This window comes from Symphalangus syndactylus, chromosome Y, assembly GCF_028878055.3.
Source record: "Symphalangus syndactylus isolate Jambi chromosome Y, NHGRI_mSymSyn1-v2.1_pri, whole genome shotgun sequence".
NCBI classification, from domain to species: domain Eukaryota; kingdom Metazoa; phylum Chordata; class Mammalia; order Primates; family Hylobatidae; genus Symphalangus; species Symphalangus syndactylus.
Window position 1 is genome coordinate 22,908,668 of NC_072448.2, and position 144,179 is coordinate 23,052,846.

The 144,179-nt window shown below is 40.2% G+C and overlaps 1 protein-coding gene and 1 pseudogene across 7 annotated transcripts; both read right to left on the bottom strand.

Moving 5' to 3' along the window:
• Positions 1-3,454: 3,454 nt before the first annotated feature.
• On the bottom strand, positions 3,455-55,566 carry LOC129476673 (small ribosomal subunit protein eS4, Y). 7 transcript variants are annotated; one of them, XM_063635420.1, is made up of 7 exons: positions 55,480-55,566; positions 54,791-54,868; positions 51,609-51,789; positions 49,833-49,930; positions 41,004-41,175; positions 8,297-8,398; positions 3,455-6,300 (listed from the first exon to the last, which is right to left on the bottom strand). In XM_063635420.1, the coding sequence occupies exons 1-7, from the start codon at positions 55,480-55,482 to the stop codon at positions 6,296-6,298; spliced, it is 639 nt and encodes a 212-aa protein (XP_063491490.1). In that variant the 5' UTR covers positions 55,483-55,566; the 3' UTR covers positions 3,455-6,295. The 7 variants fall into 7 exon arrangements, with proteins under 7 accessions (XP_063491490.1, XP_063491487.1, XP_063491488.1 ...); XM_063635417.1 differs by having other exon boundaries at positions 3,455-6,319; XM_063635418.1 differs by having other exon boundaries at positions 8,289-8,398.
• A 2,555-nt stretch (positions 55,567-58,121) lies between these two features.
• On the bottom strand, positions 58,122-70,100 carry LOC129476727 (F-box-like/WD repeat-containing protein TBL1Y; annotated as a pseudogene).
• Between the last annotated feature and the right edge of the window lie 74,079 nt (positions 70,101-144,179).

Here is a 144,179-nt window from a genome sequence, read left to right on the forward strand (position 1 = left end):
AGATTACTTTACCTGCATAGACTTACTGAGGCAGCATTTGAAGTGCAGTGTTAAAATCTACTCTTCCATGCAGGCTGGAAGAGTAGCTGAAGAAAAATTTGTTTGAGATGTCACATGTTTTTCAGGAACTCAAGATATTTCTCCTAAAGATGAATCAACTGGCTCAGAAGCCTGCATTAAGGTCTCCATTATGTGAACACACACTTCTTGGGGACGCAAACTTAAGGCCAAAAATTGAAGACAATGCTTTTCAAGTTTTGCCGCAAGAATCCTTGATAAAAAGGCAATGTTACATAGTTTGTGTCTCTGCGACAGATAAAGATAATGATTTTCTTTCTCTGATCTTTCCCAGAAAACTTTGGCAAAGTGACCAATTCAACTCTATTTGGTGGAATAAGAATGGAACTTGCATAGTGATAAATGAGAAGTTTTAGAAAGAAAGGCTCCTTTACAGAATATTTGAAACTGACAGTACGAAAAGCTTAGTTCAACAGCTCAACCTTCATGGATTTAGTAAAATTTCACAGAATTTTCAAAGATCTGATTCTCTAGCTGACCTTCTGGCAGAAGAAAAACAAAAATCTCTGTCTGAAGCAAGGTATTCAAAATATTTCATTTGCCACTTTATGTAGAGTGTATTTTATTTTGTACATAAGTAAACATGTTAATACATGAAGTAAGGTCAGATTTTGAAAATTATATAAAATATTAAGGTTAAAATTATTTAATTTTTTAATATTTAAGGTAATTATTTAATTTTTGAATTTTTTAAAATCATTGACGGCAGCTTAAGTATTAAACTTCCAGGGTTTTAAGAAATTTTGCTAGCAACTTTGAATGAAGTGAACTCCAAATAAAGGTACCAAAGACATTTAATGTAACATTATTGTCAATATTCAACATGTTTACACTTGAGGGCTTTACTATTTGAATGCTTTTTTCCCAACAAGCATACTCTTAAAAATAGTCAACAGTGTACATGCATTATTTGATGACATTAACTTTGAATGATAAAACAGAAATCTGAGATTTTATGCATTTTGTTATTGTTGCTTGTCTTTTGGTTTAAAATGGCACTAAATTACTTTTTCTTTTGCTTTTAGTTACAGATCTATCATACTCCAAATTTTAAACTTGGCTGTCTTCAACTTTTAATAAGAATGAAAAGAAGAGCTGGGATTAAAAACCCTTCTCCTGTATCTACTTTAGTTGCTGAGAATGTCAACGAGAAGCACTTTAGAGCAGGGGGTAACATGGATAATCACAATTCTGGCTTAGTTGTTGAAACTAGTGCAGAAAGTTCATTTTCTAACTCTATAAATTTAAATATGCCTCTAACAAGGAAGCCTATTGTCAGCCAGAGAATTGCTAATTCACCTGAAACAATCCAAAGTGTTTTGTCTTTCTCTTCCATCTTCAGCCTCAGTTAGACCATCAGACAAAATTGCAACAGATCAGCATGCTATTTTAAATCAGTTGGCCACTATTCATATGCACTCTCATAGCACCTACAACGCAAGCAAATGGACACATTATGAATTTTGTTACAACCACAACTTCCCAATACCACATCATATCTTCCACACAGAACAGTTCTTCAAGGCTAATGGTGGAACCATTTGCTTTTCCAACCAGATATTTTAAGGTATTAGTCAATGAGGCTTCTTATGCTAACTGGCTACCAGCAGGCAACCAGTCGTTCCAAATGCATGTGATAGCTGATACATCAGCTGCCTCTCATTTCAGGCCAGCTCATCAACTATCTTCACTTGACAAACATCACCCTAATTACAACTGAACTTCCATTAGAGGAGTGCCAACTTATGAAGCACAACAGAGATTGAAATTTATATTGACAAAAAATTAAAAAATTCCTGCATTTCTCTTACTGAACAATAAAATTACATGTTCACCTTTATGGTTGTTTTTTCCTTATTTCTAAAAATATGGCTAAGAGTAAAATGGGGTTTTATTTCAATGGCAGGCTATTGTAATACGTTTTAAAAACATTTATGGGCTTTTTGACAATTTGACAGGAAATTTGACATGCTCCTTTGTAAGTTAGTTTATTTAGTTATCTAAAAAGGAATAAATAATAGAGGGTTTTAGTCTACTTGCTGCTGTAACAACAAAATACCACTGACTGGGTAATTTGTAAAGAGACTTATTTTGCTGATGTTTCTAGAGGCTGGGAAGTCCATGGGGCTGCATGTGGTGAGACCTTCTTTCTATGTTACAACATGGCAGAAGGCTATCATATGGTGAAGGTCACATGAGGAACAGAAAATTGGGGCCAAACTCATCCTTTGATCCAAAGCTCACTTGGACAATAATTAACCTGTTTTCCAGATAATGCCATCAATCCAGTCATGAGGGTGTACCCTCATGGCTAGTCACCTCTTAAAGGTCCTACTTCCCAACACTATCACAACGGCCAGAGAATTTCAATGTGAAATTTGGAAGGGACATTCAAAACCATGACAGCAGGCAAAAGAAAAAAAAGGAACTAGAGTTAGGAAATGGTAATAAGCAACTTCTCAAATAGTCTGGCATAAATCTAATAGGGCCCAAATTAGGATGGCATAAAGGAGGGAACACATGCACACACACACTCACACACACACACACACACACAGACACATAGAAAATCTAGAGAAAGGTTAACACACAGTACATACTTCGGTATGTTCTCAGTTACACTTCCCTAGTTATTTTAAATTTGGATTTTAGTTGGCAAAAATCTTCTTCATTACAATTTAAATCTACTAGGCCATCTCAGTAACCATGATAATCATCATTTGTGTTATCTTGAGGAATAAAGCTCATGTGATATTATATTCATGGACTGCATCACTGTCAGCACATGCTGGAATTTTACAGCTGGCATCAGCAAGGGCTATATTTGATCTACCAAAGCAGTCCAGCAGGTTTGTGCCTTCAACTGCCTCTTGCAAGAATGCACCTTTCATGTCTTCTAATGCACATTTTTATTCTTTTCTCTTACTTATTTTTTTTGAGACAGAATCTCACTGTATTGCCCAGGCCCAAGTACAGTGGCACAATCTTGGCTCACTACAACCTCCACCTCTGGGTTCAAGCAATTCTCATATCTCAGCATCTCAAGTAGGTGTGATTACAGATGTGTACCACCACAGTAGGTAAACTTTTGTGGAGATGGAGTTTCGCCATGTTACCATATTGCCAGGCTGGTCTGGAACTCCTGGCCGCAGGTGATTCACCTGGCTCAGCCTCCCAAAGTGCTAGGATTACAGCAGTGAGCCACAGCACCCAGCCTCTAATGCACATTTTCACATGTAGGTTTTCTTTGTGTCTTGTGTTATTACAGACTTGGTCCTGAAGGAGTCAGTACTAAAAACTGTAAATACGCACAGATTAAAATGTCCCCCCAAAGCCCACTTTCTCTAGCCACAGGGACAGGAAAAGGACACCATACTAAGATAAAAATCTTTTATGCAACAGCCACGCTACTTTAGCCAAAGAACACAACACAAAACAAGGCAAAACAAAAAACCTACCCAAGCCAACAAAGTCCAGGTGTGAATATCCATTGCACCAGGCAATAATGAAACACCCCAGTCCTCTGCTGGAGTAATGCTGGGTCTGACCCACAGACCCTGGCCAAACAATAAATGAACAAATGCACTCAGACACAGGTACCCCGTGAAAGAGTGGGCTAGGGGACTGGGTTGTCTGCAGACACTAAGAAGGGTGCTATAGTCAGCAGCCACGGCCCTGACATGATGGTGCTACAGTCATTTATTCAGCACAGATTTAATAACAAAGGCTTTTAGTCAACACACGTGTGGGTAATTAACATGGTCAGCCTCCATAAAGAAAGCAATCTTGAGTGCAAATGATCAAAGTCAGTTTTAGGACATGAGTAAACAAGCTATAACTCCTCTACATTCCCTTGCTATTTGCTTTTTTGTTTTTTTGACAGTCTTGCTCTATTGCCAGGCTAAAGTGCAGTGGCATGATCTCAGCTCACTGCAACCTCCTTTTCCTGAGTTCCGGTGATCCGAGTAGCTGAGATTACAGGTGCACAACACCACACCCAGGTAATTTTTGCATTTTTAGTAGACATGGGGTTTCACCATGTTGGCCGGAATAGTCTCAATCTCTTCACTTCGTGAACCACCTGCCTTGGCCTCCTGATGTTATCTGATTTTTTCTATTAGCTCAAGGTAAGAGGATCAGACTGCCTTCAGCCATAGACCTTTCCTAAAGCTTTTTCAAAACCTGTCCTTCCAAGAAAGTTTGTGTTTTTCATATAATTTCCTCTTATAATTTCTCCCACCACCCTGAACGAATTGCTACATCCCCCCGTTTCTGCTTTCTGCATCAGATTTTGTTGATTGAAGAGTACAGATGTGTGTAGCAACAGGTCTGTCAGGGATGGCAGTCACCACTCATATTCCAGCTTTACATCCTACAGTTAGTAAATAACTTAAGAAAAATGTGAATATAGTTAGCAACATTCTTTTACAATCAAGGAGTGACCCACAGCAGTTGGGGGAGTCTATCCAGGAGAGATGATCTCACCCAACCTTCCATATGGCTGTTTGTTGTGTGTGTAGATCTACGGAGTTTAGGGATTCTAGAATTTTAGTTTTATGTTGCTTTATGGCTACTGTTAAATTGTCATGAAAGACTTCCCAGGGGTGCTGTTTCACCTCATCTTAGCTATGTATTAATTGATTCCATGGTTGAGAAATGAAAGAGACATGTTTATACTCCCAGTCGCATTTTAATTGCTGTCAGAATGCCAGTGCATCCTGTCACTCCCCTACATATTCCAAGGCAGCCTCAAGGGCTTGCAGACATGCAGGAATCTTTAGATCTATACCTTGCTATAAGAGAAGATTCTTAGACACATTTCTGGCCAAATTGTCTACAAAAGTAGCTGTTTGTACTGATTCAATAATAGATGCTACAGCAACACTAGCAGTTGCTAGGATGAGTTGAGACCATAAAGGCTGTAAGTGTAACTATGAATCTTTTGTGTCTGATCTGGGACAGGGCATGTTCTGAGCTTCCCTGCCCTTGCCAATCGCAGGTTAAATTGACTGGTAGGATGGCCCCAGATGGTCTCCTCATTACCCTGACCCTAATAATATTTAAATTAGATACATTATAATTAGAGATACAAGAGGCAAACCAAGCCTGTCCCTGCACGAGGGTCACAAACGTGGAGTTTTGGGGTGTAATAGAAATATTGGCTCCCATAAGAAAAACATATGAATGGGTAGTGTGCAAATCAGGCACTGATTAGGGTGATTATGAAAAGAGGTCACAGTATAATTGTGACTGGAATTATGATATGTCCCATGCCAGGTGTTAAAAGGGGTGCTAAGATGCCCTAGGCACCGTAAAGTGTCTTGGGGTGGCATGGACTTTACTTGAGGATGGAGACATGCCATCCCCCTTTTGGACCAAATTATAGGAGAATGGGTTGTGGCTACAAAACTGTCATTGATATCACAACAGACAAGGATATCAGTATGATCACTCTGCAAACAGCTATGGGGGCTCTAGTTTAAGATGTTATAATTGCCTAACTGGAGGCTACGAGCTTATTCCCTATGACAGACCTCTCAGCTAAAGTGGAATCCATTACTGTCTTGCTTTTGTTCTTTAGCACAGCAAGGAATGTTTGAGAAAGTGGCATTGATTGCATTGCCCAGTTTAAGGCTATATGCACATAAGACTGTTAAGGCATTTCCTTTGCCATGATGTAGCCATACTTGTGTTTGGGCCCGTACACAGTAAGCGGTAGAACTTTTACAATTTACATACAGTGGGAGGATAGTGGGATGATATGTAGTGTTACCCCACACCCTAGTCCAATGTGTGCCATTAATGAGGAACCCCAGTGGGGGTAAATCTATCCTTCCTAGCCAAGCAGTTATGTTATTAGAGGCTAGGAATGGGGTGTCTGCCCAGGTGACAGGGCAAAAGAAAGATGGGTCTAAGAGATGAGCACAACAGAGGTGTGGCAGGTACAGGTTGCAGACAAAGTGAGAGCATACAAAGGATCAATACCCTACACAAGCTGCAATGTACAACACAGAGCATAGCAAGGAACAAATTATCTGGAGTAAATGGTGTCTGTGTCCAGAGCAAGATTTGCTCAGCCTCCTGAGTGGTCCTCTTCAGCATCCCCCAGGGCTTGTGTCATCCACAGAAGCTGCATCGCCACAGCTGTGAGTCCTGTAGGGTCATTTTCTTTAATTCTGGGTTGGGTCCTAGTCACCCAATGGTATGGTTTGATGCATCATGCTGGAATCCAAAGAAGGACCTGTGAGGGTGTGAACACAAGCATATCCTCTCCTCCACATTAACAATTCATTTAGACAATACCATACATGACTGTTTATATCTTTCCGTAAAACTGCAGGTTTTATGTGTTGAGAAGGTTTAGCAAAGTGCTTTTCTATAGCTGATTGAAATTTATCATCTAAATTTAAAAAAATTTAAGAGTAAATAAGGCTTGTGCCAATAGTGTTGCAGGGCCCTTACTCACATTCCCCATTTTTGTTTTTTGAGTATATTTTTAAGGGTGGAGTGGGCACGTTCTACTATGGCGTGTCCTTGGGAGTTATATAGGATGCCTGTGGGATGTTGGATGTCCCATGTGTGACAAAATTGTTGAAATTGTGAGCTGGCATAAGCCAGACCATTATCAGTTTTAATTTTTGTGGGTTGTCCCATAAATGCAAAAGTTAAAAGACGTTTAATGAAATAATGGGTGGACTTTCCAGGAAGACCATGAGTGATAATTAAATGAGAGTTGGTATCAACAGATACAACAGATAAAACAAATAAAAGTTTTCCAAATTCAGGGACATGTATAACAACTGTTTGCCATAACTGATTACATTCTAGTCCGCTAGGGTTAACACCTGTTGAAGGAGGGGACATGCCTGTGAGCTGGCAATCTAGGCATTGCAGGATAATTTGTTTAGCTAGTCTCTGGTAAGTTAAAATTGCTTACATGAACCTATAAGTGTGCTTGATCATTGCCATAAGCCAATGAGCCAGGCAGTGAGTTGTGAGCCCGAATGTGTGTAATAAAAATAGGATGTGTACATTGATGTAGTAATTGTTGAAGTCAGAAAAAAATGTGCACACTGGGTGGGCTCCAGAGTGGACTTAATGAGGGCTGTCTCAAGGTTCTGCAATAAATAAACAGAGTAAGAAGAGTCACTAACAATATCGATGGGCTGAGTGGAAAAAGGCTCCAGAGCCAATATTAAGGCTCCAATCTCAGCTCTCTAAGTGCTAGTAAATCCAGAATGAGTGAGGGAATTATGTGGTCTCCACTAGACAGCCTCTTTTCCATGTTTACCAGAGCCATCAGTAAAGAGTGTTAAAGCGTTAAGTATGGGGGACTGAACTATTTTTTTAGGCAAAACCACAGAAGTATGAGATAAGAACTGAAGAAGCTTGTCAGCAGGAAGTGCATGCTGTATATGGCCTGAGTAATGAGAGAGTGCTATTTGCAGATCTATAGATAATGGCAATATTTCTTCAAATTGCTATTTACTTAAAGGAATCCTGTTGATATTAAGAGTCATAACCTAGAAACTGATTGCATCATCTATGTCCTGAAGAGATGACTTTACTGACTAATTAGATATAAGAAGAAAGTGTTTCAGTCCCAGTAATGTGAGCGAAAAACCCACTCTAGAAAGCATAGCCCTGGGGCCACCTGTCCTATTAACCCTATAGGGGAGTGTTTCATGGGAAAAATAAATAATTGCATTGAATACCATAGGTCAATATAAGCTAGTTGTCTTTGAGAGATAGCTAGCTCTGCTTCTTCAATTTCCCATTGTGCTGCAGGAGTTAAATACCTGGAAGAGTCTAGGGCAGCACTGCCTTTTAAGATAGAAAACAGCTTCTGTAATTTGTCACCTGTTATGCCCAAGATGGGGCGAAGACCATTAATATTGCCTAGCAATTTCTGATAATCATTTAAGGTAGTTAAGTTGCTAGTACTTAATTTAAACTTTTGAGGTCTTATTGACCAAGAAGTTAGTATGAACCCAAGATATTTCTAAGGAGAAACTGGTTATAGGATATAACAGCTGGCATTAGGTCTCTTAATTGAGCCTGTGAAACCAAGGCTCCACTAGCTTTAAGCAGCTGTTTCAATACTTTTATGTATTGTTTCTGTTGAACTGATAACTGTTGTCCCAGGATGAAACCCTAGCCTGAACAATTCCTTTGGACTTGGAAATCCTAAGCGGGCACCAATGACTTACTGACTTACTGACTGTGCAGTCTTCTTCACCTTCGTTTTTGAGAGTTCTGTCGTGACGCGTTGCAGCATCCCTCTCGCGAGGTACCATCTGCCAGGTCTGACCTGCAGACCCTGGTCAAACGATGGATGAACAAATGCACTCAGACACAGGTATCCAGTGAAAAAGCAGGCTAGAGGACTAGGCTAGGGGACTAAGCCACCTACAGATGTTGTGAAAAGTGCTGTAAGGAGTCGGCAGCCACAGCCCTGACAAGCTGGTGCCACAGGCATTTATTTAGCACTCACTTAATGACAAAGGCTTTGAGTCAACACACTTGTAGATAATTAACATGGTCACCCTCCCAGAGAAAGCAGTCCTGTGCACAAATGACCAAAGGTTGGTGTTAGGACAACATGACTAACAAGTTTATTTAGATAAACTCCTCTACATTCCCTTGTTATTTGCCTTTTACTATTAGCTGACTGCTGTGAGATGGTATCTCATGGCGGTTTTGATTTGCATTTCTCTGATGGCCAGTGATGATGAGCATTTTTTCATGTGTCTTTTGGCTGCATAAATGTCTTATTTTGGCTGCATAAATGTCTTCTTTTGAGAAGTGTCTGTTCATATCCTTCACCCACTTTTTGATGGGGTTGTTTGAGTTCATTGTAGATTCTGGATATTAGCCCTATCCCTTTCCTAAAGCTTTTGCAAAACCTTCTGGCCTTCTAAGAAGGTTTGTATTTTTCCCATAATTTTCTCTTGTAATTTCTCCCACCACTCTGACCAAGCTCCTACAGAATGGAATCAGAGAAGGTGGAGTAGACAGCTAGGGTTTCCAACTCTCACACGTGGTAACAAGACATTCCTCCCTTCCTAGCCAGAGAGATGCACGTAAGGCCTTGGGGGGAAGCTGAAACCTGCATATTCATTTATCAATAACAAGAAACCCTGCTTTGTGTGTCAAAGGAAGTGAAGAAGGGAATTTGGAATTCTGCCCCTACTTGACATGCACACCGCTTTCCTCTGTTAGGGTGGTATCAGACAAAGCCAGCTACAAATAAGGGTCGTAATAAGGTCTGGAGTCTCCTAATAGTACCTCAAATATTCAAGTTTCAAATTAAAATTACTCATAAAAATCAAGAAATAGGAACGTCTCTACCTCAATGAAACAACATGATAAACGTCAACACAGAAATGTCAATACTGTCAGGATTATCTGAGAAATATTTTTAAATTGTCATCATATAATTTTTAAATTATAAAAAAATAATTAAATGAAGAATTATGAACATGCTCAAAACTAATGAAAAAGTATAAAGCATAAAAATTAAAGGTTTCAGTAAACAAAGGAAACTTTTAGGACTAAAAAGTGTTAACAAAAATCATGTAACTTGGTCTGAGGTGATCTTAAATGATGTAGAGAAAATACATAAGGCAAGTATAAAAAGCTAATAATACAGCGAATAATGGGAGGTATACAGGTCTACATACATCACTGAAGCTGGTAAAAAGATGTTAGTATACTATGACAAATTATGTTTATAGAATTTCACACCTCAAAAAACAATTTAAAAAGGCACATCTTTATATCTTTTTAGGTATACTCAAAAAGATGATAAATACATCAAAATGAATGTCTCAAATCTCTTCAAATAAACCACATAGAGGACAAAAAAACAAAACTCAAGAGAAAAACAAAACAAAACAAAAGCAGCAAACAGAAAATGAAGAGCTCATGCATATATCAAAAATTAACATTAAATGTAGGCTGGGTGCGATGGCTCGTGCCTGTAATCCCAGCACTTTGGGAGGCCGAGGCGAGAAGATCACGAGGTCAGGAGATTGAGGCCATCCTGGCTAACACAGTGAAACTCTGTCTCTACTAAAAATAAAAAAAAATAAAAAAAAAAAATGCACCGCTGGGCATGGTGGCATGCACCGGTAGTCCCAGCTACTCAGGATGCTGAGGGAAGAAAATCGTTTTAACCCAGGAGGTGGAGTTTGCAGTGAGCCAAGGTCGTGCCACTGCACTCCAGCCTGGGCGACAGAGTAAGACTCTGCCTCAAACAAACAAAAAAAAAGTAAACTATTCTAAATAGTGTAAATACAACAAAAATATGGAGATTAGTAGTGTGAATTTAAAAACATGCCCCACATGTATACTACCTATAAGAAACTCACTTTCACATAAAAGTAGAGACAGGATGAAAAGTTCAAAAGTAAAAAGAAAAATGTATCATGCAGATATTAGAAGAAAGCAGGAGTGGATATACATATTCACCAGATAAAGTAGACTAGAGAAGAGAAAATTTTCATGATGTAAAAGATATTATATAATGATAAATGAAACTACTAACCTAGAAGAAACCACAATCTGAACTGCTCATGCAGCAATAAACAGAACTGAAAATATGTGAAGTAAAACCTAAAAATATAAAAGAAAAAGACAAATCTACAACTACAGTTGGAAATGACAACATCCTTTCTCAATTCACAGAACAGCTAGAAAGAAAACCAACAAATAACAGGACTCAGCAACATCATCAACCAAAAGAATCTAATCAACATTAATGGAACATTCCACCCAATGCAAAATACACATTGTTTTCAAGGTTCCTTTGCCATAAAAGAAAACTCAACAAATATAAAAGACTTACAATAATCCAGTGTGTTTCCCAACCACAATACAACTAAAGTAGAAATCAGTAAGACAAAGATAACAACAGGAAAATCTCCATACACTGGGAAGATAATCCTTGGGTCAAACAAAAATCCTTTAATAATGAGAGGATTTTAAAAAAATTGTCAAGGAAAATAAAACAATACACTGAGCTGGATAAACATGAAAATACAACATTTCAGATCAGACGAAGGTAAAAGCAGTGCTGACAGGTAAATTTATGGCATTAAATTAAAACATGAGAAAAGAAAATATATTTCAAAAATGTACACTTCTGTTTTAAGAAATTGTATACAGAAGACCAAAATTAACTCATTTTCTTTTTCTGGGCTCAGTCTTTAGGACCCATGTCTGCTGGGCCAGTGTACACCTTAAGCACTTTTCTGCACTCTGTCTGGTCTCTCTAGTTCCTAAAACCCACTTCATCTGGTGCCAAAACCTGGAAACTGGAGACAGCAGATTTCTGTCTCCTTTGCCTGTGGGACTGAGGTCCCAGAAGAGGGGAGACCTAGCTCCCTCGGCACCACGGGAGGACTTCAACCCATAAGGGAATTGGTCCTCCTGTGTCCTGGTGCCCTTCCTGATAGCGCAACAGAACCGGCAAAGGAGATTGCTGGACAGTGTCAGGAGCAGTGTGCAGACATATGAGCTGCAGTAAGGTCTGGGCCTTCAGGCAGGACCCCTGCCCAGCCTGATCACCTCCCAGGGTGAGACAACTAGTCCGACCCAGAGGGACTGGGGACAACAAGAGAGGCCCCTTGATTCAGATGAAACTCATGTCCCAACCGACATCGAATGCGAGAGAGGCTTATAGGATGGTCAGAAAAAGGAAATGAAAGTGGCAAGAGGGGCTCACCGCTTTAACTAAAGAAAGAGAGAGAACAGAGGAGATGAAAGGAAACTGAAAGTGGCGGGGGCTCGCCGCTTTAACTAAAGGCCAGTACGGGAACTGGGGAGGTGTGTGAAAGTATATGAAAGAGATGGTCTGAGCAGAGGCCAACGCAGGGTGTGACGTGGGGAGACACAACCCTCTTAGCACAGACTGTGTGCTCCAAAGCGAGTGTGGGACGAGCCAGATCTAGGGCAATGCATACAACCAATAGGAGCTGCTCCACGGCTGCAGCTGGCTGTGACAGCATTAAGGTATTCTCCTGGCTAAGCAACCCCCAAACTTCCCGTAATAGGACCCCATCTGGTCAGTCCAGGAGTGAAAGTGACAGCAAGTGTGCCTCGCAAGGCTGGAGATGGAAGGCAATGGCTACTCCATTGAAGTGTATGTTGAAAAATTTCAAGAAAGGTTTTAATGGAGATTAATGAAGTTAAATTGACTCCTCAGAGATTGAGAACTCTCTGTGAAATGGATTGGCCTTCTTTTAATGTCGGGTGGCCAGCTGAAGGAACAATAGATAGGGAGATAACTGGCCATGTGTTTAGGGTAGTAACTGGAACTGGAGAACAATCTGGGCACCCCCATCAGTTCCCATACGTTGACTCCTGGCTGAGGGTCATTCAAAATCGCCCCAAGTAGCTGCAAGTCTGTTTTGAAAACTGCGGCCTGAGGAGAGGAAAATTCCACCTTCCTATGTCCCAATATATCCATCCCTGCAAAGCTAAGGCAGCATGCCGCACAAGTGCTCCTACAGGAATAAAGCTCAGAGGAGAGTGACTTTCAGGTTTCACCCAGCAGGCAAGAGTCAGAGCCCCTGTCTGTAAAGACTAAGGAAGAACCTCAGGATAATGAGATCAGGCCGCACCCAAGCTTTGCAGATGCCTCTCTGGGAGACACAAGGTTATATTTATCATGATGAACAAGGTCAAATCCGAGGAGGGCAGCGTCTTTTTGTTTACCAGCCTTTCTCCACCACTGACCTCCTAAACTAGAAACAGCATGCACCCTCCTATACGGAGAAGCCCCAGGCCCTTACAGACTTGATGTGGTCCATCTTTCTGACTCATAACCCTACCTGGCCTGATTGTCAACAACTTCCTTCAACATTATGCAATATGGAAGAACGCCATAGAGTGGCACAAGTGGCCCTCCAGTGGTTAGAAAGCAATGCACCAGAAGGCACAAATAATGTCAAGCAGTATGCACAGGAGAGGTTCCCAGAGACAAAACCAGAAAGGGACAAACAGACAGACAAACAGAAAGGGAACTGGAAGGATGAATGTACAGAAACAGAAAAAGGAGGCAACAGCCACGGACCTGAGACATAACAAAGGCCAGCAGCTGCTAGCCACTGCATTTTGAAGCAAGAAGCTGACTTGGTCGGCTTGGTAGGAATTGAAGAATATGAGGACTGAGACAGACCAGTCTCCATCTCTCTAGGCCCCCGGGAGCCCTTGGTCTCTATGGAGGTAGGGGATCAACAGATGGACTTTATGGTAGATATTGGTGCTGAGCACTCAGTGATGACATGGCCAGTGGGGCCACTATCTAAAAACTACGCTACTATAGTTGGGGCAACGAGAGTGTCAGAAAAAAGGCCTTTCTTCCAGTCCAGGAGGTGTGTTATTGGAGATCAGGAAGTCTGGCGTGAATTTCTATCTCTGCCAAACTGTCCGGTGCCCCTGTTAGGGAGGGACATACTCCAGAAACTCCAAGCTCAAATTTCTTTCAGGTCAGAAGGAAACTTCAGATGTGAGTCGTCTGAAAGTCATGGCATTAACCCTTGCCAAAAACTGAGGAATGGAGGCTATACATGAAAGAAGCATATAAACTGTCCAAGTTTATGGGCAGACTAATGGACAGGCTTGTTCTGAAGATACCTAAAGTGTGGCAGAAGACAATCCACCAGGACTAGCTATACCCCAAGCATCAGTGGTAGTAGAGCTGAATCCAGGTGTGTCACCAGTGCGTGACACCAGTACCAGGTGTCCATAGAGGCAGTACGAGGTATGAACAAACACGTGAGCCAGCTGTTAGAACATGGAATTATAAGAAATTGTAAGTCACCCTGGAACACACCTCTCTTACTGGTGCAGAAACCATCTGGTGAATTTAGACCTGTGCAAGACCTATGGGCCACATATAAAGTCACTGTTACCTTGCATGCCATGGTACCCACCGATATACAATGATGAGTCAGATACCCGCTCATGCTGCTTGGTTTACTTGTTTAGGATGCTTTCTTTTGCCTCAAGCTAGCTCCAGTAAGCCAACCTATTTTTGCATTCAAATGGGGAGAAACACAGTATACTTGGATGCGACTCCTACAAGAGTTAAAAATCTCCCCTCCTATCTTTGAGGAGGCATTAGTGTCTGATCTCAAGGATTTTGTCTTGCCAAATGACAAATATGTCCTGTTGCAGTACATAGGTGATCTTTTGTTTGCAGCGCCTACTAAGGAAGATTGCTACCAGGGCATTGAGAGCCTCCTGCATCTACTATGTAAAGCAAGTTATAAGATGTCCCAGAAGAAGGCCCAGATTTGTGAACAAGGAGTGAAATATCTAGGTTTCTAGTAACTCAAGGGCAATGCGAAATGGGCAGTCAGTGAAAACAGGCTGTTTGTGCTCTTCCATCACTTGTAACATGTCAGCAGATCACAGAATTCTTAGGGGCAGATGGGTTGTGCCACATTTGGATACAAAACTTTTCACTTATGGCAAAACCATTGTGTGAAGCCACTGAGTGGGGAGAAAAAGAACCTTTCCTGTGGGGAGTTGAACAGGAAAAAGCTTTCAACAACATCAAGAAAGCTTTAATCCAGGCTCCAGCCTTAGGACAGCCTCACCTGATAAAGCCATTCTTTCTCTATGTCCATGAGAGAAAGGGAATGGCCACAGGAGTTTTAGTTCAAACGGTAGGGCTGTGGTATCGACCAGTGGCTTACTTGTCAAAATGACTAGATTTTGTAGCCTTCGGATGCCCCCACTGTTTGAAGGCATTGGCCACCACTGCCATGCTAGCCAAGGATGCGGCCAAGTTAACTCTAGTCCAAAATCTAATAATACAGGTGCCACATACCATAATTGCCCTAATGGGTCAATGAGGATATCACTGGCTATCTAATCCAAGAATGTTAAGATACCAAAGGCTCTTAAGTGAAAATCCAAATATAAATTTAGAAACTGTAAATATCCTAAACCTGGCTACTCTTTTGCCCATGGAAATGCCCAAGCTGCATGACCAATTTTCCCAGCACTACTGTGCAGATGTTGTGGATGAAATATTCCTGAGCCAGAAGGATTTCAAAGACCAGTCCTTCAATCAGGTAGCAGAAAGAAATAAAAGGTATTCAATTAGGAAAAGAGGAAGTCAAATTGTCCCTGTTTGCAGATGATATGATTGTATATTTAAAAAACCCCATCATCTCAGCCCAAAATCTCCCTTTAAGCTGATAAGCAACTTCAGCAAAGTCTCAGGATACAAAATCAATGTGCAAAATTTACAAGCATTCCTATACACCAATAACAGACAGACAAATCATGAGGGAACTCCCATTCACAATTGCTAAAAGAGAATAAAATACCTAGGAATCCAACTTACAAGGGATGTGAAGGAACTCTTGAAGGAGAACTACAAACCACTGCCCAATGAAATAAAAGAGGACACAAACAAATGGAAGAACATTCCATGCTCATGGATAGGAAGAATTAATATCATGAAAATGGCCATACTGCCAAAGGTAATTTATAGATTTAATGCCATCTCCATCAAGCTACCAATGACTTTCTTCACAGAATTGGAAAAAACTAAAGTTCACATGGAACCAAAAAAGAGCCCACCAAGACAAAAGTAAGCTAAAAGAACCAAGCTAGAGACATCACGCTACCTGACTTCAAACTATACAACAAGGGTACAGTACAGCATGGTACTGGTACCAAAACAGAGATATATACCAAGGGAACAGAACGGAGCACTCAGAAATAATACCACACATCTACAACCATCTGATCTTTGACAAACCTGACAAAAACAAGCAATGGGGAAAGGATTCCCTATTTAATAAATGGTGCTGGGACTACTAACTAGCCATATGTAGAAAGCTGAAATGGATCCCTTCCTTACACATTATACAAAAACTAATTCAAGATGGATTAAAGACTTAAATGTTAGAATTAAAACCATAAAAACCCTAGAAGAAAACACAGGCAATACCATTCAGGACATAGGCATGGACAAGGACTTCGTGACTAAAACACCAAAAGCAATGGCAACAAAAGCCAAAATTGACAAATGGGATCTAATTAAACTAAAGAGCTTCTGCACAGCAAAAGAAACTACTATCAGAGTGAACAGGCAACCTACAGAGTGGGAGAAAATTTTTACAATCTACCCATCTGACAAACGGCTAATACCCAGAATCTACAAAGAACTTAAACAAACTTACAAGAAAAAATCAAACAACCCCATCAAAAAATGGGTGAAGGATATGAACAGACACTTCTCAAAAGAAGACATTTATGCAGCCAACAAACATATGAAAAAATGCTCATCATCACTGGCCATCAGAGATGATCAATTTGCATCAGAGATTTGCATCAGAGAAATACAAATCAAAACCACAATGAGATACAATCTCACACCAGTTAGAATGGCAATCATTAAAAAGTCAGGAAACAATAGGTGCTGGAGAGGATGTGCAGGAGTAGGAACACTTTTAAACTGTTGATGGGAATGTAAACCAGTTCAGCCATTGTGGAAGACAGTGTGGTGATTCCTCAAGGATGTAGAAATAGAAATACCATTTGACCCAGCAATCCCATTACTGGGTATATACCCAAAGGATAAATCATGCTGCTATAAAGACACATGCACACATATGTTTACTGTGGCACTATTCACAATAGCAAAGACTTAGAACCAACCCAAATGCCCATCAGTGATATACTGGATTAAGAAAATGTGGCTCACATACACCACGGAATACTATGCAGCCATAAAAAAGGATGAGTTTATGTCCTTTGTAGGGACATGGATGAAGCTGGAAACCATCATTCTGAGCAAACTATTGCAAAGAGAGAAAACCAAACACCGCATGTTCTCACTCATAAGTGGGAATTGAATGAGAACACTTGGAAACAGGGTGGGGAACACCACACATCGGGGCCTGTTGTGGCGTGGGAGGAGGGGGGAGGGATAGCATTAGGAGATATACCTAATGTAAATGATGAGTTGATGGGTGCAGCACACCAACATGGCACATGTATACATATGTAACAAACCTGCACATTGTGCACAAGTACCCTAGAACTTAAAGTATAATACTAAATAAAAAGATCATGTCCAAGAAATAAATAAATAAATAAATAAACAAATAAATAAATAAATAAAAAGACCAGCTCTTTGAGGTCCAAGATGTTTAATATTTCACAGATGGGAGCAGTTTCACATCAGAGGGGATCCACCAAGACGGGTATGGAGTGGTGACTCTAAGTTCAGTAGCTGAGGCACAGGCCCTCCCTGCTGGGACCTCAGCACAGAAAGCAGAATTCATAGCTCTAACTAGAGCACTGCTGGTGGCCAAAGGAAAAACAGTCAACATTTAGACTGACTCAAAGTATGCTTCTGCCATACTGCATGCCCACGAGGCTATTTACAAGGAAAGAGGACTTTTAACAGCTGGAGGGAAAGAAATGAAAAATAAAGAGAAAATTTTACAGCTCTTAGATGCTGTGTGGGCTCCAGACAGGATGGCAGTCATTCACTGTAAAGGACACCAGTCAGGTGGTGGCATAGAGGCACAAGGAAATACAAAGGCAAACAGAGAAGCCAGGCAAGCAGCTATGTCCAACCTAGGTACTAAAAAGTAGACCCCAACCCTGCCACTTCTACTAGAGCCTTCCTTAACTGAAACCCCAAGCTACTCTCCAAATGAGAGAGCTTGGTTTGAACAAGAGAGTGGAAGTTACATAGAAGGAGGCTGGTGTAAGTTCCCAGATGGAAGGCTAGCTATCCCAGAAGCAACAGCCCCTGATTTGCAAAACAGTTTCATCAAGGAACGCCCATGGGAAAAACTGCTTTAGAGACTCTCGTAGTACGGAACTTTTATGTGCCACACGTTACTGCTATCACTCAAGCTGTTTGTGGCAATGCGTGACTTGCGCTCCGAACAATCCAAGGAAAGGGCCAACTTGGCCCCCAGGAATTCAAGAGACAGGAGCAACCCCTTGTGAAAATTTGCTTGTGGACTTTACCAAAGTGCCCGAGCAGGGGGCTAACAGTGCCTGATAGTGTTTGTTTGCAATTTCTCAGGATGGGTTGAAGCATTCCCCACTAGGACACAGAAGGCCTAAGAAGTAACCAGAGTATTGCTAAAGGACATTATTCCTATGTTTGGACTGCCTCTGACCTTAGGATCAGACAATGGCCCAGCATTTGTGGCTGAAGTTGTACAGCAACTAACTGAGCTGCTAAAAATAAAGTGGAAATTACACAAAACCTACCACCCACAGAGCTCAGGGAAGGCAGAATGGATAAACCAGACATTGAAGCAGCTGCTAAAGAAATTTTGTCAAGAAACTCATGTTAGGTGGGATCAGGTCTTGCTCATGGTCCTTCGAGTCAGGTATACACCTACCAAATTAACTGGGTATTCACCCTAAGAGATTGTGTTCTCCAGCCACCCCCAATTATAAATCAGATTATAGGTGATCTCTGGGAGCTAGGAGAACTAACTTTAAGAAGGCAAATGCAGGCCTTAGGGCAAACTATGCAGAAGGTCCATGACTGGGTTCAAGAAAAGATGCCTATTAGCCTGACAGACCTAGTCCATCCTTTTTAACCTGGGGATTTTGTTTGGGTTAAGAAATGGAACCCAACCATGTTAGGGCCCACATGGGTTGAGACCCACACTGTAATCTTGTCTACAAGATGTTGAAGTTGCAGCTGTCATACCCTGGATTCATCACAGCCAACTGAAGCTGGCTGCCAGGACCAGTGGGCCAGTCAGCAGGACTCAGATCATCCAACATGACTGATTTTGTGGCAAAACCAAGCCACTGCAGAGAACTACCATTCTCTGACCACACCGGAGGCTGGTCAGTCTATGCACAGCTGAAGCTTAAGGAGTCTTCAAGCCCTGCTCTAGTCACATACTGAAAGCCGAGTAGTCTACCCACAGCCGAAGCTTTAGGAATAAGCAATAGATAAGAAGATGTTGATACAATTCATAAGTCTAGTAGTGATTTTATCAGTATTAATTATCTTGTTATTACAAGATAATTACTACAGAGATTGGCAACAGTTACTACAACTGTTGCCAATCCCTTTGTCCAGGAGAAAGCTTCCTATTCCCATGTGTAGTGTAATCATATTTCTATTATATACACTAATGTTGTTACCATTTCTGCCTAATTCTTCCTTGTCTCTTACCTCTTTTCATCGGAAGTGTTCAATGAACTATAGAGGCAATCAGTCAACTATAGAGGCAATCGTGGCCAGACACACTATTGCCCAAAAAATGGCATTGACTAAGTATCAGGCTTTGCCCCAAGAAGAATATGTACCAGCTGAAGAAGAAATAAACAATTGTAGTGCTCTATTAACCAACATTAATACAGAGTACCAAAGTGGGGATGAAGGGGGAAATTATGAAAATAACAGAATAATACCATAAGTAATAATAGTAAAAATTATAATAATAGTAAGAAAAATAACAGTTCATAGAATGAATTTCTGTATTAACCAAGGCTAAGAAGAATGTAAGTAGCCCCCCGACGTTAAAGACAGAAGAGAATATTAACTGTCTGTTCCAAGAAACATTAACCATATCTATCCTCCACATATTTTGTTGGCTCTGTAAACTCCTGCTTCTTTCTTCCCTGCACAGCTGCAAGGTCCCAAGACATAAGCATAAGCTGCAAACCAAGTTCTCAAAGAGATGTAAGACATGTTACAAAAGTGTCACGGCAGGCTTTTGTTCTTGCTTCTGTAAGCCTGCTTCATGTAGTACCTGCCTCAAAATGCTTAAAAGGGACTCGTTTTCTTTGTTCTGGGCTCAGCCCTTGGGACAAATGTCTGCTGGGCTGGTGTACACCTTAAAACAAACATTTTCCTGCACTCCGTGTGTTCTCTCTGGTTCCTTAAATCCTGCATCACAATGAGGCAGAGAAAAAATAAAATACTTCCAAGCTAGAAATGAAGAAGTGAAATTATCTTCATCTGTAGACAACATAATTTTACACACAGAAAAAACTAAAGGATTCATGAAAACCAGAACTAATAAAAGAATGCAAAGGTCGGGTGCAGTGGCTTACACTTGTAATCCTAGCACTCTGGGAGGCCAAGGTGGAAGGATTGTTCAAGATCATTCAAGATCCTTCCACTGGTGTTCGAGACCAGCATGGGCAACACGGCAAAACCCCATCTCTCCAAAAAATACAAAATTGGCCAGGTGCGGTGGCTCACGCTCATAATCCCAGCAATTTGGGAGGCCAAAGCAGGCACATCACAAGGTCAGGAGTTCGAGATGAGCCCAGCCAGCATGGTAAAACCTTGTCTCTACTAAAGACACAAAAAATTAGCTGGGCATGGTGGTGGGTGCCTCTAATCCCAGCTACTCGGGAGGCTGAGGCAGGAGAATCGCTTGAACCCAGGAGGTGGAGGTTGCAGTGAGTTGAGATCACACCATTGCACTCCAGCCTTGGCAACTGGGTGAGACTCCATCTCAAAAAAACAAAAAAAAAAAAAAAAAAATTGAAACAACAAAAAAATTAACTAGGCATGGTGCAGCTGCATGCCTGTAGTCCCAGCTACTTAGGAGACTGAGGAGGGAGGACTGTTTGAGTGTTTGAGCCTGGGAGGTTGAGGCCAACATGAGCCCTGATTACACCAATGCACTCCCAGCCTGGATGCTAGAGCAAGACCCTGTCTGGAAAGAAAGACAACCTGTAATGCCAGCACTTTGGGAGACTGAGGCAGGTGGATCACTGGAGGTAGGAAGTGCAAGACCAGCCTGGCCAATACAGTAAAACCCTGTCTTTACTAAAAATACAAAATATTAGGGTGGTAAGCTCCTATAGTCCCAGCTACTTGGGATTGAGGTGGAAGAATCTCTTGAACCTCCTCAGAGGCAGCAGAGTTTGCAATGAGACAAGCTCATGCCACTGCACTCCAGCCTGGGCAACAGAGCAAGTCTCCATCTCAAAGAAAGAAAAAAGACAACAAAGAGAGAGAAATAATAAATAAAGTCAACATTTAAAAAAAACAGCATTTCTATACACAAAGAGATTTATCTGAAAAAGCAATCACAAAAAAAATAAGCCCATTTGCAATACCTACAAGGAAGTTAAATACTTAAGAGTACGTTTAGGCTGGGTGCAGTGGCTTGTGCCTGAAATACCAGCACTTTGGGAGGATGAGGCGGGTGGATCATGAGGTCAGATCGAGACAGTGAAACCCAGTATCTACTAAAAATACAAAAAAATTACCCAGGCGTGGTGATGGGTGCCTGTAGTCCCAGCTACTCAGGAGACTGAGGCAGGAGAATGGCGTGAACCCAGGAAGCAGAGCTTGCAGTGAGCAGAAATTGCACCAATGCACTCCAGCCTGGGCAACAGGGTGAGACTCCATGTCCAAAAAAAAAAAAAAAAAAAAAAAATAGTACGTTTAACTGGCCAGGCACGGTGGCTCAACCTGTAATCCCAGCACTACGGGCGGCCAAGGCGGGTGGATCATTTGAGGTCAGGAGTTTTTTTTTTTTTTTTTTTTTTTTTTTTGAGATGGAGTCTCGCTCTGTCGCCCAGGCTGGAGTGCAGTGGCGCGATCTCGGCTCAGAGGTCAGGAGTTTTATACCAGCCTGGCCAACATGGTGAAACCCATTTCTACTGAAAATACAAAAATTAGCTGGGCATTATGGCCCATGCCTGTAATCTCAGCTACTCAGGATGCTGAGGCAGGAGAATCACTTGAACCCGGGAGGCAGAGGTTGCAGTGAGCTGAGATCATGCCATTACACTTCAGCCTGGATGCTGCAGCAAGACTCTGTCTCAAAAAAAAAAAAAAAAAAAAGTATGTTTCACCAAGGAAATGAAATCATCTGTATACTGAAAACTATAAGACACTGATAAAAGAAACTGAAGGAAAACTTGCTGCCTGTTCATGGATTAGAAGAATCAATATGGTTAATTTTCAATACTACTCAGAACTATTTATTTCAGTGCAATCCCTATCTATATTTAAAAAAAAAAAAAAGTGTCTGGCAAAACAGAAGAGAAAAAAAATCCTAAAATTCATCTGGAACCGCAACAGTCCTGAATAGCCAAGTCAATCTTGAGCCAAAAAACAAACTTGAAGTTATCAACTTACCTGACTTCACCACATACTACAAAACTACAGTAACCAAAACAGCATTACTTAAAGAAAAAAAAAAAAAAGATATATGAAACAAAATAGAGTCCCAAAATAAATCCATACTAATTTTTGACAAAGGTGCCAAGAGCACACAATGCATAAAAGACAGTCTCTTCAATGATTAGCGTTAGGAAAACTAGATATCGACATGCAGAAGAATGAAATTAGGCTCTCTCACAACACACAAAACCAACCAAAATACATTAGGAACTTCCGTGTAAGACCCAACATTTCCACAACTACTATTAAGTATAACGAAACACAGGGGAAATGTTCCAGGACGTTGGTCTGGGCAATGACTTGTTTCATATGATGTCACAAGCAACCAAAATGGGATTACATCAAACAAAAAAAGCTTCTGCATAGCAAAAACAAAACAAAACAAAAACCAGGATAAAGAGTAAAGAGAAACCTACAGAGTGAGAGAAAGTATCTGCACACCATATGAATAAGAAGTTAGTATCTAACATATGAGGAATTCAAACAACCCAATAGAAATGAAACAACTAACTCAATAACAAATGAGCAAAGAACCAGAATAGACATTTCTCAAAAGAAGACACGGGAGTGGTCAGTAGCTATATGAAAATACTTAACATCATTAGCCATCAGAGAAATACAAATGAAAACCACAATGAGGTGTCACTTCACTCCTGTTACAATTGCTGTGATCAAGGAGACAAAAGTTAACAAGTGTTCATGAGGATGTAGAGAAAACAAAACCCATGCACATTGTTGATGAGAATGTAAATTAGCACAGCCATTATAGAAAACAGTATGGAGGTTGTTTCACAAATTACAAATAGAACTACCACAGAAATCTCATTGTTAGGCACATATCCAGAGAAAAGAAAATCAGTATTATCAAAGTGATATCTGCACTCCTATGATTCTTTCAGCACCATTCACAGTATCCAAGATACGCAAGCAACCTAAGCATTCATTGCAGGAAGAATAGATAGAGAAAATGCAGTATATATATGGAATGGAATCATCTTCAGCCTTACAAATGGAGAAACCTGCCATCTGCGATGAAATATGGATAAATCTGGAGGGCATTTTTAGTGAAATAAACCAAGCACAGAAGGATGGATTTTGCATGATCCCACTCACATAGAATTCAGAAACATCGATCTCATAAATGTGGATTAAAATAGTAGTTACCAGAACCTGGGGTGCTAGGGGCAGTGGGGTTGAGGAGATGTTGGTCAAACAACATATATTTATAGTTAGACAGGAGGACTAAGTTCAATAGATCTATTATTCAGCATTATGACTACAGTTAATGACAATATATTGTATTCCTGAAAAATGCTGAGATTGAATGTTAAGGGTTCTCACCACAAAAATGGTAACAATGTCAGGCAATGCATTTGTTTATGAGCCAGATTTAACCAGTCCACAATGTATGTGTACTTCAAAACATCATGTTGTATGTACACAACACATATAAGGTTGTCCATTAAAAAAATTTTTTTTAAAGTAAAAATATAGAGAACAAATGTCATGTGTTACTCATCATTGGAATGGTTTGAGACTGCAGTATCATAAGCCCTGTTCTCTTCAAAATATCAGTCAGAGACTAAATACCAATCTTCCAGTGCTATAAGCACAAAGACATGTGACATAAATCCTGGCTTTCAGACACATTATGATAATTGAGACTTCAATATGCTAGTAAAGTGGGAAATGCACCATATAAAGCATTGAATCTCATTTCCCATGAGGGTGAGAGCACCAGAATTTTGGCAGTGTTGCCTGCAGTGGTCAAAATGCTGTTCTGATTACGACGTCTGAAGAGTATTGACAGAGATCCCAGCATCTTGTGGAGCCAGAATAATGGGAAATGTTACATTAGACTAATTTATTTCATGCTTTTGGCATTACTCCAAGTATGTTAGCATTAGCCGGCATCTGAAGTGTTCCAGCAATTCTGTGCAAGTTATCTAGTTCATTTGCTTTCAAATCACATCTCAGTTGTGACAAATATACCTGAGTAACCACAACTCCAATGCCATAATAGATGTTTTAGAAAGTTGCCACATGCCTATTAACAGTCATAATCCACCTTCCATACATCCTACCCCCTTAAAGTGGCCACCCATTACTTCATCAGACTAATACCTTGTTTTTAAGGGTAGCATAATGTGTTTATGGAAATGAACACCACTTAAGGTATGCAAATTGATACTCTTTTTACATATTCAATAATTGAGTTTACTCCCCAAAAGTCAAGATGAAGAATAATTTTTCAGTACCCCAAAAGTCCATTCTCAATTACTTATCCTTACCTCAAGGTAAATGCTCTCCTGTTCTCTGGACACCAAAGATAAGTTTTTTATGTTTCTGAACAACATATAAATTAGAACCTCTTTTGAGTTCAGCTTCCTTTGCTGTAAACCACTTCAGTGGTTTACCGCTTCATGTTGCTCAATGTTTTAGAAGCACTTTCCTTTTTATTGCTTGTGTGGTTTGTTTATTCTATATCACATCCTTTAAACTACCTCTCCTGATTTTCTTGTATACTGTTAGATCTGCTTGATTGTATTCAGAACATATCCATATATGTAACTAGATGCACAAATACACAGTAATTCTTCACAGGTGACATCGTGCACTGGTAGGCATATGGTATTTGGTTGACTTTCTTACTAGGAAAAGAGCTACTGAAGATGGTCAATTTCTAGGTGTTTGCAATTTGCAATGCCTGTTTCAACACAGCCATCCCTGAAATCAAGCCTCGGGGACCCTTTCCAGGAATACATAAAGTCACAATTATTTTCACATAAAAATTTAACCTGCCCTTTTCACCATGCTGTTTGCACTGAAGGTTCAAATGGCACTGGTGGTTTAGACTCCTGGCTTCCTACCGCTAATGGATCAAGACAGTAGCACCAAACGGCACTTGAAGTCATTTCTAATTTCCTCAATCATAAAAGCTCCCCTAAAGATAAATATAAGCAAATTTCACTTAAGAATATCCCCAGCACACAGGGAAAATGCCACATGAAGGCTAGTTATGCAGCCACAAGCCAAAGAATTGCCAGAGCTTGGTGAGGCCTAAAACAGATCCCTCCTATCCATTGAGGGAGTATGGTCCTGTCAACACCTGGTTTTGGACTTCTGGCCTCCAGGATTAGGAGACAACTAACTTCTTTTAAGTTATCCATTTGGTGCCCTAACAAACTAATACAAATGGAAAGCATGGATCCACCCCTTTAATTATGGAGTAAAAGTGTTAACATGCCATTAACTTGCATGTACTCTGTCGACTCTATTCTACTGACTCAAAAATGTCACTGCTCAAAGGCCTTGGTGTAGAGCCTGATCTAAAGAGGGCTCTATCCCAGTCCCATTTTATTTCTTCATAGACTTGTCACTGACAGAACCTTACTTACTTTTGTTGACTTTAAATCATCAATTTCTCACACCTGAGCTCAAGCTTCAGTATTTTCTGTCTGTTCCGTTCAATGCATGTCTAACAATAGGAACTCAAAAAGTATGTCTCAAGGATGAAGACACGAGAAAGTAATGTTTAATTTGGGAATATAGATTTTTGTGTATGGTCAAGAGTTGTTGACACTGACGGTGCTCATTCCTTTGTTCTTCCGCTTTTCCTCCTTTTTTCCTTTTTTCATCTGTTTGGGCTGAGATTAAGTATTTCGACTTGCTTCATGAAGGTCATGGGCCTGAGTTGCTTTCCCTGCTGTAGATGAGTGTGCTTTTGTACCAGTTTGCCTATGAGTTGCATAGAGAAGGTGAGTTCTTAGTCCTGCTCTGCCACTCCTCTTGGTAGGAAAGAGTTGGAGGAAACCAGACCTTCAAAGCTTGAGCACAAAGGCCTGAGGGCTTGAACTCTGCCAGACAGAAAGAGGCTGTCAGGTACTGGGCCTGTGTAGGGCAAAGATTAGGACAAATGTGCAGACATACTTAAAGTTCAAGATAACAAATAGAGGAGCACTATTTTGTGAGCTCAGACTTGCTGCCTTTGAGCCCCAAGGCAACCTGAAAGAGACTCAGAAACAAAGTTTTGGGTTGACAGTGTAGCTCTTTGAGCTCACCAGCTAGTGAAAAACACGAACAACAAACTCAAATAATAGGCAGTGGACAAAGGAGGGTATTAAGTCAGAGACAAACATTTCTGGAATAAAATCCTCCAACAGAGCAGGCAATGGATGGAAGAGATTTATGCCAGGTGATGTTTGGTGGCTTAGTTGTACTTATATATGATTTAAAATTCACCTACTTACAGAAAGGATTTGAGGGAGATGAGGGTGAGGAATGAGGTAACGATAACCCAAGGTCCTCAAGCATGATGAAGTAAGAAATGTCCCTACTTCAGGGAGGAAGGATTGCAAAGAGAAAGCATTTCTGAACATGTTCAGTATTGGATTTGTCAGTCATGAAATGGAGGGACATTGAAATAACAGTGTCACGATACAACAATAAACACGGTAGTCAGAGTTACTATCCCACTTCTTTCCAGTGTAGTATCTTTGTTGTACTGAGTCAAAATTTTGATTATCAGCCGAGGGTGAATGGCTCATGCCTGTGATCTCAGCACTCTGGGAGATCAAGGTGGGTCCACCACTTGAGGTCAGGAGTTTGAGACCAGCCTGTCCAATTTTTGTACATCAAAACTACAAAAATTAGCTGGGCATGGTGGTGTGTGCCTGTAGTCCCAGCTACTCAAGAGGCTGAGAGGCACAAGAATCACTTAAACCCAGGAGGCAGAGGTTGCAGGGAGCCGAGATCACAACACTGCACTCCAGCCCCAGCAACAGGTAAGACTGTCTCAAAAAACAAAACAAAATTTGATTATCACAGGTGCTTGCACACGCAGACACAAACACACACACATATCCATTTTGGCAGTTGCAACCAGGATCTTAAAATTACACCAAAGTCCTCAGTTTTTCCTTCCTGTGTCCTGAAAGAGCCCCTCTGTTTTTCTTTCAGGTGGTCATTTCACTTCAATTCCTTCAGAAACACCAGATGGTATGATACACAGGAAGACGGCTCAACCAGCAAGCACCAAGTGAGGACTTACAGCAAAACAGCAGTTATAACCATAGGTTTTTGAGCTTGTGGATGCATAAAAATACACACTTGGCAAGTGTATCCTCCTTTAAGACTCCAAGGAGGAAGGATATTGACTCCTATTCCCTCTATAACTGATTCTTTTGTAGAATCCAACAAGAGACAGGGTCTTGCTCTGTCACCCAGGCTGGAGTGCAGCAGCAGAATCAGGGCTCACTGTAACCTCCAAGACCTGGGTGAAAAAAGCTACCAATCGGTCTTCCCACTTCCACCTTCCAAGTAACTGGCACTACAAGCATGCACCACCATACCCGGCTAATTTTTTTTGCTCTTTACTTTCTGTAGAGACAGGGTCTCAATATGTTGCCCAGGATGGCCTTAAACTTCTGGGCTCAAGTGATCCTCCCACTCCCAAATTGTTGGGATTACAGATGTAAGCCACTGCAACATAAAATAACCTTTATTTTTACTTCCAGTTATGTATCATAATTCAGTATTTGCTTTTCAACAGTAGCCAAATATTAAACTGTTGGCGTCAACTGCCCCCCAACCATTTTTCTTTTGTTTCTAAGTCTTTACAAACATCAAAGATGCCCACATCCCACTGCCTAGTACTTGTAAATGCTACCTGCCAAGACAAAGCGGACTAAATGTGATGTCAGTAAAGTGACAGTCCATGAAATAGAGATTATCCCGGTGGGCCCTTTAAAGTGGCCAACTGTTCCTGACCGGATCAAAGAAAGACCACTCAGTGTATCTGAGGGATGGGACCACTAGGCAAAGAATGCATGTGACCTACAGAAGCCCGGAACAGGCCTCAGCTGCCAGTCAGCAATGAAACAGGGACAGTGCCCTACAGCCAGAGATCTGAATTTCTGCCAATAATGTTAATGAGGAAGAAAACCAACACCTTGCCCAGAGCTTCCACAAAAGAATGCAGTCCTTTCTGAGAGAGAGGCCGGACTTTGGACCAAAAAAACTGTGAGGTAAATTCTATAAGGTGAAAAAAGAGGGGAAGGAGGGGGGGGGGGCGTGCAGAAAGAAAAAGCATAACCATGGTAATGCACGAAAAATTATTTTACAACTCCCTAATTAACACAAACACATTTTTCTTCTATGATTTCAACTAATGTTCATTCTCTCAGGTAGCCAAAAATATCACATTTTTTGCACTTCGTTTATTGATGTTATTCCCATCATTCTGCCCACAGAGAAGATGTGGGTAACATGTATGAGGGAAGGAAAGAAAAGGTTTATTTCCTGGAGGGTCAGAGGAAGAACGGGTGGTACCTAGAGATCTTAAGATGGTGCCAAAACCAGGCCCAAAATTCAAACCCTTCTATTATCCACAAGGGAAAAAGAAAAAAACACACACATTAGGAAACAAGAATTCATTGTTTATTTGTGCAAAGAAAAAAAAATATGCCACTACTGTAATTTAGCCACTGCTCTGTTTGGCAGCCAGCCTCTTATCTCTCTCTTCAGCAACAGTAAGTCGGATGCCCTTTCCCCTGGGCAGGGAAATCCAAGGTTTACTACCCTGCAATTGAGAAGGAGACAAAATAAGTACATTAAGGAAGGGATGAAAAGGGAGGAGATGAAAGAAAGCTCGAGGGAAAGATGAAAAAAAGAAAAACAACACTCCACCAAAACACACATGCCTTGTACCTTCTTTTACATTAAGGGGCAGCTAACGGAACGCTACCAAACAAAATTCCCAACAAAATAAAAATTTCCTTATACATATTTCCTGAGAGGTTGTCTGCCTCTCACTGTTCCTCCTACTCCCCACTGCTGAGCTGTTGAATACGGGTCTTCCTGCTTCTATTTTGTGTGAAGCAATCAGTCAAGAAGCTTTTCATGAACATCTTTTTCTATGAGGCACTCAGTGATGAGAAAAAAAAGGCCATTAACCTCAGCTTCTCATTGTTTTGAAGTGGAGAACTGTCAGCTCCCTATCATAAGCTTTACAGAGCTTTCACATGCATCTACTCACTCCTTCAATTCCTTCAGGAACACCAGATGATATGATACACCTGCCTTCAAAGGTACACAATGAGGTGTCATAATTCAGTACTAAAAAGAGAAATGGCCCCTATAGAGCTGCCAAGTGACACAGCCAAAGAGGCGACAGCAGGCTTCCCTTCTGTACCATATCATCTCTCAAGTACCAAATAGCTGCCAGGGTACAAGTGTTAAGATACCGCTCCCAAGGCTGAACTGCTTGATGAAAAGCTTTTGATTAAACCCCTTGCCCCTTCCTTAAGTCACAGGGTAACGGACTCTCATGTGAAGATACTGTGTGACTACAGAGGTGCTCCTTCACCGAAAAGGTCTCAAAAGATCTCAGAGCAAGGTCATTCTGAATGAGTAAAGGAAACTAACAAGTGGTATGTGGCTTGTAAATGCTCTTATTCTCAAATTAGCAATTCACTCATAGTCCCTTACATCAATCTTCATCATCAAATACATGTTCAGTGATGAGGTATATGATGTAGCCTCAGAGGGGTTGGCAGACAGTGACCTTAATCCAGCACATACCAGTGGTATAGCCCTGCAGAAGTTGTAAGGCTGAGTTTAACTTAATTTGTTATGTGACAATGCCGACACTTCACACAGATCTCTTTGAGAGGCAGGGGCAAGGCTCTAGATCTAATATTCTTTCTGGTCAGAGACTAAATACAGAGCTTGCTGCACTCTGTGCACCTTAACACAGGAAAAAGACAACAACAGACAAACACCAATAGTGGATGCAGGTCTTTACGCTTTTTAGGGTGAGTCTTCTTAGAAAGTAGTAAAGAGAGTGCAAGTCTTACATTGCCAATGACAAAAATGTTGGAAATCCTTGTGGCAAAGCTGTTGCCATTGGCATCCTTCACATGTACCACATCGCAAGAACCAGGATGTCTTTCCCTGTTTGTGATCACACCAACACGACCAAGGTTAGCTCCACCAATCACCATACATACATTGCCTAGAGGGAAAGGAAAATAAACAGGAGAGAAGTCATTTTAAAACGAGATAGAGGCCTGCTGTCCTTTAAAACCAATTTAACACAGACAGGCTCGCTGGGACCAAAAAATGGAGCATCATTCCAAAATTGTAATTTCAAGAACTCTTGTCACTATGAACATGCTTTTTGTGAAGCAGACTGCAGTCAGCATTTTAAGGCAAGCCCCCAAGGATTTTTCCAACGATAAGCTTTCCCTGCATTGTTTGTCCAACAATAATTCTTCAAAGGCTGAATAGATAATCATTTGTGGAGGGGACAAAGATGGCATGGAAGAGTACTGGGTGGGAAGAAAGGAAGAATGATTGACTGAGAGGGAGTTCTGAGAACTAGAGAAATTCAGGCTAATCAGAAAGACACTAGACAATAACGAAAGGCCTTTAACTGGACTGCTAGCTAATCCAATTTCTAAAGGGGAAAACTTCCAATGTTCTGAGGGCTGTCACAGGGCTCCTGGAAGAATATGTTCATTTCAGATATCTGGACTTATTTTTGTGGGACATAACCATCTAATATAAGCATCCCATATAGGGCACAGGCTACCATGTCAAGGAAGTTTTATCACAGAATAAGCATGTTTTAAGAAAAAGTTTCCCTCAAACCACTGCTAATAAACACTCAGCCATGAGTCCACCTTTTTAGTGAAGACACATTTAAAAAAAAAGAAAAACCAAGGACATGTCGTCTTTTTTAAAATGAAAACACACCAAAGCCAGAGAATGCAGCCCTGTCTTAATGCCAACAAAACAAAACACAAACTAGTAACCTAGCCTAAGAAACTCCAGGATAAATTTGAAATTATAACCTATAAATCAAAAAGAAAAACATAAATCAGGGCACACTTATTGAGCTCTCAAAAACTAATGGGAAAAAGAAGAAACCAACTCAACCTGAGGGTCTTAAAGATTATGCCCTGGGATAAAAGAAAATTAAAATTATGTTTAAAAATTATTCGATTTGACAATGAACAAAGAGACTTCCAATGAACAAAAAGATTTCTGCAGTTTGACCCTCCCTACCACAAAGATATTTGTTGATCCAAAAAGCAGATTTTTAAGAGAAATCCAGGGCCAGCGGGAAATATGTATTTTGGCATGGTGAGAAGCCACAGGAATTAAAAGGACCAAAGGTTTTACCTCAGCATTAGCAAGTGTACTGAGAGTCAGAGAAGTGATTTGAAAGTAATTTTGTGTAAGTGCTGGTATTGCATTTATTCCAGATGGTATGGATATCCAGTAATGTTCAGGTAAGTCACAAGAAAGTACCCACAGACCCCTATCTGAAAGATAAGAAAAATCACATTAACAGCCCAAGATTTTGTTTCTTAGGTCAGTGTACTTGGCCAGTTCTTTGGGGTCCTTGTGGCAACCACTGAGAAGACAGTAAACGAGCAGCACCCAACACCCTCAGTTATAAAAAAACTTTTGTACACTATGCTTTAGTGCAGAGTTTAGGAAGATCTGGTTAAAAACACCTGCTCAGTAACAAAATGCATGTTTGTTCTAGCTGATAAGCAGAAGATGACACCCGAAAAAGAGGTGAGATGAAATGCCAGTGAAAGCTTGGTGTTTTGTTCTTTATAGAAAAGACCCAATTGTAGAGACTCCTGTAAAAGAAAACCAGTACTTGGGAAACAGCAGCAGAAATGCCTCACGCTGCTTATGTCAATAAGGTCCACAAAGATTTTTTAGTTCATTTTCCAGAGCCCTTAGGTGGGAACACTATGGACTTAGTATGCACAGGGAAAAAATAGAACTAAGTTACTCATGGTAAGATTCAAACTGTTAATAATAGTTCCTTCCCTTCACTTGTCTGTCACTGCTTCTAAAAGTGAAGAAAGGGTATAAATTGATGAAAACACTGATTCTTTCAAGGTGTGTTAAATTCCAATAAAAAGCCCCTGACATTTAGAAAAGTTCCCACTAGGGCACACTAGTAAATGCAGGTTGAAAGCTATGACCCTTCACAAGAATAACTGTAATTCTTGAATGTATCAGATCTATTCTTTATGTCTGTCAGACAACCCTCAGAAAAACAGGCTGAGTGGAAACTAATGTCGAATTTTGTTGTGAGACTCTGCTTTCTTCCTGATGGCCTCACAAGGACAGTGGAATAGAAATCAAAGCCCCGGGTTCAGTCTCTGAGTGAAAGCTGTAACAGGAGACCCTTCCCACCATTAGGTGGACCCCAAAGGCAGGACCCTCACAAACACATGAGCCCAAAAACAATCCTGTCTTCCTACTAACAAAATACAGGATTTTGCCAGGCGCAGTTGCTCATGTTTGTAATCCTAGCACTCTGGGGGGTTGAGGCGGACGGCTCACCTGAGGACAGCAGTTCAAGACCAGCTTGGCCAACATGGTGAAAACCCATCTCTACCAAAAATACAAAAATTAGCCGGGTGTGGTGGTGGGCACCTGTAGTCCCAGCCTCTCAGAAGGCTGAGGCAGGAGAATCGCTTGAACCCAAGAGGCAGAGGTTGCAGTGTGCCGAGGTCGCGCCACTGCACTCCAAACAGAGCGAGACTCTTGTCTCAAAAAAAAAAAAAAATTGACCTCATATTGTTCTTACTAACAATACTTTACATATAGTGTCTAGCATGGAAGGAACTAAGATACCACGATAAAGAACCACCATCATCAACACAGCATCAAACCAAATGCAGAACTTGGAACTGCCTTCAAAGAGTCTACAAGGATAAAAGCAAAACAAAACAGAACAAACCTAATGTAAATCAACAACAAAAAGCCCACCTTTGCAGAGTGACCTGGTGGATTTGAAAATCAAATAATGAAAATTTAGTGAACAAAACTAAGAATGGAAAAGAACGGGTTTAAAGAAACATGCCTACAATTGGTCGAAGACAGAATCAGAAAAACAGAAGGTGCTGGGAAGATATGCTCATGATGCACCATGGAAAGACAAATGATGAAAAACAGAGAAGATTGACTGACTGGGTCTACTGTGAGAAGCTCTAATACAAGTTAAATGCAAGTCCCAAAACCCAAGGGAGAGGAAGGTTAGGGACAAAGCAGTATGTCAAAACACAATTTTCTAGAATGATGCCAACCCAGATGCATGAAACCGATCAAAAATCTCAAGAACGGTAAGAGGAGAAACAGATAGGATATTCCCGCCCACATCCTGCTACTGCCCCAGAGGAGGATAAAGGTGGTGGTTAATCCTGAGCTTGGATGATTTCGATATGCACACTGTAATCACGAGTACAACCACTTAAAAATAACAGAACCAGATGTGGCTTTATTTCCAAACCACTGAGGAAACAAAAACTAAAATGTTAAAAAAAAAAAATAGTAACAGAGCAGACATCTGCAAAATGGCACAAGAGGAAATGATTATTAGCTCTCCCTCCCCACTGGACACACAGATTTCACAACAACATGCAACCAAACTGCACTGGTGAACACTCCACAAATCAGTTAAGAGGCTGCAGGACCCCAGGCCAGTGCAAAGCCAAGAAAAGCAGCACTAGACTAATGGAAACATTTATGGCATTTTACCTGCACAAGACGTTCCACTTCCCCAGCACCGCATAACACATTTGGGGAAAAAAAATGCAAAATCCTGGCATCTCCCACAGGAAGGAAACAGAAATGTGAACCATTCATGCAACGTTCTCGCTTTTCAAGGGGTCAAAAGCTGCCTGAAAAACTGCTGTCTTACGTGAGTCAGTACTGAGAAGGAAGACAGTTTGGACACCCAGGCTGAGGGACTCAGAGAAAGAAGACAAGACATGCAGGTGGGGTGTGGTGGCTCGGGCCTGTAATCCTAGCACTTTGGGAGGCTGTGGTGGACAGATCACTTGAGGCCAGTGTTTAACCACCAGCCTGGTCAGTATGGTGAAACCCTGTCTCTACTAAAAATACAAAAAATTAGGTAGGCATGGTGGTGCGTGCCTGGAATACCAGCTACTTCAGAGTCTGAGGCAGGAGAATCACTGAACCTAGGAGGTGGAGTTTGCAGGTGAGATTATGCCACTACACTCCAGCCTGGGTAACACAGCAAGACTCTGTCTCAAAATCAACAACAACAACAAACAAACAAAAAAAAACACAAAGATCTGCGGGTGCTGGGGGGACAGGACAGTTGTTACAGCACCAGAGGCCGCACTACACAGACAGGCATCAGGGAATGAAAGAGGTTAGGGACGTCACAGAAGCACAACCAGGAAACTGCACACACAAGTCCAGAGCTGAGAGATCCCCAGAACCTTCGGCCTGGCTGACTGGTGAAAAGTCATCATCCTTGTATGAAGATATCTGGTAGAGACTGGGAGAGGTGGCTGTTTTTCTCCAGAAAAATGAACCTAAACAAATGATGATCTATGAGTTACCTGAAAAAGAATTCAAACTAACCATCTTAAAGATGCATATCAAACTAAGGGAACACAGACAGACAAACAAAATCGAAAAACAACGCATGAACATGAGAGTTATCAATAAAGTAAAGGAAACCCGCAACAAATAATCAAACTGGAGCTGAATACCTTTAAACTGAATTGAAAAATTCACAGGTTCAGAAAGAATTTGCAAACTTGAAGACAGGCCATTGAAATTAACAAATCAAAGGAGCAAAAAGAAAAAAATACAAAGAAAGGTGAGCCTAAGGAAGGAAGTATGAGACACCATCAAGAGGAACAATACACAAATTACAAGACAATACACAAATTACAAGATTCCTAGAAGGAGAAGAGACAGAAACAGAGATTATGAGAAGGGGATTTGGGAGAAAGATGGGGAGGGGCAGAAGACCTTCCAGAAAAACAATAATGGCCCGGACGCGGTGGCTCACGCCTGTAATCCCAGCACTTCGGGAGGCCGAGGCGGGCAGATTACGAGGTCAGGAGATGGAGACCATCCTGGCTAACATAGTGAAACCCCGTCTCTATTAAAAATACAAAAAATTAGCCGAGCACAGTGGTGGGCACCTGTAGTCCCAGCTACTGGGGAGGCTGAGGCAAGAGAATGGCGTGAACCCAGAAGGTGCCACTGCACTCCATCTCGGCGATAGAGCAAGACTCCGTCTCAAAAAAAAAAAAAAAAAAAAAAAGAAGAGGCCCCAAACTCCCCAGATGGGAGAAAGAAGATGGATATACAAATTCAAGCAGCTGAACTCCAACTAGAATAAACCCAAAGAGGCACACATCAAGCGACAATATAATCAAAGTGTCAAGTCACAGAGAAAAAGAATCTGGGAAAGAATCATGTACAAGTGAGCTCCTGCTAGATAAGCACTTTTCTGATAATCTCTGATAACTCTGCCATCCAGAAGACAGAGGCATGACATACTCCAAGTGGCAGTGAAGAGAGTCTAACTCTGTTAAGTATTTGAAGAGATTTATTCTGAGCCAAATATGAGTGTCCATGGTCCATGACAGAGCTCTCAGGAGGTCCTGAGAACATGTGCCCAAGGTTGTCAGGACACAGCTTGGTTTTATACATTTTAGAAGAGCATGAGACATCAAATACATTTAAGAAATACATTGGTTTGGTCCAGAAAGGGTGGACAACTCAAAGTGGGGTGGGGTGGTCCAGGCTATTGGTGAATTTCAGCAGTTTCTGGTTGACAATTGGTTTCCCTAAGTTGAGTTTGCCTAAAGACCTGGGATTGACAGAAAGGGAATGTTTTAGTTAAGATAAAAGATGGTGGAGATCAAAGTTGAAGAAGTCTTATAATGGCTGCCCTTAGAGATAAGACTATGACAAATGTTTCTGATTCAGATTTTTGTTAATCTCTTTAAGACTGGAAAGATTTAGAAGAAAACGATCTAGCTATGTGAAGAGAGACTCTTTACAAACACAGATTTTCCCCTCACAAGGAACAGCTTTGCAGGGCCATTTCAAAATATGGCAAAGAAACATGCTTTGAGGTAAAATATTTTAATTTTCTCCATTGTCTCGAAATGATTCCCCAGACCCCTTAGATAGGAATTTAGGCAAGATAAAAATCAGAGTTCAGTCCTCACAAGAATACCATTTCCAGCAAAGCTGTCCTTCAAAATTAAAGAAAATAAGACCTTCCCAGATAAACAAAAGGCACTAGGCTTGCCCTACAAAAAATGCTGAAGGGAATCCTTCAAGTGGCCAACAAAAGGACATTAGACACAAAACTGTATGAAAATATAAAGATCTCTGGTAACGGTAAATATACAGAAAAATAGATAATCCTAGATCATAATGGTTTACAAATCACTTTTAAGTCTGATATAAAATTTAAGACATGAAAGCATAAGAACCACCATAAACCAATGTAAATGGCTACACAACAGAAAAAGATTAACATGTGGCATCAATAACAAAGTTGGTATGAGGAGATATGGAGATGCAATTAACAGCCGAAAACAGACTGTTTTCAATTTAAGATAATTTATGTAATTCCCTTGGTAACCACAAAGAAAATAACCAAGGAAGGACAGACACAAAAAAATGAGAAAGGATTCAAGGTATTCTTTAAAACACAAAAGGCCAGTAATAAGGGAGAAAAAATAGGGACAAAATATCTACAGAACATACAGAAAATAGCAACAGAGCTACACGAATGCCTTCCTTAACAGTAATTATTGACTGTAAATAAATTAACTCCCCACCCTAATCTAAGGACACAGACTAGCTAAATGAATAAAACCAACCAATCAACCAAGGTACAACTATATGCTACTAACAAAGACCAGTTTTAGATTTAATGACACACATAGGCTAAAAGTGTAGGACTAAAGCTGGTGTTCCAGGCAAATGGTAACCAAAAGAGGGCAGGGCTGACCAAACTTGGTCAGACAAAATAGACTATAAGTCAAAAATTGTCACACAAGACAAGGCAGCTCAAAAATGCTTATGTTACAAATGAAGACCTCCAATCAAAACCTAACTAGATCACAAGAAACTAGAAAAAGAACAGAATAAACCCAAGTTTAGCAGAAGGAAGGAAATTAAAGATTTGAGTAGACCTAAGAGAAAAAAAAAAAGAACAGAAAAAAAGCTAAGGGTTGATTTTTTTCAAAAAAAGATTAACAAAAGGGACAAAACCTAGGCTGGGTGTAGTAACTCCCACCTGTAATCCCAGCGCTTTGGGAGACAGAAGCAGGTTGATCACCAGAGTCCAGGAGTTCGAGACCAGTGTAAACAACATGGCAAAATCCCATTTCTATGACAACAATACAAAAATTAGCCAGGTGTGGCGGGGCATGTGACTGTGGTCCTAGCTACTCAGGACACTGAAACGGGAGAATTATCTAAGCCTAGGGAAGTTGAGGCTGCAGTAAGCAGTGATCGAACAACTGCACTCCAGCCTGGATGACAGAGTGAGAAGGAAGGCAGGCAGGCAGGCACAAAGTTGGATAACTCACACTTTCTGATTTGACACACAATACAAAATGACAGCAATCCAACAGTGTGGTATTAGCATAAAAGACAAACAACAAAAGGAAGAAAATAGAGCCCAGAAGTAAACCTAAGGGTATATGGCCAAATGATCTTCAACAAGGGTGCCCAGAACTCTCAATGGAGAAAGGACAGTTACTTCAACAAATGGTGTTGGTAAAACTAGGTCCCCATGTAAAAGAACAACATGGGGAAGACTTTACCTTACACCATACAAAAAATCAGTTCTAAATGGATTCAACATAAGGCCTCAAACTATAAAGCTCCACAGCCAAAAACAGAGGACCACAAGCTTCATGGTATTAAGGACATGATTTCTTGGATATGATACCAAAAGCAAAAATAGACAAATTCAAAAATGCCTCCCAATCAAAGGAAACAATCAGTAAGGGTGAAAAGGCAACCTAAGGAATGGGAGAAATATCTGCAAATCTTACATCTGATAATATCCAAAGAACTCCTATAATGCAATAATACCAAGAAATAACCTGACTAAATACTGGGCAAAGGACTCGAATGATACCTTTCTCTAAAGACATACAAGCACACAAAAAGATGCTCAATATCTCTATTCATCACAGAAACCCAAATTTAAAACAACAACAAAAACTAATGAGATATGACCTCATGCCTATCAGGGTTGTCAAGAAAGAAAAAATATAAAAAGCAAACAACAGCAAAGTGTGGTCAGGAATGTGGAGGAACTGAAACTCTTGTGCACTGTTGGTGAGAATGTAAAACAGTGGGGCTGCTATGAAAAGCAGCACAAAAATTACTCAAAAATTGTAAAATTATCACATATGATCCAGCAATCCCGTTTCTGAGTATATATATAAAAACATCCAACAGGATCTGGGAGAGTTATCTCCACAGCTGTGTCTGCAGCAACATTACTCACAATAGTCAAGAGGTGGTGGCAACCGAAATGCCCATCCAGAAGAATGGATAAACAAAATGTGGTGTACACACAATTATTATTCTGCCTCAGAAAGAGGGAAGAAATACTGTCACATGCCACAACATGGATGATGAACCTTGAGGGCATTATGCAATGCAAAGTAAACTAGTCATACAAAGACAATCACTATGATTTCTACTTACTAAGTAAGACAAACCCAAAGGAGTCAAATTCACAGAAGCAAAGAGTGGGATGGTGGTTTTTGGGGGCTATGGGGAGGAGGAAGTGGCAGAGTTGTTTAATGGGCAGAGTTTCAGTTTTACAAGATGCAAGCATTCTGAAGATCTGCCACACAACAATGTAAATATAGTTAATACTAAAGAATCATACAGTTAAAAATAATTAAGATGGTAAACTCATGACATATCTTTTTTTTTTAACAATAATTAAAAATCATTTAGGCATTTTAAACCAAACAAACCAAGAACTACAAAGAAACCTTTGCCCTTACTCAGTTGGTTTCTTCTTACCAGGAATATTGGTTCTGTGAAATTATTTTATGTAAACTCCCAAGATTAAACTTAATAAGCAAGTAATAAATAAGCAAACCAAGCGTTTCATGTAAAACAAAGATCTATATATCTCTTTTTTTTTTTTTGAGACAGAGTCTCGCTCTGTTGCGCAGGCTGGAGTGCAGTGGCGCAATCTCGGCTCACTGCAAGCTCCCCCTCCCGGGTTCACGCCATTCTCCTGACTCAGCCTCTCCGAGTAGCTGGGACTACAGGCGCCCGCCACCATGCCCGGCTAATTTTTTCTATTTTTTAGTAGAGACGGGGTTTCACCATGGTCTCGATCTCCTGACCTCATGATCCGCCCGCCTCGGCCTCCCAAAGTGCTGGGATTACAAGCGTGAGCCACCGCGCCCGGCCAGATCTATATATTTCAAATAGAGTTAGGTGGGGGAGAAAAATCTGCTGAATTTTAACAGGGAAATTCATTTAATAAACAAATGGCAAATATTCCATTTAATTGAAGATAGGAAGTCCATGTCCATAATAATTTTAAAAATTATTTTCAAAGGTATGCAAAACTTGACAGACAAGCATAATACGCTCCTACCTATCCACTCTCCAGCTTCAAAACATTTGAAAACTCACAGCCAGTGTTGATTCATCTTTACCCATGTAGTCCTGCATTGGATCACTTAGAAACAAATGGCCAGTATCAAATCATTTGAACCTGAAGTATTTTGGCAAGCCTCTCAAAAAGCTAAGTCACTCTGCAAATGATTGCTAGGTGTCTTAAGCTTCTTCCAATACATACATGCCTTCTTTTCTCCCTTTATCCAAGTTTGTGTTGATTCTTTGACAAGAATGCTTCCTGAATGGTACTGTGCACTGCCACTACTGGGAGATGCATGATGTCTAGTTATCTCTTTTGTGGTCCCACTGAAATCAACAGGTTTAGACATCATAAGCATGAAACATCCAGTTTAATATCCCCTCTCTCAATGTTTTCCCCTAATGGGAAGGCCTCTCAACTTTCACAGCCAAACATTCTTGCCTAACATATCCAGCTCAACAGTAAATACCAGGAGTGCAGGCAGCACAGGCATAAGGTCATAGTGGTCAGACAACAATCAGACAGCTTCAGCGTGTGGAGTACTGAATTGAAGACAGCCCGCTTGGGCTCTTTAAACAGCAAGGCAACTGAGGACTTTGGCTGGGTCTTAAATCAGGGTCCAAGTGGGGACTGTGGGGGTGCACATATGCAACAGAACAAAGTGCAAAGGCATCAAAGATAGGCAGAAAAAGGAGTTGTCATTGTTTGTTGTGCCTATGCTGTTCTTTCAGTGTTTCTGCATTTCTAGAAATTTCTGTTAAACACACTGGGCAAAATATTTTACTTCATTAGCACATCAGATACTAGCAAGCACTTGGGTGTAAACCTGTCAGGAGTCAGAGTCTGGGGTGTAGGGAGGAGAAACAAATCTGCAGACACATCTTTTCCTCATCACTAGTTTAAGGTTATCTGGACAACTTCAGCCCTTCACCTCAAGGAACACATAAAATTTACACATTTAAAATAAAGTTCCCCTCTCATGACAAACCAAATGGACACAGAGTTTACACAGCTATGGTTTACGTTCTTGAAAGAGGCCGGGCTGTTGGATGTAGCCCAAAGGGATGTCACACCACTACTCAGCATGAAGAATCCACTGCAAACCCAAGAGACCATGAGGCAACATACTCTATCTTAGGGAGAGCCAAATGTGTTCTCTCCAATGAAGATGGTAATACAGATAAAACAGAATAAAATAGAAAGAAAAGATAGGTAAAGAAAAGGCAAGGGAGGTGGCCAGCAAGACAAGAGAAAGAAAAACAAAAAAACAAAACAAAAACAACTTACCTGTGTCAAATTTGATAAAGCTGGTTATCTTGCCAGTCCCTAAATCAATCTGCACAGTATCGTTCACTTTGATGACAGGATCTGGGTAGCGAATGGTTCGAGCATCATGAGTCACCAGGTGTGGAATTCCCTTTGTCCCCACAGTAATCTTCCTCACTTTGCACAACTTGTACTATTAACACAACAAGGAAAACCAATTTAACATGTAAACACAAACTCAGCACAAAGCAGTCACCCAATCATTATTATCCCACCGATTTTCAGCATTTCCTCAGTCAGAGGGAGTGGTCTTGGGAAAACTATATTAACCAGTCACACAGCTGATGGTCTGCCATACTGATTTAGTAATTGAGACATCTGGGAAACCTCACCAAGGGGGAATCTGTTTCAGAACCCTCTGGTGGCTCCTGGAGGAGTACTCAGCTGAACTAACTTCTGGTCCTTTATCACAGGCCAAAAGCTTGTTGCCTGTACATCTGAGTGGTAACACAGAATCAACTGACTGGTCTATCATTCTCTCCTCAGGGATGTTTTTCTCGAGAGAACTCTCATCTTGCAACTCTGGAAAGGCGGCTACATAGTGCCCTAGCAACAAACTTAACTGTACCACTGCTAAAAACATGATGCTTTGATGACCAGGTTAGGTAAAAACAGCTTTTCCAGCCACCTAGATACCTTCCATACACAATGCTGCTCTTCCTCACCTGATTTTTAAGGGCCACATCCCATTATCTACTTGCCTTAGTTCCTTGAGCTCTGGTACTGTTCAAATGACATCTACCAGCAGAAGCTGTTCAAAATGTCTCATACCAAGTACATGTATCATCCCAACAGTTAGCCAAGCCCCATTATGTTCCAGAAACAATTTGCAGGAGCTTCAAATGGTATACTTTGTAATTTCAAATGAACATAACCCATTTGTGGTTGTTAATGCCCATCCTACGTACCACAGGCTCCCCACAGAGTGTCACTGCTCAGAAGTAACAAAATGGGTTTTATTTTAGCTTTACTAGGAGAAAAAGCTTCTCAAAGCAAGTTTTGTGTAAATGTGAAAATGACAAGGACAAATGTAGAGTGCCAGATAACAGAAAACACCCCATGAAAAGTTGAGAGAAACCCTCCAAAAAGGGCACAATAAATGAACTCCAGGAGCCACTACTTTTTTTTTTTTTTTTTTTTAACTCAGCTCCTGCATTTCCTCTACAGATATTGCACTCTCTCCCTCATCTTTGGGCTCTCAGGACTCACTAGATTTGCCAGCTTGTCTCTGTCATTACTTTTGACCTGCCTAGGAGGTGTGGAAAGACACAAGGTAAGTAAAGTAGCCAGATCTTGGGCTCCACTCCTATAAAAAGGTCCCAAGTTCAAATACTGTCCCCTTAAGCTTCAGAGGACAAGATGGGAATAATAATTGCACCCTCCTACATGTAATACATTTATAAGATGAAGGAACATAAAGGACCTAGCAAAGCAGTTAATGCCAGCTAGTATTATTTCTGCTGCTACTACAGATACAACAGTATTCAAGGCACTATGGAAATGTGAGGCCATTTAATATAACCCAGCAGTCCAAGAAAGTGACAACACTCCACATGCAGAACTTAGGCCATATTAACTCTATTAGTTAAGGTAAATCTGGAATTCACCAGCCAAGCATATCCAAGCCCACCTACCCATGCTAAGGCCTGGCTCCTAGGGCAGTCAATCTAATGAGTGCATTCTCTTCTCTCTACCTCAAAAGTGGTACAACCCCCCCAGGCACTCTCTTCAGTGAGTGTTCAGTTTGTTTACCAACACCAGCTCACATTTACCACCACTAGAAATACAAACCCAAGATCATTTTCAGCTTTCTTGGCCAGCGAGTTAAGCACAGAAATGAAAACTGCCTAGCTCCCCGATCAGAGCTGCCTACTGGACCAACCAACTGAAAACCTTAGATAAAAGAGAGGTCCCATACAAATGCAGAAATTGAAGAAACTCCCAGATGCTGTGTGAAAACACAGCAACTAAAACTTTTAAAGAAAGCCAGAAGTAGTCCAAGGGACAATTAAGCTGATTGAGCCCTTTTCTTTCAAAAGGAAAACCACACCCTCCTTTCCCGCTGCCCTGCCAGTACCACCCCCTAATTAACTTCAGGAATACCTTTGGGTCCAGATTTCTGTTTGACCCTAAAGGACAAGACAACAGAAACTTGCCTGCATACATACGAAAAGGTCGCAGTGTGTAAAACTTTTGTTCTACTGCCTGTCATAGTAAGGCACAGCAGAAGTCCTTTGAAAGTTTAGGGCCTGTGACAAGTTTGGATGGGACTTGGAGGGAGTGAATGGTGGCAGGAGAGCAAAGCAAACATACTGCAAACAAAGTGACTATGGAAATGGACTCAACACCCAGGGATGTTTAGGCAGTTATCATTCATAAACGTGTAATGAAGGTTATGTGTGTAGAGGTAGGGTCAGTGGATGCTGTCATCAACATACTCAATAAAACTTGGCACACGCCTTCCAACCACGTATAAATATCCCCATAAGGGAAGAAAGATCCAAATCCAATATACGACCAAATTCAGCATATAGGATTATGTACCACAACAGAAGATCATCAAGCTATGATGCTACAGCAGGCAAAATACTTAAGTGTGATGGGGAAGAAGGAGAATATGGACATGACAGAGTGACCAGAGTGCTGAAGGTCTTTGAGATTCACTGAGCAGCCAAGCAGAATTGCCTCAGACAATAAATGGCATACTAAGGGCACAGAGGGTTACTAACCTGCCAGCTTCAGATGAATACATGTGGATGGGGTACATTATGATTATCAAAGCTCGTTGTTCTCTTTGCCTTCTACTCCTAAATGGAAAACTACCAAGCTACAGTCCATAAGCACCAGAGCATTGGCCAAGAATCCAAGCTTGTTCAAGCCTAGGGTAAATAAGGTCCTAGAGCTGCTGAGGACTAAGCAGGCAGAGAAAACACATTTTCCCCTTATACCTCCTAAGGCCTTGGGACCAAATCATAAGAAAGAGAACACTACTCCACAGCCTATTTTCTGCCACCAGTGAGGTCAGACTTGAAAACAGTCTGTCTGCTGACTTCACTCTTCCATCCCCATTTAGGAGGAGGGAAACTTGCAATTTGCCTTTAAAAGTTACTATCCCATCATCAGCACCCCTTCCTCCTTTCTCCTGCCTTTGTAATCCCTATCTTTCACAGTGCCAATCCAGTGACCACTTATTAAAGCAGTATTACAAAACCTAGGGCTACTAGTGGACATTCTCAATCTCTCCAGCTCTACTCCCTGCTAGATTTAAGAAACCCTGTCCTTGATAACATGAGAAATGAACTCTGAAATGCCATGCTCTAGCCTCAAATGGCTCTACACACAGTTACCGAAATCCCTATTACCGATATCCCTATTGTAATAATCACTGCTCCCTATTCAGAATAAAATCTGCCCCTCCAACTTCATGAGGCAAGTCTTTGCATCATGGCCTGCTGAATGCATTCATGTCACCCAACTGTCCTGCACATTTTTTGTATGTGACATCCTGAACCTACTTGGGGATTCTAAAATGTTTCCAGTGAAAGCTAATTCTGTCCCCTTTCCACCCTGGCTCATTAGCTCCAAATATCCCAGGTAAGCCAGGTCCAAGCAAGTTGTATAGCTGTGAATACATAGAAGGCCTATTCACACTTCAAAACCTTCCTGCTGCCCTCCACTTTTTTTTTTTTTTCTAGTGAAGTGTACTCTACGAACAGTGCTAAAGGAGTTAAAGTAGTTTACAGGTACTGCTGACGGTCAGGAGAGAGACAGCAAAAACAAAACAAGTAAAAATACTCTTCTCCTATATTTTCCAGATCCTCTCACTAACCAAACCTTTCTGCATGATAGCAATATCACCATCATGGCATCAAACTTGAAACCTTGGGCCGAAAGGTCCTTTGTCTTTAAATGCAGGCATGAAACACCCTCTGAAAAAGGCATGGCCTCTCCCTTTAAAGGTGCTACCAGTTCCAAGTGGCCTCCCTCCATCCTTTGAGGTTCACTCTGGAACCATTAACCCAAGCTTCATGATGCATGTCAGTCCTTGAAGCATCCACAGGTAATTGACTGAAACACAGATGACGCTCAGTAACTATCCATAACGGAGTAAAATGCCTGTAAGCATACTAGTACATTAATAGGTAACAATTCTGTCTAACCTTTATACAGAGCTAACTGACCAGGTTTGCAGTACTTTCAAGACCAAGACTAAGACAGGCTAAAAACTTCTAAACACTTTTATCAAGAGAAGTGCTCCTGCAAAAGCCAACACCATGGCAAGCTTTCCTCATATTCACCTCAAACAACTTTATGACCTGAGCACCAAACTTTCATGTGGCCAAAACAGCTCAGGATTCAGATCTTGGGTCCTCTTGCTTAGTAGAGGCCCATCCTGCCAGGAAACTAGAGCTTCACTAAGGGTCAGGCTGGACATTTCATGAGGGGAACTTCCAGTTGAGTAAATCTCATACCATAGGGGTAGCCTCAACCATCTGCAGAAAACCAATCACTTTTCCTTTGCTCCACAATTGAAAAGACTGTCTTCAGATTTTAAAGATGTGACTCCCCCATCATCTTCTGACCCCACCCCACAATGAACAAAATGTCTTTTGCAGCAACTTGAATGGAGCTGGAAGCCATTATTCTAAGTGAAGTAACACAGGAGTGGAAAAAAATCAAAACCCTTAGGTGCTCGATTGTAAGTGGGAGCTACGCTATGAGTATGCAAAAGCATACAAATGATATAATGGGATTCGGAGACTTGGGAGGGGGCCAGGAATAAAAATAAGTAACTGTACATTAGGTTATGTACAGTTGCACACTAGTAGGGTGACAGGTGCACTAATATCTCAAAATTCACCACTGTATAATTCATCCATGAAACCCAAAAACCACTTGAATCCAAAAAGCTACTCAATTTTTTAAATTTAATTATTGTTTTTAAAAGAAATTTGGAGAGAAAGACTATTTGTAGCTGTCGTACAGCACCCTACCAAAAGAAAACCTCAACTCTGCCACCTGTCTGCTCAGCAATCTTGACGAGCAATGATTTGTAATCACATCACCACCTAATACAACATGCCTGCCCCATCAACACCCTTTCCATACAACCTTGACTGCAAGGTGAGGCCCTGGTCATTCTCCAAAATGAATGTCAAATATGAGGCTCCACTGAAAGCATTCTACCCTGTCCCTCTCGAACCGCAGATTAAAGAACTCTTCGCTTTAAGTTTCCACTGCCCTTTTTATAACACCCACACAAACCAGTCTGAAATCCTTCCCCACCTGGCCTCCCTTAGAAACAAATGCAATTGCCCAGATTCCATCTTTTCTGAAACTTCAACTTCAACTGCCTATCCTGTCCGCCAGTCTTTTTTCTTGCCCACCAAAAAAGCACTAGTCTGCACACTCATGGTCTTGACCACCACCTCCTTTTGCACCAGACTCCAATTGTCCAAAAAAAAAAAGGGCAAACATCACCTCTTATCATAAAAGAAACTCCCTCTTAACAAAGTTACCTCTATTTACCGCCCTCTATCTTCTACTTTGGGAATAACTGCTACCTTTGTGAGGTTCAGTCTTCTCAATGTTCAAGAATGACAATCCAAAATTAGCCGGGTGTGGTGGCGGGCGCCTGTAGTCCCAGCTACTCGGAGAGGCTGAGGCAGGAGAATGGCGTGAACCCGGGAGGCAGAGCTTGCAGTGAGCCGAGATCGGGCCACTGCACTCCAGCCTGGGTGACAGAGCAAGACTCCGTCTCAAAAAAAAAAAAAAAAAAAAGAATGACAATCCATAAACACATTTCTGGTTGGTTACTCTGACTTCCTCTTTTTCATTTCTTTAACCAGTGTTTTCTACTTTTCAGGAAACAGAACCTGCACCACCTAGATCCTGTTCATAAACCCTCTGCAGTATGAAATCTCCCTCTCCCATGCACATCCATCATTGAATACAAGCTGCTCAATGTCAATGAGGATTCTGTGCCAACTATCAGACAGTCTCTATTGTAACTCATTTGAGCAGTGTGTCAGTCCTCTATTTCAGTCAGCACCTACTTCCTTCTGTCTCATCATCTACTTGCAAGTTCCAACGCAAGCTGAACCCAAAGCATTAATGTACTGTCCTTCCACAACTCTCTCAAGCATCCATGTATTTCATCAAGATCTGCAACTACCATCTCCTTACCCTACCACCAAATACTCAGTCACCCTGTCCCACATCATCTTCTCCTCTACCACAGCAGGGGATGCACACACTAAACCCTTTGTCTTTGCCATCTCCCAGGTGATACTTGTGTCCTCTACCCCCACTGGCAATGGGAACAGGCACTGCCTCAGTTCCCATTACTCATGTGCAGGCTCATCATGGGCTCACCCAAAATCTTTCCTTTCCTCCCATCCATTGTAGTGGCAATCACAAAAAAAACAAAACAAAACAAAAAAAAACCCTCATCTTCCATTCTTAAATCCAATGACTTCCATTTCTGTGGTCTTCAACTAATACCAAGTTGTTAAAGGGAAAAATTATGTCTGAAATCCATCAAGCTGTTTTCTGAAGACACACAAAATATCCCTTTTCTAGTTTTAATTTCGAGGGTGGAGGGCCATTGGGATGTTCTGTCTCTCCACTAACCTGTGCTACCTGGTGGACTAGTAATCTGCATAAGAAGTCTCCGTGGTGTGTCCCTGATTCATTGAAATCCAAGGAGCCCGCCATTCTCCACTCTGAAGTCACTGTGCCCTTCAACCTGTGGCTCTAGAGATGCTGGGTAGGGTGTGACAGGGAATCCTCCCTTTCCAGCTGTCCAAAGAAACAACCAGCCAACCAAAACTTCCTCAAATCTCTTATCTCTTGCACAAAGGTAAGGTCCTTAGCCTAACCCAAACCCAGAATAGCCATTTGGCACCTGTGACTACAAAGTGATACTCACCTGGACACAAGCTTTTCAAAGGGTGACTGGCCAATGTAGTAGAACCAGTACTAGGTATTAACAACACTCCAGTATCTCCTTCTCCTACTCCATCTCTCCCCATTCAAAAACTCACAGCAACGGCTGGGTGTGGTAGTTCATGCCTGTAATCCCAGCACTTTGGAAGGCCGAGGCAGGTGGATTACAAGGTCAGGAGTTCAAGACCAGCCTGGCCAATACAGTGAAACCCCATGTCTACTAAAAATACAAAAATTAGGCAGGAGGGATGGCACATGCCTGTAGTCCCAGCTACTTGGGAGGCTGAGCCAGATGATTAGTTTGAACACAGGAGGTGGAGGTTGCAGGGAGCCAAGATGGCACCACTGCACTCCAGTCTGGGTGACAGAGCGAGACTCAGTAAAAAAAAAAAAAAAAAAAAAAATCACAGGGACTACCAATCTGCATTGTCTTGAGACCCAAATTCCTTACAAAAGCAGAAACCAGTCATCAGATTTGAGACTTCCTTGTGCTTTCTAGCTTTTAGACACAACAGGATCCAACACCCAGGGCGACTGAACACCCTTTAGGATGCAATTGCCCAGGTTCCATCTTTTCTGAAATTTCAACTTCAACTGCCTATCCTGTCTGCCAGTCTTTTTTCTTGCCCACCAAAAAAGCACTAGTCTCCACACTCATGGTCTTGACCACCACCTCCTTTTGCACCAGACTCCAATTGTCCAAAAAAAAAAAAGAGCAAACATCACCTCTTATCATAAAAGAAACTCCCTCTTAACAAAGTTACCTCTATTTACCGCCCTCTATCTTCTACTTTGGGAATAACTGCTACCTTTATGAGGTTCAGTCTCCTAAATGTTCAAGAATGAACATTTAGGTGGTAGTTCCTACCACCTAAAACAAAGCACCTCATGTGGGAACAATCCGCAAAAACAGAAGGGACACTGCATCAACGGACACTACCAAAGAAGTTAAAAACAACCAAACAACTGATCAATTAAGAAACTACCCAGATATGAAAATATTTGTGAATTCCTATAGGGACTCCAATGTGTTTCCCCCAAAGAAATAACTGAGAAAAAGGCAAGCTGGTTAAAGAAAGTGGAAACAATGTCTGATAAAACACTAAGATTCATCTATAGAATGTGTCTCATATTTAGATGGCATTTGGTCACTGTACAGGTGATTGGGTTACGTGAGAAATAAGGAAGAAGTCACCCCATGACCTTAAATCCAGGGAAAAGAGGAATGGATGACTGAGGGGTGATCCTGGTTTCCAAAGAGGTGTTCCCTACACAGAAAAAAGGCAGGTGCTGTCCACACAGAAAGGAACTCCCTTGAAAAGTTTCCCCGATGGTACTGACTTTGGCCATTAAATTTTGGAGAAGGGGGAGTTTAAGGGTTGAGGCAGACATCAGGAAATCAACAATCTTCTATGTCTAGTAAGTGCGAGGCACCACTACTGCTAACAGTCACAGAAACCTGGCAAGAAAGTATATTATCACCATTTACAGAGAAAATGAAGGCTCAAAAAAGGTTCTACATACTGTTGCCTATGGTTACATAATTAATCAATGACAGGGTCTGGATTCTCACCCAGGCCTTCTCCAATACCAGACTTTTCCTGTACAGAAACATCTTGTCCCTCAGAGAACTGCTTACTCTATACCCTGTTTCTAAACAGCTTCGTCTGGAAAATCCACTGCCTTGTATCAGTGTTGGTAGACCTAAGTGCCTGAATTGAACAACCAGACAAACAGGCAGATAGGCACTATTCCCGGAATACGGCCTAAATGCCATCTGGCAACCTGAGCAACAGACCTATCTGTCTGGAAATTACAAAGCTCACTTAAAAGCTCACGTACCTTTGCCTCTTCCACTGTGATACGATGAACAGCAAAACGGCCCTTGGTGTCGTAGACCAGGCGGAAATGCTCACCTGTTTTCTCAATGCTGATGACATCTGATCACAAACAAGTATAAGGAACATTATTAATGCAAAGTTTCTTTGGCCTGCACAGCAGGAGCACTCTGTGCCAGGCTGAACGTGAGAACATTTTAGCAGTCTGGGGGTCCCCAGCGCTTGACTGGGATGCTTGAATGAAACCAACCAACCCCGGTCCCGTCCCAGTAAATATCATTCAACAAAAGGAACTGTCTATATATATGGCTACTCTACCACTTTCTATGTTGTTGTGCAACGGCTGCTTGAGACTGTGTTCTGGGTTAATGCACTCAGGATGCTGAGGAGAAAACACACATAAGCATACCCACACACACCAGAAAACCAAATGAACAGGCAGTCCTCACATTTAAGCAGACAAGGCTCAAGGCTCTGCAGGATGCCCAGTCAATGGCTTGGCAACCCCCGCCTCGACTCTGACTTCCCTTATCAGGAGTCCTGCCTTGTTTGGGACTTGAGGTTTTAAGAAAGAAAGCAAAATATAAAATGAAAAACAAAAAAAAAGAAGAAGAAGAAAGCAGGAAGGAAAATAGGAAAAGAAAGCTCTGTCTTTTCTAATTCAGTGGCTGAATCCTGCAAAGTCTGGTCTGGAACAACTCTCATAAACCAAACATACCCCAGCTTTCTGGACAATACCAGGCTAAAAAGGTGTTAAAAAGTATTGACCAGCTGGGTGCGGTGGCTCAAGCCTGTAATCCTATCACTCTGAGAGGCTGAGGTGGGCAGATCACGAGGTCAAGGGATTGAGACCATCCTAGCCAGCATGGTGAAACCCTATATCTTCTAAAACTACAAAAATTAGCTGGCCATGCTGCCGCGTGCCTATAGTCCTAGCTACTCAGGAGGCTGAGACAGTAGAATTGCTTGAACCCAGGAGGTGGAGATTGCACCACTGTACTCCAGCCTGGTGACAGAGCGAGACTCCATCTCAAAAGAAAAAAAAAAAAGTATTGAGCTTGTCGCCGTGGAGAGAAAGAGTGAACAAACCACTAGGTCAGAATTCCTCAGTGCCTTTCCCTACCATTCCTCTCAGGACACTTTTTCCCTAGATGAGTGTGACCCTTCTCTCCCTTCTCCACTCTCCTCTCCCACCAAGCTACAAATGCATCCTTGGAGATCCAGCATGGTTAGGTCATCAACAGAGAAAGTGAGAAGACAGGGCCAAAACCCTGTTCACTGATAAAGATTCTCTCTCCTTGACCAGTCATTAGCCAGACTCCTCTGAGCCCTATTCTTGGCTGAGCTTCAACTGTGGCCTGTGAGTAGCTGAACCACTAACATGGCTGCTAAAAACTCAAGATGAGCCCAGTCCCCCTCAAAGTGGCTGCCTGAGAAAACTCAAGATTACCAAAAGAATTTACTGCTTTTTTCCAGCCAACACCTGAGGACAGCTCCTCTGTCTCCCAGTCTCTGTTGGGAGGGTGGGAACCTAACTTTGATAACCGCCAGCTAGCAGCCACTGCTGGTCTCATCCCATTACATTACCAACCCCTTTCCAGCTTTTCACTTGTGCCTTGCCACTCTCTCCCTATCCGTCATTCTCCTTCTGAAATGACCAGCAGTAACACGTGCACAAAGTTCAGTGTCGGATTTTGTTTATCGTTGGCAACATGTAAGCCTCACACCTTGTTTTTCTCTCAACCTGTTCCTTCTTCAAAACAAAGAACTTTTTCCTTACCCATGAATCCAACAGGGTATGTGATGTCCACTCGAACCTTGCCGTCAATTTTGATGAAACGCTGCATACATATCTTCTTTACTTCATCTCCAGTCAACGCATACTTGAGTCTATTCCTGAGGAAGACGATCAGGGGAAGACATTCCCTCAGCTTGTGGGGACCTGTCGATGGACGAGGTGCCTGTGGAAGACAATGGTAGACAACCGATCTCTCAAGATCCACCCCTTATATAACCAGATTGAGCAGATGACTTGCCTTAGTTCAGCATTAGCTGAACTTAACTTGTTGGGGAAGAGCAATATAAGGGGGCAATTATTTCATCAATTTAGAGAGGTCTGTCTTGTTAGGAAGGTTACACCCCCAACTATGGAAGTCTCATTTTGTGCCCCTTCCTTTCACAAATCCAGTCTCACAACCATCTCCCCATTTTGCCCTGCTCCAAGCACCACCACCACTAGTACTGCCTCTTCAAAACTCCCTTGAATACAACACTACATCCCATGTATCTCTGGGGTAGCTTACACTTTACCCACAACCTACAAAGACATATTCTACTACTTTCTCACCATTCTAGGCCTCAAAGCCCCAGACAAGCCCTACTTATGTTGCTGGACCACCTGTTAACACAGACTGTGTGTTCTTGCCTTTCTTGGCTGCTTGCCACCAGTTTAAGTGTCATCAAATTCCCACTCCAACAAATCCTGTAACCTATACTCTTGCAGTTTTAGTGTTATACTATCCTTTGGCTATTTGCTACCATTACCTGTAAAGGCCTCAAGCTCTGGGGCTGTACTGTCTTTAACTGCACTCCTCAATTATCTCTTAAGCTCGGACCACACAGGAATCCCTTCTAATGGAGACTGTTCTTAAAGCTGCTTCTACAGATCCCTCTTTAGCTTTATCCCCTTAAAATGGACTCAAAATCATTAACCACACACTTCCATCAACGCCATGGGGAAAAGAGTGGAGCCCACAAGACTGAGGACTAAGTTCCCAGCAAGTCTTCTTAAAAAGAGTGCCTTGGCCAGTCGCAGCGGCTCACCCCTGTAATTCCAGCATTTTAAAAGGCCGAAGTGAGCAGATCACTTGAGGTCAGGAGTTCGAGCCAGCCTGACCAATGTGGAGAAACCCCGTCTTTACTAAAAATACAAAATTAGCTGGGCTGGATGGTACATGCCTGTAATCGCAGCTAGTTGGGAGGCTGAGGCAGAAGAATCGCTTGAATCCAGGAGGCGGATGTTGCAGTGAGCCAAGATTGTGCCATTGCATTCCAGCCTGGGAAACAAGAATGAAACTCCGTCTCAAAAAAAAAAAAAAAACAGTGCCTTGCTCATCCACTCAACAATAGAGGGAATAGTGGCCCATCCTGGGAGGTCAGATACTAGGGGGCAGTAGCAGAGGTAAGACTTGGAAGCAGAAACTGACAGGGCAAGTTTGCAAATCCAGCTCCCCAGACAACACACAGTCCATTTCTCTCTGAAAATACCAAGATAAGTTTCTGCTACTCAGTATTCAGAGTTCTAACTGTCTCAAGAGAAGGTTGTGTAATCTATCAAGTTAGTTACCAAGTGCCTACTATGTGGATGTGGACCCTCAGGGCTGCATTATTTTCTCTTAGATGCCCCATGTTTATTCCTGCCCAACAAAACTTTTGGCATCTTAATCACCTCACTTCTGTCTTCTTCTTCACACTGGCTCCCTTTCTGTCTCAGAAGACCCAAGACTTTCTTAGGGCTTCAACCCTTCTCTCCCATTGTCACCACACCACCAGTGTGGAAACTGCCTAGTCTGCCTCTTGTCAGATGCTTGCCTCCTTTGCCTCTGGGCATGCTGTCCTCATCCTGCCAGGTCTTCAAGGTTGAGTTCAAGAGACTCCTGCATTTCTCACACAATTTCTTGCCTGTGTTGCATGGGCCCCTGTAGCCTTTACTGTTAAAACCGTATCTTGGGCTCAATGTAAAAAACAGCTACTCCACCCTCTGAAACAAAGGGTAACTTCAAATTAAATACCTTTTATTATTAATGGGGACACAGTGCGCTGACACTGAACCCTTATCTGGAATTTGGCACGTTCATTAATCCCCTCAGCTCTGGGCTCAGGGAGTGCCCTCTAAAGTGAAGAGCTCAAACAGCAAAGGAGACCACCAGGACTTGACATCCTGGTGTTTTGTTGTTGCTGTTGGCATTTTTAATCCTTGAGAGCGCAAGCCTCAAGAAATGGGTTCGTGATATGACATAATTTGAATAAATCACAACACAGCAGCCTAACTGCTCTTTTGAAAATATGAGGGCGCCACGGCTAACGCCTATAATCCCAGAACTTTGGGAGTGGCCGACGGCCCCAGCACTCTGGGAGTGGCCGCCGGCGGGTGGATCAGAAGCTCAGGAAATTGAGACCATCTTGGCCAACAGGGTGAAACCTGGTCTGTACTGAAAATACAAAATTTAGATTGGCGTGGTGACTAAAAGATCCCAGCTACTGGGAAGGCTGAGGCATGAGAATCGCTTGAACCCGGAGGCAGAAGTTGCAGTGAGCTGAGATCACGCCACAGCACTCCAGCCTGTGACAAGCAAGACTCAGTCTCAAAAAAAAAAAAAAAACCCAAACATCTCCAATAGTTCACTCCCTTATGTCTTTCTGTTCTTCTGGAAGAGGCTTCTTTATTTCACACTCTTTAAAACTGCAGTCGCTCAAAGCCCCATTCATCCTTCCCACGACCCTACTTTTTTCCCTCCAGCCTTCAGCACCTGTGAACGTACTGTAACTTCCCTCTCCTCCCAGCAGGATGTAAGCTTCAACAAGAAAGAGAGATAGATTTTGTTGTCCAACCATTTTGTACCCGGACATATCCTTAAGGGTGGGCCCACATAACAACACCTGGCATGTATTACGCTCTCAATAGTTACTAAAAGATGGCAGGCCCAGGTTCTCAGCGACATTATGGATCACAACAGTGCTCAAAGTTGAGGTCGGAGAGCTGTTCGACTCGCTGTTTCCAAACACGATGTCCTGATTTTTTTCTCAGGGACCTTTTCATTACAGGGCAATGACAAGTTCCGTGTGCGGCAAGTCTACACCAACTAAAATCCCACATAAATAAGCAAACAGTGCTCCCACGGAATAGGAAACCACAGGTAGACAGCACGCACTCGAGTAAAAAGCAAATACAGTTATACTCACAAATACACCAGTTAGTTTGTCGAGCATCCAATGCTTCGGCGCTGCAACACGCTTCAGGTGCTTCTTGGGGCCCCGGGCCTGAAAAGGACACCAAACTTTTTCAGAGAAACACGTCTCAGTTAACAGTAAAATGTCTTCATCTTCAGCTGTAAGAACTGCTAAAGGGTAATACCGGATCGGAGGAAAAAGGGTAGTCCAGGCTATTTCACGCCCAGTTTGGGACAAATATTACTTCTTACCAGACCCCTGAACAAATCCCGCAAAACTCACAGACATTTGACAACCTCACGAGTCTCCCTGGCGTCTGTCAAGGCAGCGTCCACAGTGCTCTCCAAGCAAATCTGAGACTGCCTCAACGTATGGATATAAGCTAAGCCAGGTAAAAAGCCAGTGCTGGGCTGCGGAGTCAAGGGTGGACTTGTAAGGTCAGCCGAGGAAGCTTATTCCCAACAAGACTCACGTGCCAATGGCACCCCCGGCCCGCAGGCCGAGCACAAGGGCCAGCCCAGAACGCCCAGCTGCACTCTTCCCAGACCTCCGCTCTTCAAATCGAGTTTCCTGAAGCAGCACCAGCAGCATTCCCACCCCCCAAGTAGGGGTACCCGAAAAGTGAAAGCTTGTCAAGGTGGAAGGCCCTTCTTCAAAGGACGAAGGAAGATAAGTCTGGAGAGAGGACGCAGACGTCTTACCATGGCGAAATCGCGCAACGGAAGAGAACTTCTCCTTTTCCGGTGCAACCGTATTCTGTGGTCGTAAACCGCGAGAACTCAAATAAGTGAGAATTTCAGTTCCGGGTTCCGCCTCGGGTAACTAACCTTTTCTTATTCTTCCGTTGTAGAGGTCGCAGCTCGGACCTGAATTTCTTAGCGTTTTCAGTTTCTGATACTGATTCATAGGTGTCAGTTATACCACGGGACTTTTTGTTGTGCTTCCTCCCCTCAGGTCGGCTGAGCTGGGAGGACGCAGTTTACACTCTAAAAATTATCTTTCGCCAACTTTAAAAATACTTAACAGAAGCTCTGAAGGAGCACGATTTAGCAGCCTTAAAAAAAAAAAAGCCAATAGTAAGAAATAACCTATATGATTCGTTGTGACTGTGACATGTTATATTGTAAAATCATGATTTAAGAAACAAATAATTCGTTGTTCTGAATTAGAGCCAATTTCACAGGTTTGAGAATGTATTAAAATCATCTGTATTGTAAACTTTGAAAGGGGAGGTTTTATGGGATGTGAATTGTAAGTTCAATACCTTGTTTTGGATTAACTTGAGGTGATGGTTGCACAACTCTGTGCATGTCCCTAAAACTTCCCAAACAATTTGCTTTTAAAAAGGTGAAATCAGCTATGTAAGTTGTACCACACTTGCGAGTGTGTGGTGTCACAGCTTTATTGAGGTTGAATTGCTATACAAAACACAACCAGCCAAATGGACTTCCTTAATATGTACCGTTTGACGGGTTTGGACATTGGCATAAACCCACGGAACTACCATCACAATTGAGGTAGTAAACATCTCCATCACCTCCAAAAATTTCCTTGTGTTATTTTCTAGGTATTTCTCTTCTTTTTTCTTTTCCTTTTCTTTCTCTCTTTTATTGTGTTTTTGAATGAGGCAGGGTCTGGCTCTGTCGCACCGGCTGGAGGGCAGGGGCACCATCTCAGGTCCCGGCAGCCTCGACTTCCTGGGGGTTGAGTGTTCATCCCACCTCAGCCTCCCACAGTGCTGAGACCCACAGGCACCTGCCACCACTTTACGGAATTTTTTTTCTTTTTTTTTTTTTTTTTTTTTTTTTTTTTTTGAGATGGAGTCTCTCTCTGTCGCCCACGCTGGAGTGCAGTGGCGCAATCTTGGCTCACTGCAAGCTTCGCCTCCCGGGTTTAAGCCATTCTCTTGCCTCAGCCTCTCCAAGTAGCTGGGACTACAGATGCCCACCACCACGCCCGGCTAATTTTTTGTATTTTTAGTAGAGACGGGGTTTCACCGTGGTCTCGATCTCCTGACCTCGTGATCCGCCCGCCTCGGCCTCTCAAAGTGCTGGGATTACAAGCGTGAGCCACCACGCCCGGCCCTTTATTTATTTTATTATTTTTTTTTTTTGAGATGGAGTCTGGCACTGTCGCCCGAGCTGGAATGCAATGGCACGATCTTGGCTCACCGCAACCTCCACCTCCCAGGTTCAAGTGATTCTCCTGCCTTAGCCTCCCAAGTAGCTGGGATGACAGGCATAGGTGGTGCCTGGCTAATTTTTGTGTTTTTAGTAGAGACAGGTTTTCCATGTTGGTCAGGCTTGTCTTGATCTCCTGACCTCAGATGATCCACCTGCCTCGGCCTTCCAAAGTGCCAGGATTCCAGGCATGAGCCACTGTGCCTGGCCAGTTCTGGGCACTTTTAATCCAACAGTTCCTTCCCACATCTACACCCATTACAAGGTATTTCTCCCTGCAGGTGAGTGGAAGTGGACGGAGGGATAAACTCAAGAAGTGAAGCCTCAGCTCTTGTGGAGTTGAAGCTGGGTAACGGCTAACTTAGGTGGAAGATGGGTGACCAAAATGCACACATAGACAGATATACACGTGCAAGGGAAATGAAAGACAAGTGCTGAGCAGCAGGAACACAAACAACACAGGCAAAATCCTGGCCAAGGGCTCCTGATCCACTGCAAACAATCAGGTATATAAAAGCACAGGGTGAACACTGGAACCTACAGGTCTGGACACCTGGAGACTCTGAGGCTAAACCCTGGAGGATAAAGTTCAAAGTCCCCAGAGACCAAAGCAGAAAAGGACACACTGAGACAGACACATATAAGTGAAACACTTGCAGCAAAGGCTTAGCTGTGGAACAGCCTGCTCATGAGAAATGGGGCAGGATCCTTTCTAGGGGGTGACAATAGGGTCCCACATGCCGCAGACAGTCCCGCTATCTGATGCTGATTGTCCTGGCCTACCAATTAACTAATTTCACACTGAAAATTAATTTTCTAAATATTTTCAAACTCCTGAGGGCTCCAGTTTGGATGATAAACTGTATGGTCATGCTGCTTTCTAAGGACACTGAGTTTTGAAGGGTGTGAACGGGACAGTGACAAGCTACCTGTGTGCTCTACGTGGTATGGGTGGCCCAGGAAATGGAGGAAGAAGCATGATGGCCAATGAACAGCCTGCTGTGAAATCCCAGGGAGGGTAGAGGGCGCTGGCTGGAGAGGGGCCTGACAGAGTGTGAGCCTGCAAAAGTGTCTATGAGAATGGATGTGTGTTCCAAGAGCAGGCTACTGGGATGGCCGGAAGGGCAGACAAGGCCTATTTGAAAAGGGGGCTGTGAGCGTGCTTATGTGTCTATGAGCATGAATGTCTGTTCCAGAAGGCTGCTGAGAGAATCTGGAAAGTGGAGCAGACCGGTTGGAGAGGAGGTTGAGCGTGTGAGCAGGCTTAGGTGTCTATGAACATGGATATATGACCCAGGAGCAGCCTGCTGGAAGAGCCCAGGGAGGGCAGAAGTGGCCTGCTGAGGAGGGAGATGAGAACATGCTTATTGCCTGTGAGCATGAATGTTTGTGCCAGGAGCAGACTACTGGGAGAGATCAGGGAGGGTGAGGGGGCCACTGAAGAGGGGGCTGAGAGAGCGTGAGCATACTTAAGTATGTGTGAGTGTGAATATGGGTGTTAGGTTAGCAAGGGAGGCTGTCACTACAGCTGTGTAAAGGAAAATCCATAGGCCCAGAATGTGGAGCTGGTCACCTTGTCCTGTCTGCATCCAAACCCACATAAAGGAACACATTTTTTCCTGAGAGTTGATCCTACAGCCTCCAATCCAAGTCCCAGTTCCTGGGTTGCCTCCAGAGATGGCTCGTAGGTCTACACTCAACCCCAGTGACTTGGAGCTTTGTTTAGGGCCATCAGCCACAGTATGACCCACTTAAAGGGTCAAATCCCATGCTGGTGGCAAGGTCTGGGGCAGGACAGCTGGGAAACAAGGATACTGTGTGCAGCTCTATTAAAAACTTGAGGATAGGCCAGCTGTGGTGGCTCATGCCTGTCATCCCAGCACTTTGGGAGGCTGAGGTGGGTGGATAATGAGGTTAGGAGATTGAGACCGTCCTGGCTAACACGATGAAACCCTGTCTCTACTAAAAACACAAAAAAATTAGCCGGGTGTGGTGGTGGGCACCTATAGTCCCAGCTACTCAGGAGGCTGAGGCAGGAGAATGGCATGAGTCTGGGATGCAGAGCTTTTGGTCAGTGAGCCGAGATCATGCCACTGCACTCCAGCCTGGGCAACAAAGTCAGACTCCATCTCAGAAACAAACAAACAGAGAAACAAAAAAATAAATAAATAAAAACTGAGAATAGTCCAGGGTTAGGGGAGATAAGTTTAGGCCAGTAAAAGAGAGTCACTTTGGAGCAAGAAGATATTAACAGGACAATATGTTCCTGTGCTCTAAAAGTGCCTTCCTTTGGGGTGGGGACCCTTGGGACAGGGGCAGGGAGAGGTGGGCAGTAGGAGAATGAGGATGAAAGAATTTACATCAGTTAAGTTACTGGCATGATGGCAAATCTACAGGGACTGTGATCATCCTCTCCTGCTTTAACAGGGGAGCACAGCAACCGTGGAAAGATATTCTAGTTGCTGGTGAGAAAAAGGTGAGACACCTTGAGCCCTCCTGGGCTCACTGTTGATGGGCTCTGTATTTTCTGGAAGAGGTAGGCACACAGGCCAGCAGCCACTATCAGGGGTGTGGCATTCACAAGGGCAGTTGGAGCTCAGGAGGTGCCATGAATCTTCCACAGGGTGTGCAGAGGACACGTAAATGGGTCTGGACTGTGGAGAAGCGTTCATGTCAGACTGAGGGCTGCTGTGAGAGTCTAAGTCAGGGAGTGTTCCAGGAAGATCTTAGCACAGATTGAGGTGCTTGGCTGCACATGCCTTTAGGAGGACAGAGACATAGGGCATTTTTGGACACTAGCCCAGGAGGTCGAGGCTAATAAATGGTTTAACAGTATACTGGCAATTGCAGAAGTAAGGTAGAGGTCATAGAAATTGGAGAATTTGAGAGAGATTTGATGAAAGACCAGAAAAAGCCTCAGAGCCCATACTGAAGAATTTGTTAAGTTGGTTGTTGTTCATATTGCTGTTCCCTGGTATATAGTGGGAACATTTTCAGCCTCTGCTTACTTTTAGGATTTCTTTTGTCATTGATTTTGATGTTTTATACGACATGCCTAGGTGGGTAGGTATGGTTCTGTTTATATTTATTCTGCTTAGGATTTCCTGAGCTTCTCAAATTAAATGATGATGTTTTCCACCAAATTTAGAAACAAATTGGTCATTATTACCTCAAATGATTTTCCTGTTTCATTCTTTCTTCTTTCCCCATTATGCACATATCTTTAGGCTGCCTGATATTGTCCCAAGCTGTTAAACCCACTGATGTGGTTGGATATTTTATCGCACCCAAATCTCAGGTTGAATTGTAATCCCCAGTACTGGAGGTGGGCCCTGGTGGGAGGTGTTTGTATTATGGAGGCAGATCCCTCCGAAATGCTTTCTGTACAGCTTCAGGACTTTGAACCAATTAAACCTTTTATAAATTAACCAGTCTCAGGTATTTCTTTATAGCAATCCAAGAACAGCCCAATACACCCACCTCTAACATTTTCAATGCTGACATTATACTTCTTAGTTCTCAAATTTCCTTTTTTAAAAAATTAACTTAAAGAGATCTCACTCTATTGCCTAGGCTGGAGTGCAATGGTATGTTCACAGTTCACTGCAGCTTCAGAGTTTCCCATTTGGGGTGAAAAACACTTCCTGAATGAAGTAGTCCATGTACTGCCTGCATTTGGAGCCATTTGTCTCAGCACCTTCTGCCTCATCAATGGTGTTCAATCAAAGCAACACCAAAAACTAATTTCACTGGCAGCCCTAAGAGGTGTGTTTGATGAAGGTCCCAAGCTGTGCAGGAGTGGCCACAGAGGAGATGCTCTCCCTTTCCAGGGCAGCAGGGCAGAAACAGTGTCCTCCCTGGGTCTCCCTCACTCTCCACCCTGCCTATATGAGGAAGAGTCCCTGCTGTGGTGCCGTGTGGAATGATAGACATGGACACCTACGCATTATGCCTTGACAGGACTTCTGGCTCATGGTCTTGTTTCCTGCAGGACCCATGTGCCCTGCTTAGAGCCCTCCCCAGGCACTGAGTTGTGCTATACCATCTTGGACAGTTTTTGAGGTTAGCACTCCTATTCAGGACACCATTTAAGCACTCCAAACTGTCCAACAGGAAAGACACTTAGATCTCCTCCTGGACAATTCTCCAAAGACAAGTGATAAATAATCAACTTTTGTCTCACACATTGAGGGATTCCCTCAAGATGTATCAAGCATTTATCATTAAGGGAAGTGGCACCTACTCCCTTTTGTTCACTTTAAGCCAGTCTAAAGTCTTCCAATAGTCTGTTAGCTCTAGGGGTGGCCACCAGTCTTTGTTTTAATGTAAGAGGCCACATCTAACAACAGAACTGAGATACACAGATGAGAAAGTTGGGAAAGAAAATGCAGACTGAGGTAGGAAACTGGTAAATCAGAATCTCTACAGATTCTAGACTCTGGATGCTGCATGTGGCATGGGCTGGCCCCAGCATGCAAACGGATGTGGTTATGTCCATAGCAGCAGCCTTACATCTGTGCAAGAAGGCACTAACACCATAGGCCTAAGGTTGCTCTTGTACAAAGGCCTGCTTGCAAGGCCAGTCGTTGGCTAGTGACTGAGAATTTAGGTTTCTGAAGAGTTCCTGCCCTTGACTAACAGAGGCAAGTAGCTCACTCTGCCAACACTGGCGCAAATAATGAGTTTATGTCACATACCCTGTTTCCTTCGAGGGTCTGCAGTTTTGGCTGGCGCTGGGCCGTGGGTGCCTATGTAACCAATTCCCAATAAAAACGCTAGGCACTGAGGCTCTATGGAGCTTGCTTGCTAGAAAACACTTCACAGGTATAGTTATAACTTATTTCTGGAAGAATTCAGCACGGCCAATGAGAGTCCACTGGGAGTGGAGCCTTTGAAGCTCTGGATTTGGCCATGTGCATTGTTTCCCTTTACTGATGTTGCACTAAGTTATTGTGCTATTAGGAACCTTAGCTGTGAATATGCTGAGTCCTGGGAGTCCTTGTAGCAAAGTGCCAATCCTTGATGTGGTTTTGGGGAGCCCCCAAAGCAGCATCCCTCTTGGAATTACAAAAGAAAGGGGGCTGCACTGATTGTGTGGCTGGTTCACTGCTGTGTTTGAGAGTTGTGAGTAGACAGGTGCCAAGGTCATCTGTATCTTGCAAACCTTATGAGCAATGCTTGTCACAAAATGGGTCTCCTTCTGACCAGATAGGCTCCCCAGGCTCCGTGTTCTGTGTATTCACATTTACTTTAAGGGGCATTTCATATAAGTCTAAATTATTGTTATTATCTGTTTGTATTTATTAGAGACAAGATCTCCCTCTGTCACCCAGGGTGGAGTGCAGTGGTGCAATCATAGCTCACTGCAACCTCAATCACCTGGGCTCAAGCAATCGTCCTGCCTCAGCCTTCTGGGTAGCTGGGACTACAGGTGATTGTCACCATGCCTTGCTCCCTCCCCTCCCCTCCCTTCCCCTCTTCTCCCCTCCCCTCCTCTTCCTTTCCCTTTCCCTTTCCTTTTCCCTTTCCTTTCCTTTCCTTTCCTCTCCTCTCCTTTCCTTTTCTTTTCTTTTTTCTTTTCTTTTCTTGTAATTTTGGTTGAGACAGGGTCTTGCTATGTTGCCCAAGCAGGTCTTGAACTCCTGGACTCAAGTGAACCTCACGTCTCAGCCTCCCAAAGTGCTTGGATTGTATGTGTGAGCCACCACACCCAGCCTAATTTTGAATTATTTTCAAATTATAAAATACAAACATAAAAACTCACCTGAATGAAAAGGAAACTGCTGTTTGATTTCTCCTGTGTGAGCATCCCAAATTTTTGTTGTCTGTGCTCTGCAAACAAAGGGAAAGTTAATAATTACTCCTGCAAAGTTTTCTCTAGTAACATGTATCTTACAAGAAAAGACAATGAGCCTCTCTCCTTATAAATCAGCACTGTCCAGTACAGATAGAAAGCAAGCCTCATGGGCTAGTTTTAATTCTCTAGGATCCACATTAAAAATTTTTTAAAAAGTAAGATTCATTAACAATCTTTTATTTTACTCCCATATTCCGTAAAGGATATCATCTCAGCATGTAAGCAGTATCAAAATCTTACTGCACTATCTGCTTTCTTTTCCTCCTATCTTCAGTCTTTGAAGTACAGCAGGTTTTACAGTTAGCAATCTGGATAGCCATATTGATGAACCCATCAGCCACAGATGCTAGTGTCAGTTTTAAGATCAGAGCATGCCTAACTAATACTTGCAAAAACTGCCAAAATTGGTGGAGATTCTTCCTCATCCCCAAGTGCAGAAAACTGTTTAAAAAAACCTAGAACAAAGCATTTCTAAAGGTTTTTTGGAATTTTTCCAAGTGCAAGGCTGCAAAAAAAAGCCATTTCTCAAAATGCCTCTGCCTGTGACTCCATGAACTGGGGGCAGTAGAAATGGGGGCAGAGTCACTGGCATGCACTGGGACCAGGCATCAATGTATAGGCCTATCAGTAAGGAGAAAAGCAATGTAAACCATGTGAGTTCTTATGAACTTATACTGATGTGGGGAAGATTATTTAGAGAAGGACTTCAATGAATAGCATTGGAATTTTGTGTTCATCAGCTGGAATTTTCACCGAAATTGGGAACTACACCTCTCTGTCAGTCAAGATTTTGCTTTAAGAAGAATGAATTCTATTTTTTGTTGACTGTGGGCATTTTTAGAGGAAACTGAGAAGAGTCTTTGAAACTTGGTAATCATGGGTTTTGGGTCAGCCCTTGGTCTATTAACATTTCTTTAGATGTTAGTATATAACTCTGCTTAATTTAGCCATGCCAAAGCTAATCTAATACTGCAGAGAATATACAAACTCATCATACTTGTGCCTGTCTCCTATCTGCGTAGTACTGGATGAGTTACAACAGTGAAGCGCTTGATAAAGAAAAGTGCTGTCAGTTTCATAAGTTATTTTTAATAACTCAAGCAGCAATTACTGAGAGCCTACTGAATGCACAGCAAACTGCTTTGTATGTACATTACTTGAAATTAAAACATCTTGACAAAAATCTGATAGTAGCTAAATGGAAATGTTTAGTCCATCAACCACAACTCAGCTTTTAAAATATACACTAGGCTACCAAATCTGAATGAAGAGTTTCTTTACATAAAAGAGAGTAAGATATCTTATGAATGAATGATTTGTTGATCTAGTTATATCCTACTGTAGGGGTCAGAAAGCTTTTTCTGTCAAGGGCCACATAGTAGGAATTTCAGGTTTTGAAGACCATGTCTTCTCCCGTACAGCTGCTCATCTCTGCTGTTGTAGCATGAAAACAACCATGGACAAGTCCCAACAAAGGAGTGTGACTGTGGGCCAATAAAACTTTATTAAAAAAAGAACAGATGAGGTGACAGACTTGGCCTGTGTGTGCCACAGTTTGCCAAATGCATTTGTGACTTCTCTAAGAGTGGGATAATGTATAAAGGTCAAGTCTATCATTTAAACCTGTGACTTAAGATTTTCAAGTTATCCTGAAATTATCACAAAATGCAAAGTCTCATAAAAGCCTGAGCATCATCCATTATTCAGGAATGGTTTCCAGTTGTAGAAACAAAAGTTGATGTAAAAACACATAAGTTTTTTTTGTTGTTGTTGTTGTTGTTTTTTTTTCTTTTTCTTTTTTCAATTCTAGATAATGCTTCTTTTCCAAAGCCATGGCTTAGAATTCCTGGTGAGTCTTGGGAATGCATAACTCTTCCAGGAAGGCTGTTTGGGGTCATGACTCCAGCCAGCCCTGTCACTGGACACATGAGGAAAGTAAAATCCACACAGGCCAAGATTTCTGGATGTCTCAGATTCAGGGCCAGGATAAAGTCTGCATCCCCTTCCTCTTCACCCTGGGCTCCCATCCTACTGATGGCTTTTAGATGCATCTGGAGTTAATGCCACTGTGGCTCACTGTAGCCCTGTCCAGGAGCACAGGAAGTCAATTCTAAACTGGCTCTGTGGGCTATCTGGGGAGTGTGCCTTTGTGTCCAGGTTGCTTGACTCCTGTTCAAAGAAATCTATCCTCTACATTGGGAAGCAGCAGTTAAGCAAATGAGGACAACTGAAACCTGAGAAACACAGCCTGTGCTACTCAAGTTCCTCAGTGGGCGAAAGTTCAGGCAGTGCACTCCCCACATCACATGACTCCTTCCAGCAACTGACAGATGCAATGTGGATATTTTCTTCTCTCTATCAATCACTGAACCATGTACCTCCCATAAAAGGAAACTACACAAGGGTCTAGAGAACAGCAGAATATATTAAGAGATTATGTGCTACAAATCAGCAAAAAGATCAAAACCATAAAAACAAAGCCTAAACCAATCCTTTCCATTTTTTAAGGGGAAGCACAAAGCCTAAGAGTTCCAAAAAGACATGATTTTGAGATCTAAAAAAATTGGCTAGGTACAGTGGCTCATGCCTGTATTCCCAGGACTTTGGGAGGTTGAGGCAGGTGAATCACCTGAGGTCAGGAGTTCGAGACCAGCCTGGACAATATGGGGAAACCTTGTGGCATACACCTGTAATCCCAGCTAGTAAGGAGGCTGAGGCAGGAGAATTGCTTGAACCCAGGAGGCAGAGGTTGCAGTGAGCCGAGACTGTGCCACTGCAGTGCAGCCTGCGTGACAGAGCAAGACTCTGTCTCAAAAAAGAAAGAAAGAAAGAAAGAAAAAAAGAAAGAAAGAAAGAAAGAAAGAAAGAAAGAAAGAAAGAAAGAAAGAAAGAAAGAAAGAAAGAAAGAAAGAAAGAAATCAGTGGCTGTGTGCTGTGGCTCACACCTGGAATACCAGCACTTTGGGAGCCTGACAGAGGAGAATCACTTGAGCCTAGTAATTCAAAACTAGCCTGTCCAATATGACAAAACCCTGTCTTCATAAAAATAAAAAAAGTAGCTGAACACGGTGGCAGATGCCTGCAATCCCAGCTACTCGGGAGGCTGAAGCAGGAGGGTCACTTGAACCCTGCTGAGGCAGAAGTTGCAGTGAGCTGAGATGGTGCCACTGCACTCCAGCCTGGGCAACAGAGTGATCCTTTCCCCCCTACCCCCCAAAAAAGTAAAAGAAAAACAAATAAATAAGCACCTATAGGCCAAAGGGGCATATTTTAAGTAATACTCACTTTGTCTACACCAGTAATCAAAATATAATTCCCCTTTTTGCTCCATTTCAGGGCAAAGATAAGGCCTTTATGTTGGCCTAAGGTGCTGGTCAGGTTACCTATTAATAAAAACAAATATGTTGATTTTGTTGTCATGGTCTGTTCAATCAAGGGTTATGTATGGCAGCTCCTCTTACCTGACCCCAGCATGAGGGGTACAGGACTTACCATTTTCTGTCCATATTCTTGCAAAACCATCATGTGAACCCATAGCCAATAGTTTTCCATCACTCTGAGGGCCAGAAAGAGACACAAACCCACAAAAACAGCTTAGGAGTGGGAGCACCGAAGAAGCTCAGAGAGCCTCTCTCAGGATCCCAAGTCCAGAAAGTTCTTCAGGCAATAGTTGATGCCATGCAATGTTAGCACACCCTGCTCTTATATCAACATGTGGCATGAATACCAAGGAGACAAGGGAGCAATGAAAACACAATGGAACCATTCACCACTTTGTGTTCTCTAATGAGTGACAGAACTGAAAGCACCACGATAAAAGTTATCATGAGACTTTGCAGAAAATAAAAAGCAGTAGAACTGTGTGTATCCCATGTGTCAACACATATAACACCTGTTGCTGAAATCCCAAGGTGAAGAGGCACCTTTCCTAGGCTGCACCTTATGTCTCCGCAGGAGAACTACCTTGTAGCTCCCAGCCTATTTCCCCACCATGAGACCACCAGCTCATTTTGCTGAAACATATTCATGACGCAAAGATATGGCTACCAAACAACCAGATCACTGTCTGCCTGCTGTGGCCTTATTAAGAGCTCTTAGAAGCCAAGACCACCTTTATGGCTAGCCCCCCAGGTTGGCCCTGAGTACACAGGACCACCTGCCTCCTATGTGCACACATTCCATCACTGCAGCCCATGCCTGGCTGGCAGATTTTACCAATTTCAAAGTGCTCAGGGGGTGGAAGATGCTTATGTTCCAGTCCATGGAGATGACATCTTTGTTACTTGGGATGTCATGGCCCCTTCTGGTATACAGTGCCTTAACATAAGCTGGGTGAAGGCCCTGTTGCCACTCTTACTCAGGTTTCATATCTTTGCAGTTGAGTCTTCAGATATGCAGAATAAAAACACAGGAGCCTCTGGTGTTTGGTTCGAATGGGATGAAAAGCTCACTGCAGCTTGCTCTCTGGCCAGGTGACATCGTTGGCATGTGCTTTTCTGCCTTTTTCATACCGTTGGATGCCTGTTTCTGTCCTTGCCATCTTTGCATTGGTAATTTTAATTGCCTTGTGTTACTCTTCACCTCACAGGGAAAACAACTTGAACTACACCTTCTGCACAATATGAGACCCATAGAGAAGTTGCTCATAGAGTCACCCATTTCTGGGTCTGTCCAAACTGGGATAAGAAGGGGAGTGCATGTTCCTCAAAGCAGAACTCCAGAGAAGGGCAAGCAGCTTGCATCTCCCTGACCCTGGAGTGCCCCGACCCTAACTTCCTTACTTGGAAGCTAGCAAATTACTGACAATTCCAGGCACAAATGAACACCTCAGACTCATGGGCCCAAAGGACTGTGGCTTTCTTGGGAGGAATCTCAACATCCCCATCTATTTCAATTGGCTTTTGTGACTATCTGTCATAGGAAACATAAGGAGACATGTGGCTTACCAATACAAGAGGAAGGCATTTAAAGGGCACTTTTGTTTCCAGAAACATCTTGTTTTTATATACTAAGTAATACTACTTCTAATGAGTCTAACTAAATTGTGGCTTTTGTACAATTTAGAAAATATATTAGATTTCTTTATAATTTCACAGTCTCTAAACTTCACCAAAAAATAAAAAGTTATTTTGACCAAGTGTGGTAGCTTACACCTGTAATCCCAGTGCTTTGGGAGGCAAAGGATGGCGAATTGCTTGAGGCCAGGAGTTCAACCCCGGCACAGGCAACTTGGCAAGACACCATTTTTACAAAAAATTGAAAAATTAGCCAGATACAGTGGCACATGCCTATGGTCTCAGCTACTCAAGATGCTGACACAGTAGGATTGATTGAGCTCAGTATGTAGAGGTTAGAGTTAGGCATAATTACGCCACTGCACCCAGCCTAGGGGACACAGCAATACCCTGTCTCTAAATGCTCCCTGGCAAAACAATTATTTACTCTTTGTAATTGAGGCCAGCAAATTATAGCTCATGGATGAAATCTAGCCACCAGCTGTTCCTGCATAAATAGTATGACTGGCACTCCACATGTTTTCACATTACCTATGGCCACTGTTATGGGTTAAACTGTGTCCCCATAAAATTTGTATCTTGAAGCCCCAATTTCTAGGACCTCAGAATAAGGCTATATTTGGAGACAGGGACTTCAGAAAGGTTAAGTAGGGTAAAATGAGGTCACTACAGTCGACCCTAATCCAATGTGACTGCTGTTCTCATGGAAAGAGGGGATTAGGACGCAGACACCTACAGAGGTGCAACCATGTGCGGAAATGGGGAGAAGACAGCATCTACAAGCCAAGAAGAGAGGCCTAAGAAAGAAACCATCTCTGCCCTCACTTTGATCTCAGGCCTCACCAGGCACAGTGGTTCAGGCTTGTAACCCCAGCAATTTGGGAGGCTGAGGCAGGTGGATCACCTAAGGTCAGGAGTTCGAGGCCAGCCTGACCAACATGGAGAAACCCTATCTCTGATAAAAAATACAAAATTAGCTGAGTGTGGTGGCACACGCCTGTCATCCCAGCTACTTGGGAGGCTGAGGCAGGAGAATCGCTTGAACCTGGCAGGTGGAGGTTACTCTGAGCCGAGATCATGCCATTGCACTCCAACCTGGGCAGCAAGAGTGAAATTCTGTCTCAAAAAAAAAAAAAAAATCTGTTTGCTGGTGCACATACATGCCTGCACGCACATGCACACACACACGAGTGCACCATGCATGGAACATATGCATGCTCTGAACTTACATACATGCTGAAGTGGCATCTCTACAGGTTTATAGAGGAGTAGTAAGTACAAGTGAAGCAGATTCTCTGGATAGAAATTCAGACTCACTGACTGATTTGCCATGTACTCTCTGGCAATCACCTTACAGGGAATGATATTCTCGGATTTTGCAGACTAAATACGCTGATGTCCAGTGTTTGGGGCCCAGCGCCCTTGGCAGAAACCGTGAGCTCAACGATTATACCACAATTTGCCCAAAAACACTCAACATGGAAGGCGAGAGGCTGAGACCAAACGTGTCCACAAATTAAACACTTTTGTTTATGATGGGCAATAACCATGTGTTACAGGAGCGTTCCCAGATTAGCAGTGCACGCGATTTCCTAAAGTTGAAGATGAGAATAAAGAGGGTCAGGTTGAAGGGTTGTGATTGAAAAACTGGAAGGGGAAGCTCTTCTGGCTAGATCTTAAGCAAACACTAGAGAGCAGCTTCGAAGACACTGATAGCAGATTTTAAGAAGGCATTCGGATTGGCCGAGATTTAGAAGAAAACAATCAACCCAGAGAGGCCCACCGAACTGCAAGAGCCCTCACACTTACTGATTGCATGTGCTCCTTTCTCTTCCCCATTTACTGTTGCCTCTCCATTCTTTGGTGGATTTTGCTGGGAAAGGGCAGCTGGGGTCATGGTTGCCACCTTTGCCATGGCTGCTGCCTCTGCGGCTGCCGCACTGGCTTGTTGCTGAGAGAGCTTCTCTCAGAACTTCTGCTGCCGCGTCTGCACCACTTCAGGAATCACAGCGTCTGTCAGGGACAGGGACTCTATGGGTCGGCTGTCGAACCCTGTGCCATCCTGGGGAAGCAAGCCAAGGGACAGCCATCAACTCACGCGGGTGAGGGTTCTGGGAACGGTCTCTACTTTCTGAGCAGGAAGGGCTCGGGGAAGCGGAGTATAAACACGTGGCTACCAGCAGCCAGGGGGCCGTGGCGGAAGCAACAGGGACGCGGAGCCGGGGAACCTGGGGTGAATGATTCCAAGGTGGGCAAACGGCGGGGAACATGGCGAGCTGTTGTTAAGAACTGGGTGTGACCGCTGTTCTGAGTATCAAACACAGTTGCGGCATTCAGGACAAAAAGGCCATTTATTCTTGACAAAATGTGTTATCCCTGATGCAGTGATTCGCAACAGGGGGGTGACTGTGCCTCCTTGGGGGATATTATGCAATGTCTGGAGACACTATTGGTTGTCACAACTAAGGGAGGAGGTGTGGTCCTGGCATCTGGTGTGTAGAGCCCGGGGATGAGGCTCAACACCCTGCAGTGCCCAGGATGGCCCCACTACAGAGAATCATGCAGCCCCAAATACTGAGTGCTGCGGTGGAGAAGGCCTGCGTAGGTGCTATCGCAAGTGTGCAAAATCTTTGCAAACGACCATCCATTATATGGGAGGGTAATGCTTCAGAAGCCGAGCCCATATGAGATGCCCATACCATTTAGGCCTGGATTCCAAGTCCATCTGTCCAGGGGATTTAGTAAACTAGTTAACAACATTATTTCATTCTGATTCATGTTCTTTTGTTTTGTTTTGTTTTTGATTCTGTAATTTCCATCTACCACAAAAAACTTTCCACACGCATTAAAAATATAGGAGGAAGTTCTTTACTTGTGAAGCATGCCAAATATACAAATCACCTGAAACTCAATATGCCTTGGGGTAGTGTCTGGTGCATACACAAACTTTTTTTTAATACTTTAAGTTCTCGGGTACATGTGCAGAATATGCAGGTTCGTTACAGAGGTATATATATGCCATGGTGGTTTGCAGCACCCATCAACCCGTCATTTACATTAGGTATTTCTCCTAATGCTATCCCTCCCCTAGCCCCCAACTCCCTGACAGGCCCCAGTGTGTTCTCCTCCCTGTGTCCATGTGCTCTCACTGTTCAACTCCTGTTTATGAGTGATAACATGCAGTGTTTGGTTTTCTGTTCTTGTATTAGTTTGCTGAGAATGATGGTTTCCAGCTTCATCCATGTCCCTGCAAAGTGCTCTGAACTTGAAGTACCTCGGAAACAAGGAAGAATTGAAGAATTGAAAGGCTCATGTTTCAGCTGAATAATAACTAAACAGACTGCTGGAATCTGGAGTGCCAAGGAAAGGAAGCTTCTCAGCAACGGAAAGGAGGAAGGCAATGAGCAGAGGAAAATGGAGTCACAGCACCCTGACACCTAAGATCTGCCTAGCCTCAAATATATGTTTTCCTTTGAGGCAGAAAAATAGGGTCTGGAGACAGGAAACATAAGGCCATTTCACACTTCAGCTATGACAGGAAATTTTCTCTCCATAGGCTGTATGCTGAGTATATGACTTTGTATCTATACCTCATCCTCTCCATTTACATACAGCATACACCAAGTAACCAATAGAATACTCTAGAGAGTATTTAAACTCTTCAACTCCCAAAAATTCTGTAACAGGGCCTTTGAGCTCCTGTGCTTAGGCCTGCTCCCACACTGTAGAGTGCACTTTCATTTTCAATAAATGCCTTCGTTCCTTCCTTGCTTTGTTTGTGCATTTTATCCAATTCTTTGTTTAACATACCAAGAACCTTGACACCCTCCACCAATAACATATTTTGGTGAGCCAGCCAGGAGAAAATTCAGGAAAAGCTGGACCCAAAGTTAGGGATTCATTTTTCTCTTTCCTTTCTGCTCCATACAGGGGAATCTCTCTGTTTTTCATTTACTTTCCAACTCACGACTCTTGTTGGGCAGTGCCTAAACATTAAAGCAACTGCAGGTTCCCGGCTGTGGTCAGTGAAAATGAAGGGGTTTCCATGTGGAAGTGCCTAACTGCAACTATCTGGTTCACTAAAGGGACCAGTGTCTTTTTCATTTTTTTCCCCTCTCTTTATTTTTTCAGTCTTTCAGTGGCTGTTTCCTTGTGGCTCCTTGGAAATTGAGGGCAATTGTCTAAGGTCAATAGTTCCAAACTGCTATGGAGTGTTTTATCTGAAATTTTGGTTCACAGCCTTCACTGGATTACCTATTGGGGCAAAGTAAAACTGGTAAGCTTGTATTGTTATCTCTTGGCTAAGGTTCCAAGCTATTAGATCTCTTTATGTATGTGTATACATTTCTAGATGTGTTTATTTGTATGTAAACTTATTTTTACATGTTGTGTCTACCAAATTGTTTTATAAGTAAAAGAGCTCTCATAAATTAAGTAAATAAGTCTAAGCAATTTTCAAGTTCACATGAATTAAATATAACTTTACTAAACAAGGTAGCTTTAAAATTATTCATGGAATAAAAATATAAATGCCTTCAGAATTGTCAGCATGCATTTTCTGTGAATTTTATGTTTGTCTTTATTACCTGTGCCATGAAAGCCTCAAGCCCCTTTCCTGCTTCTAGTTGTCCACTTTTCTGGACCAAACGAATTTCATTTCACATATGTTGATTAATGTCTCATGTCTCCCTTGTTAAAAGAAAAAATTAAGTACAAGTGAATCAGATAATTGTTTTGGGTAAACTTTTTCTGTAAATTAAAATCTCAAAGTTATTTTTATGTTCATTTAATATCTGAGTCATTTCCATTAAAAAAGGTTATAATATAGAGATAATATGTTTCTAAAATTGTGGAATTGTTCTTATCTATTAACGCCCGTATCTGAGCTCAAGATTTCTTGCCTTTTAGGGTTTCACCAAAGTTTTATGTTACTAAGGATAAAAATTCTAGTTAACATGTAATCGTGTATATACAGTGTGCCAGAAAGGGTTAGGTTATTAGTGAAAAGAAAATAATTTTGGTTAATTCTGAAGTAATCTAAAAGTTAACTTAAATTACAGATGTGAAGAGGTTATTTATGAAACAATGTAGTAAGGAATCATTAGGTAAGGGAGAAAGATGTGGAAAAAGTTTAAATAATAAAATATTCTTTAAAATTTGAAGAGAATTAGAGACATTTGGCAATTAACATTTTCATAGTTAAAGCTCTTAGTCTTGATTAAAATAAAATAAGATGTATTGTAAAGAAGTGCACTGACAATTTGTCAATTCTTCTTTAATATAGTTTAGCATGAAGCTGGATTTAGTGGGGAGCCAAATTTTATATACATGCTTGCATTGCTTCACACTGTGTTTACTGTTTTGCAAGGATAGTGCTGGAGTACTTATTGGTCATGTGCCTAAAGTGAATTTCTCAATTGCATAGGATGTATAATGATACTGGTAAATGTAAGAGTATTAAATTGTGAGTCAGTAATAAAATATTCAATATGTGGGTTTTTGGAGGTCCTATGTAACACTGTAGTCTTCAGGATAAATTAAGTAGGAATCTTTAGCATTTGTTTCCTGTTCAGTTTTGTTTCTAGTTTTTATCCTTTCCTGTTTATTCTCCTCTGGCTTTGCTTGGGTGTGCATATATATATATATAAAACCATGACGTTTTTAGTTCCTAGTAGAAGGCTTTTATTTGGTTCTGTGAATAGTTACTTTGTTTCCTATGCATTTCTAGCAAGGAATTACTATGCATTCATTCCACTTATCTTGAATTCCTAAGCTACCTTTGTCAAGCCTACAGGAATTAATGGAGCACAACAGCTTTCTTTTTTAAAAAAATTTATTTGTTATTATTATACTTTTAGTTCTAGGGTAAATGTGCAAAACATGCAGGTTTATTATATAGGTATACATGTGCCATGTTGGTTTGCTGCACCCATCAACTTGACATTTACATTAGGTATTTCTCTTAATGCTATCCCTCCCCAAGCCCCCCAGCCCTCAACGGGCCCCAGTGTCTGATGTTCCCTGCCCTGTGCCCAAGTATTCTCATTGTTCAATTCCCACCTATGAGTGAGAACATGCTGTGTTTGGTTTTCTGTCCTTGTGATAGTTTGCAGAGAATGATGGTTTCCAGCTGCATCCATGTCCCTGCAAAGGACATGAACTCATCTTTTTTCATGGCTGCATAGTATTCCATGGTGTATATGAGCCACATTTTCTTAATCCAGTCTATCGTTGTTGGACATTTGGGTTGGTTCTGAGTCTTTGCTATTGTGAACAATGCTGCAAAAAACATACATGTGCATGTGTCTTTATAGTAGCATGATTTATAATCCTTTGGGTATATACACAGTAATGGGATGGCTGGGTCAAATGGTATTTCTAGTTCTAGATCTTTGAGGAATCACATTGTCTTTCACAATGGTTGAACTAATTTACACTCCCATCAAGAGTGGAAAAGCATTCCTATTTCTCCACATTGTCTCTAGCATCTGTTGTTTCCTGACTTTTTAATGATTGCCATTCTAACTGGCGTGAGATGGTCAGTTTTGACTTGCATTTCTCTGATGGCCAGTGATGAGGAGCATTTCTTCATGTGTCTGTTGGCTGCATATATGTCTTCTTTTGAGATATGTCTGTTCATATCCTTTGCCCACTTTTTGATGGGGTTGTTTGTTTTTTTCTTGTAAATTTGTATGAGTTCTTTGTAGATTCTGGACATTAGCCCTTTGTAGAATGGGTAGATTGCAAAAATTTTCTCCCATTCTATAGGTTGCCTGTTCACTCTGATGGTAGTTTCTTTTGCTGTGCAGAAGCTCTTTAACTTAATTAGATCCCATTTGTCTATTTTGACTTTTGTTGCCATTGCTTTTGGTGTTTTAGTCATAAAGTCCTTGCCCATGCCTATGTCCTGAATGGAATTGCCTAGGTTTTCTTCTACGGTCTTTATGGTTTTAGGTCTGACATTTAAGTCTTTAATCCATCTTGAAATAGTTTTTGTATAAGATGTAAGGAAGGGATCCAGTTTCAGCTTTCTATATATGGCTAGCCAGTTTCCCCAGCACCATTTATTAAATAGGGAATCATTTCCCCATTTTTCGTTTTTGTCAGGTTTGTCAAAGATCAGATGGTTGTAGATGTGTGGTGTTTTTTCTGAGCCCTCTGTTCCCTGTTCCATTGGTCTATATATCAGTTTTGTCACAAGTGCCTGCTTTTTTGATTACTGTATCCTTGTAGTATAGTTTGAAGTCAGGTAGCATGATGCCTCCAGCTTTGTTCCTTTAGCTTAGAATTGTCTTGGCAATGTGGGCTCTTTTTTGGTTCCATATGAACTTTTTTTTTTTTTTTTTTGGAGATGGAGTCTCGCTCTGTCACCCAGGCTGGAGTGCAGTGGCGCAGTCTCGGCTCACTGTAAGCTCCGCCTCCCGGGTTCACGCCATTCTCCTGTCTCAGCCTCTCCGAGTAGCTGGGACTACAGGCACCCGCCACCACGCCCGGCTAATTTTTTTTTTTGTATTTTTAGTAGAGACGGGGTTTCACCGTGGTCTCGATCTCCTGACCTTGTGATCCGCCCGCCTCGGCCTTCCAAAGTGCTGGGATTACAAGCGTGAGCCACCGCGCCCGGCCTGGTTCCATATGAACTTTAAAGAAGTTTTATCCTCAGGCTTTGCTGAAGTTGCTTATCAGCTTAAGCAGATTTTGGGCTGAGATGATGGGATTTTCTAAATATACAATCATGTCATCTGCAAACAGAGACAATTTGGTTTCTTCTTTTCCTAACTGAATACACTTTATTTTTTTCTCTCGCCTGGTTGCCCTTGACAGAACTTCCAACACTATGTTGAGTAAGAGTGTTGAGAGGGCAACCTTGTTTAATGCCTGTTTTCAAAGGGAATGCTTCCATTTTTTGTCCAGTTAGTGTGATATTTGCTGTGGGTTTGTCATAAATAGCTTTTATTATTTTGAGATATGTTCCATCAACACCTAGTTTATTGAGAGTTTTTAGCATGAAGGGCTGTTGAATTTTGGTGAAGGCCTTTTCTGCATCTATTGAGATAATAATGTTGTTTTTGTCATCGGTTCTGTTTATGTGATGGATTACATTTATTGATTTGTGTATGTTGAACCAGCCTTGAATCCCAGGGATGATACTGACTTGATTATGGTGGATAATCTTTTCGATGTGCTGCTGGATTCAGTTTGCCAGTATTTTATTGAAGATTTTTGTGTCAATGTTCATTAGGGATATTGGTCTAAACTTATCTTTGTTGTGTCTCTGCCAGGCTTTGGTATCAGGATGATGCTGGCCTTACAAAATGAGTTAGGGAGGATTCCCACTTTTCCTGTTGATTGGAATAGTGTCAGAAGGAATAGTACCAGCTCTGCATTTTACCTGTGGTAGAATTCGGTTGTGAATCCATCTGGTCCTGGACTTTTTTAAATAGATATGCTATTAATTAATTATTTCCTCAATTTCAGAACCTGTTATTGGTCTATTCAGAGATTGAACTTCTTCCCGGTTTAGTCTTGGGTGAATATATGTGTCCAGGAATTTATCCATTTGTTCTAGATTTTCTAGTTTATTTGTGTAGAGGTGTTTATAGTATTCTCTGATGGTAGCTTGCATTTCTTTGGATTGGTGATGATATCCCCTTTATCATTTTTTATTGCATCTATTTTATTCTTCTCTCTTTTCTTCTTAATTAGTCTTGCTAGCTGTCTATCAATTTTGTTGATCTTTTCAAAAAGGCAGCTCCTGGATTCATTGATTTTTTGAAGGGTTTTTTGTATCTCTTTCTCTTTCAGTTCTTTTCCGATCTTAGTTATTTCTTGCCTTCTGCTAGTTTTTGAATGTGTTTGCTCTTGCTTCTCTAAGTCTTTTAACTGTGATGTTAGGGTGTCAGTTTTAGATCTTTCCTGATTTCTCTTTCGGGCATTTAATGCTATAAATTTTCCTGTACACACTGCTTTAACTGTGTCCCAGAGATTCTGGTATGTTGTATCTTTGTTCTCATTGGTTTTAAAGAACATCTTTACTTCTGCTTTTATTTTGTTATTTACCCAGCAGTAGTTCAGGAGCAGGTTGTTCAGTTTCCATGTAGTTTGTGGTTTTAATAGAGTTTCTTAATCCTGAGTTCTAATTTGATTGCACTTTGGTCTGAGAGACAGTTTGTTGTGATTTCTGTTCTTTTACATTTGTTGAGGACAGCACACCATCTTTCTATCTTTAAGTGAACTTTCTTGATTTGAGGCTTCCAGATACTTTAAGTTTTGAGTATAAGCTCATAAATAAAATGAGTAATATTTCTTTGTCTCTGCCTAATTTCTCCAAAATTTGTAAACTATTAGTGAATATTCATAATTTATGGAAATATGCTTGTTTGCATACAGTCAAGCCAGGTCACTAGGGCAGCTCAGGGAGAGAGAACCCAGAAACCTGGAATGCCGGCAAAAAGGTAAGTGTTTCTTTCCAGTCAGTCTCTGGTCTCTTTCTATGTGCAAACTGGTTAAATGAAAGGTAGAATCACTGTTTATGTCATCTGAAAACTTTAGTTAATTCAAAAGATCTGTAATTAATTGGTTTAATAATAATATAAGCATAAACCAAGTATTTTGTCAGAAAAGTAAAAAGTGTGATGCCTTTTATTTAATTCATGTTACTAGAGCAACCTTTGGAAAATAAAGATGATTTTAATGATCATTGGTAAAATACGGCCGGGTGCAGTGGCTCACGCCTGTAATCCCAGCACCTTGGGAGGCTGAGGTGGGCGGAACATGAGGTCAGGAGATCGAGACTATCCTGGCTAACACAGTGAAGCCCCGTGTCTACTAAAAATACAAAAAAAATTAGCCAGGCGTGGTGGTGGGCACCTGTAGTCTCAGCTACTCAGGAGGCTGAGGCAGGAGGATGGCTTGAACCTGGGAGGCGGAGCTTGCAGTGAGCCGAGATTGCACCACTGCACTCCAGCCTGAGTGACAGAGCGAGACTCCATCTCAAAAAGAAAAAAAAAAAAAAGAGAGATTATTGGTAAAATACAATTCTGTTCAAAATGTAAGTAGGTGGTCTAAATTATATTCAATATTATGTTGGCCGAATGCTTCAAAAGATCATAAACTGCTTATTTGGCTCTTGAGAATTGTTTAACTTACCTGCTTTCCAGCTATGTAAGGTCTGGGGACATGTGGAGCTGGCCACACCCCTAGCTGTGCTGGAAATAATTAGCCCTTTTCAGTACCTAGCACAAAATTACCATAATTTAAGTCCTTAATCTATATTGAGTTGATTTTTGTGTGAGGTGAGAGATGAGGATCCAATTTTTTTCTCCTACATGTGGCTAGCCAATTATCCCAGTAATATTTGTCGAAAAGGTTGTCCTTCACCCACTTTATGTTTTTGTTTGCTTTGTCAAAGATCAGTTGGCTGTTAGTATTTGGGTTTATTTCTAGGTTCTCTATTTTGTTCCACTGGTCTATGTGCCTATTTTTATACCAGTACCAAGCTATTTTGGTTACTATGGCCTTATAACCTAGTTTGAAATCAGGTAGTGTGATGCCTCCAGATTTATTTTTTTTGCTTAGTCTTGCTTTGGCTATGTGGGCTCTTTTTTGGTTCCATATGAATTTTAGAATTGTTTTTCTAATTCTGTGAAGAATGATGGTGGCATTTTGAGGAGGATTGCATTGAATTTATAGATTGCTTTTGGGAGTATGGTCATTTTCACAATATTGATTCTGCCGATCTATGAGCAAGGGATGTGTCTCCAAATGTTTGTGTAATCTATGATTTCTTTCCAAAGTGTTTTGTAAATTTCTTTGTAGAGGCCTTTCGCATCCTTGGTTAGGTATATTCCTAAGTATTTTATATATCTTTTATAGCTATTGTAAAAGGGGTTGACTTATTGATTTGATTATCTGCTTGGTCACTGTTGGTGTATAGGTTAGCTACTAATTTGTTGTATTAATCTTGTATCCATAAACTCACCTGAATTCTTTTATCAGTTCTAGGAGCTTTCTGGAAGAATCTTTATGGTTTTCAAGGTACACAATTATATCGTCAGCAAACAGTGACAATTTGACTTTCTGTTTACCGATTTGGATGCTCTTTATTTCTTTCTCTTGTCTAATTGCTCTGGCTAGGACTTTGAGTACTACGTTGAAGAGGATGGTGAGAGTGGGCATCCTTGTCTTGTTCCAGTTCTAAGAGGGATTGCTTTCAACTTTTCCCCATTCAGTATTATGTTCACTGTGGGTTTGTCATAGATGGCTTTTATTACATTAATATATGTCCCTTGTATACCAATTTTGCTGAGAGTTTTAATCATAAAGGGATGCTGGATTTTGTTGAATGCTTTTTATATGCCTATTGAGATAATCATGTGTTTTTGTTTTTAAATGCGTTTATGTGGTGTATCACATCTATTAATTTGTGTATGTTATACCATCCCTGCATCACTGGTATAAAACCCACTTGATCATGGTGGATTATCATTTTGATATGTTGTTGGTTTTGATTAACTAATATTGTGTTAAGGATTTTAGCATCTATGTTCATCAAGGATATCAGTCTGTAGTTTTCTTGTTTGGTTGCATGCTTTCTGGTTTTGGTACTAGGGGGATGGTGGCTTCATAGAATGAATTAGGGAACATTCCTTCTTTCTCTACCTGAAACTGAATATTGTCAAAATGATTGGTACTAATTCTTCTTTGAATGTCTGGTAGAATTCTGCTGTGAATCTGCCTTGTCCTGTACTTGCTTGTTGTTGGTAACCTTTTATTGCCATTTCAATCTTGTTGCTTTTTATCTGTTCAGGGTATCTAATTTTTCACGCTTTAAACTAGGAAGGTTCTATCTTTCCAGGAATTTATTTATCTCTTCTAGGTTTTCTTGATTATGTACATAAAGTGTTCATAGAAGCCTTGAATGATCTTTTGTATTTCAGTGGTGTTAGTTGTAATATCTCCTGTTTTGTTTCTTAATGAGGTTATTTGGATTTTTTCTCTTCTTTTCTTGGTTAATCTTGCTAATGGCCTATCAATTGTATTTATCTTTTGAGAGAACCAGCTTTTGTTTTATTTATCTTTTGAGAGAACCAGCTTTTGTTTTATTTATCTTTTGTTATGCTTCTTTCAATTATATTTAGCTCCACTCTGATTTTGGTTATTTCCTTTCTTCTGCTGGATTAGGGTTTTGTTTATTCTTGTTTCTCTAGTTACTTGAGGTGTGACTGTAAAATGTCAATTTGTGCTCTTTCAGCCTTTTTGATGTAGGGGTTTAGAGCTATGAACTTTCCTCTTAAAACTGCTTTTGCTGCATCCCAGAGTTTTGATATGTTGTGTAATTATTGTCATTCAATTCAAATAATTTTAAAATATCTATCTTGATTTTATTTGTGACCCAATGATCATTCAGGAGCAGGTTATCTAATTTCCATGTATTTGCATGATTTTGAAGGTTTCTTTTGGATTTGATTTCCAGTTTTATTCCAGTGTGGTCTGAGAGAGTGCTTGATATTTTTTTAATATTCTAAAATTTATTGAAGCTCTTTTTATGGCCTATTCTATGGTCTATCTTGAAGAAAGTTTCATGCTCTGTTGAATAGAATGTGTATTCTGTAGTTGTTGGATGAAATGTTCTGTATATATCTGTTAAGTTCATTTTTTCCAAAGTATAGTTTAAATCCCTTGTTTCTTTGTTGACTTTCTGTCTTGATGACCTGTCTGGAGCTGTCAGTGGAGTACTGAAATGTCCCCACTGTTATTGTGTTACTGTCTATCTTATTTCTTTGGTCTATTAGTAATTGTTTTATAAATTTGAGAGCTCCTGTGTTAGTTACATGTATGTTTAGGATTGTGATATTTTCTTGTTGGACAAGCCCATTTATCATTATATAATGTCCCTCTTTGTCTCTTTTAATGGCTCTACTTTAAAGTTTGTTTTGTCTGATATAAGAATAGCTACCTCTACTCAATTTTGGTACCCGTTTTCATGAAATGCTTCTTTCCACTTCTTTAAGTTTTTGTGAGTCTTTATGTGTTAGACGAGTCTCCTGAAGGCAGAAGATAGTTGGTTGGATGAATTCTTTTAAATTCTGTGGTTCTGTATCTTTTAAGTGTAGCATTTAGGCCATTTACATTCAACATTAGTATTAAGATGTGACATATCATTGCATTCATTGTGCTATTTGATACCTGTGTACTTTGTTTTCTATGCGTGTGTGTTTTGTTTTTCAGGGTTTTTTTTTGTTTTGTTTTGGTTTTGGTTTTCTAACTAACTTGTACTTTTATTTTATAAGTTCTGTTTGATTTATGCTCTGAAGTGGTTTTGTTTTGATGTGTTACCAGGATTTGTTTCAAGTTTTAGAGATCCTTATAGCAGTTCTTGTAGTGGTGGCTTGGTAATCGTGAATTATCTCAGCATTTGTTTGTCTGAAAGACTGTATCTTTTCTTCATACATAATGCTTAGTTTCAGTGGATACAAAATTCTTGGCTGATAATTGTTTTGTTTGAGGAGGCTGAAGATAGGGCCCCAATCTCATCTAGCTTATAGGGTTTCTTGTGAGAAATCTGCTGTTAATATGATAGGGTTTCCTTTACAGTTTACCTGGAGCTTCTGTCTCAAATCTCTTAAGATTCTTTCCTTCATCTTAGCTTTGGATAACCTGATGACAATGTGGCTAGGCAGTTATCTTTTTGCAATGAATTTCCCATGTGTTCTTTTTGCTTCTCGTTTCTGGATGTCTAGGTCTCCAGCCAGATCAGAAAAGTTTTCCTTGATTATTCCCCCAAATATATTTTCCAAGCTTTTAGTATTCTCTTCTTAGGAACACTGATTATTCTTAGGTTTGATCATTTAACATGATCCTAGATTACTTGGAGGCTTTGTTCATATTTTCTTATTCTTTTTTCTTTATCTTTGTTACATTGGGTTAATTCAAAGACCTTTTCTTTAATTTTTAATTTTTCTTTAAGCTCTGAATTTCTTCCTTCTGCTTGTTCAATTCTATTGCTGAGATTTTCCAGAACATTTTGCATTTCTAGAAGTGTGTCTAAAGTTTCCTGAATTTTTGATGATTTTTCTTTTCTTTAAGCTATCTATTTCCTCGACTATTTCTTCCTTCACTTCTTGTATTGGTTTTTTTTTTTTTCTTTTTAATTTTCTTGCATTCAGCTTTGCATTTCTCTGGTGTCTCTATGACTAGCTTAGTAACTAACCTCCTAAATTATTTTTCAGGTAAATCAAGGATTTCTTCTTCATTTAGTTCCATTGCTGGTGAATTAGTGTGATTTTTCTGGGAGTGTTGAAGAGCCTTGTTTTGTCATATTACCAGGGTTGGTTTTTATGTTCCTTCTTATTTGGGTAGGGTCTGTGAAAGGGAAGATCTAGGGCTTAAGACTGTTGTTCAGATTATTTTGTCCAATAGAGTGTTCCCTCGATGTAATACTCTCCCACTTTTCCTATGGATGTGGCTTCCTGTGAGCCAAACTGCAGTGACTGTTGCCTCTCTTCTGGGTCTAGCCACCCAACAAGTCTACCCATTTCCAGGCCAGCACTGGGGGTTGTCTACACAGAGTCTACCCAGAGTTCTGTGGTATGAACTATGTGTCTCTCAGCTGTGGATACCAGTGACTGCATGACTCAGTGCCTCTGTTGAGTCATGCAGGTTTTCAGGAAAGTAGGGGAAATCTAGCAGTCACAGGCCTCACCCAGCTCCCATGCAAACTTAAGGGTCAATCTCATTTCCACTATGCCACTCCAACATCCCTGAGTTTGTTTCCAGGTGGAGGGTGAGACAGGCTTGAAAACTTGCCCCAGGATACCCATCTCCCAGGTGTGAAAAAAGGGGCTTAGTTCTTTCTCCACCTGTGGAATTTCCACACCAGATTTGCCCTTCCCTTGAGTTCTGGCCAAGAGGCTTCTTGTCCCTTTCAAATTATTACTTACAAAGGTCAGCTAGAGATATTTTTCTCCCTGTTAAGTTTTACCTCCTGCTCCTTTGGCCACCCTGTGGATGGATCCCTGTGGTGCCAGGCAGGAATTGCCTGCTAGGGAACCCAGCTAGTTCCTAAGGCCTTTCTGCTGCTTCCTTGACCCTTGCATTTGACTTGGCTCTCTAAATTGACTCAGCTCCAGGTAAAGTCAGAAAATTCCCTTGCAAACAGACCATCAGTTTCTCTAGTGGTGGTGTGTGTTTGGGAGAGGAGGGTCTCCCTTTTCCATTTTCACAGTTGGGCACTTACAATATTTGGTATGTCTCCTAGGTCATGCAGGAGCAGTCCACTCCCTTCAGAGAATCTGTGGTCCTCTAAAGGTTGCTGTTTTATTCTTGCAGTCCATCTGGAGCTAAAATTCACATTTTAGATGCTCTCTACAGAGCCGCAATCTACTCCTGCCTCTCATCTGCCATGAGGAGCATCATCCCTGATACTCTAGAATTCTAATTTCTAAGTATGGTTATTATGTTAAGATATTGTAAACCACATAAATAACCAAATTTCCCTCTATAAAGCTACTAATCTAAGTAGAACAAAAAGTTATTAAATATCAAGAAAATATTTTGTCAGATTTTCATGTGAAACCAGCTGATATTGAAATTCTTTAAATATACAATGTAAGTAAACCTCATGGTCTCAGTCACATTACCTGTGATAACCCGTCAGTTATCAGTGCTATGCACCTAATTTGGAAAAACAACTGATATTCGAGAAGATATTAGTCTAATGTTTATTAAGCATCAACTCATGGAGAACCAGGATGGCCACCTTGCCCCCCTGAGTCCTTAAAGCTTTTATTATTAAAAGTTCTGCACTCTGTGGCTCAGCATGGAAAAGACAAAAATCATCCAAATTGAATACATTGGTGTGATAATTTACAACCTCTTCAGGTACATTTGGTCACCTGATGAGCCATTTAAACATTTTATAAGGGGATTTCATTCAACTGTTATTTTCAATGTGTAATTTCTGATCGTATAAAAGCTTTCCCATGCAGGAGGGCTCATGTTAAAACAGTAAATTATTTTACTACCATGTATTTTCACCAGTTAAAGAAAATTTCCACTAAGGTTTTTTAAAGGACTGTGCTACTCCCCTAGAGTGTGAGGTCAGCCTTGGTAGGACAGGTTATGTCTTTCTGTTCAGCTCTCCCTCATGCCACCAACCTCACAACAGCAGCTCACAGATGCATCAGAAGGAAGCTGGCACAGCACACAGCTCAGTCTTCACTTGGGCAGAAATTCCAGAACAATGAAATTCCAGGCCAGCAGGAGATGAGAACCACTCACTCAACTGAGAGCCCCTGTTCAGAGGCCTAGAATGTGAAGCACATTGGAACACAGGGAAACGTCACCCCACCTCGCTCTAACCAAGACCTGAACCAACTGGGAACTCACTGGGTCATCTGTGGTGTACTCCTGCAGAGCACAGCCTCACTGTGTGTTGTGTGCTCAGCAAAGCCTTTAAAAAAATAGATATAATGTATTTTATTTTATGTATTTATTTTTAAAATTAAATCTTTCTTTTTCTTTTTTTTTTTTTAACTTTAAGCTGTGGGATACATGTGCAGAATGTGTGGGTTTGTTACATATGTATACGTGTGCCATGGTGGTTTGCTGCACCTATCAACCAATCATCTAGGCTTTAAGCCCTGCATGCATTAGGTATTTGTCCTAATGCTTTCTCTCCCTTTGTCTGCCACCCCCCAAAAGGCTCAGTGTGTGATGTTCCCCTCCCTGTGTCCATGTGTTCTCATTGTTCAACTCCCACTTATGAGTGAGAACATGGGGTGTTTGGTTTGCTGTTCCTGTGTTAGTTTGCCAAGGATGGTGGCTTCAAGCTTCATTCATGTCCCTGCAAAGGGCATGAACTCCTTTTCTATCCGTGCATAGTATTTCATGGTGTATATGTGCCACATTTTTTTATCCAGTCTATCACTGATGAATCTTTGCTACTGTAAATAGTCCTGCAATTAACATATGTGTGCATGTGTCTCTACAGTAGAATGATTTATAAACCTTTGGGTATATGCCCCCTAACAGGACTGCTGGGTCAAATAGCATTTCTGTTTCTAGATCCTAGAGGAATTGCCACACTGTCTTCCACAATGATGGAGCTAATTTATATTCCTAACAAAAATGTAAAAGCATTGCTATTTCTCTACATCCTAGCCAGCATTTGCTGTTTTCTGACTTTTTAATAATCATCCTTTTAACTGGCATGAGATAGTATCTCATTTTTGTTTTCATTTGCATTTCTCTCATGACCAGTTACGATGAGCCTTTTTGCCTGTGTTTGTTAGCTGCTTAAATCTCTTCTTTAGAGAATTGTGTGTTCATATCTTCCACTCACTTTTAGATGGGGTTGTTCTTTCCTTGCAAATTTGTTTAAGTTCCTTGAGGATTCTGGATATTATACCTTTGTCAGATGGATAGATTACAAAATTTTTCTTCTCTTCTGTAGGTTGCTTGTTCATACTGATGATAGTTTCTTTTGCTGTGCAGAAGCTCCTTAGTTTGATTAGATTCCATTTGTCAATTTTGGCTTGTGTTGCCATTGCTTTTGATGTTTTAGTCATGAAGTCTTTGTCTATGGCTATGTCCTGAATGATATTGCCTAGGTTTTCTTCTAGGGTTTTTATGGTTTTAGGTTTTATTTTCAGTCTTTAATCCATCTTGAGTTAATTTTGGTATACGGTGTGAGAAAGGGATCCAGTCTTAGCTTTCTACATATGTCTAGCCAGTTTCCCCAGCACTATTTATTAAGTAAGGAATCCTTTCCCTATTACTTGTTTTTGTCAGGTTTGTCAAAGATCAGATGGTTTTAGATGTGTGGTGTTATTTCTGAGCCTCTGTTCTGTTCCATTGGTCTGTATATCTGTTTCAGTATCAGTACCATGCTGATTTGGCTACTGTAGCCTTGTAGTATACTTTGAAGTCATGTAGTGTGATGCCCCCAGCTTTGTTCTTTTTTCTTAGGATTGTCCTGGCCATATGGGCTGTTTTTGGTTCTATATGAAATTTATTTTTGTTTTAATTCTGTGGAGAAAGTCACTGGTAGCTTGATAGGAATAGCACTGAACCTGTAAGTTACTTTGGGCAGTATGGCCATTTTCACAACATTGATTCTTCCTATCCATGAGCGTGGAATGTATGCCCATTTGTTTGTGTCCCCTTATTTCATTGTGCAGTGGTTTGTAGTTCTCCTTGAAGAGGTCCTTCACATCCCTTGTACATTGTATTCCTAAATATTTCATTTCCTTTGTAGCAATTGTGTATGGGAGTTCACTTATGATTTGGCTTCTCTGCTTGTCTATTATTGGTGTATAGAAATGCTTGTAATTTTTGCATATTGATTTTGTATTCTGAGACTTTGCTGAAGTTGTTTATCAGCTTAAGGAGTTTTTGGGCCAGGACAATAGGGTTTTCTTAATTTACAATCATGTCATCTGCAAACAGAGATAATTTAACCTCCAGCCTCCTCTTTTCCTATTTGAATATGCTTTATTTCTTTGTCTTTCCTGATTGCTCTGGCAATCAGAACTTCCCAAACTGTGTTAAATAGGAGTGTTGAGAGAGAGCATCCTTATGCCAGTTTTCAAAGGGAATGCTTCCACCTTTTGCCCAGTTAATGTGATATTGGCTGTCAGTTTGTCATAAATAGCTTCTTATTATTTTGAGACATGTTCCATTGATACCTAGTTTATTAAGAGTTTTTAGCATGAAGTGGTGTTGAATTTTATCGAAGGCCTTTTCTGCATGTATTGAGATAATCCTGTGGTTTCTGTCATTGGTTCTGTTTATATGATGGATTACATTTATTGATTTGTGTGTGTTGAACCAACCTTGTATCCCAGGGATGAAGCTGACTCAATCATGGTGAATAAGCTTTTTGATGTGCTGCTGGATTCAGTTTGCCAGTATTTTATTGAAGATTTTTGTGTCAATGTTCATCATGGATATTGGCCTGAAATTATCTTATTTTGTTTTGCATCTGTCAGGTGTTGGTATTAGGATAATGCTGTCCCCATAAAAGGAGTTAGGGCAGAGACCGACTTTTCTATTGTCTGGAGTAGTTTCAGAAAGAATGTTACCAGCTCCTCCTTTTATCTCTGGTAGAACTCCGCTCTGAATCCGTCTGGTCCTGGGCTGTTTTTTTTACTAGGTTGTTAATTACTGCCTCAATTTCAGAACTCGGTATTTGTCTATTCGGGGACTTGACTTCTTCCTGGTTTAGTCTTGAGAGGGTTTATATGTTCATTAATTTATCCATTTCTTCTAGATTCTCTAGTTTATTTGTGTAGAAGTGTTTATATGGTAGTTTGTATTTCTGCAGGATTTGTGTGGTAGTATGTATTTCTGTGGGATCAGTGGTGATGTCCCTTTCATCATTGCTTATTGCGAGGATTTGATTCTTCTCTCTTTTCTTCTTTATTAGTCTGGCTAGCAGTCTATGTGTTTTTTAAACCTTTTCAGAAAAGCAACTCTTGATTCATTGATTTTTTGAAGAACTTTTGGTATCTTCTTTTCCTTCGGTTCTGCTCTCATCTTAGTTATTTCTTGTCTTCTGGTAGCTTTGAATTTCTTTGCTCTTGCTTCATTAGTTCTTTCAATTGTGATGTTAGGGTGTCAACTTTTTATCTTTCCCACTTTATGATGTGGCCATTTAGTGCTATCAATTTCACTCTAAGTACTGCCTTAACTGTGTCCTACAGATGCTGGCATTTTGTCTTTTTGTTCTCATTGTTTTCAAAGAATGCCATTATTTCTGCCTTCATTTTGCGGTGTACTCAGCATCATGAAGGTTTTTTCTTATACTTTTGTCTAAGCACTACATATTTAGGCCTTAACTTTAGGTTTTTGACCCCTTTTGAGTTAATTTTTATATGTGGTATAAAGTAAGGATTTAATTTTTGTTGTTTTTCCCTGTCAATACTTATTTTCCCCAACACCACTTGTTAAAAAAAAAAACTATTTCTTCCCATTAAATTGTCTTATCTCTCTTGTCAAAAATCATCTCACTGGAAGGCTTATTTGTGAGTTCTTTATATATTTTATTTATTTTATGCTATATTTACACAAGTAAGATCTTTTATTACCTTTGTTTGTGATAGGTTTTTAAATAAGAAAATGTGAGACCTCCAATTCTGTTTTCTTAAGAGTGTTTTGGCTATTAACAGTTCCTTGAGACTACATAAATTTTAGGACAATGTTTTTTATTATGCAAAATATTCCATTGTGTTTTATTTTTAATATTTTATATTTTTAATTTTTGTGAGTAAATGATAGGTGTATATATTTATGGGACATATGTTTCAATACAGACATGTAATATGAAATAATCACATTATCAGAATGGAACAATGAAATATCTATACCCTCAAACATTTAAACTTTGTATTACAATCTAATTATATTATTTAATTATTTTAAAATGTACAATTAAATTATTATTGACTATATTCGCTCTGTTGTATTAGCAAATACTAGGTAATATTTATTCAATTTTTTTGTGCCCATTAACCAAACTCATCTTTTCACTAATTCTCTCTACCTTTTCCAGTCTCTGGTAACCAGCCTTGTACCTGCTATTCCCATGAGTTTAATTGCTTTAACATTTAAATCCTACAAATAAGCGAGAAAATGTGATTTTAATTTCTCTGTGCCTGACTTATTTCACTTAACATAATTACAATCAGTACAACCTATGTTGTTACAAATGACTGGATCTCATTCTTTTTTATGGCTGAATGGTACTCTGTTGGGTGTTTGTACTACATTTTTAAAATCCATTCTTCAGTTGATGGACACAGATTGCTTCCAAATTTCAGCTGTTGTTAATAGTGCTGCAAAAAACATGAGAGTGCAGGTTATCTTTGCTGTACTTATTTTCTTTTAAGGGGGTACATATGCTCAGGAGTGGGACTGCTGAATCATATGTTAACTCTATTTTAAGTTTTCTGAGAACCCTCCAAACTGTTCTCCCTAGTGGTTGTAGTAATTTACATTTACATCAACAGTTTATGAGGTTTTCCTTTGCTCCACATCTTTGCCATGATTTGTTATTGCTCTTGTTTTGGATATAAACCATTTTTACTGGAGTGAGATGGTATCTCATTCTAGTTTTGATTTGCATTTATCTGGTGATTAATGATGTTTGGCACGTTTTTCTAGGCCTGATTGCCATTTGCATGTCTTCTTTTGAGAAACATCAACTCCAATATTTTGCCCATTTAAAAATTAGATTATTAGATTTTTTCCTATAGAATTGTTTGAGCTTCTTATATATTCTAGTTATTAATCCCTTGTCAGATGTGTAGTTTGCAGATATTTCCTATATTCTTTAGGTTTTCTCTTCACTTTTTTAAGAGTATCTTTTGTTGTGCAGAAGCTTTTTTTTAATTATTATACTTTAAGTTCTCGGGTACATGGGCACAACGTGCAGGTTTGGTGCATATATATATATATGTGCCATGTTGTTGTACTGCACCCATTAAGAAGCTTTTTAACTTGGTGTGATTCCATTTGACCATTTTTGTTTTGGTTGCCACTGCTTGTGCGGTATGACTTCATAAGTTTTTGCCCCAGTGAGTGTCCTAGAGAGTTTCCCCTATGCTTTCTTGTAGTATTTTCGTAGTCTGAGGTCTTAGATTTGATTATTTAATCTATGTCCATTTGATTTTGGCATATGGCAAGAGTGAAGGATCTATTTTCATTTTTATGAATATGGATATCTACTTTTCGTGGAACAATTTATTAAAAACTGTCTTTTCCCCAGTATATATGCTTGGCATCTTTATCAAAAAATCACTTCAATATAGGTGTATGGATTTGTTTCTGTGTTCTGTATTCTGTTTTATTGGTCTGTGTGTCTGTTTTTTATGACACTACCACGTTGTTTTGGTTACCATATCTCTGTAGTATAATTTAAAGTCAGTTAATGTAATTTCTCCAGTTTGGCTTAGGAAAGGTTTGGCTATTCTGTTTTTTTTGTGTTTCTATATAAGTTTTGGAATCACTTTATCTATTTCTATAAAGAATTTTCTTGGCATTTTGATAGGGCTTGCATGGAATCTACAGATTGTTTTGGGTAGGGTGGACATTGCAACAATATTGATTCTTCCAGTCCATTAACAAGGAATATCTTTCTTTTTTTTTTGTATGTCATCTTCAATTTCTTTCATCAGTGTTTAATTGTTTTCATTACAGAAATCTTTCACTTCTTTAGTTAATTCCTAGGTATTTGTTTATTGCTATTATAAATGAAATTACATTCTTCATTTCCTTTTCAGATTCTTCACAGTTGGCATAAACAAATGCTAATGATTTTTGTATATTCATTTTATATCTAAGAACTTCTCTAAATTTGCTTATCTGTGCTCATAGTTTTTTTTTAGTGAAATCTTTATGTTTTTCCAAATACAAGATAATATCATCTGCAAACAATGATAATTTGACACCTTTCTTTCCAATTTGGATGCCCTCTGTATCTTTCTCTTGCCTGAATGCTCTAGTTAGGACCTCTCTTACTGTGTTAAATAACAATGTTTACTTTAGATATACTTGTTGTTTTCCAAATCTTTGAGAAAGATCAGCTTTACCTCACTCAGTATGATATTAGCCATGGGTCTGTCATATGGGGCTTTTGTTATGTTGAGGTGTATTTCTTCTATTCCCTGTTTGTTTGTTTGTTTGTTTTTAGAATTTTTATCAGGAAGAGATGCTAAATTTCATTAAGTTCTTCCTTAGCATGATTGAAATGATCATATTATCTTTGTCTTTTATTCTGTGACTATGATATATTGCATTGGTTAGTTTGTGCATTCTTACCCATTTTGGAATTCCAGACATAATTCCCAACTGGTCACAACAAATAATCTTTTAAATGTATCACTGAATTCAGTTTGCTATAATAGTATTTTATTGAGGACTTTTTCATCAATACTTATCTGTCATATTGGTCTGTAGTTTTCTATTTTAATTTGTCTTTGTCTGGCTTTGGTATCAGGGTAGTAATGATTTCATAGAATTGGTTTGGAAGTATTCTCTCCTCTGTTTTTCAGAATAGAGTAGAACAAGTATTAGTTCTTCCTTAAATGTTTGATAAAATTCAGCAATGATGCCATCAGGTCCTGGGCTTTTCTTCCCTGGGAGGATTTTTATTACAGCTTTGATGTCATTATTTGTTACTAGTTTGTTTATGTTTTAGATTTCTTCATGATTCACTCTTCATGATAGGTTTTATGTATCTAGAAATTTTTCTATTTCTTCTAGATTTTCCACTTTTTGGAATAGAGTTGCTCATGGTAGCCAGTAATGATCCTTTGAGACTCTGCAGAATCAGTTTCAATGTCTCCTTTTTCAATTCTGAGTTATTTGGATTTTCACTCTTTTTTTCTTACTCTGGCTAAGGGATTCTCAATTTTGTATATATTTTTTAAAAAAAACATCTTTTTGCTTCATTGTTCTTTGTATTTTGTATTTCAATTTCATTTATCTGTGCTCTAATCTTTATAATTTCTTTTTTTGTGCTAATTTTGGGTTCACTTTGATTTTGCTTTTCTAGTTCTTCAGGAGGAATTGGTAGGTTGTTAATTAAAGGTTTTCTTCTTTTTTCATGTAGCCACTTATTATAGCCATAAATGAAAGCAGTACTAAGAGGTATATTACTTACCTCTTAGTACTGCTTTCACTGTATTTCATAGGTTTTGGTATGCCATATTTCCTTTATCATTCATTTCAAGAAATTTTTAAATTTTCTTCTTAATTCTTTTATTGACCTAGTGGTCATTCAGTAGTATATTATTCAATTTTCATGTATTTGTATAGTTTCCAAAACTCCTTCTGTTATTTATTTCTAGTTATATTCCATTGTGGTCAGAAAAGATGCTTAATATTACTGCAATTTTTGGAAAGTTTCAAGACTTGTTTTGTAAAATAACACATGATCTATCTTTGAAAAATAATCCATGTGCTAAGAAAAAAATGTATTTTTTGCAGCCATTGGATGAAATGGTCATCCACATCACAGAATATTGGATGAAATGTTCTGTAAATACCTGTTAGGTCAATTTGGTCTCTAGTGCAGATTAAGTCCAATGTTTTTTATTGATTTTCTGTCTGGAAATCCTGTCCAATGTTGAAAGTGAGGTGTTGAAGCCTCCAATTTTTATTGCATTGGGGTTTATCTTTTTGTAGCTCTAATAATCTTTGCTTTATATGTCAGGTGCTCCAGGGTTGAGTACATGTATATTCAAAAATGTTATATCGTCATGTTAAATTTACTTCTTTATCATTATGTAGTGAACCTCTTTGTCTCCTGTTACAGTTTTAGTCTTGAAATCTATTTTGTCCGATATAGTGACTCCTGCTCTTTTTTCTTTTTTTGGTGGTGGGGGGATTCCATTGGCATGAAATAACTATTTCCATCCCTCATTTTCAGTGTGTGTGTGTTTTTGTATGTGAATTGTGTTTCTTAAGCAAAAGATCATTAGATTTTATTGTTTTATTTATGCAGCCACTGTATGTCTTTTGATTGTAGAGTTTAGTTCATTTACAGTCAATTTTATTAATGATGACTAAGTGCTTACTCTTGCCATTTTCCATTTTCTTATTTGTGTTGTGGCTGCTTTGTGGTCTTCTTTCCTTATTTGTTTTCTTCCTGTCTTGCTTTCAGTGAAGGTGATTTTCTCTGGTGATATGATTTAATTTTTAGTTTATTTCTTTTTTTTTTTTTGAGACGGAGTCTCGCTCTGTTGCCCAGGCTGGAGTGCAGTGGCGCGATCTCGGCTCACTGCAAGCTCCGCCTCCTGGGTTCACGCCATTCTCCTGCCTCAGCCTCTCTGAGTAGCTGGGACTACAGGCGCCCGCCACGACGCCCGGCTAATTTTTTGTATTTTTAGTAGAGACGGGGTTTCACCGTGGTCTTGATCTCCTGACCTCGTGATCCGCCCGCCTCGGCCTCCCAAAGTGCTGGGATTACAGGCATAAGCCACCGCACCTGGCCTTGCTTTGCTCTTTTAGCATAACTTCTTCTAGATATCTTTCGTCATAGACTTTTAGACTGCTACAGGAGATGCGTTGTTTGTCTCTGAATGTTTCTGCTTCTTGTAAGGCTGCCTGTATTTCTGACAGTTAGGGTTTGGTTTAGAAGTAACACAGCATGTCTCCAGGTAGGATCAAACATTTGGGGTAAATTTTGGAAGGCCTCTACATATCTATCTGGGTCATAGAAAACTTGCCTAGGTCCCCCTTTATTTGTTTAAGGTCCTGAAATGGAAAATAAAGTTTAAGTATAATAGCACCATGTCCATCAGACATTTCCTGTAAGGGCAACAGTGAAGTTGGGTGTGTTACTTAGGTAGCATATCAAGAGGATCTCATAAAATGGTAAATGGAACCCCAGATAAGGGGATCAGGTAGGGCATCCAGAAGGTGCATTAGAGGGTTCCCCAGGAATTTGTCTTTCTGACTTTGGGGAATTATCATTTATGGGTTTGTCTGATATGACTGCCAAGAGGGCAGGGTCAATTTTACAATGCTTATAAAAATCTGGGTTGTCTCACAAGGAAAAGAAAGCTTATACATAGGGAACCTTGGATGATTTTCTCTTCCATTAGCACAAAGATCTAGTTGTTGGATAGTATTGAAATTAACACTTCTCTCAGGAGGCCACACCTTCTGCCCTTCCTGCAGTTGGTAAGATGGAAACAATCTTGAGCAAAAAAATATGAGGAATTTTTTTTCTTACAGTCTGAGGGTCAGAGCAGTTTTAGTGTTTCAGAATGCATTTGAGAAGACTGCAGGCTGCAGATGGTTTGTTACTCATCCAAAATAGAGAGGAAAAGAAGGTGTACCTTAGTTTCTTTTTCCATTTGAAGTAATTACCCAAGGAGGAAAGAAAATAGAAAAACTGTCCCCCTAATTTCTTCCCTTAAACGTCCTCTGAGGCCTGGTGACCATCATAGTGTCATCCATGAATTCAATCATGACCTTCATCCATGGATCTGGAGGAACTAGCTGGCAAGAGTAATCATGTTTATGTACATGAGACCCTGGCTCTCTGCTGGTGATTCCTCATTTCAAAAATGCTCTCAAGGTATTCCAGGGGCCTGGGAGGGATTATGTAGTAGTTGAATTTGGGGTGACCCTTTAATGAAGAGTGTCTTAATACTGTCCCTGGCTTCCTTCGCCATGTCCCTAGTGAAATAGTGAAATCCTAGAGAATGGACAAATTGATTTCCAAATATAAAATCCACTGTTTATTTAAAAGCCAATGTAGCTGGATGCAGAACAGGTACCTGAAAGAACATAAGGAATAAATGGGTATTTTTTCTTTGATGGGGACTGCTCTGAAGAGCAGCTTCCTCTTGACTTCTGAAAGTGAGGGTTTTCTGCCTATAGATCAGTTATGGAGTCTGATCACTGTTAGAGGAATGTAGGAGGAAGAATAATTGAGAAAGTAAAGATTTGGTGCAAGGGGTCAACAAGGCTCCCCACAGAGAAAAATCCCACTCCACTATGTGGAGCTGTAAGGTTTGAAATGTTAGGTAACTTTGATTCCAAATTCTTTCCAGACAGAAGTTAGAAAGAGATGTTTGGGGCTTGACAAACCTGTCCCCATAGTATGCCTTCTAGCAAAAGAAAATTAACTTGTCTCAAAAACAAATAAAGGAGGCATTTAGATTCATTGAGCAGTGCTGAATTCTTACAGGAAGGAAAGAAAAAAGAAAACCCAAATAGAATGGTATTCACTCAGTGAAATATCTCCCCATTCAGTGCCATCAATGCTTATTATTGGGGCAAAAAGGCCCTTAAAGGTGAAAAATTAGACTAAAATATTAAGTTCCCATTGTTTTCAGAAAATCACAAAATCAGTAACTTTGAGAGGCTGAGGCAGGCAGATCACGAGGTCAGGAGTTCGAGACCAGCCTGACCAACATGGTAAAAATACAAAAATTAGCTGGGTGTGGTGGGGTGTGTCTGTAATCCCAGCTGCTTAGGAGGCTCAGGTAGGAGAATCTCTTGAACCTGGGAGGCAGAGGTTGCAATGAACCGGGATTGTGCCACTGCACTCTAGCCTGGTGACAAACTCCATCTCAAAAAAAAAAAGAAAAAAAAGACTATTGACTTATGATTGTATAAGTATTGTGTTAGTATTTCTAGCCTATCTAGATATTTATAATAATTTATCATTTACTGAATGACGAACAGCAGAATTTTTTTTTTTTTTTTTTTTTTACAGTAAGTCCTCAATGTAATTTACAGAATGTTTTTACTCCATTTACCTTTTGGGACTTCTTTTTTTTTTCTATGAAAGGAAATGTCTGTTGTTCTAAAATTGAGAATTCTGGACTCAAGATTTTCTTTTTATTTTACCCAAGATGAGAATATAAGATTATATTGGCTCACAAATATATTTCTTCAAAATTTAGAAGAAGATTACTCTACTCCTTTTGTAGGCCTACAATACAACTAAAGCTATAAGAGCCTTTTGGTCAGCTTTGCCTGGGTTTGTTTTCTATTTTTGGTGTGCCGCCCTCAGTATTTTAAGTTCAAATGTGAAATAAACTCTTTATTCCATGACAATCTACACTTTATCTCTTACTTCATAGACATAAATCTCACCTTACTCCATCTTTGTGAGGTTATTTGTGTTTTCCAATATGTACAAAGGAAATTGGGGGTTTTTATTTTTGGGGAGATTATGGAATGCTGGTGAAAGTTTTCATACATCCAGCATCTTTTTCTATATTCCCATATAACATTACTAAAATCATATCGAAGTAGTAGTAGCCATTCCATTTGGAGACATATTTGTCTCATCTCCATTGCTGCCATTCCACTTCCACCTACTCTAAGGAATAAAAAATTATATTAAGATGCTTTATATGTAGATAAAGTAAAAGAAAAATCCTGAGCTTCAAATCCTCAAAAGTGGCAACTATTTCCTTTCCTAAAGGACAATAAGGAAGACCCCAAAAGATGGAGGTAGGCTAGTGAATCTTAGCAGAACAAGCTTGCTGATGTCAAAACCCTAATTTCCACTGAATGTTTTGTAAGAAGTTTTCTCAAATTTTCATGTAAGGCCCACATGGAACATAAATAATAAGCACACATACCCAAGGACTTTACAGACTTTCTTTTTTCTTTCAGCCAGTCTCCTGTTAATTTCAGTATTCACCTTATGAATATTTTCTAATAAAAATACTGTTTTAAGCCAGTTCAAGAAGATATATTTGAGCTTGATACTTTTGTCTTCTTTTGAGCGGACTTGAAATAGAAAACATTTCTTTTCTCAAAAACAAAGTGTCATGGTATTGTCTTCTAATGTGTTAGGTAGTAAACCCTTTTTTGCTCAATAACAGCCTGGCACCTTAGATGAGACTAAACCTATTTGGTGTGCTGAAGCTCCTTGGTGAAATGCAGGCCCCTTTCACCAACCCTTAGTGACCATCTACATTAGTTTCTCTAGAGGCTCAGTGTGGAGTTTTTGATTCTGCACTGTGATGCTCTTAAGTGTTTTTTGTGTTCCCTGAGGCCCCCTCAGGTCTAATCTCTTATAGCAAAAGACACTGCTTTCATATTAGATGCCTTCTGGCAAGTACCTTATTAAAATGTGTGCCTGTACCTTTACTTGTGTTTGATTTCATTATGGGATTATAAGGTTGAAACCACCCTTGCATTTTAGAAATGTGGGCTTATGCCCCACACTAGAAATGTTCTGTTATGGGTATTATGGGTTTTGGTTTCTCACCATTGTGGTCTATGATTGTGAGTTTCGATTCCACCCTTTTCCAGGACTTTGGATTCAAGCCAAAACCTAGAGGATCAGTGAGGCACGGTGGCTCACGCCTGTAATCCCAGCACTTTGGGAGGCCAAGGTGGACAGATCATTTGAGGTCAGGAGGTTGAGACTAGCCTGGCTAACATGGTGAAACCCAGTCTGTACTAAAAATACAAATATTAGCCAGGCATGGTAGCACATGCCTGTAGTCCCAGCTACTCAGGAGGCTGAGGCAGGAGAATTGCTTGAATCCAAGAGTTGGAAGTTGCAAACAAACAAACAAACAAAAACAAGGGGATCCTGGTCAGGTTAGATTTTGAATTTTCTTTGGGTTCGTGTGTCAGATTAAAATCAATACCAAAAAGCTGAAACGACTTAGTCTAATCTAATGCTGGCTTTTACTTAACTATGTGCATTTTCAGTCTGTGTAACAATATTTGGCCCCAAATGGGAGAAGACTTTGATAGTCTAAGCAAAAGCCACATAAAACCTTTAAATTAGTTGACTTGTATGCTCAGTTGGAACAAAGATACTCCATTAACTAGAAAAATAAAAGAAAATGTTGGAGGAAACTTCTTCTTTGCTTGCTTCTCCTTTTCATTTCATCTCTCTTTTATTTTTTTTAAATTTATTATACTTTAAGTTCTAGGGTACATGTGCACAACATGCAGGTTTGTTACATATGTATACATGTGCCATGTTGGTGTGCTGCACCCAATAACTCATCTTTTACATTAGCTTTATCTCCTAATGTTATCCATTTCCCGTCCCCCGACCCTGTGACAGGCCCCAGTGTGTGATGTTCCCCTTCCTGTGTCCAAGTGTTCTCATTGTTCAGTTCCCACCTATGAGTGAGAACATGCGGTGTTTGGTTTTTTGTCCTTCTGATAGTTTGCTGAGAATGATGGTTTCCAGATGCATCTACATCCATACAAAGGACATGAATTCATCCTTTTTTATGGCTACATAGTATTCCATGGTGTATATGTGCCACATTTTCTTTCCTTTTTTAATTATACTTCAAGTTTCAGGGTACATGTGCACAACGTGCAAGTTACTTACATATGTATACATGTGCCATGTTAGTGTGCTCCACCCATCAACTCGTCTTTTAACATTAGGTATATCTCCTAATGCTATCCCTCCCACCTCCCCCCACCCCACGATAGGCCCCGGTGTGTGATGTTCCCCTTCCTGTGTCCATGTGTTCTCATTGTTCAATTCCCACCTATGAGTCAGAACATGAGGTGTTTGGTTTTTTGTCCTTGCAATAGTTTACTGAGAATAATGGTTTCCAGTTTCATCCATGTCCCTACAAAGGACATGAACTCATCATTTTTTATGGCTGCATAGTATTCCATGGTATATACGTGCCACATTTTCTTAATCCAGTCTATCATTGTTGGACATTTGACTTGGTTCCAAGTCTTTGCTACTGTGAATAGTGCTGCCATAACATACATGTGCATGTGTCTTTATAGCAGCATGATTTATAATCCTTTGGATATATACCCAGTAATGGGATTGCTGGGTCAAATGGTATCTCTAGTTCTAGATCCCTGAGGAATTGCCACACTGACTTCCACAATGGTTAAACTAGTTTACAGTCCCACCAACGGTGTAAAAGTGTTCCTGTTTCTCCACATCCTCTCCAACACCTGTTGTTTCCTGACTTTTTAATGATCACCATTCTAACTGGTGTGAGATGGTATCTTATTGTGGTTTGATTTGCATTTCTCTGATGGCCAGTGATGATGAGCATTTTTTCATGTGTCTTTTGCCTGCATAAATGTCTTCTTTTGAGAAGTGTCTATTCATATCCTTCGCCCACTTTTTGATGGGGCTGTTTGTTTTTTTCTTGTAAATTTGTTTGAGTTTATTGTGGATTCTGGATATTAGCCCTTTGTCATATGAGTAGATTGCAAAAATTTTCTCCCATTCTGTAGGTTGCCTGTTCACTCTGATGGTAGTTTCTTTTGCTGTGCAGAAGCACTTTAGTTTAATTAGATCTCATTTGTTAATTTTGGCTTTTATTGCCATTGCTATTGGTGTTTTAGACACGAAGTCCTTGCCCATGCCTATGTCCTGAATGGTATTGCCTAAGTTTTCTTCTAGGGTTTTTATGCTTTTAGGTCTAACATGTAAGTCTTTAATCCATCTTGAATTAATTTTTGTATAAGGTGTAAGGAAGGGATCCAGTTTCAGCTTTCTACATATGGCTAGCCACTTTTCCCAGCTTCATTTATTAAACAGGGTATCATTTCCCCATTTCTTGTTTTTGTCAGGTTTGTCAAAGATCAGATGACTGTAGATATGTGTCATTACTTGTGCGGGCTCTCCTCTTTTCCGTTGGTCTATATCTCTATTTTGGTATCAGTACCATGCTGTTTTGGTTACTGTAGACTTGTAGTATAGTTTGAAGTCAGGTAGTGTGATGCCTCCAGCTTTGTTCTTTCGGCTTAGGATTGACTTGGTAATGCAGGCTCTTTTTTTTGGTCCCAAATGAATTTTAAAGTAGTTTTTTCCAATTCTGTGAAGAAAGTCATTGGTAGCTTGATGAGCATGGCATTGAATCTATAAATTACCTCAGGCAATATGGCCATTTTCATGATATTGATTCTTCCTACCCTTGAACATGGTATGTTCTTCCATTTGTTTGTATCCTCTTTTATTTTGTTGAGCAGTGGTTTGTAGTTCTCCTTGAAGAGGTCCTTCACTTCCCTTGTAGGTTGGATTCCTAGGTATTTTATTCTCTTTGAAGCAATTGTGAATGGGAGTTCACTCATGATTTGGCTTTCTGTTTGTCTGTTATTGGTGTATAACAATGCTTGTGATTTTTGCACATTGATTTTGTATCCTGAGACTTTGCTGAAGTTCCCTATCAGCTAAGGAGATTTTGGGCTGAGACGATGGGGTTTTCTAGATATACAATCATATCATCTGCAAACAGGGACAATTTGACTTCCTCTTTTCCTAATTGAATACCCTTTATTTCCTTCTCCTGCCTGATTGCCCTGGCCAGAACTTCCAACACTATGTTGAATAGGAGTGGTGAGAGAGGGCATCCCTGTCTTGTGCCAGTTTTCAAAGGGAATGCTTCCAGTTTTGCCCATTCAGTATGATATTGGCTGTGGGTTTGTCACAGATAGCGCTTATTATTTGGAGATATGTCCCATCAATACCTAATTTATTGAGATTATTTAGCACGAAGGTTGTTGAATTTTGTCAAAGGCTTTTTCTGCATCTATTGAGATAATCATATGGTTTTTGTCATTGGTTCTGTTCATATGCTGGATTACGTTTATTGATTTGCTTATGTTGAGCCAGTCTTGCATACCCGGGATGAAGCCCACTTGATCATGGTGGATAAGCTTTTTGATGTGCTGCTGGTTTCGGTTTGCCAGTATTTCACTGAGGAATTTTTCATCGATGTTCATCAGGGATATTGGTCTAAAATTCTCTTTTTTGGTTGTGTCTCTGCCAGGCTTTGGTATCAGGATGATGCTGGCCTGATAAAATGAGTTAGGGAGGATTCCCTCTTTTTCTGTTGATTGGAATAGTTTCAGAAGGAATGGTACCAGTTCCTTCTTGTACCTCTGGTAGAATTCGGCTGTGAATCCATCTGGTCTTGGACTTTTTTTGGTTGGTAAACTATTAATTATTGCCTCAATCTGAGAGCGTGTTATTGGTCTATTCAGAGATTCGACGTCTTCCTGGTTTAGTCTTGGGAGGGTGTGTGTGTCAAGGAATTTATCCATTTCTTCTAGATTTTCTAGTTTATTTGCATAGAGGTGTTTATAGTATTCTCTGATGGTAGTTTGTATTTCTGGGGATCGGTGGTGATATCCTCTGTATCATTTTTTATTGCATCTATTTGATTCTTCTCTCTTTTCTTCTTTATTAGTCTTGCTAGCAGTCTATCAATTTTGTTGATATTTTCAAAAAAGCATCTCCTGGATACATTGATTTTTTGAAGGGTTTTTTATGTCTCTATTTCCTTCAGTTATGCTCTGATAGTTATTTCTTGCCTTCTGCTAGCTTTTGAATGTGTTTGCTCTTACTTCTTTAGTTCTTTTAATTGTGATGTTAGGGTGTCAGTTTTAGATCTCTTCTGCTTTCTCTTGTGGGCATTTAGTGCTGTGAATTTCCCTCTATACACTGCCTTGAATCTGTCCCAGAGATTCTGGTATGTTGTGTCTTTGTTCTCGTTAGTTTCAAAGAACATCTTTATTTCTGCCTTCATTTTGTTATTTACCCAGTAGTCATTCAAGATCAGGTTGTTCAGTTTCCATGTAGTTGAGTGGTTTTGAGTGAGTTTTTAAATCCTGAGTTGTAGTTTGGTTGCACTGTGGTCTGAGAGACAGTTTGTTATAATTTCTGTTATTTTACATTTGCTGAGGAGAGCTTTACTTACAACTATGTGGTCAATTTTGAAATGAGTGCAATGTAGTGCTGAGAAAAATGTATATTCTGTTTATTTGTGGTGGAGAGTTCTGTAGATGTCTATTAGGTCTGCTTGGTACAGAGCTGAGTTCAATTCCCGGATATCCTTATTAAATTTCTGTCTCATTGATCTGTCTAATGTTGACAGTGGGGTGTTAAAATCTCCCATTATTACTGTATGCAGTCTAAGTCTCTTTGTAGGTCTCTAAGGACTTGCCTTATGAATCTAGGTGCTTCTGTATTGGGTGCATATATATTTAGGATAGTTACCTGTTCTTGTTGAATTGATCTCTTTACTGTTAAATAATGGCCTTCTTTGTCGCTTTTGATCTTTGTTGGTTTATAGTCTGTTTTATCAGAGACTAGGATTGCAACACCTGCCTTTTTTTGTTTTCCATTTGCTTGGTAGATCTTTCTCCCTCCCTTTATTTTGAGCTGATGTGAGATGGGTCTCCTGATTACAGCACACTGATGAGTCTTGACTCTACCCAATTTGCTATTCTATATGTTTTAATAGGAGCATTTAGCCCATTTACCTTTTAGGTTAATATTATTATATGTAAATTTGATCCTGTCATTATGATGTTAGCTGTTTATTTTGCTCATTAGTTGATGCAGTTTCTTCCTAGCATCGATGGTCTTTGCAATTTGCCATGTTTTTGCAGTGGCTGGTACCAGTTGTTCCTTTCCATGTTTAATGCTTCCTTCAGGAGCTCTAGTAGGGCGGGCCTTGTGGTGACAAAATCTCTCAGCATGTGCTTGTTTGTAAAGGGTTTTATTTCTCCTTCACTTACAAGGTTTAGTTTGGCTGGATATTAAATTCTGGGTTGAAAATTCTTTTCTTTATGAATGTTGAATATTGGCCCCCACTCTCTTCTGGCTTGTAGAGTTTCTGCCGAGAGATCCGCTGTTAGTCTGATGGGCTTCCCTTTGCGGGTAACCCGACCTTTCTCTCTGGCTGCCCTTAATATTTTTACCTTCATTTCAACTTTGGTGAATCTGACAATTATGTTCTTGGAGTTGCTCTTCTCGATCTTTGTGGCATTCTGTGTATTTCCTTAATTTGAACTTTGGCCTGCCTTGCTAGGTTGTGGAAGTTCTCCTGGATAATATCCTGCAGAGTGTTTTCCAACTTGGTTCCATTCTCCTTGTCAGTTTCAGGTACACCAATCAGATGTAGATTTGGTCTTTTCACCTAGTCCCATATTTCTTGGAGGCATATATATATATATGCTAGACTCACAGGACTGGCAGTGCAGTAGAATATTTACCTCAGCAATGACACAAACATAATGAAGGCATTGCTAACTTACAACTGCTATAACACACCATGCTTTAAAAATATTCAATAACATTGTAATCACTTTCCTTGGACTGGCAGTTACACTCAAATTATGTTCCTGTGAGAATTTTATGTTTCCATTCTGGCTGGTTCTCATGAAGAAAAGTTAGAAATTTGAAGGAATATATTTTTATTTTATTTTTTCTGCACAGAGTTCTCAACTAATGAAAAAGCATTGCATTATCTTGAGAGCAATAGCAATGATCATGCCAACAGTAATTCAGACTGTGTCATAAGTTGGGTCACGCAGTGCCTGTTTTCAAACTTTGTGGATGTCTGCCAATTGGCAGTGAATTGTATACAGGAGAAAAGAGGTCTAAATAAGTAGCCCAAGTGTATGATGTCAAGAATCTGCCCATTCTTGGTAGTCCCTTGCTACTGTACAATAATAGTGGTGCACATTTGAAGGACTGAGATGCCACTAATCCCCTGCTCCACCATTTGGGGGTAACAATGCATATCAGTGGAGGGCAGCAAGTGTTTACAGGGATCCTGGCTTTGGAAGACATTTGTGATGATGCTGGTTGAAAGCAAAAGCATACAGCACTCAGTATTACCAGGTGGTCTCCAATCTGAATCCTGATTAATAAGATAAAACTTTGCTCAAAATTTGCTTTTCATGGGCACGTATGTGGTGGCTTATGTCTGTAATCCTGGCACTTTGGGAGGCTGAGGCAGGTGGATCACGAGGTCAGGAGATCGAGACCAGCCAGCCTGGCCAATATGGTGAAACCACGTCTTTACTGAAAATATAAAAATTAGCCAGATGTGGTGAAATGTGCCTGTAATCCTAGCTACTGGGGAGGCTGAGCCAGGAGAATCACTTGAACTTAGGAGAGAGAAGTTGCAGTGAGCCGAGATTGTGCCACTGCACTCCAGCCTGGGCAACCTAGTAAGACTCAGTCTCAAAAAATTTTTTTTTTGCTTCTTATATCCTATTTTATGTAATACAGGGGAAAAGGTGAGTAGAAAATTCCAGAAGTGCCTTTCTTCCCATTGCAGAAGACCCCTGCACCTGACTTGCAGTTGTCTTCCATTGTGAGTCTCTCAGGAACCCCAGAAGCCTGATCTTAGAGATTACACAATACTTTGTAGCTCAGTGTTTGTGCCAGAAAGTGTCAGAGTTTGGGCTCACAATTCTTAAATTCCACTTCATCTCAGGTACACTCCTGCTTTGGCTCTGACTGTTTTTCCTGCTAGGCCAGTATATTAGGAGATGTCAATGAGCTGAGAGCGTACCAGCCCAACTTAGTTGACCTTTCTTAGAGCCACTGCTTATCAACCAACTCAAGACCTGACATAGGACATTCCCTGGCTGATTAAAAAATAATAATAAGAGCTTTAAGGGAGGGGCACGATAAAAGGGTAAATCTCAAAGCAGGTGGCTATACTTTGGGCTTGCTCAGGACATAATGTAACTGTCCTATGTCTGGAAATAACTCAGATGGACTTACAGAGCAGACCCAGATACAAAGAAGACATCTGTAGGGGCTTTTACTACTCCATTCATGTTGATATATGCCATAGGAATGAATGTATTCTAGGATGTGTTCTTGTTTGTTTTTCTTTCTATTTTTCTCTGTCTTTGTCAAGGAACCCCATATTTGCAAAGTCCCTTGCCCTTACTGCATTAGAAATGGGCATTAGAGATAAAAATGGGACTGAATGTTGGGTCCATCTAGCGTCCTGGGGCCTTGATTATAAGCACAGTTTGTAAAATGGATTACAGAAGCAAATGAAAGGTTGTTTACCAGACATCTTATTTGGTGGCGAGGAAATGTAATTCATTATAGTAGCAGCCCAGGTCTTGTGTAGACAGAGGTTACATTGGGGAAAGCTGGGGCTAGGAGTTTCTTATTTGGACCCTTAGTATATGGGTGAATTTTGTCAGGGTCTGGTAGGCAGAAAGATTCCTAGAAGTAGTTATTAGCAGACAAAAGAGGTTTGTCAGCAAACTAAAAATCTCACATACCCTGAGACAGTGAGGGAGGAAAGAAACTTGTCAGGAAGGTTTTCTAGAAGATGCTACATTCTGCAGTGGAGATTTTCACAGCTGAAAAATAAGTGGCAACATCCTAAGTACTCATAATATCAAGGTGTTAAAATCCTGCTCTGCTTTTGGGTGAGATGATATTAATCAATACATTCATGTTGTTAAGGTTATGGGTTTTTACAGCTTTCACTTGCATGAAAAAACCTGTGGTCTATGCTTCTGCAGTTCTCAGGGCAGTGAACCTAAGCCAGGAGCTCGTTAGGCATTAAGGCTTCTATAGCAAGAATCATGTGCTAAGCTTTCTCTCCAAGTCGGCATAACAAAACAAACCAACAACCTGAAAGGTCAACTAACTCCTTCCTTCTCACCTCCACTCTGTACTTCTGGATAGGTGGGCAGGCAAGTGAATGGTAAGTAAGCCTGGACACAGCCTTTCTTTGTATAGGGAACGACAGACATTTCATCAGCAACTCCAGGCCGGCAGGCTGTTATCCTGAAACCTATCAGAACAGCTCCTACTTGGCTTCCAAAATGTCACAATTTTGGAAATGTACTAAGGTTACGCTTCACAGTCCTTGAAGCCTGTTTCCACCCTGGACACAGCCCATGTCAGCACTAACCTATGTCTTTGTTTTACATATCACATTATTTTACTCACCTGGTGCCTCCAGTGCCCTATAAGGTCCCTGAGCTGTCCTGATACTCTTTCTTAAATCCTGTCAAAACACTCAGTTCAATAGATTCTGCCCTTGGACTCTGATGGGAAGTTCTGATAAAGAAAATTATTGAAAACTGCATTATTGAAATGTGGTTATATTTCAGCTGGACCTGGAAATAAAGACTGAAATACTGCTTCGTGACTGTGCTTTAAGGAATTTTTGCTTCTAGGAGTTGATTGTGAGCCAGGGAGAGGTGAAGGAGCAAGAACAAATAGCCAAGGCACAGTTCACAGTGCTGGATTTTCTTGTGGATATAGCTGCATCGTTGTTCCTTCTGCCTTGTCCAACTGCTTCCTGGTATCCCTATCCTCACCTTTTCCTTATCTTTTCATCTCTCTAGTCATGGAGAAAAATAGTACAAAAAGCCAGATTTTGCAGTTCCCTATTTTGTATTCCAGGTTGAAGAGTGCTCTGGCTGTACAAGGTCCCCATGGTTTGTCATCTAGTAACTGACCAGGTGGGTTTTGGGTTGGTTTCAGAGAGCCCAAGATAGTTGCCATGCTCACACGGTTGTACCAGGACACGCTGACGTTCTGCTGTCATCACCATGGCCCAGTTTAGCTCCCTGCTGCTCTATCTGACCCCTCGCTCTAAGTAGACAGCTCACCCATAGTCCTGTTAACCCATCACTTTTACCCATGATGGAAATTCCCAATAATAACACCTTGAACACTGACATTGAGGTTGCTGCCTGCTATTAACAAAATTTAGAGATCATTTGTGGAAGAGACTGGTGAAAAGAGTAGCTCTCGCAGAATGGTGTTAAGGCTTCATTTAACTGGTTCTCCTTTATATAATTTGTCTCTAGTTTCTCTTCTCTATCGCCTCTCCCAGAAAAGGAGCCATCATCCTGAATGGGAGGAGGGCAAAACACTTCCAGGTAGTCATATTCTAGATGGGTCTGATTTGTCTGGGTGATGCCACTTGGCAACACAGCAGTGAGAGTGAGTGAAACAATTCAGACAGCAATTACACCTTGAAGGTCAATAGTAGCAAGGCTTTTTCTCATCAATGGCCAATAGATGCCTGGTGATGAATCTTTTGGGGTATAAAAAGCAGAAAAAGGCTAAATGATAAAAATGCTGTTTGAGTTTTAAAAAAAAAATATCGGTGAACATTTAATTTTGGCAATTTACCCGTACGAAGCAATACATAAAAGTATTACTGGACGGGTGCTGGTCGCCAAGAAAAAGTCACCATGGGAGGAAGTAACACACAATTTTTTTTTTATTATTATTATACTTTAGGTTTTAGGGTACATGTGCACAATGTCCAGGTTTGTTACATATGTATCCATGTGCCATGTTGATTACCTGCACCCATTAACTCGTCATTTAGCATTACGTATATCTCCTAATGCTGTCCCTCCCCTCTCTTCAACCCCACAACAGTCCCCAGAGTGTGATGTTCACCTTCATGTGTCCATGAGTTCTCATTGTTCAATTCCCACCTATGAGTGAGAACATGCGGTGTTTGGTTTTTTGTCCTTGCGATAGTTTACTGAGAATGATGGTTTCCAGTTTCATCCATGTCCCTACAAAGGACATGAACTCATCAGTTTTTATGGCTGCATAGTATTCCATGGTGTATATGTGCCACATTTTCTTAATCCAGTCTATCGTTGTTGGACATTTGGGTTGGTTCCAACTCTTTGCTATTGTGAATAGTGCCGCAATAAACATACGTGTGCATGTGTCTTTATAGCAGCATGATTTATAGTCCTTTGGGTATATACCCAGTAATGGGATGGCTGGGGCAAATGATATTTCTAGTTCTAGATCCCTGAGGAGTCACCACACTGACTTCCACAATAGTTGAACTAGTTTACAGTCCCACCAACAGTGTAAAAGTGTTCCTATTTCTTCACATCCTCACCAGCACCTGTTGTTTCCTGATTTTTTAATGATGGCCATTCTAACTGGTGTGACATGGTATCTCACTGTGCTTTTGATTTGCATTTCTCCGATGGCCAGTGATGATGAGCATTTCTTCATGTGTTTTTTTGCTGCATAAATGTCTTCTTTTGAGAAGTGTCTGTTCATGTCCTTTGCCCACTTTTTGATGCAGTTGTTTGTTTTTTTCTTGTAAATTTGTTTGAGTTCATTGTAGATTCTGGATATTAGCCCTTTGTCAGATGAGTAGGTTGCAAAAATTTTCTCCCATTCAGTAGGTTGCCTGTTCACTCTGATGATAGTTTCTTTTGCTGTGTAGAAGCTCTTTAGTTTAATTAGATCCCATTTGTCAATTTCGGCTTTTGTTGCCATTGCTTTTGGTGTTTTAGACAGGAAGTCCTTGCCCACGCCTATGTCCTGAATGTATTGCCTGGTTTTTCTTGTAGAATTTTAATGGTTTTAGGTCTAACATTTAAGTCTTTAATCCATCTTGAATTAATTTTTGTATAAGGTGTAAGGAATGGATCCAGTTTCAGCTTTCTACATATGGCTAACCAGTTTTCCCAGCACCATTTATTAAACAGGGTATCCTTTCCCCGTTTCTTGTTTCTGTCAGGTTTGTCAAAGATCAGATAGTTGTAGATATGTGGCATCATTTCTGAGGGCTCTGTTCTGTTCCATTGATCTATGTCTCTGTTGTGGTACCAGTACCATGCTGTTTTGGTTACTGTAGCCTTGTAGTATAGTTTGAAGTCAGGTAGCGTGATGCCTCCAGCTTTGTTCTTTTGGCTTAGGATTGACTTGGCAATGCAGGCTCTTTTTTGGTTCCATATGAACTTTAAAGTAGTTTTTTCCAATTCTGTGAAGAAAGTCATTGGTAGCTTGATGGAGATGGCATTGAATCTATAAATTACCTTGGGCAGTATGGCCATTTTCACGATATTGATTCTTCCAACCCATGAGCATGGAATGTTCTTCCATTTGTTTGTATCCTCTTTTATTTCTTTGAGCAGTGGTTTGTAGTTCTCCTTGAAGAGGTCCTTCACATCCCTTGTAAGTTGGATTCCTAGGTATTTTATTCTCTTTAAAGCAATTGTGAATGGGAGTTCACTCATGATTTGGCTCTCTGTTTGTCTGTGATTGGTGTACAAGAATGCTTGTGATTTTTGTACATTGATTTTGTATCCTGAGACTTTGCTGAAGTTGCTAATCAGCTTAAGGAGATTTTGGGCTGAGACAATGGGGTTTTCTAGATATACAATCATGTCATCTGCAAACAGGGAAAATTTGACTTCCTCTTTTCCTAATTGAATACCCTTTATTTGCTTCTCCTGCCGGATTGCTCAGGCCAGAACTTCCGGAACTATATTGAATAGGAGCGGTGAGAGGGCATCCCTGTCTTATGCCAGTTTTCAGAGGGAATGCTTCCAGTTTTTGCCCATTCAGTATGATATTGGCTGTGGGTTTGTCATAGATAGCTATTATTATTTTGAGATACGTCCCATCAATACCTAATTTATTGAGAGTTTTTAACATGAAGCGTTGTTCAATTTTGTCAAAGGCCTTTTCTGCATCTATTGAGATAATCATGTGGTTTTTGTCTTTGGTTCTGTTTATATGCTGGATTACGTTTATTGATTTGCGTATGTTGAACCAGCCTTGCATCCCAGGGATGAAGCCCACTTGATTATGGTGGATAAGCTTTTTGATGTGCTGCTGGATTCGGTTTGCCAGTATTTTATTGAAGATTTTTGCGTCAATGTTCATCAAGGATATTGGTCTGAAATTCTCTTTTTTGGTTATGTCTCTTCCAGGCTTTGGTATCAGGACGATGCTGGCTTCATAAAATCTGTTAGGGAGGATTCTCTCTTTTTCTATCAATTGGAATAGTTTCAGAAGGAATGGTACCAGTTCCTCCTTGGACCTGTGGTAGAATTCGGCTGTGAATCCATCAGGTCATGGACTCTTTTTGGTTGGTAAGCTATTTATTATCGCCACAATTTCAAAACCTATTATTGGTCTATTCAGAGATTCAACTTCTTCCTGGTTTAGTCTTGGGAGGGTGTATTTGCCAAGGAATTTATCCATTTCTTCTAAATTTTCTAGTTTATTTGCATAGAGCTGTTTGTAGTATTCTCTGATGGCAGATTGTATTTCTGTGGGATTGGTGGTGATATCCCCTTTTTCATTTTTTATTGCATCTATTTGATTCTTCTCTCTTTTCTTCTTTATTAGTCTTGCTAGTGGTCTATCAATTTTGTTGATCTTTTCAAAAAACCAGCTCCTGGATTCATTAATTTTTTGAAGGGTTTTTTGTGTCTCTATTTCCTTCAGTTCTGCTCTGATTTTAGTTATTTCTAGCCTTCGCTAGCTTTTGAATGTGTTTGCTCTTGCTTTTCTAGTTCTTTTCATTGTGATGTTAGGGTGTCAATTTTGGATCTTTCCTGCTTTCTCTTGTGGGCATTTAGTGCAATAAATTTCCCTCTACACACTGCTTTGAACATGTCCCAGAGATTCTGGTATGTTGTGTCTTTGTTCTCGTTGGTTTCAAAGAACATCTTTATTTCTGCCTTCATTTCATTATGTACTCAATAGACATTCAGGAGCAGGTTGTTCAGTTTCCATGTAGTTGAGTGGTTTTGAGTGAGTTTCTTAATCCTGAGTTCTGCTTTGATTGCACTGTGGTCTAAGAGACAGTTTGTTATAATTTCTGTTCTTTTACATTTGCTGAGGAGAGCTTCACTTCCAACTATGTGGTCAATTTTGGAATAGGTGTGGTGTGGTGCTGAAAAAAATGTGTATTCTGTTGATTTGGGGTGGAGAGTTCTGTAGATTTCTATTAGGTCCACTTTGTGCAGAGCTGAGTTCAATTTCTGGATATCCTTGTTAACTTTCTGTCTCATTGATCTGTCTAATGTTGACAGTGGGGTGTTAAAATCTCCCATTATTATTGTGTGGGAATTTAAGTCCCTTTGTAGGTCACTCAGGACTTGCTTTATGAATCTGGGTACTCCTGTGTTGGGTGCATATATATTTAGGATAGTTAGCTCTTCTTGTTGAATTGATCCCTTTACCATTATGTAATGGCCTTCTTTGTCTCATTTGATCTTTGTTGGTTTAAAGTCTATTTTATCAGAGACTAGGATTGCAACCCCTGCCTTTTTTTGTTTTCCATTTGCTTGATAGATCTTCCTCCATCCCTTTATTTTGAGTCTATGTGGGTCTCTGCACGTGAGAAGGGTTTCCTGAATACCGCACACTGATGGGTCCTGACTCGTTATCCAGCTTGCCAGTCTGTGTCTTTTAATTGGAGCATTTAGCCCATTCACATTTAACGTTAATATTGTTATGTGTGAATCTGATCCTGTCATTATGATGTTAGTTGGGTTTTTTGCTCGTTAGTTGATGCAGTTTCTTCCTAGCCTCGACGGTCTTTACAATTTGGCATGTTTTTGCAGTGGCTGGTACCGGTTGTTCCTTTCCATGTTTAGTGCTTCCTTCAGGAGCTCTTTTCGGGCAGGCCTGGTGGTGACAAAATCACTCAGCGTTTGCTTGTCTGTAAAGTATTTTATTTCTCCTTCACTTATGAAGCTTAGTTCGGCTGGATATGAAATTCTGGTTTGAAAATTCTTTTATTTTCTATTTATTTATTTATTTTTTCTGAGATGGAGTCTCGCTCTATTGCCCAGGCTGGAGTGCAGTGGTGCAATCTCGGCTCACTGCAAGCTCCTCCTCCCGGGTTCACGCCATTCTCCTGCCTCAGCCTCTCCAAGTAGCTTGGACTACAGGTGCCCGCCGCCATGCCCAACTAATTTTTTGTATTTTTAGTAGAGACGGAGTTTCACTGTGCTCTCGATCTCCTGACCTCATGATCCGCCAGCCTTGGCTTCCCAAAGTGCTGGGATTACAAGTGTGAGCCACTGCGCCTGGCGAAAATTCTTTTCTTTAAGAATGTTGAATATCAGCCCCCACTCTCTTCTGGCTTGTAGAGTTTCTGCCAAGAGATCAGCTGTTAGTCTGATGGGCTTCCCTTTGTTGGTAACCCAACCTTTCTCTCTGGTCGCCCTTAACATTTTTTCCTTCATTTCAACTTTGGTGAATCTGACAATTATGTGTCTTGGAGTTGCTCTTCTCGAGGAGTATCTTTGTGTCTTTCTCTGTATTTCCTGAATCTGAATGTTGGCCTGCCTTGCTAGATTGGGGAAGTTCTCCTGGATAATATCTTGCAGAGTGTTTTCCAACTTGGTTCCATTCTCCCCATCATTTTCAGGTACACCAATCAGACGTAGGTTTGGTCTTTTCACATAGTCCCAAATTTCTTGGAGGCTTTGATCGTTTCTTTTTATCCTTTTTTCTCTAAACTTCCCTTCTCGCTTCATTTCATTCATTTCATCTTTCATCAGCGATACCCTTTCTTCCAGTTGATCTCATCTGCTACTGAGGCTTCTGTAATCTTCGCGTAGTTCTCGAAACTTGGATTTCAGCTCCATCAGCTCCTTTAAGCCCTTCTCTCCATTGATTATTCTAGTTATTCATTCTTCTAATTTTTTTCAAAATTTTTAACTTCTTTGCTATTGTTTTGAATTTCCTCCCATAGCTCTGAGTAGTTTGATCGTCTGAAGCCTTCTTCTCTCAACTCGTCAAAGTCATCCTCCATCCAGCTTTGTTCCGTTTCTTGTGAGGAACTGTGTTCCTTTGGAGGAGGAGAGGTGCTCTGCTTTTTAGAGTTTCCAGTTTTTCTGCTCTGTTTTTTCCCCCTCTTTGTGGTTTTATCTACTTTTTGTCTTTGATGATGGTGATGTACAGATGGGTTTTTGGTGTGGATGTCCTTTCTGTTTGTTAGTTTTCCTTCTACCAGACAGGACCCTCAGCTGCAGGTCTGTTGGAGTTTACTAGAGGTCCACTCCAGACCCTGTTTGGCTGGGTGTCAGCAGCAGTGGCTGCAGAACAGTGGATTTTCATGAGACCACAAATTCAGCTGTCTGATAGTTCCTCTGGAAGTTTTGTCTCAGAGGAGTACCCAGCCGAGTGAGGTGTCAGACTGTCCCTACTTGGGGAGTGCCTCCCAGTTAGTCTCCTCAGGCGTCAGGGGCCCACTTTAGGAGGCAGTCTGTCCGTTCTCAGATCTCCAGCTGCGTGCTGGGAGAACCACTGCTGTCTTCAAAGCTGTCAGTCAGACAGGGACATTTAAGTCTGTGGAGGTTCCTGCTGACTTTTTGTTTGTCTGTGCCCTGCCCCCAGAGGTAGAGCCTACAGAGGCAGGCAAGCCTCCTTGAGCTGTGGTGGGCTCCACCCAGTTCAAGCTTCCTGGCTGCTTTGTTTACCTAAGCAAGCCTGGGAAATGGCGGGCACCCCTCCCCCAGCCTCGCTGCCGCCTTGCAGTTTGATCTCAGACTGCTGTGCTACCAATCAGTGAGACTCTGTGGGCATAGGACCCTCCGAGCCAGGTGGGGGACACAATCTCCTAGTGTACCATTTTCCAGGCCCGTTGGAAAAGTGCAGTATTAGGGTGGGACTGACCCAATATTCCAGGTGCCGTCTGTTACCCCTTTGTTTGACTAGGAAAGGGAACTCCCTGACCCCTTGCGCTTCCCGAGTGAGGCAATGCCTCGCCCTGCTTCGGCTCGTGCACAGTGCACTTCATGATTGTCCTGCACCCACTGTTTGGCACTCCCTAGTGAGATGAAACCGATACCTCAAACAGAAATGCAGAAATCACCCGTCTTCTGTGTCGCTCAGGTTGAGAGCTGTAGACTGGAGCTGTTCCTATTCGGCCATCTTGGCTCCTCAACACACACAATTTTTATTTCAGATTGTTGGATGAGAGGAAACGACTCTCACAGTATAAGACTGAAGAGAGTTGAGGTGCAGGAATTATCATTCAAGTGCTAAATAGGTTAGGGTGATTCTGAATAAAGGAGAGAGTCAAAGAGAAATTATATCTAAGTGATATTGTTCAAAAGACCATTACATTGGGATATAAAAGGAATTTACATCCCAAAGTTCCAAGTTCAGTGCTGGTCTTGGGCTTGTGCAGAAAAGTTTCTATTTTATCTGAAACACATATTGAGCAAAGCTTTTGGGGGGTTTCAAACCAAAAGAATATAATGGCTAAAATCTGTTTATTTTGACTTCCTTCATTAATATAACTGGATCCATAAAACAATAACCTTGCTTCTAGAAGGGTTATGGCTAACAGCATTTAGGCTGCCGTGAAAAATAAGTTACTTGGTGACCAGTAAACAAACATAATCCATTATTGGCTCATTTGTATATTTGTTATTTATACATCACCTGTTGGTAGTAGTGGAGGAAACACAGCATATTATTGAAGACAAGAATACAGGCATGACTGGGGAGTGCTGGGACACAGGAACATATAAAAAGTAATTGTGGACCAGACTGCAATGCATCCACATATTTGGAATTTTATTATATGTACATAATTGAGAGGAAATAGTTGTAGAATATTAAGGGCATATCCTTAACAGATGTGAAAATTATAGAGAGAAGGAAAGATTATATGAGATAAAATATTAAAAGACAAACAAAACATTTATATTGACATCAGGTGATTATCATCATTTGGAAAACTGGAGGAGAAACAAGGTTTAGTTATTAAAGGAAGAGGGTAAAGAGAAATTTCCAAAAAAACACACAAAGACAAACCTATTTAGTTGTTTTATAAGACTTTAACAACGAAAGCACAAAACACAGAGGCAAAAGAAATATCGAATTGTGAAATAGATTTTTATTGAAATATAATTATGTCTTTCTTTATTGATTCCTCAGACAAGGGGTTGAGAAATTTTGGCCTGTAGCTAGCCACCGTCCAACAGTTTTTATACAATAAAAAAATAAGATTATTTCTTTACATTTATTAGTCACTAAAAAAATTGTCACATAAACATTTTCATTAAGTTCAAATTGAAGTGGCCATAATAATATTATATTAAAGCATAGCTATGCCCTTTCATTTACATATGGAGATTTAAGTAGTTACAACAGAGTTGAATAGAGCTTTTGCCTATTTGTACTACTAATCACATTAATGCACTTATACTGCAGTAGTTTCAAAATTCACATGGATTTCATGGGGTTTCACCTTGTTTTTTGCTTCTCACTACTACCGTAAATGAGTCACATACACACACATACAACACATAAAGCAGCATTGGGATGAGGCATTGAGCATCTTGGCAAAGAGTCACACCAAGACTTACACACGCCATGTAAGAGACTTTGGTGCCAAAACCAGACAGACAACATCCTCTTTCAAAGTGACCCAGAGGAGTGGATTAAAATAATCCACTCATACTCACTATACTGAACATGTGGACAAGTCAGTGAAGATGCCCTCTGTGGTATGTAATAAAGAAGTTTCAGTACAGACTGGTCTACCTTCTAAAATTTTCATCCCATACACAGTTCTATTAAAACAGCAGATAGTTGAAAGTGTGAGTGATGGCCACAGTCTGCTGAAGCAGATGCAAAAGGCCATAGTCTGCAATTATCTAAAATTTTTTAGGGACAAAATCCAGAATATATTCAGGTATATAAGATTAAAGGAGAATGGTGAAAAACAATACACCGCCAAAATCTGGCTTTTTTCTTTTATGTGATGTGAATGGTTCCAGGTATGACACTAGGCCAGAGAGATATATTTTAATATTTAGACATGTTATCTGGCCTTACTCACTCTTTGCCGTATCAGTTTCTCAGGGCTCTACAGTGACACTGCTCAAAAATGCAGAAGACACCATTGTGGAAAAAGAAATAACTTGTTTCCATACTATTTGCATAGCAAGTAGAGTTGGATACAGGGACTGTACTATACATGGGCTAGACTCTCTTCTAAGCATATTTAGCATGAGATCGTACAACTGTATGTCTCCCAGAGTTTCAACATTTTCTCTTTGCAGATACCACCATAGTTATGTAAAGGGAAGACAGAACTAGCCTGTGCATCAGAAACAATAACTGACATTTTTTATATCATAACCTTTTGTTTTCTAAATGTCCACAAATATCACATTGAACTGAGTACTACCTTGTACTTAAACTATTTTTTAATTTAATTTTATTTATTTTATTTTATTATTATTATACTTTGTTTTAGGGTACATGTGCGCAACATGCAGGTTTGTTACATATGTATACATGTGTTATGTTGGTGTGCTGCACCCATTAACTCGTCACTTAGCATTAGCTATATCTCCTAGTGCTATCCCTCTGCCCTCCCCCCACCCCACAACAGTCCCCGGTGTGTGATGTTCCCATTCCTGTGACCAAGTGTTCTCATTGTTCAATTCCCACCTATGAGTGAAAACATGCGGTATTTGGTTTTTTGTCCTTGCGATAGTTTGCTGAGAATGATGGTTTCCAGAGTCATCCATATCCCTACAAAGGACATGAACTCATCATTTTTTATGGCTGCGTAGTATTCCATGGGTATATGTGCCACATTTTCTTAATCCAGTCTATCATTGTTGGACATTTAGATTGGTTCCAAATCTTTGGTATTGTGAATAGTGCCATAATAAACATATGCGTGCATGTGTCTTTATAGCAGCATGATTTATAGTCCTTTGAGTATCTACCCAGTAATGGGATGGCTGGGTCAAATGTTATTTCTAGTTCTAGATCCCCGAGGAATTGCCACACTGACATCCACAATGCTTGAACTAGTTTACAGTTCCACCAACAGTGTAAAAGTGTTCCTATTTCTCCACATCTTCTCCAGCACCTGTTGTTTCCTGACTTTTTAATGATCGCCATTCTAACTGGTGTGAGATGGTATCTCATTGTGGTTTTGATTTGCATTTCTCTGATGGCCAGTGATGATGAGCATTTTTCCATGTGTCTTTTGACTGCATAAATGTCTTTTGAAAAGTGTCTGTTCATATCCTTTGCCCACTTTTTGATGGGGTTGTTTTTCTCTTGTAAATTTATTTGAGTTTTATTGTAGATTCTGGATATTAGTCCTTTGTCAGATGAGCAGATTGAAAAAATTTTCTCCCATTCTCTAGGTTGCCTGTTCACTCTGATGGTAGTTTCTTTTGCTGTGCAGAAGCTCTTTAGTTTAATTAGATCCCATTTTTCAATTTTGGCTTTTGTTGCCATTGGTTTTGGTGTTTTAGACATGAAGTCCTTGCCCATGCGTATGTCGTGAATGGTATTGCCTAGGTTTTCTTCTAGGGTTTTTATGGTTTTAGGTCCAACATCTAAGTCTTTAATCCATCTTGAATTAATTTTTGTATAAGGTGTAAGGAAAGGATGCCATTTCAGCTTTCTACATTTGGCTAGCCAGTTTTCCCCACAGCATTTATTAAATAGGGAATCCTCTCCCTATTGCTTGTTTTTGTCAGGTTTGTCAAAGACCAGATAGTTTTAGATATGCGGCATTATTTCTGATGGCTCTGTTCTGTTCCATTGTTCTATATGTCTGTTTTGGAACCGGTATCATGCTGTTTTGGTTACTGTAGCCTTGTAGTATAGTTTGAAGTCAGGTAGCTTATGCTTCCAGCTTTGTTCTTTTGGCCTAGGATTGACTTGGCAATGTGGGCTCTTTTTTGGTTCCATATGAACTTTAAAGTAGTTTTTCCCAGTTCTGTGAAGAAAGTCATTCATAGCTTGATGGGGACGGCATTGAATCTATAAATTACCTTGGACAGTATGGCCATTTTCATGATATTGATTCTTCCTACCCATGAGCGTGGAATGTTCTTCTATTTGTTTGTATCCTCTTTTATTTCATTGAGCAGTGGTTTTGTAGTTCTCCTTCAAGAGGTCCTTCACATTCCCTTGTAAGTTGGATTCTTAGGTATTTTATTCTCTTTGAAGCAATTGTGAATGGGAGTTCCCTCATGATTTGGCTCTCTGTTTGTCTGTTGTTGGTGTATAAGAATGCTTGTGATTTTTGTACATTGATTGTGTATCCTGAGACTTTGGTGAAGTTGCTTATCAGCTTGCGGAGATTTTGGGTGGAGTCAATGGGGCTTTCTAGATATACAATCATGTCATCTGCAAACAGGGACAATTTGACCTCTTCTTTTCCTAATTGAATACCCTTTATTTCCTTCTCCTGCTAGATTGCCCTGGCCAGAACTTCCAACACTGTTGAATAAGAGTGTTGAGAGAGGGCATCCCTTTCTTGTGCCTGTTTTCAGAGGGAATGCTTCCAGTTTTTGCCCAGGCAGTATGATATTGGCTGTGGGTTTGTCATAGATAGCTCTTATTATTTTGAGATATGTCCCATCAATACCTAATTTATTGACAGTTTTTAGCATGAAGGTTGTTGAATTTTGTCAAAGGACTTTTCTGCCTTTGGAGTTGCTCTTCTCAAGGAGTGTCTTTGTGGCATTCTCTGTATTTCCTGAATTTGAACATCGGCCTGCCTTGTTAGATAGGGGAAGTTCTCTGGATAATATCCTGCAGAGTGTTTTCCAATTTGGTTCCATTCTTCCCGTCACTTTCAGGTACACCAATCAGACGTAGATTTGGTCTTTTCACATATTCCCGTATTTCTTGGAGGCTTTGTTCATTTCTTTTTATTCTTTTTTCTCTAAACTTTTCTTCTCACTTCATTTGATTCATTTCATCTTCCGTCACTGATACCCTTTCTTCCAGTTGTTTGCATCAGTTACTGAGGCTTCTGCATTCTTCATGTAGCTCTTGTGCCTTGGTTTTCAGCTCCATCAGGTCCTTTAAGGACTTCATTGCAATGGATATTCTAGTTTTCCGTTTGTCTAATTTTTTTTCAAAGCTTTTAACTTCTTTGCCATTGGTTCAAATTTCCTCTGGTAGCTCAGAGTAGTTTGTTCGTCTGAAGCCTTTTTCTCTCAACTCATCAAAGTCATTCTCCATCCAGCTTTGTTCCATTGCTGGTGAGGAGCTGTGTTCCTTTAGAAGAGGAGAGGCACTCTGATGTTTAGAGTTTCCAGTTTTTCTGCTCTATTTTTTTCCCATCTTTGTGGTTTTATCTACCTTTGGTCTTTGATGATGGTGATGTACAGATGGGTTTTTGGTGTGGCTGTCCTTTCTGTTTGTTAGTTTTCCTTCTAACAGACAGGACCCTCAGCTACAGGTCTATTGGAATTTGCTGGAGGCACACTCCAGACCCTGTTTGCCTGGGTATCAGCAGTTGGTGGCTGCAGAACAGCGGATATTGGTGAGCTGACAATGGTGCCTCCTGATCATTCCTATGAAAGTTTTGTCTCAGAGGAGTACCCGGCCATGTGAGGTGTCAGTCCACCCCTACTGGGGGATGCCTCCCAGTTAGGTTACTCTATTGTCAGGCACCCACTTGAGGAGGCAGTCTTCCCGTTCTCAGATCCCAAGCTGCGTGCTGGGAGAACCACTAGTCTCTTGAAAGCTGTCAGAGAGGGATATTTAAGTCTGCAGAGGTTACTGCTGTCTTTTTGTTTGTCTGTGCCTTGCCCCCAAGAGGTGGAGCCTACAGAGGTAGTCAGGACTCCTTGAGCTGTGGCAGGCTCCACTCAGTTCGAGCTTTCTGGCTGCTTTGTTTACCTAATCAAACAACTAACTCAGCAATGGTGGGCGCCCCTCCCCCAGCCTGGCTGCCATCTTGCAGTTTGATCTTGGATTGCTGTGCTAGCAATGAGTGAGACCCTGTGGGCATAGGACCCTCCAAGCCAGGTGCAGGATATAATCTCCTGGTGTGCCGTTTTTTAAGCCTGTTGGAAAAGTGCAGTATTAGGGTAGGAGTGACCCGATTTTCCAGGTGTCGTCTGTCACCCCTTTCTTTGACTAGAAAAGGGAATTCCTTGACCTCTTTCACTTCCTGGGTGAGGCGATGCCTTGCCCTGCTTCAGCTTGTGCAAAGTGTGCTATAACCACTGTCCTGCACCTTCTGGCTGGCACTGCCCAGTGAGATGAACCCGGTACCTCAGGTGGAAGTGCAGAAATCACCTGTCTTCTGCATCACTTACACTGGGAGCTGTAGACCGGAGCTATTTCTATTCAGCCATCTTGGCTCCTCCCCGTACCTAAACTATTGTCTATTTCATAACAGCCTTTAACTCTGTACTCAGAGAAAGTCAATAAAGTCCAATGGCATATAACCTGTGGCCTAGAGAAGCTTCTTGAGATTCTAATGCTCTGTTGGTAGAGAGGCAGATATCTAGTATTAGAAACTGGAGTTAAGAACAAGGATAAACTAAGAAACACAATATAACTCAAGAAATCCAGGTTAGGTGGCAATATTCTGCATCCTATTTTTTTTTTTTTAATCAAAGAGTACAATTTCCAAAAGGACTACTCTATTGCCTTCAAAGTCAAGAGCACGGGAAGAGGTTGGAAATAATGTAGTAAAAAGATGAGCAGAATAAACAACTCCACTCCATACTTGAGCTAGTGCATGTTATCACCATTTTCTTTTCAATAAGATTTGCAACAAGTTCAGTAAGTACCAAGCATAGCCATGGAATTGCATATGCAATATAAGTGTAAAATGTAGATTGCTTCCAAAATGAATAGAAGGTGGATAGGTGTCTGGAGGTAGTACTAGTGTTCATGACTGACCACTGACTACAGCTGGTAAATATTAAATTCATGTTTCTGTCAAAGAAGACAAGGCAACATGTTCTATGCTGTGCTGCTGGAGGAGGAACCACATCTGTTGATATTGTATTTCAAGTGTGGTTGCATCATGTTCCTTTGATAGGTCCTTCTACATTCTCTACTTCTTTTTACTACATCAATGAGAATTGATCACAGAAGGGATAATATGACAAATTAACTTCCCTGAATTTACAGCAAGTGTGTGTGCTAAGGGAGGAAGTAAGACAAAATTATCTCACTCTCATTTTTACCGATTCAGGCTAGTTAAAAATACATTCAAGCATCAATTAATGACTTGAATGCATTGTGGAGCAATTCTGTAATTGGCTGAACATTTTAGAGTACATTCACACACAAGACAGGATACCTTACACTACATGGTATAAAACACTATATGGTATAGATTTGTAGACAATAAACCGACAAAGCAGGTTACTATACTAAATATTGTAGGCAGTTATAGCACAATGGTATTTATTATCTAAACATATGAAATACTGAAAAGGTACACTAAAAATATTTTGGAAGAGATACAATGTAATTAATATAAACTCCAAGAACATTTCTGTAAACTACTATGACATAAATATTGTATGCTTAGACTATATAAATTTATTAAAACTACCTTTCTTTAATAGTAAATGAACCTCTGCTGCTATAACTTTTTACTTTACAGCTTTTAATTTTTGTTTAAAGTTTAGATTTTTTAAGTTTTATTTTTTCCTTTTAAAAATTTTATTTAGGGTTTTTTGTTTTGTTTTTAAGGTAGAGTCTCACTTTGTCACCCAAGCTGGTAGTACAGAGATGCAGTCATAGCCCACTGCAGCCTCAACCTACCAGGTTCAGCCTCCCTAGTAGCTGGAATTACAGTCACGCACTGGCTAATTATTATAGTTTTTGTATAAATAGGACCTTGCCCTGCTTCCCAAGCTGTTCTTGAACACTTATGCACAAGCATTCCTCACCTCAACCTCCCAAACTGCTAGGAGTGTGGGCGTGAGCCACCATGCCCAGGCTTGACCCTCTTTAAATGAAATTTAGGTCAAAATAAATATACTGTACAGATGAATAAGCATTTTATTTTATAAACATATTATTTTATATTCAATAATATAAGCTTGTATTTGCTCTTATAATGGTTACTTAATTTTTTCCATTTAAATCACTTTCTAAAATATAAAGCATGAGCACACACATTAGCCGTGTATTATGCAGAGACAGGGTCTTCATTATTATTGTCACCCCACCCATATCTTGTTCCACTGGATGGTCTACCGGGCAGTAACACACATGGAGGGGTCACCTCCTATGTTAACAATGCCTCCTACTGAAATATTTCCTGTACTGGAATATCTCCTGATATGTCTTATACTTAACTTGTTTTTTCATAAAGAGTAGGAGTATATGCTAGATAATAGTGAAAATACAGTATAGTCAGTACAGTACATATCAGTACATGGATGGTTGTTATCATTATCAAGAATTATCTATTGTTCGTATGTAATATGTATGCTAGACTCACACAATTGGCAGTGCAATCAGTTGTTTACACCAGTGTCACCACAAAAACTTGAGGGATGCGATGCTACCTCAGAGCTGCTATGGCATCACTAAACAATAGGAATTTTTTAGTTGCATTATAATCTTATGAGACCACCATTGTATATATTCCAATCATTGAACTTAGTCATTTGGCACATGCCTGTATTGAAAAGTATTATGTTTATAGGAATGAAGACCTGGTAGGTAGCCATTGTGGCAAGGGTCCTACACCTGCCTTTGACATTTGCCCCAACAGCTTTCTACCCCAAATGACCAAGGCATTGTCTGGACAAGTCTCTTTTCAGACCCTCTCTCTCTTTTCTATCCAGCTATAGCCTTTGTGAAATAGATAACAGATCTGCTGGTTCTATCTTGTTCTAATTGCCCAGCTTGGCAAGGATGGGAAGGGTGTTGGCAAGTCACCCCAAAATAACCTGCTACCTGCAAAGCGATAATATGCCTCCACCACTCCCTTCTCTAGAGTCCTTAACTTCTCTTATTCTGTACTCACTTGAATCATACAGCTAGGCTTCTGACCAAATTCTGTAAGATTAGGGTTGTTTGGTCTGAGAGTGCAAAACCTGGACACACTTCTAGTCTTTTTTGGTCATAGGTGCAGTACAGTCAAACTCCAGGCCAACCTATTTAGTAGGCATAACACTTGAGTATTTATTCAACCAAATGTCTTTTTTTTTTTTTCTGAAAGCAGCTCAAGATCTCAAAGCAGAGTGGTCGTGGGTCAGGTTTTCACAGGACATGAAGCCACTGCAACAAGGCTGGGAGTATAACCTGACTGGACCCAAGCAGTGGACCCAGATGGGCAGCAAAACCTCTTAAGTCCTTTGTTGTGTAATTCTTGCCCAAAGATTTTTAAAAAAGTATTCTGGGATGTGTCCTTGTTTCTTTTGTTTCATGTTTTATTTCTTTGTTTTTAAGGGGACCCCATGATTACAGAAAGTGGTTTACCATTCTCTGAGATCGCTAAAGAGAAATATAAGACAAGAAATTTAATTTAGCATCATGAGGTCTTGATTACACACCCAGTTTCTGGGATAGGTTACAGAAGCAAAGGGAAGTTTGTTCACCTGTTAATTCCATATGGTCTGGAGAAAATGTCATTCATTGAAAAAGCAGCCCTGCTCATGTGGAGACAAAAGCTGTATTGGGAAAGTCTGGCACAACAGTCTTTAATTTGCATCTTAAGGAAAGGATAAGAATGGCCAGTGTCTAGTATTGCAGGAAGATACATATTAAGAAGTCTTTGTAAAAAGACAAAAGAGTGTTTGGTATTAGAGTCAGATTTTAGGACTGATGGGCAGAATAAAGATTTACACATGCAAGGATGCTTGTGGAAGAAAAAAACTTGTTAGAACATTCTTTTGGTGGAGGGACCATTTCACAGCTGGAAGAAAGATGGCACAGCTTTAAGAACGCAGGACACCAAGACTGTAGGATCCTGTTTTCATGAATCCTAATGGCAAAAGGGATTTAATGCATTTAGAGAGTTAAAACCAAAGACATATGCAGCCTTTTTGTGTATTCAATATCCAGTAATGCTTGCTTCTGCAAGCTCCATTCTGATGGATATAGGCTAAGGGCTCCTATGTGGAATTGCTTCTGTAACCTGACCCATATATGCCTGAAGCTGTCTGTCAAGGCTGGACTGAGAAGCCAGACCTACTCATCTGACAAAGGGCTAATATCCAGAATCTACAATGAACTCAAACAAATTTAAAAGAAAAAAACAAACAACCCCATCAAAAAATGGGCAAAGGACATGAACTCCTCAGAAAAAGACATTTATGCAGCCAAAAAACACATGAAAAAATGTTCGTCATCACTGGCCATCAGAGAAATGCAAATCAAAACAACGAGATACCATCTCACACCCATTAGAATGGCGATCATTAAAAAGTCAGGAAACAACAGGTGCTGGAGAGGATGTGGAGAAATAGGAACACTTTTACACTGTTGGTGGGACTGTAAACTAGTTCAACCATTGTGGAAGTCAGCATGGTGATTCCTCAGGGATCTAGAACTAGAAATACCATTTGACACAGCCATCCCATTACTGGGTAGATACCCAAAGGACTATAAATCATGCTGCTATAAAGACACATGCACACGTATGTTTATTGTGGCACTATTCACAATAGCAAAGACTTGGAACCAACCCAAATGTCCAACAATGATAGACTGGATTAAGAAAATGTGACACAAATACACCATGCAATACTATGCAGCCATAAAAAATGATGAGTTCATGTCCTTTGTAGGGACATGGATGAAACTGGAAACCATCATTCTCAGTAAGCTATCACAAGGTCAAAAACCAAACACCACATATTCTCACTCATAGGTGGGAATTGAACAATGAGAACACATGGACATAGGAAGGGAAACATCACACACTGGGGCCTATCGTGGGGTGGGTGGAGGTGGGAGGGATAGCATTAGGAGATATACCTAATGTTAAATGACAAGTTGATGGGTGGAGCACACCAACATGGCACATGTATACATATGTAACTAACCTGCACGTTGTGAACATGTACCCTAAAACTTAAAGTATAATAATAAAAAAAAAGAAAAAGCACAATCACAACAAAGAGGCGGGTTACCTTTCTGCTTTGACCTCTAGAAAAGGTTGTGGGATGGTGGATAGACCACAAGCATTTAAGATTTAGCATTGCTAAGGGCAGGCTGTGTCCTGTCCCAGAACTGATTAGACCGATTTCTGGTTGGCTGCCAAAACTCCAAGATTTCAGGAATTCTTAGAGGTTCAGGGCTACTGTCCTTGAAGCTTCCTTCCCTCTTGGATAAATTTGAGGTCATCACTTACCCATCTCTGTTCTAGGAATTATCTTGATTAACTTAATATAAACTGCTATATCCTCAAAGGGCCAATGAGCTAGCTACTCTGTTGCTAATTCTCAGAAATTCTCAGAACAACCACCTCAACAATAGTGCCTTAGTGCTACTCTGATAGAAAAGTCTGAAGATAAAAGCTTCATACTGATATTTGATAATGCTTGGGCTGGACCTGACTGTAAAGATAGGGATTCTACTTACTGTGCTTTAGAAGATAAGGATATTGAATTATTGGGGTCACCGATGGGCCAGGGACAGGCTGGGGCCTGGAGCACAGCATGTCCCAATGGGCTAGCTTTGGTTTTGGCTATGGCCAAAGCACTACTCCTTCTGACTTAATCCAAATGTTCTCCCTTGGCTTCATCTTTAAACTTCTTCCTTTTTTCTTTTTCTTTTTTTTTTTTTCATCTTGAGCAGAAGCAAGAAAACTGAGTTGAGCCAGTCCCACACAATGCTTTCCTGTGCCTCACAAGGGAAAGTGTTCCAGTATACCGTGGTCCATAATTTTTCTCATCCTGAGACTCACCAGGTCAGCCTTGAATTGGCTTCTGAGGTTCTAAGGCATAAGTCCTACTCATATTTTTGTGGCAGAAGGTTTCAACGCTCTGTGGCCATCATCATAGCCCAGTTGAGTCTTCTGATGTTCTTTCTAACTCAAACTTGACTAACAAATTGTTAACAGACAGCCCACCCATAGTCCTTGTTCTGCTAACTCATTGCTTAGAATTCCCAATAATCACATGGAAAACAAAGATTCTGTGATGGGTCCCTTCTGGCCTAGGAGAAGAGAACTCCTGAGGGAGAATTGAGAAGTGCAGCTCTCACAGCAAGTCTTGGTATCATAGGTTTTCTCTTTGTATCTTTATTGTATTTTCTTCTCTCTGTCTCCTTCCTGAAGCAGGAACCATGATAAAGAGTGGGAGAAGGGAAAGACAGCTCCTTAGTGGGGTGTATCCAATAATGCTCTTAAAAGTCTAGGTGATACCTCTGAGCAACTTACCATGGAAACTCTAGGTGAGAAAATTTCAAGAGAAACTGCACTTGAAAGCATATAGCAACACGCCTCTATCTTATCAATATTTAACAGCTCTTGAATAAAGCTGGAGGGGTTTAAATAACGAAGAAAATTGTAAATGCTGAAAAGGTGTCATTTTGCTTTTAAAAATAACATGATACGTAAATATTTGGATGTGGCAATGCACCTGTGAGCTAACACAGATAGAATGATTGTTGAAGAACAAATAATATGAGAAGTAGTAAAGAAAAATAAATTCATTATGGCTGTAAATACCACACAGTAATCTTTATTGTGCAATTTTGCATAACAGATGAAGACCCTCACAAATTGAGATTGTACACGGATAAAGGTGCAGATTTTCCAATTCAGTAAAGCTGCATTAAGTAAGGTTATTTCTGGATAAGACAAGAGTTTAAGATGTATGTCATTGTGATGGTTCTTCAAAACCCTTCCAGAAATTAAGTTTTAAAAGCTCTACTTCTAATGCTGGCTTAGCATCATATAATAAAAGCATTTATTTAATATTCAGCAAATGCTGAGCAAAGTTTATGAATTTGCACATCAAGAAAATCTAATGTCTACACTCTACTCATTGAAGCTCATTTAAAAATAGTTAGATGAATTTTGTCTTTGGTGCCAGTAAAATTTGAGCTAACAGCTCTCAGTCTGTGGTTAAAAAAAATAAACAACTTAAGAGATGGTACACAGAGGTTGTTTCTGACTCATTTATCAGCTTTTTTCTATATCAGATTCGCAGTAATGGAAGAAATAGATTATATTGTTCAGAGCTAGAAGGAAGAAACACAGGAAATAATGGGTGAACTAGGACAGAGGACCTAAGAAATAGTGTCATGTCTTGAGTAAAGATACTTAGGCAGAGATCAAATTTTACTATATATATATCACTGGAAGGAGGTAGGAGTGGTGAGATAAAGTCATATGCTCACAGGGTAGACACTTTGTTGAAGAGGAGAAAACATTGTTTGGGAAAAACAACTGGAAGTTAAGGATAACATGTATTTTAAATGCAGATAATTATCATTATGTAAGAAAACTTGGAAAAGACAGTGTCAACTTAAGAAAAAAAAGGTGAAGATATCAGAAATAAAATCACATTGGAACAGCCCCATGCTGTTTATATATAGAGAGTTACAACATAGTGTATAAAGCTCTCATGTCTTTGCACTTCTGCTTAGAACATTACAAATCACAGTAAAGCTGTTTTAACTTAAAAATGTTTCAAAGGACATAAAGATTTCATAGGGCTCTGGTTTATCTTTTGCTTCTTACCACTGTACGTCAATTATGCCCCCACACAAACATATACCCTCACACACATAGAAACTGCTGATTGTCAGACATGGTGCAGAGTGAATAGTTTTGATATTAAGTTAAATGGCAAGTCTTTGTGTTCATTGTACAATAACATTTTAACTGTTAAAATATAAGATAGAGGATGATAAAAACATCTTGTGGTAAAAACAATATGGTGAAATATGAGGTCACCATTCTGTGTCCCTTCAAAATATAAGAATTCTGCACACATCCATGGACATAAGTTTCTTTATTTCTTAATAAAGCTATTGGGATTCAGCTTTGAGAGTTGTAAAATGCTGGTGTAGCCCAAGAACTATGATTTTTGAGACTGCAAATAAACATTCATGTGGCAGACATGCCATTTTTTCTCTTTAATTTGGACTCAGGAGTGGCCCCTTTGGCTGGGTTAAATTCACATGTATTCTGGGAGCCTAATCACAAAACTGTCTTCTACAAGATATGGAAAAATCATGTGCAGTAGAGCCTAAACAGAATGAAATCTGCCTGCTGACCCTTGTCTTGTCAGTGGACCCTAATGTTGTCTTGTAAAATGGATTCTGTCCTTTTTAAGGCATGGTTCATGTTACTTTTTCTCCCCTGAGGAGCCTAAAGGAAATCATCTATCTGTGCCACCAGGTTTGGCTTGCCTCTCTATTTAAGAGCAGGTCCATTCTGTGGTAGGCAGAGTTTCTATGCCTGTGCAGCGAACACCTAAGCAATAAACCTAGACAATCTTGCCTGCTTCCATCTGTCAGCAGTTACAGTGTCAGCTTCACTGCCAAAGTCCCAAATTTACTCTATATCAATAGAGAATTATTATAAGTTACAACTAGATAGTCTTGAAGTCCTTTAAGCCAAAGAATATTCTGGAAGGTAATTGATTATATTGAAAACAGAATCTCTTAACTGGTATTTGTGAACAATTTTGCCTGTGAAAGAAATTTCTTGGTGTTATATCAAAAAAGCCACCACCTCAAGATGGTGTACAAAATAGTTTTTGTTTTTAATCTTAATCTCAATTTCAGCTCCCCAAACTATGCTCTGCGAAAATTTAAAACCTAAGAAACAATACATGGGAGTTCTTACCAAACTCTTGTTCACTTACGACTTTCAGTCAGTCCTCTAATATATATAGATCTCAATATTGATTTTTGTTGTTTGCAGATACATAAGATATTTTGCCTACCAGGAGGCCATTGGAGAATCGAGTCCAGCTGTGTCCTACAGATTTATACCCTCACTTTGGATGCACTGTGAATCTTGAAACAATTATGTAAATAGATTTCAGCCCCTCTCTGCCACAGCCTCTGAGCAGGATTGGTAACTCCAAAACACACCAGGACATATCCTAATTTTGATGCCAGAGGAGGGTTTAGATATCTTAGTCTTTGATGACATAACATTGTATCTCAATTCTAGCATGTCTCAGCAAAAGAATGAGGCAATATGAAAGGCCCAGGGACCTGTCTATACATAACAGTAGTTCTCCCAACTAGCATAGATAGCCACAACTTTCAGCACAAATGCTGAAAACTCCACTATTTGCAAGTCATGAAGAAAATATCTGTTTCGTGTCAGTCCCAAAGTCCATGACCTTGGAGACAGACAGATCTACCCAGGATACAGATAGAACTCCAGCCTATAGTTCTCCTGGTAACTGAACTGTAAAATTCAGTTTTTATTGTGTACCAAGTTTAGCCAGGAGACCTACTTAAAACTCACAAAACTGTAATCCCAAAGCCAATATCTTCAGCACAAAAGCCTAATAGAGAAAAACTTCAAACCTAAACCAGTTTGTAAGACTCAATGCAAACATATAATCAGATAAAGAATATTAATAAAACTAATAAGGAATACCAACACATCTTTTAAAAAATTATGTAAATGAATTTTCTGAAGCAGTTAATTCTGTAAATACATGATTTACAGTTAAAAAAAAAGTTAAATCTGTAAATACATGATTATTGTAAAACACTCCTTATATGTAAAAGAAACCCCCAAAATGCAGGAACAAATAAAAATATTGGAAAACTATGCATATACAAAATTTAAAGTTCAATCAAGAAATAAAAACTTGGAGAGAAAAGAGACACAATGGTGGAATAGAAAGCTCCACTGATTGCAGCTCTCCCCATCACCCCAGGGACATCGTTACCAATTGTCTACACAGAAAAGGAAAACAAGAAACTGCACACCTTCCTAAGAACCAAACATCAGGTGATCACTCACAGTAACTGACTTTAACTTCATATCACTGAAAGAGGCACTGAAGATTTGAAATAAAAATGAAAAACAAACAAGCAACAACAACAAAACCAGACCTGAATCACCAAGGCCACCTCTCCCTAATCCCTGGTAGCAATTGTGTAGGCAGAGAGTATCTGTGGGCACTGATGTAGAAACAACACAGTAATTGCAAGGTAGTGAACTCAGTGCTGTCCTATTAAAGGAGAGAAGAAAATCAGAACAAACTCAGCTGATGCCCACCCACGGAGCATTGAAACCATCCCTAGCTACAAGGGAATCTCCAGTCCTAGTGGTCTGAACTTGACTGCCCACAATCCTCTCCATAGAGGGCCAAAATGCTCTTGGTATCTAAGTAAACTTGAATAGTATTCTAAGCCACTGCATCTCTTAAGTAAGTCCTGTTGTTGAAGTAGGCCCAGAAACAGTGGACTTGACTGGAACAAGAGGCACCAGCTAAGGCAGAAAAGAGAGTCCTTGCATCACCTCTGTGCTAACCCTAAGCTTCTTAGCTCATGGCTCCAAAAAAGACTGCTTTCCTTCACTTAAGGGGAGGGCGTGAAAGGGTACAAAAGACTTTGTTTTGCACCTAGCACACCAGTTAACCTGCCACAGCAGGTTAAGGTACCATACAGAGTTTTGAACCTGCCATTTTTGGTCTTACCTCCCAGATGGCATTTCTTGACACACCCTGGGCTAGAAGGGAACCTGCTGCCTTGAAGGAAAGGACTCAGTCCAGTCAACATTTATTTCCTGCTAACTGAAGAAACCTTGGGCTCTGAATAAACAGCAGTGATACCCAGGTACTACATTAAGGGCCTTGGGTGACACTATGAGACTTGCTGGCTTCAGGAGAAATGTAGCACATAACCAACTGTAGTGGAAATGGGGCAAAACAACTTCTGCTCTAGAAGAGTGGAGAGAAACTTAAAGAACTCTTTGTCTTCTTGCATTTTAGATACCAATACTGCCACAGGGGCTAAGCACAAAGCGAGCTCTTAGAGTCCCTCATTCCAGACTTGACTCTTGGATGGCATTTCTGGACCTTCCCTGACCCAGAAAGAAGCCCACTGCCCTGAAGGGCAAATCCCAGGTGAGGCAGCATTCACCAAAAGACCTCAAGCCTTAAGAAAACATCTGTGGTAGTCTGCCAATTCTCCTTTTGGCAGGGTAGTAGTAACAAAGGTATAAGAATTTTCTGCCTTTGGAAAGTAGAGGGAAGAGTGGAAAGAACTGCAACTTGTGATTTGGGTGGCAGCCTCAATACCGTAGAGTACCAACTAGACTTCTAAGGTTTTTGAATCCCGCCGTGACTCCAAGATGGCACTTCTGACACACGTGGGATCTGAGGGACCTCTGCCCTAAACGGAAGAGCAAAGGCCTGCCTTTGCTACTGGCTAATTGTAGAGCCCCAAGACCTTGAATTAACATAGGCAGTAACCAGGGAGTGGTTATAGCAGGCCTTGAGTGACACCCAGCACTGTGCTGGCTTCAGTTCTGACTCAGCATAATCACAGTGATGGTGGCCACAGGGGTACTTGTGTCACTTCATGACTAGCTTTAGATGACTCAAAACATAGAGAGAGACTCTGTATGTTTGGGAGAAAGTAAGTAAAGAGAAGAAAAGAGTCTGGTAATCCAGATAAGTCTCCCAGATTCTGTCCAAGACTGTCAAGGCAGTATCTCTACAACTCCAGAAGAGCCACAGAGTTTTGGGGCTTGTGGTACTTCCTAAAGCAAACACAGCTTAGATCACAACATCCAAGTCTTTTCCAATATCTGGAAAGGCTTCTCAGAACAGAAGACTATAAATAAGCCCAGATAGTAAAGATGGCCATAGATACCTAGCTCTTCAATACCCAGACACCTTAGAACATCTAGTAGCATCAGTACCATTCAGGAAAATGTGGCCCCACTAAATGAACTCAACAAGGTACCAGGATCGATCCTGGAGGAACAGAAATACATGACGTTTCAGACAGAGGATTTGAAGACAAGTGTTGAAACGCAAAGAAATTTGAGATAACATGGAGAATAAATTCAGAATTCTATGAGATTAATGGAGTATTAAAACAATTAAGCAGAAATTCCAGAGCTAAAAGATAAAATTGGCATACAGAAGAATATGTCAGAGATGTACTAATATAATGGATGAAACAGAAGAAAGACTTAGTGAGCTTGAAGACAGGCTAACAGAAAATATGCAGTCAGAGAAAAAAAAGAATAAAAAATAATAAAGCATGCCTACAGCATCTAGAAAGCAGCCTCTGGAGTTATTGGCCTTAAAGAGGGGGAAGAGAAAAAGATGGGCGTAGAAAGTTTATACAAAGAAACAATAACAGAAAACTATTGCAAACCTACAGGAAGAAATCAACATTCAAATACAAGAAGGTTATAGACATGAAGCTGAGTTAATCCAAATAAGACTACTTCAGGGAAATTAATAATCAAACTCCTAAAGGTCAAGGATAAAGAATCTTAAAAGCAGAAAGAGAGAAAAAAAAGAAAACCTACAATGGTGCTCCAACATGTCTGGCAGCAGACTTGTTAATGGAAACTTTGCAGAACAAGAAAGAATGTCATGACATATTTGAAGTGCTGAAAGAAAAAAAAGACAAATGAATCAATTTGTATCCTAGAATAGTATAGCTGTTGAAAATATCTTTCACATGTAAAGAAGATTTAAAGACTTTTTCAGCAAACAAAAGCTATGGAATTTCATGAATACCAGATGCATTCTACAAGAAAAGCTAAAGGGAGTACTTCAGTCAGAAGGAAAAAACTGTTAAGGAACAATCAATAATCACCTGAAGGTACAAAACTTATGGATAAAAGTAAGTATGGAGGGAAACACAGAATATAATAACACTCTAACTATAGTGTGTAAACTACTCTTTTCCTAAGTGAAAAAATTAAGCAATAAAACAATAAAAAATAACACTTTAAGACACAGTAGAGTAAAATAGAAATAGAAATAGAAATAACAAAAAGTAAAAAAAGTAGGGTGGAAGGTGAAGTTAATGTGAGTTTTTATTAGTTTTCTTTTTGCTTGCTAGTTTATGCAAACAGTTATCAGGTTGAAATAATGGGCTCTAAGATAGCATTTGCAAGACTCATGGTAACCTCAGACAAAAAAATATTTAAAACAAAAAATTAAAAGCAGAAAATTAAATCGTATCACCAGAGAATCTTATCTTCACTAGAGAAAGACAGGAATAAAAGAAAAAAGGAGAAAAAGACAACAACAACAAAAAAACCCAGAAAACCACAAAATGGCAGCGTATAAGTCCATAATAATCAATAATATCATTGAATGCAAGTGCACTCAACTCTCCAATTAAAATATACTGGCTGAATGTATGAAAAAATAAGATACACTGCCCAGTTGCCTATAAGAAATACACTTTGTCTATAAAAATACACGTAGCCTGAAAATAAAGTGATGTGAAAATATATTTCATGTCATTGGAAACAAAAAAGCTCCAAGAATCACTTTCACCAGACAAAATAAATTTCAAGACCAAACTATAAGAGACAAAGAAGCTCACTCTATAATAATAAAGAAGCAAGTTCAGCAAGTAGATACAAAAGTTTTAAAGATATATGAACCCAACACTGGAGCAAAGAGATACATATTACATACATTAGAGCCACAGAGAGAAATAGGGTCCAATACAATAATAGCTGGAGATCTCAGCCTCCCACTGTTAGGATTAGATAGATTTTCCAGACAGAAAATCAACAACAACAAAAAATTATAATTAATCTCCACCATAGACCAAATAAATTTAATAGTTGTTTACAGATAATTTTATCTAAGAGCTTCAGAATATACATCCTTTTACTCAGCACATATATCATTCTCAAGGATAGACCATGCCTTATGTAACAAATCAAGTCTCAAAACATTTAAAAAATTGAAATTTTATGGAGCATCTTCTCATCAATGGAATAAAACTAGGAGTTAATAACGAGTAATTTTTTGAAACTATACAAATAAGTGAAAATTAAATAATATGCTGCTAAATGACAAGTCGGTCAATGAAGAGATTCAGAAGAAAATTTAAAACTTTTTTGAAACAAATGATAATGAAAACACAGTCTACCAAAACCCTATGAGATACAGCAAAATCAGTACTCAGAGGAAAGTTTATCACTATGAGCGCCTACATCAAAAAACAAAAACCCTTCAAATAATCTGATGATATATCTTGAAATACTAGGAAAGCAATAGCAAATCTCACCCAAAATTAGAGGAAGAAATAAAGTGATACAGATTAGAGCACAAATAAATAAATAAAAATGAAAATAGAAACCAATAAAAAAGATAAATATGAAGTTTTTAGTTTAAGATTGAAAAGCCTTTAGTCAGACTAAGGAAAAAAGAGTTCAAAGTAAATAGTACCAGCTATATATAAAAGAAGGAATTACAACTGATACTATAGAAATTCAAAGGATTATTAGTGGGTAGTATAAGCCAGTATATATCAATGAATTCAAAAATCTAGAAGAAACTGACAAATTGCTAGATATATTCAAAGTTAACAATACTGACTTAGTAAGAAATTTTAAATCTAAATGGACTAATAATAAATGATGTGATCGAAGCCATAATAAAAAAATTATTCCAGTAAAAAAAACTCGGGTCCTGGTAGCTTCACTGCTAAATTTCACTGAACATTAAATGAAGAACTAATACTAATTCTGTTCATACTATTCTGAAAAATAGAGATGAAGGAAATACTTTTAAACTAATTCCTCAACACCAGTATTATCCTAACCCAAAAACAGACAATGACACATCAAAAATAGAAAACCATGGGGCAATACCTCTAATAAATATTGATGCAAAAATTCTCAACAAAACACTAGGAAACCAAATACAACAATATATTAGAAAAATCATTTGTCAAGACCAAGTGGTATTTATTCCAGCGATGCAAGGACAGCTCAACGCACACAAATGAATCAACATGATACATCATATCAACAGAGTAAAGAGTAAAAGGCATATGATCATTTCAATTGATAGTAAAGAATCATTTTATAAAATAAACATATTCGTGATAAAAACCCTCAAAGACATGAGAGATTGAAGGAACATATCTCAACATAAAATCTATATACGACAGACACAGCTTGTATTATGCTGAATACTTTAAAAGCTGAAAGCTTTTCCTCTAAGATCCAGGACATAACAAGAATGCCCACTGTTAACACTGTTATTCAGCTTAGTACTGTCAGTTTTAGCCAGAGCAACAAGACAAGAGAAAAATATAAATAGTACTCAGATTTTAAAGAAGTCAAATTATTTTTATTTTCGGATAATATGATTTTATATGTAGTAAAACCTAAACACTTGACAAGTAAACTATGAGAAATGGTAAACAAATTCAGTAAATTTGCCAGATACAAAATCAACATGCAAAATCGTAGCATTTCTATATGCCAACAATGAACAATGTGAAAAGAAATGAAAGATAATCCCATTTTTACAATAGCCACACATAAAATTAAATACCTGGGAATTAACTTTCCCAGAGTTATAAAGTATCTCTATAATAAAAAGTACAAAACATTGATAAACAAATTGAAAAAGACATAAAAAATGGAAAAATATTTCATGTTCATGGTTTGGAAGAATTAATATTGTTAAAATCTTCATACTAACCAAAGCAATCCAAAGAATTAATGCAATCCCTTTAGAAATGCCAATAACATTCTTCATAGAAGTAGAATCTTATTATTATTATTATTGTTATTATTATTATTATACTTTCAGTTTTAGGGTACATGTGCACAATGTGCAGGTTTGTTACATATGTATCCATGTGCCATATTGGTGTGCTGCACTCATTAACTCGTCATTCAGCATTAGGTATATCTCCTAGTGCTGTCCCTCACCCCCTCCCCCCAACCCACAACAGTCCCCAGAATGTGATGTTCCCCTTCCTGTGTCCATGTGTTCTCATTGTTCAATTCCCACCTATGAGTGAGAACATGCAGTGTTCAGTTTTTTGTCCTTGTGATAGTTTACTGAGAATAATGGCTTCCAGTTTCATCCATGTCCCTACAAAGGACAGGAACTCATCATTTTTTATGGCTGCATAGTATTCCATGGTGTATATGTGCAACATTTTCTTTATCCAGTCTATCGTTGTTGAACATTTGGGTTGGTTCCAAGTCTTTGCTATTGTGAACAGTGCTGCAATAAACATACATGTGCATGTGTCTTTATAGCAGCATGATTTATAGTCCTTTGGGTATATACCCAGTAATGGGATGGCTGGGTAAAATGGTATTTCTAGTTCTAGATCCCTGAGGAATCGCCACACTGACTTACACAATGGTTCAACTAGTTCACAGTCCCACCAACAGTGTAAAAATGTTCCTATTTCTCCACATCCTCTCCAGCACCTGTTGATTCCTGACTTTTTAATGATGGCCATTTTAACTCGTGTGAGATGGTATCTCATTGTGGTTTTGATTTGCATTTCCATGATGGCCGGTGATGATGAGCATTTTTTCACGTGTTTTTTGGCTGCATAAGTGTCTTCTTTTGAGAAGTGTCTGTTCATGTCCTTTGCCCACTTTTTGATGGGGTTGTTTGTTTTTTTCTTGTAAATTTGTTTGAGTTAATTGTAGATTCTGGATATTAGCCCTTTGTCAGATGAGTAGGTTGCGAAACTTTTCTCCCATTCTGTAGGTTGCCTGTTCACTCTGATGGTGGTTTCCTTTGCCGTGCAGAAGCTGTTTAGTTTAATTAGATCCCATTTGTCAATTTTGCCTTGCGTTGCCATTGCTTCTGGTGTTTCACACATGAAGTCCTTGCCCATGCCAATGTCCTGAATGGTATTGCCTAGGTTTTCTTCTATGGTTTTTATGGTTTTAGGTCTAACATTGAAGTCTTTCATCCTTCTTGAATTAATTTTTGTATAAGGTGTAAGGAAGGGATCCAGTTTCAGCTTTCTATATATGGCTAGCCAGTTTTCCCAGCACCATTTATTAAATAGGGAATCCTTTTCCTATTGCTTGTTTTTCTCAGGTTTGTCAACAACAAGATAGTTGTAGATATGTGGCATTATTTCTGAGAGCTCTGTTCTGTTCCATTGATCTACGTCTCTGTTTTGGTACCAGTACCATGCTGTTTTGGTTACTGTAGCCTTGTAGTATAGTTTGAAGTCAGGTAGTGTGATGCCTCCAGCTTTATTCTTTTGGATTAGGATGGACGTGGTGATGTGGCCTCTTTTTTGGTTCCATATGAACTTTAGAGTATTTTTTTCCAATTCTATGAAGAAAGTCATTGGTAGCTTGAGGGGGATGGCATTGAATCTATAAATTACCTTGGGCACTATGGCCATTTTCACGATATTAATTCTTCTAACCCATGAGCATGGAATGTTCTTCCATTTGTTTGTATCCTCTTTTATTTCATTGAGCAGTAGTTTGTAGTTCTCCTTGAAGAGGTCCTTCATGTCCCTTGTAAGTTGGATTCCTAGGTATTTTGTTCTCTTTGAAGCAATTTTGAATGGAAGTTCACTCATGATTTGGCTCTCTGTTTGTCCGTTATTGGTGAACAACAATGCTTGTGATTTTTGTACATTGATTTTGTATCCTGAGACTTTGCTGAAGTTGCTTATCAGCTTGTGGTGATTTTGGGCCGAGACAATGGGGTTTTCTAGATATATAATCATGTCATCTGCAAACAGGGACAATTTGACTTCCTCTTTTCCTAATTGAATACCCTTTATTTCCTTCTCGTGCCTGATTGCTCTGGACAGAACTTCCAGCACTATGTTGAATAGGAGTGGTGAGAGACGGCATCCCTGTCTTGTGCCAGTTTTCAAAGGGAATGCTTCCAGTTTTTGCCCATTCAGTATGATACTGGCTTTGGGTTTGTCATAGATAGCTCTTATTATTTTGAGATACGTCCCATCAATACCTAATTTATTGAGAGTTTTTAGCATGAAGTGTTGTTGAATTTTGTCAAAGGCCTTTTCTGCATCTGTTGAGATAATCTTGTGGTTTTTGTCTTTGGTTCTGTTTATATGCTGGTTTACATTTATTGATTTGCGTATGTTGAACCAGCCTTGCATCCCAGGGATGAAGCCCACTTGATCATGGTGGATAAGCTTTTTGATGTGCTGCTGGATTCGGTTTGCCAGTATTTTATTGAGGATTTTTGCATCAAAGTTCATGAAGCATATTGGTCTGAAATTCTCTTTTTTGGTTCTGTCTCTGCCAGGCTTTGGTATCAGGATAATGCTGGCCTCATAAAATGTGTTAGGGAGGATTCCCTCTTTTTCTATTGATTGGACTAGTTTCAGAAGGAATGGTACCAGTTCCTCCTTGTACCTCTGGTAGAATTTGGCTGTGAACACATGAGGTCCTGGATTCTTTTTCATTGGTAAGCTATTGATTATTTCCACAGTTTCATTTCAGAGCCTGTTATTGGTCTATTCAGAGATTCAACTTCTTCCTGGTTTAGTCTTGGGGGGGTGTATGTGTCGAGGAATTCATCCATTTTTTCTAGATTTTTTAGTTTATTTGCGTAAAGGTGTTTGTAGTATTCTCTGATGGTAGATTTTGTTTCTGTGGGATTTGTGGTGATATCCCCTTTATCATATTTTGTTGTGTCTACTTCATTCTTCTCTCTTTTCTTCTTAGTCTTGCTAGTGGTCTATAAATTTTGTTGATCTTTTCAAAAGACGAGCTCCTGGATTCATTAGTTTTTTGAAGGGTTTTTTTATGTCTCTATTTCCTTCAGTTCTGATCTGATTTTAGTTATATCTTGCCTTCTGCTAGGTTAATTTGTTTGCTCTTGCTTTTCTAGTTCTTTTAATTGTGATGTTAGGGTGTCAATGTTGGATCTTTCCTACTTTCTCTTGTGAGCATTTAGTGCTATATATTTCCCTCTAAACACTGCTTTGAATGTGTCTCAGAGATTGTGGTATGTTGTGTCTTTGTTCTCGTTGGTTTCAAAGAACATCTTTATTTCCGCCTTCATTTCGTTATGTACCCAGTAGTCACTCAGGAGCAGCTTGTTCAGTTTCCATGTATTTGAGTGATTTTGAGTGAGTTTCTTAATCCTGAGTTCTAGTATGATTGCACGGTGGTCTGAGAGACAGTTTGTTATGATTTCTGTTCTTTTACATTTGCTGAGGAGCACTGTACTTCCAACTATGTGGTCAATTTTGGAATAGGTGTGATGTGGTGCTCAAAAAAATGTATATTCTGTTTATTTGGGGTGGAGAGTTCTGTAGATGTCTATTAGGTCCACTTGTTGCAGAGCTGAGTTCAATTCCTGGGTATCCTTTTTACCTTTCTGTCTCGTTGATCTGTCTAATGTTGCCAGTCAGGTGTTAAATTCTCTTGTTATTATTGTGTGGGAGTCTAAGTCTCTTTGTAGGTCTCTAAGGACTTGCTTTATGAATCTGGGTGCTCCTGAATTGGTGCATATATATTTAGGGTAGTTAACTCTTCTTGTTGAATTGATCCCTTCACCATTATGTAATGGCCTTCTTTGTCTCTTTTGGTTTTTGTTGGTTTAAAGTCTGTTTTATCAGAGACAAGGACTGCAACCCCTGCCTTTTTTGTTTTCCATTTGCTTGGTAGATCTTCCTGCATCCCTTTAGTTTGAGCCAATGTATATCTCTGCACATGAGATGGGTTTCCTGAATACAGCACTCTGATGGGGCTTGACTCTTTATCCAATTTTCTAGTTTGTGTCTTTTAATTGGACCATTTAGCCCATTTACTTTTAAGGTCAATATCGTTATGTGTGAATCTGATCCTGACATTATGATGTTAGCTGGTTATTTTGCTCGTTAGTTGATGCAGTTTCTTTTTAGCCTCAATGTTCTTTACAATTTGGCATGTTTTCCCAGTGGCCAGTGCTGATTATTCCTTTCCATATTTAATGCTTCCTTCAGAGGTCTTTTAGGGCAGGCCTGGTAGTGACAAAATCTCTCAGCATTTGCTTGTCTGTAAAGTATTTTATTTCTCCTTCACTTATGAAGCTTAGTATGGCTGGATGTGAAATTCTGGGTTGAAAATTCTTTTCTTTAAGAATATTTAATATTTGCCCCATCTCTTCTGGCTTGCAGAGTTTCTGCCAAGAGATCCACTGTTAGTCTGATAGGCTTCCCTTTTTGGGTAACCTGACCTTTCTCTCTGGCTGCCCTTAGCATTTTTCCTTTATTTCAACTTTGGTGAATCTGACAATTATGTGTCTTGGAGTTGCTCTTCTCGAGGAGTATCTTTGTGGTGTTCTCTGTATTTCCTGAATTTGAATATTGGCCTGCCTTGCTAGATTGGGGAAGTTCTCCTGGATAATATCCTGCAGAGTGTTTTCCAACTTGGTTCCTTTCTCCCCGTCACTTTCAGGTACATCAATCAGACGTACATTTGGCCTTTTCACATAGTCCTGTATTTCCTGGAGGGTTTGTTGATTTCTTTTTATTCTTTTTTCTCTAAACTTGTCTTCTCACTTCATTTCATTCATTTGATTCTCTATCACTGATACCCTTTCCTCCAGTTGATTGAATTGGCTACTGAGGCTTGTGCATTCGTCCTGTAGTTCTCATGCCTTGTTTTTCAGCCCCATGAGTTCCTTTAAGGACTTTTCTGCATTGGTTTTTCTAGTTAACTATTTGTCTAAATTTTTTTCAAGGTTTTTAACTTCTTCGCCATGTGTTCGAACTTCCTTCTTTAGCTCAGAGTAGTTTGGTCATCCGAAGCCTTCTTCTCTCAACTCATCAAAGTCATTCTCCATCCAGCTTTGTTTCATTGCTGGTGAGGAGCTGCATTCCTTTGGAGGAGGAGATGCTCTCTGATATTTAGAGTTTCCAGTGTTTCTGCTCTGTTTTTTCCCCATCTTTGTGGTTTGATCTACCTTTGGTCTTTGATGATGGTGATGTACAGATGGGGTTTTGGTGTGGCTGTCCTCTGTGTTTGTTAGTTTTCCTTCTAACAGTCAGGACCCTCAGCTGCAGGTCTGTTCGAGTTTGCTGGAGGTCCACTCCAGACCCTGTTTTCCTGGGTATCAGCAGTGGAGGCTGCAGAACAGCGGATATTGGTGAACCACAAATGTTGCTGCCTGATCGTTCCTCTGGAAGTTTTGTCTCAGAGGGGTACCCATCTGTGTGAGTTGTAAGTCTGCCCCTACTGGGGATGCCTACCAGTTAGGCTACTTGGGGGTCAGGGACCCACTTGAGGGGGCAGTCTTTCTGTTCTCAGATCTCCAGCTGCACACTGAGAGAACCACTACTATCTTCAAAGCTGTCAGACAGGAACATTTAAGCCTGCAGAGGTTTCTGCTACCTTTTGTTTGGATATGCCCTGCCCCCAGAGGTGGAATCTACAGAGGCAGGCAGGCCCCCTTGAGCTGCGGTGGGCTCCACCCAGTTCAAGCTTCCCAGCTGCTTTGTTTACCTACTCAAGCCTTGACAATGGGCCCCCCCCGAGCCTCACTGCCGCCTTTCAGTTTGATCTCAGACTGCTGTGCTGGCAATGAGTGAGGCTCCATGGGCATAGGACCCTTTAAGCCAGGTGCAGGATATAGTCTCCTGGTGTGCCATTTGCTAAGACTGTTGGAAAAGTGCAGTATTAGGGTGTGAGTGACCCAATTTTCCAGATGCCATTTGTCAACCCTTTCTTTGACTTGGAAAGGGAATTCCCTGACCCCTTGCACTTCCTGGGTGAGGTGATAACTCACCCTGCTTCAGCTCACACTTGGTGCATTTCACCCACTGTCCTGCACCCACTGTCCGACACTCCCCTGTGAGATGAACCCAGTACCTTAGTTGGAAATTCAGAAATCACCCTTCTGCATTGCTCATGCTGGGTGCTGTAGACTGGAGCTGTTCCTATTCGGCCATCTTGGCTCCATCCCTGAATAGTTAGAATTCTTTATCAGGTCAGAAAAATTTTGTTTGTGGGGGCTACTTTTACCTTTTGGCCTGGTTGCAAGAAGAGGCACACTTCTACACTGTGGATTATACTGTTTTTGCATCCTCTCTATGGGGTTACAATATTGGCTTCTTCAGAGAACTTCCAGACCTGGCATCCTCATGATCTAACAGATAGCTCTAAGTTTTGGATACTCATGAACATTTCTAACTTCAAATAGATCATTTCCACTTTGAGACCCAAAATTTCTGCCTGCTTTCAGCAGAAACTATCTAGAATAAGTACAACACACAATTCCCATAGAAATGGAATAAAACATAGAAGTGGAGTATTGTTACCATGTGCTTTTATTTTTCTAAGAGATACATTAATTATATTGCCTTTTAACTCACCTTTTCTGCTTCCTACAGTTCATTTTATACCTAACCCTTTAACAATTAAAACACAGTCTTTTGATTCCTCTTTGTGAGACCCTTACTACAAGTTCATGTAACCATGTTCTTGGAAGCTTCAGAAAAGAAAAGGCCAACAATCATATACTCAGGCGCCCAGCTCAGAAGAGGCAAAAGTTGGACATGCTAACCACTCACCTGTTTGCTTCTCCAGGCCTGTATTTCATTTGTGCTTAAGGCCCATTTGAAAATGTTTCCTTAGATTAAGTTTAGAAGTTGAAATCAGAATCTGCTAAATGTAATGGAGATTAAATGTGATAAGACTTCCACACTCTTATGGAGGAGACCTTTATGTGAAATAAATGCCTACAGTTGACAAACAGTACCCTTAACATCTGCCTCTGGGAAGATAGTTGAGTTATCCTGTCTCTCTTAATTAAATGGAGAACATTGTTACATCAATTCAATTACTCCTGTAAAAGTTGGCAGGATCTAAATCTTGTGCCTTTTTCCAGGGCCAACTGTTAATTCGAAAAAGATTGCAAAGATAACAAAGTTATCTGTTGACTCAACTATAGACAGCCCCAGAGGCTGGAGTCCATGATTGGGCTATAATATACATTAGTGGCTAAGAATTTATGTTCTGGATTCTTTGATCTTTCATTAATATTCTACTTCTCCCATAACTCATTTTGATACTTGGAAATGTTATCTGGTATGTTGCATTCTTAGGGGAAAACTTGGAATAATTTGCAGTAGTGCTTAGTCCCACTCTTGGCATCTAGTGACTCTCATATCAGACAGAGGCAGTCATTATAGTGGCCCAAGTGATCCTGCAACATCTCCATCCATGTTGCTCCAAAGGACCCAATTCTACTTTAAATGATTGTATAGTATTTTCTGATCTACATAGACCATACTTACCATATGTTCATCCATATTTTCTTCACTAATCTAGCTTTTAAAAACAACTGATTTGATTTCAAGTCTTTGTTATTTAAAAGCCAAGAAGGAAAATGGATTTTTTTCTTGTATCACCACTTATTATTATTATTATTATTATTTACTAAGGAATGGGATTTGTAGGTTTAATGGTCACTGTGTTTTGACTTCTTTGAGATATTTCCAGACTACTTTCCACTTTGGCTGCAGGAATTTACATTGCATCAACTAGGTCTAAATATTTCTTTTTTTCTGAAGTCTTGCTAGCTTCCATAATTTTCATATTTTTAAATAGTATCTATTCTTACTGACACGAAGTGTTATCCGTTTGTGGTTTTGATTTGCATTTGCTAAGAAGAGCCAGCACAAGTACTCAGGATTTTCACTGTTAGGAGGGTCCCTTTACTTCAAAAGAAGCACACTAGCTGTCTGGTAATAACTCTCAATCAGTCTGTACTTTCCAAAATTACAGAGACAGAATTCACAATCAGAATAGCAATAAATTAGTTGAGATTGAGCAGAATGCTGAAATAATTCAAGACAGTTAATTCATATAGTGGAACATTTCATTCTCACAGGGAGATTAAAATCCTATTTTAAGAAAGATCCAAGCTGAGCTTCTTGAGATAAAAATAATTACTATAAGCATTTTTTAAATACAGTCAGAAGTAATAAGAGTGAAATAGACCAAACTGAAGAAAAGATTTCATAGCTCAAACACCAGTTCTTCAAATTAACACACGCAGACAAAAATCAGAAAATGAAACACACAAATGAAAGGCAAACTATGACTAATCAGTATTTGCTCTTCTTCAAATAATAGTTATTAAGAATCTATGACATTAAGAAGACACTGTATGATGAATATTTGTCAACCCACAGGAGCCATTTCTCAATTGTAAAATAAAAATTTTTCTCTCTCCTGTCCCTGAGAGACATTTCTTTAATAGTAATAGAATAGATCATCAAAGTAAGGAAGACAATTTCTAAATGACATATCAATGAATCAGAGGAGACAGATCCCAGAACTGCTCTTCTCCAGCTCCCTGATAGTCTTTTAGGGGCTTTATTGGGTATATGCCACACTTCAAAATAATGCTGCTCTGACAATGTGACAACTCATTTTCTTTGTTGCTAAATGCTGTCAGCTAACACAGATAGCTCCCTAAATACAAGAATAATGGAACCTAAACTCTATGTGAGAAATATTTATGTGAAGGAATTTTTTCATGGAAGCCAGGGTTGTTTATCCGAAGAATAACTATGCAAGTAATTTCTCATGATTGGCTATTAGAAGAACTTACATCTGTCTTTTCCAACTTCAGGATAAATTTCCACTGAGGTGAATATTATTATTATTGGTTGTTTATTTAATAATAATATGTGTTTTTCAATATTATTATGAGCAATTTTCTGAATAACCAGAATATTTTATTATAAATAGATTTTACAACAATCAGACTATCTTTATAAATAGCTAGTTTTCTGGATGAACTGAAGTTTTGGCTGTGGCAATGTTATAGGAAATAGAAAGAAATTATTTGGGTACACAGGGTAAAGAGAGTACCTAGAAGAAAACTTTTCTAACAAAAAAAACTTCAGAAATAGCTCCTTTTCTAACTTAATGCCATTGAAAGAAATCACTTCTTTCCTAAGAAAGGGCAGCATGAAAATTCAGGTTGTAAATCAGGGGTAAACAGCTTGAGCACAGAAGGAGGGGAGTCTGCTGGGTAATCATTGAACTTCACTCCATATAATAGGCTCCAGTAAAATCAGTGGCCTTTAATATGTACATCCTTTTCCCTTTAGGCACACTAAAATACAGAAGCTAGAAACAGAAAGGGGAAGGAATGTCTGCGGCTGCAAGAAGATGTCTGGCAACAGTCACAGAAACTCTCCCTCCTAGATAAGCAACACAGAGCAACAGATTAGGAGTCTGCCTACGTGATCAGGGAATGAGGTGAGATCTGATAAAAAAAAAAAAGGAAACAAACAAAAAACACAAAAACTTCTGCTCTATAAAGACAGCACACCTGGTCCGAACTAAATTATTAAGCATTTTATTTTTCTAAGAGATACATTAATTATATTGCCTTTTAACTCACCTTTTCTCCTTCCTACACTTCATTTTATACTTAACTCTTTAAGTATAAAATTGCTTTAAGTATAAAGTGAAAGGTTGCTTCCTTTTGTGGGCCCACCCAGGATTTAAAGGTGTATTCCATAGAAAGGTGAGTACAGGAGTGAACATCTAGTTTAATTTTTCAGGCTTCTTGTCCTCAGTTTTAGTTTTTTGTTTTTTTGTTTGTTTGTTTGTTGTTGTTTTTATACGGAGTCTTACTCTGCCACCCAGGCTGACTGCTGTGGC

Coding starts and splice junctions, on each gene's coding strand:
- LOC129476673 (XM_063635415.1), bottom strand. Junction 49,931..51,608: donor ATACCCTGTTGGATTCATGG/GTAAGGAAAAAG, acceptor GTTTGTGATCAG/ATGTCATCAGCATTGAGAAA. Junction 30,264..41,003: donor CTTTATCAAATTTGACACAG/GTAAGTTGTTTT, acceptor CTTTCCCTCTAG/GCAATGTATGTATGGTGATT.